The sequence below is a fragment of the Hyposmocoma kahamanoa genome, unplaced genomic scaffold (genome assembly GCF_003589595.1).
Source record: "Hyposmocoma kahamanoa isolate Upper Pololo Valley unplaced genomic scaffold, ASM358959v1 94, whole genome shotgun sequence".
NCBI classification, from domain to species: Eukaryota; Metazoa; Arthropoda; class Insecta; order Lepidoptera; family Cosmopterigidae; genus Hyposmocoma; species Hyposmocoma kahamanoa.
In genome coordinates this window covers 1,830,808-1,957,987 of record NW_020654878.1, presented here as the reverse complement: position 1 = coordinate 1,957,987, position 127,180 = coordinate 1,830,808, and the positions used below count along the sequence as shown (strand labels likewise).

Genomic DNA, 127,180 nt, shown 5'->3' with positions numbered 1-127,180 from the left:
TAAAACGGGAATCATTGAAGCAACTTTGACACCATGCAAATTTCAAACTCCCAAGACTTCTATATGCATTTTGCGATCGTTGTTTAAACAGTGAACCTGGCGTGAAGGGTTGCAATAGATTTATTTGCCACCATTCGCTACTCCACAACTATGTTTTAAAACCTATTCAGCACACGTCTCTTGCTTTTAATAAACCATCTACCTCTCAGCAGGTCAAAGCACATTACGATCATTCAGTCTCCATTATAAAGATAATAGAAACTATCGTTCCTGCAATGTTTCATCTGTATCTGAAAAATTCACATCACGCGCTGTTAAAAGATGTACCTGTGATAGCGTGGGGCACCATTGCAGAGTTTGACATCTACCCTCTACTCGACGATGGCAGTACAGCGACTCTCATCGACCCGCACATCGCATGCGGAATTGGAGCGGAGGGCCTCCTCTGTGTACGCTTAGATGGTATTAGTGGCATGTCCAAGGTAATGACACTCGCAGTCACGGTATAAACAACGAATATTCAATAGAAAATGCTCTGTAAATCGACTCTCCTTGTGCACACCCCGGACACTCCATACAACTGTCGAAAGTTATTTACCTACTACTACTACTACGTACAGCAAGGCGCTATCTGCACACGCGTAAATATGTGCGTGAATTGGCAGGGCTATCCATTACTTTCTCGTACAGTCAAGAGCACGTCAAGCTTGACATTTTGTACTTTGGACCGTTCTTATCGTAAGCGGCATAGTGTTGGATTTAAATCTTGTCAAGCATGACGTGCTCCTGACCCTGTACGTGGTCAGAGGGCAACATAGAAGTCTGTTATCTATTTACCCATTTATTCTATTAATAAAATTCAAATAATTACACATGTTCATTAGGTATTCACTAACTCGAATAATCTTGAAGGTTTATTTAAAAAAAAAAATTTAAAGCACTTTAAATGTTGTATTTTGGACTGGTACTTTTAAATAAGGTAAGCAAGGTATTTGAAGTTGCATATCCAACATTATCATTACTTAGTTAAAAATTATAGTCACTACATATTTATCGGCAATATCTTTATCCAATTTAGATGATGATAAAGAGCCGCACACAGCACAACTCACGACTATTAACAGTAACGTACAATGATGTTAAATATTAACGTACAAGTTTCGTAACGAATACATGAAAACTATATTCAAATGTAACGGCTCGTCGACAACCTTCTTGGCGTTACCGTCAATGTGCGGGAGGTGGTGCGGTATCTAAAGCTAGGGAGGGACGGAGAGTCTCCATTCTCGTTACTTTTTGTTCTCTGTCTTGTGATCGATATACATGTATTTCCAAGAGGTATTTAGGTAAATTTAATTACTTGGCAAACCTTGTTAACGTCCTGCATTTGGAAGAGGCCACCCCTGCTATTCTTAAAGATGCGAACCTGTTCAGGAAAGCCGTTGGAGCTTGTTGCTACACGTAATCTTCTCGACTTTACATTACACGAATATACTTCCAACCGAACAAAAGCGCTAGAGATTGTTAATCATCTTACTGAACTATCACAGTCCTCATTTGACTTATTAAGAATTAAGTCTGTCATTTTCACGATCTTATCAACATTGGGCGGTTTTGTACGTAATTTTTCAAATGTTATGTATTTTGAGCTTCTTTTATGGTGTGTAATGGAATGGACAAGTCATGTGGCTGTCGGTAAGCGGCATCCTCTCCATAGCAGTTGCAGTATGGCTACGAGCTTTAAATCGCAAAGATCTGAGGGGCACTGCCACTGCGCCCGTCACCCTGAGACAAAATTTGCTTTGTTTTAGTTTTAAGTAAATTATTATTGATGTAACGCTATGGTGTGAACTGTCATGTTGCATTAATGTCAAATAAATAAATAAATAAATAAATAAGTCCCATGTGCCTGTAATTTGACCAGCACCCTTACCCTTCAAACTCGAAACACAGTAATGCATTACTTCCCTGGACGAACTACTCGCGAATGTACTACTTTACTTCTAATATAAAGGATAATCATCTATTTAAACGTAAGCTCATGAGAGACAAAAATTTCTGCTCCATTACCAGACTTATTTTCATATGAAGCTCTTTAAATTTGACTACGTAGTTCATTTGACCTACAATGACGTGAATTGATTAGGGGAAAGTATGAAATATTGGACTAACAACTAAATTGGACCACACCATTGACTTACAAATAAATGGACGACGGGTCTAATACAAAAACCACGAAAAAAGATGTCTCAAGTCAACCTATTTAAACGTAGTGACATGTAAAGGAATATGAAAAGGCTAAAACGTTGAATTTAAATTGTAATGTCATCGCAGTACTGTCTAATTTTGCTTGCTTCTCTGTCAGAAGAAACAAACGAAGACTAAAGCGTGAATGGCGCTCTGTATACGATTTTAACGCCCTATAAGTTCGGACACTTTTTAGCGCGGACCCGATGTCCATATAATTGTAAGTCAATGGACCACACTCATATCTTAAAAAATATTTCTGAAATTGTTTTATTGGCGTAACCCAGCGATATGCATCTAACTTCATTGAATATTGGCCATGTTGTTTTTGTTGTGATTTTGAATGATTGTACTTTTTTTTGAAAAAATCTTTTTTTGTTATTTTTAATATAAATTCCATAGAACCGTGGTAAGAATGTAGTTAACTTAAAGGTAAGCATATAGTGTTTGTAATTTACAGCATAGAAGTGTAGTTTATCTATAATCAACTTACATGTTTTTTACTTACGATTATGTATTTACAGGCTATATTTGATTACATTTGTTCTTATAATCTATGTTGGTTAAAATGGACCAAGAGAGTGTGTCTGTGTGTTTGTGTGTTAAATGGTCTTGGACGATTGAGATAGCAGCCTTAGATCAGTGGACAAGGATAACGAATGTGCTAAATGCAAAAGAAATTATCATTATTAAGAGTTCCCAAGTTGATTGGACACAGTTTGCACGATTCCATAATCGAAATCAAGAACCGTGTGCTAAAAATCTTGACATTTGCGATAATTGTCTTACGTGAAGAGTTTATTCTTTTTTATTAGTGGGTTTGTTACTTGGACTAATTATTATGTATGCCATATTATGTTTCATTGTAATGTTTTATTTGTTTTACCTCAGAACCTATTGAAGTTCAACTTAGCGACCCCGTGGTCCAAATTACAGAAACAGTCTGCTAAATTGGAACAAAGTTCGGATCTCACTTTGTGATGATTTTTTAGATCTGTATAATAATTTATTATTTATTTATTTATTTATTTATTTTTTTATTAGATTTGCCAACAGAAATACACCATTACACACAATTATAAAAATAACACTATATACATTTTAGAGTGTAAACCCAATTACAGGCAAATACAACATGCGCATATGGCATCACATCGAAAACGTTAATGCTATCATTTTACATATAACAAATAATTGGGCCAGGTTGCAAACATTGTGAGAAAAAAAAAAAAATTTAAAATGTAATCAGTAAAATAACAGACATAAAAAGACGTATTACTAATATTGAACCTTAAACACAGACAGAGAGTTTAAGTAATGCAGCTTTAAATTTATACAGTGAGAAAGAAAACAAATCTAAATCATGAGGTATGTCAACACATCTACATGTCTTATGCAATTTGTTGTACTCACGGCAAATTCGGATAATAATAGCATTAGAGCCGACATTCGTTCTGGACCAATCAACTACAAATGGACAATAAGTACGTGGCCTGGCGTTACGACGTGGAATAGAAAACCGAAGTTGAAATAAAAGTTTAGGGCAATCTATTTGCCCAGAAACCAAACGGTAAAGGAAAACTTGGTCCGCAACCCAGCGTCGACGTTCTAGACTGACAATTCGAAACTCTTTTAGGCGGTCCTCGTAACTTCTCAATAAATGCAGCTTTCGTTGATGAACAGTGAGGAAAAAGAGGAATCGCTTTTGAACTTTTTCTATGCGGTCTACTTGATTTTGGTACATAGGATTCCAAATTGGAGAAGCATATTCTAAATTTATACGAACCAAGGCAAAATAAATGGTTTTCAATGTAGTAATACTTTTGAAGGACTTACAATTCCTCCACACGAAACCCAACAATCTGAAAGACCTATTAATGACGCTGTCAAAGTGGTATTTAAAAGAAAGTGAGCTGTCAAAAACGACTCCTAAATCTCTAACACGGTTAACCTCCTCCAGAACCGTTCCTTCAATGAAGTATGACGTAGGGAAAGGTATTTTTTTTTTGGTAATTTTAATATGCAAGCACTTCTTGGTGTTCAATGGTAGATTGTTATCCCTAGCCCACACTGAAATTCTATTAAGATCCTCCTGTAGCAAAAAGGAATCATTCAAACAATCAACTATTTTATAGATTTTTAAGTCATCAGCGAAAAAGTTAAATTTAGAGTGTTCTATCACACAACCGAGGTCGTTTATGAAGGCAAGGAAAAGTAGTGGACCCAGGTGAGAGCCCTGGGGAACTCCTGAGGAAGCAATAAAAGGGTCTGATTCACAACCACCAACCACCACCCTTAGGGATCTCTTGTGCAGATAAGATGCAACCCAGTTCAAAATTTTCCCATGCAAACCATAGAAATCCAATTTCTGGAGGAGTATTACATGATCTACTCGATCAAATGCCTTGCTAACATCCGTGTAAATAACATCGACTTGTCGACCCTCATCTACGCTTTTTGAAAGATCTGTAACATAACAAGCCAAATTAGAGGTAGTGGACATATTAGTACGAAAACCATGTTGCGCGGGGGTCAAAATGGACTTAAAGTGATAATTAAAGATGGGTACAACAATCGACTCAAATAATTTTCCAAAGGCTGGCAACAAGGAAATTGGTCTATAATTTTGAATGTTATTACGGCAACCAGATTTAGGTATAGGTATCACATTAGCTAATTTCCAACGAGCAGGAAAAATGCCGCAATCTAAAGACATATTAAAGATGATTGAAAGCGGTCGCAGTAAGGTTTTTCTACAACTAGCAATAAAAACGGCTGGAATACCATCCGGTCCAGGTCCTTGCTTAGTATTTAACCTTTTTATAGATTTTTCCAGTGTCATAGTATCAATGTGAAAACTAGATAAAACATTTGTAGGAAGTGTATTAGAGGAGATCAAATTGCTTGACGAACTTGTAGACAGGTCACGTATGTAAACAGATGAAAAATGATTGGCGAATGCATCGCATATTGATTTCGGACAAGAAAACGAGTTATCATTAAGGGACATAACCGACGGTATACAGCAAGCGTTCTTCCTTTTGGAACTGATGTAAGACCAGAAGGGCTTCAAGTTAGAAAGTTTAATAGAGGATTCAATTCCCCTCAAATAGTCCTTGTAGCAAATAGTTATTAACTTATGGCAGCGTTCGCGTGCATTAATGAATTCAAATTCGTCTAATCTGTTACCGTATTTCTTAAACTTGGCCCTAAATTTATCCTTTTCTTTAATAACTTTTATTAAATTTTTAGAGTACCACATGGGGAATTTTTTAGATTAGCTATAGTTTTAGGAACATGTTTGTCAATAATATCAAGTACTAGTTTATAAAATTTATCAACAATGTCATCAACGAAATCGAGGCCCGCGAAAGCTTCCTCCCAGCAAATGGAACCTAATGCAGTATTTATAATTTTATAATCAGCTTTATAAAAATTGTACTTTTTAATAGAGAGCTTGGATAAATTGTGACAAGTAGGAACCTTTAAATTAAAAAGAAGAACTGGATGTTGACTATGTTGTTTAGATAACGGCATTACAGACATATCACAAGTCAAGCTAACGCCACGCGAAAAAACTAAGTCGAGCAGCCGACTATTGTTATTAAGATTAGTATTATGTTGTGACAGATTATGCAGCGCCATAAAGTCAGAAACGAGTGCAGACCAAGAATTCGTTGATTTAGGTGATACTAACATTAATTCAGGACATGAAGGATCGTTAATCCACGTCACTTTAGGAAGATTAAAATCTCCGAAAAGGAGAATGTTATCATTATCAATAGATGACAAGGTATTACTTAAGGAATCGAAATACGTTTCCAGAAAAGATGCTGTAACAGGAGGGGGAATATATACTGCGTATAATAGTACTTCATAAGAAGCTCCTAAAGATACAGACACCCAAATGTCTTCAATGTCACTCTCAAGATGGGTAAGACGAGTTGAGTTCAGCTTGTTAGAAACTCCTATCATTACACCACCGCCATCAAGTTTAACGCTCGTCAGCTCATCGCGATCTCTACGATATATGGTATAGTTATTATTTAAAATTTCAGTATCCAAGACACTATCGTTCAGCCAGGACTCAGTAAAGATAACTATATCGTAATCATTAGAAAGACTATTTAGATAAACGTTAGTAAGCTTACCTCTAATGCTCTCAACATTTTGGTAGTAAATACTAATAGTAGTCATTATACATAACAATATTATTGAAAACCTGAAAATTTACATTACCAACACAAAATATTAAACTAGACTGTCCAGGACCTCCAAATTCTTAACCCAAATAGCCGGCGATTTTTCGTCTTTTCTAAGAAGAACTCTTCCATTACGAACCCAAAGGAAACCGTACTTCTTGTCTCTCTTAACTTGACGAGCTTTAGCCTGAAGTTCACGATTCTTCGGTGATAAGTGTTCGGCAACGTAGATTCGTTGTTTGGCTCCACTGATACCCAGTGCAGCGGAGTTTAGTTTAAGGTCCTCCGAAGTCTTAGACTTGTTGTATTTAAGGCAGGCAGCCAGCAGCTCGTCGCGTTTTCTGGGAGAATACAGCTTAACAACCACGGATCGCGGTCTAGAAGAGGACGGATTCGCTTTAGCCACTCTAGAGCATGTCATAATTTCTTTATCTTCAAGAGGGCAGGATACCACTGAAGCCAGCTGTTTGATTGACGTCACCAGATTCTCATTAGCGAATTCAGGCATACATTGGATTTCAATGTTGTTGTCGCGAGCATGCTGATCCAATTGATCGATCCGGAGATGCAGGTCAGATACATCCTTCTTCAGTTTAATGTTATCAGATCGTAGGTCTTGAGCTTCCTTACGTAATTTTTTAAGTTCCCTAAGAGTCTCGTCGTGAATCTCGCTCATGAGCTCCACAGATGCTTTAAGCTCGAGAAGGGGCTCGACATCCTTTCGCAGCTTTTCCAAGTCCGTGCGTATTGTACGTAAGACGGTAGTCTCGAATAATTTTGTAATCTTGGTTAACATAGAAGTTTCCATGCGACTCAATCTATCATCAATAGCAGCAATTTGAGAGCTGGAAAGATTACTGGAATCGCTATCAATCACTTTTGTGGGTTCAGGACTCATAGTACCCTCCTGGGCAGAAATACAGTCCCCACACCTCCAACCCTTCCTAGCTCTTACTGATAGCTTTTTGTACTCCTCTTTCACCATGCCGGTACAGATGCAGTGGAAAGATTTAGTGCAGTCATGGCAAGTGAGTTTATCAGTCACACTTATCAACAAGGAACATTCAGTGCATTTGCTCATTGTGGACAGTATACATAAATTCCAAGAGTATATAATAATTTAATACTTTCCAGCGGTGTGTAGGTAGATCGGCAATTTTATAAAAACAATCTCGGCCGTCCAGAAGAGAAAGAAGTGCAAATACGCTTATAACTATTACATGTCTAATAAAAAAATCTGAAAAATATATATTTAAAATGTGTTTGAAAAGAAATGGTCCAAGTTAACATACTGTCCCCTGTATTTTACTTCTGCATGACATGACAATAATTGACTATTGATTATAACATGTATAATTAATAACTCTAGTTACATTATTAGAATTAGCTTCAGACTTATAAAATTTTAAATTTGCATGTCAGTTTTGGTAAAATACGAAAACTGTTACAATATACCCTTTGCAGAACATATTTTATTCAAATAAATATCAAACAATCAAATATCGATCAATCAACTCTTTCGCAAGAAGCGCTACTGCCAAGAAAAAGCTACTTTGTGTTATTTTTCGGCTAAATTACGTATTTTTGGTGACTATTATCTATAGAACAGAAGAATAGAATAGAATCATTTATTTCATATTATCAATTTCATAATATCATAATTCGAAATACAATGTCAAAGGATAATCGTCATTAAGGTAAATAATAATGTTAATGTTAATATAATATAAAATAATTAAAAGAAAAATACGAACTACAAAAATACAAATAAAATGTTAAATATATCCAAAATATAAACGTCCAAAATTCTCTCTACACTGTAGAATTCATTATCCATTAAAAGGTCTTTCAGTCGGGAACAAAACACTTCGTCATTTGTAACACTTTTTAGACTTGTGGGTGTTCGTAAAATCGGGGCCCAATTACTCGCGGATTTTTCGTTGCTAGTTCGGTTCGATGAGCAACGGGTTTCAGTATTCCTATGTTACGTAACAGTCGGCCATGTACTGTGAATACGTTGTCATGACGTGGTGCTTTCGAAAAAGGCCAGGTCTGATTATCTTTTATGCCCACTATGATTCGTAGTGCGCGTTTCTGGAGAACGAATACTCTATTGGACTCAGTTGAATTGCCCCACATTGTAATACCATAGGACATCAATGTGTGGAAGTATGCAAAGTACGTTTGCCTCAACACCGCAGTGGACACAAGGGGACGCAGTTTCCGCAGTGCGTACGTAGCACCTCCAAGTTTCTCGCACAACGACTGAATATGGGCTTTCCAGCTTAAGTTTGAGTCTGTAATGAAACCCAAAAACTTGCATGTGTTGCAAAGTGGAACCGCAGAAGTGACTATTTGGCATGATACGGGATTTCTTCGTGAGAACAAAAACTAGGTTCGACTTTGACGTGTTCATTTGACACAAAGTTGATTGTACGTGTATGTTACTTTTTCGTCCAATTCTGTGAAGCCTTTAGCACACACTTTAACAGTAGTGTCATCTGCAAACAGAACCACCAAGCCCTCCGATATATAGTGCGCAAGATCGTTGGTGAACGTCAGGAACAACGTATTACCCAAGGCCGATCCTTGAGGGATTCCGATGGTGATATCACCAGCTGTGGAGTTGGTTTTTTTGCCGTCCGTACAGACTTGAATTGTTTGCCTTCTGTTTGTTAAGAAAGATTTTAATAAATCGTAGGCAACTCCGGTGATAATTTTTAGGGTAATTTTTGTGTTAGTAATTCATTTCCAATTACATCGAACACCTTTATGAGGTCACAAAAAATCCCTGCTGTTTTATACCCATCATCAATGCTGGTAATGATAGAATCTATACTACACTTTGCGAGGCAGCTGTGGTGGACTTACCTTATACGCAAATTGTCTGTCGAAAAATAAGTCGTTTGTTTCTAAATGTTCCATAATGCTTGTAGATATAATGGATTCTATCATTTTTGATATGTTTGGGACTATTGTGATAGGCCTGTGGCTCTCAACCTGGGTCTTATCCCCTTTCCCTTCGAATACCGGACATACACAGGTATTTTTTTAAATGTTAGGATATATACCTTCGGTAAACATTTGGTTTATAAGGGTTACGATTATGTCCCCTATTATTGACCAGACAGACATTAATATACTTATGGAAATATCGTATATGTACAGTGTTTTTGATGAATGCAACATTCCCTTCACCACCCTCTCCAATAGGTCACAAGTAACAGTTGGAAAGTTGAACATCCCACCCACCTACACACTTTCTAAGGAATGACAGAGATTTCACATAATTACTATGTAAATCTAATTTTGAAGTAATTGTAAGGAAGTAATAATTGAAACAATTTGGAATTTTATCAGTCGGTATAAGGTTTCCATTATGCGTTATTTGCACATTTTGTGATTTAGTCGTTGCCGAAATTTCATTGTTTACGATTTGCCATATTACTTTACTTGAGTTTTTAACCGACTTCAAAAAAGGAGGAGGTTCTCAATTCGACTGTAAGTTTTTTTTTTGTATGTATATTACGCGATAACTCCGGTATTTATGAACCGATTTTCATGATTCTTTTTTGCTGGAAAGGGGGTACTTCCCCACTATGGAATCCCAAATCCCAATTCAAATCCCATTACATTTTGAAGGAAATCATCCAACTCTAAGGGTGACTGTTCACGCATGAAGACTCATTTTTGTAAATAGCGCCTAAATTTTCTTAAGGAGCAATTATTTTGATGGTTGATTTTGCTATTTTTCCAATTCAAAGCGTTTTTCTCTCAATATTCTTTGAGTAGTGAGAACCGATTTTTATTATCTCCAGTGTCAAGTCCTGTATAGTGGCGAATTTAAGGATATTTCAATAAAACTTAGCAAATAGATGTAATTCCACGTACTTTTGAGGTCGGTTTTTTTAGTACTCTGTACTGAGATTATTAGTGGACGTTACGCTCGCGTCGCGCAGACTCACAGATTTTATTAAATCTGAATAGTGTTGCACGCAATTACCTAATATAGTGTTGTGTGGAAACTGATGTTTCATTGTGCAGAAATTGTTGTAAGTTGCAATGCAATTATTGAGTTCTTTGCTCACACACGGAGTATGGTTTTTTTTAATCGTAATTCTTTTGTAGGAAAATGTATATCAGTATAGTTTGTCAATATTCTTATCAATGAATTAAATTTTTCATTATTGTTATGTCAATGTTGTAAATAAAATCCCAATTATAATTATAAATATCCATATAACATAAATTAATTAATTCTTCTTCAAAAATACGTCGATGTATAAATTTGTTTGCATTTTTGTGTCGCGTAACAACAAACACCTGCTTGACGTAGTCGGCGTGTCTAACGGAAAAACGGTTGTTATCTCTGGAAACTATATAGACGCTCGATTATATCTATATTATAGAAATTAAATAAAAAAGTAATAAAGAATGGCGCTACGCCTGTTATTCGAGATATCCATTATACCATGAGTTTGAACTTAGTTTTAAAGTTAATATGATGGATATTATGTGTTATTTTTACGGGCATACAAAATATTTGATTAAATGTACAGTGATGCCACAGCCATGTGACCAGTCTCCTTAAACTTTTCTCTGAGAGAAACCCGAGAAGCTAAACAGTACTCAGAAGGAATTGTTCGTTTTGCAGCACAAATATGATTTGTTTCTGCCGCTTTACCCTACATGAGAATTCCGTAGGACATTATACTATGAAAATAACTAAATTAAACTATTCTAGCAGTATCAACATTGGTAAGCTCAAGTATTCTGCGGGCTGCGTATGCAGCGGAACTTAAACTGCTAACCTGGGAAGATACAGATATATGCGGAAACCATTGACGTTTACTATATAAGGTCACTACCAAGAAGTCTGCTTTATTAACAATGTCTAACTTTTCTCCATTTATTTCCATATTTGGACTAGTCAATTTTATTTTAGGTAATTCAAATTTAACACGCTTTGTCTTCTTAGCCTTAAACCAATGAACTACCTTATTAATTACAAAATTGAAGACTACATGTTAGATACAGATCTGTGGAAAGACAACATGGGTCTAAATTCCACACAAATTTGATTCCATAACATTTAGGTTTATTTGAAAAGAGCAATCCCTAGAGTTTCTTGCTCGTTCATCTCAGGAAGTCAGCACAGTAAACGAGCAATTACGTAAGTTAAACATAATAACGTTTTCAAGTGTAAATTTATTTTAACTATGTACTTAAATTATTGTTTGACTTTGACTTTGAGTCAGATTATTTTTATTATCGTATTAATATTATGTCTGTCAATACTTTTCTCTCTCGAATTGTGATTCATATCATGGGGTTTGACGCGTGGATCTTATCACGCTAGACTGTGCAGAGGTAAGCTGAGGAAGTAGGAATCAAAGCGGTGTTTAAAATAGCGTGCACGCAGCCACAGTACTGCAGTATCCTCCGTGAAACTGACGCGGTGCTCTAATTGCCGAGCAAATTTCAGTGCAGTATGTTGGGGCGCGGAGTGATCACGTTTTTTGTGCTCGCCGCCGTGAGCGCGTCGCTGAATGCACAGGTTAGTTTAACAATTTAATTAACTAGTGCATTTACAAATAAGACCTAATTTTGCGGCATTCGTGATTTTGCTATTGATTTTATCGCAAAGTGAGTCAAAATTCGGTTAGCAAATTTCTAAAAAACTTTTCGAGGCTCTAACAAAATTGATAACAACAGGGTTGATTCAGGGTTATATTTTTGTATTGTGAAAGAAGTGATGTTCTATAGGCATTGTTCTTGAATTTAGGGTTATTAATTTGGAAATGAAACTATTTTTCCGGATTTAAATCGCGTATATTTGTTTTTTCAAACAAACCGACGTTTCGGGCCCTTTACAGGTCCCATGGTCACGGTTGACTGAGGTGGTACAGTCTTCAACCAGTTATGTCTAATATTAATGCAAACCACCCTATTTTTGCACTATAGTTACAAATTTTTATTAAGTTTAAATTCATTCAATAAAATAATTTGTAAAACTTAATGTAGCGTAAATTGGAATGTTTTCTTTGTAAAATTAAAAATAAGGTATTTAATTTATAACTATTGTAACAATAGTGAAATAATAGGGTGGTTTGCATTAATATTAGACATAACTGATTGAAGACTGTACCGCCTCAGTCAACCGTGACCATGGGACCTGTACAGGTCCCGAAACGTCGGTTTGTTTGAAAAAACAAATATACGCGATTTAAATCCGGAAAAATAGTTTCATTTCCTATGTGTAACAATCGCGAAAACCTAAGAACTCGTTATTAATTTGGCTTTTAAATTCTCCGTTACCCACTTATCGTGTCCAACTAAAACAGTGTTAAGGCTCTGTACAGTGTTTTGTATTTACATTGCAATCTTTCGGCTCTTATCAAGGTATTACATATATATTTTTTTTTTCAATAAAAAGCAGTTTATTTTCCAACGTAAAATTGTAATGGCTGGATATAATTCTTCAATACCTAATGAACAGTAAGAGTTTATGGCAATAAAAGTTTATAATAGAGATTTTATCTATAGTTTTTCGTACTCTTTTACCTCGACTGTCCTCGTGTGAACATTTTTTTTTATAACATCAAGTAAAGGGACGAACAAGTCGTGCGCCTGATATTAAGCTACATGCTTGTGCTTAACAATTACAGTGCCACTCAGAGCTTTAAACCGCAAAGAAGATCTGAGTGGCACTACCACTGCGCCGTCACCCTGAGACATAAGTTGACAAGTCCCATGTGCCTATAATTTCACCTTATTTTGAACATTGTGAATTTACAGTGCAAAATTCAAGTAAATATAAGTTTATGTTCTGTGAAGGCTTGTTTGAATATCGACCAAATCCATCTAGAGTCTGCTATATACAAGAATCCAACAGTAAGTAAGGGTGATGTTACCAATGATCGACATTTTAAGAGAAGTGTGTCTTTGAATTTGAAATAACTTTTTTGTTTCTATATATATAATAGCGATTAGTTTCTTTGAGAGATATAATCCTCAAGAAAGATTGTGCTGTAGTATGTTTCATAAAAAAGCCATTATAAATCTCGAGTTCTTAGATTTTCGCGATTGTTACACATAGGAAATGAAACTATTTTTAACCGACTTCAAAATAGGAGGAAGTTCTCAATTCGACTGTATGTTCTTTTTTTTGTTTTTTTTTTGTTTTTGTATCTATGTTACGCGATAACTGCGGTGTTTGTGAACCGATTTTCATGATTCTTTTTTTATTGGAAAGGGGGTACTTCCATAGTGGCCCCATTTCATTTTGAAGAAAATCATCCACCTCGAAGGGTGGCTGTTCACGCATGAAGATTCATTTTTATAAATAGATTATTTTGGATTTAAATCGCGTATATTTGTTTCTTCAAACCAACTGACGTTTCGGGCCCTTTACAGGTTCCATGATCACGGTTGAAAATAGTTTCATTTCCTAAGCCATTATAATTTTTCCAAAAAAGACCCTTAACTGGAATTCATCTAAATCTCCAGTAATGAACACCAGAAATCCACTATAACAAACGTGTTACTATAATAGAAAACTTTGTCTTAAATCTTATTAGAAATTCATTTAAACAAGGTGTCGAACTGTAGTGCTTGTCGGTTACAGCCTTTTCTCTAAATTCTATTTTTGATATTACAGTGTTTTGGTTTGTATAACTATTAAAAATATTCTTGTAACGTGTTTGTTATCGTTAATGATTTAAGTTTACTATTTTCCATAATTACGTATTTACGTACTTAAATGGATTCTAAGTTAAATTTGAACCCACAGATAAAACTATTAAAGATGTGTCAGTGCGACCTTCAACCCTTTCATCTGTCATCTCACAAAGTCAAAGTCAAAGATTATTTATTCCATAGGTAAAATAAATTTACACTTGAAAACGTCACATTTAAGCTACTGCTCGTTCACTACGCTGACCTCCCTGAGAAGAACGAGCAAGAAACTCTAGGGATTGCTCTTTTTCAGATAAACTTAAATGCTATGTCTTCAATTTCGTAATATGATTTTTCGATCAAAATATTTTTAATGTAGTTTTTAAACGTAGGAAATGATAAACTTAATATATGCTCCGGAATCTTATTGTAAAAACGTATACAGTTCCCCATAAAAGAGTTGTTTACCTTGATTAAATAAAATCGTGGTACCATGAGTTTGGACTTAGCTCTAAGATTAATATTATGGATATCTTCACCCTTTATTACCCTCTTTTCTGGCTCTTGGCCACTTACTTTTGAAATCGTTCTATAAACAGTACAATATAGTATATTACAAACCAGCTTATCAGTCAATCAATATATTTATTCGTCATCATAGATCATAAAACGATAGTGTGTACAGTTTTATATAGCACAGCTATGATGCACCCCTTACAGAGGCATATGAAAATTTATGTCCAATCTAATCTTAATTTATAAAATATTAATTAATTATTATGTGTTCAATTATAAGCACATTCTGTCGGATACATTTCGAGGAGTGCGTACGAACTTTTCAATTTGATTCCACTCTCACTGTTCCTTCTTCGGTCGACTAGAAGGTCCGGAACACTCCATCCTTATGTCGTTGATATACCACCCATTCGCACTAAATGCATTGCTTCCTTCTTTGTGATGCGTGCGGCAAAGGAATGGACCACTCCACGGCATCTGTGTTTCCCGAAAAATACAATTTAGGGTTATCCAAGGCATATTTTATGCCTTTTGGCAGGCATATTTTATGAGTGAATAGGCATTTTTTAGGCAAACGCGTCCCACCGTCGGTCACGTCGTCGCTTAACATCAGGTGAGATTGTGGCCAAGCGTGTGTCTATTATTTATAAAAAAAATACATTATAATTCACACTATATTATCATTCAAATATTCATCAACTGTTTAATAGCATTTTTTAAACAATAGCCTTGACGATTCTCTCCTGAACATCCAAAGACAAGATTTTTAATCTTTGTGGTTGTTTATTGTAGAGTTTAGGAACCATTTTAATGGCGCTTTTTTTCTTAAGAGCTCTTTCTAATTCCTTTTCTTCGTTATTCATACTTTGGTTTGTTACGTCAACACTCCCATCAAAATTCTCTAAGCGAGAGGTCGTGTCATCTTCTGATGTTGCATGTCCATGGGCGACGATGACCACTTCTCATCAAGTGGCTCGTCTGCTCGTTTGCCTCCTTGTTTACATAAAAAAAAAAATTATACGTCAAAAAGTTAGAGAATGATAAACCTCTACAAGGACATAATCAGAACTCTCAAGGTCACAAAGAAACGTCAAATTTTGTCCTTAGTGTCCTTTTGTGACCTAATCAGTAACCACGGAAATAGAACCACGGTTTCAAAATGGTGTTTAAGCTTTTACGGATGTTTTCCTTGTGTCAATAAATTTGAAACTGTAATTTATAGATTCAGATGTTGGCTAAGCAACATTGCTACTCCTCGAACCTGGCTCTGTCGTCTCATTCTCCATTCGACATTCGTCCGTAACAATGACTGCCAAATAAGTAATATTCGACCAAATTAAGAGACGCAAGATGCGAATGAAGCTTTATACTTGACATTTTCTTATAAATTTGGTCGTGTATTACTAACGAGAATGTGATTAGGCCCCCAGGTTTCGTGCGAATACCAGTTTAAAACTCAGTGTTTAGTTGCTAGTAGAAAGCTTTAATTCCTGTAATATGTAAAGTATATTGCAAATATAAGGCCCGCCTCGCCCAATTATGACGTACGCCAGTGTCGCATTCGAATCCACCGCCTGCAGGTTCTCCAAAATAGGTTCAACGCTGACCTTCACATAGATTTACAGCTCCCCACAATAGCCCAGTTCACAAAACAGACATAGAGGAAGTACTCGACTCTGCTCCTCACCACCCCAACGCCCTCGTGGTGGCTGCATCCTACTACGACCCCTTCAAGGAACACCCTCATCGCGTACATAGGATCCGTCGGCCAAGGGAAGTCCTTAACGACTCTGACGACCATACTACTCTCGCCACTTTGCCTAGAGGACATACAACCCGAGTATTTTTAAGGTGCGACTGAATTGGCATCTTCTGGACAAGCTCGTTCCATTGTAGATCCTATCTTTGCTCCAGGGTTAGGTAGTGGTCAAGAGCAAGTTACTTTAAAAAAAACTTTCTTTTTATTGTAGCAAGTACAATTAGGTGGTCTAGGTCTTTGCAAAAATCCAAGACGGTCTTCGTCTTGATTTCGGGCAGCACTTTTTTCAGACTGTATCAGATTTTCTTTTTTTCATTTAAACTTTGATACCTCAAGGACTTTTTATCGACCTAATAATTATGTATATAGGGCCCAGAATAGTTTCTATTCACGTAGTCCGTATTTTATAACAGTATATAATAAAGCTTGAAGCGTTGATAAGCTTCTACGATTTTATTACGTAAAAGTACGGACACATGCATAGACAACCACAAATTACACCCAAACTCACGACAGAAATAAAAGTAGGTCATACAAATATTTCTGCACGGGAATCGAAAGCCGGGACCTCTGCGTGGCAGTCCGGCATGGTAACCGAATTTACGTAAAAGAAATTAAGAAATTCGAAATTTTCTTTAGACATTTAAATGAATTGCTCATAAATAAAAGGTATTGTAATGAAGAATTTTTCAATGACAAAATGTGCATAATTTATTATGTAATTAATTTTTTATCACACTTGCACGTGAATAGTATGATTGTATGCAGGCTAACTTGACTATAATGCCCCAAGTAAAACCCTTAGGCCTTTTTGTTCTCATTACCGACCATGGCTGTAATGAGAAGAAAAAAGGGCCGAGGTTTTGAAAAAAGGCTTAGAAAAAAATTTAACTTAATCTGTATCATGCATCACATATTTGCGATAGCGGTATCACATAGCGTAGTTAGTATGATATATATTTATGAACATCAGTTTTTGAAATATAGAAGAAATTATGTGGCGATATAATGAGATAGAGTTTACATTAATTTATCGCTATAAAATCAAATTCCTAGACATTCGTCACCATGGTAGGTACGGGTGACATCACTCTCTTATTTACTTATATTACGTAAAGCGGACATGCATTTGCAGTATTTACAATTTGTTGGAAATTTCCATAAGTCTACACATTTTTATTACTTTGTATCTATTATACATGTAAGGTCTAACTCAAATTCAAATAATAAATAAAAATATTTTCTTCTCTCTTGAGGTAAATAAATTACTCTTGAAATTTTCATATTAATTAAATTCTACAGCTCGTTCGTAAGGATTCTTTGTAAATAAATACTTTTTAACCAACTGGAAAAAAGGAAAAGGTTCTTAATTAGACTGTATGTTTTTTTTTGTATGTATGTTACGCAATAACCCTTTTGTGAACCGATTTCGATAATTCCTCTTTTGTTGGAAAGAGGATACCTCAGTAGTGATCCCATTTAAATTTAAAGATAATATTTGACCTGCAAGAGATAGACCGTTTACTATTACGGAATTTGGTCAGCGCCTGATGGTAAGCAACACGTCTGTCCATACCAGCAGTTGCACTGCCGGTCAGAGGTTTAAGTCGCAAAGATCTGAAGGACACTGCCACTCTGCCGTCCGCTATATATTTTTTTTAAATGTCACAGAAAACCATAACCCAGTTTTAGAACATTGAAATTGTTGAATGAAATTTCAGCTATGCGTCGTTAGAGTAAGTTCAGTTAAGTCGAACACGTTAACTAATTTTAACTGTTTTTATAAATATCATTTTGTGTAATTATTAATACAAAGATCGAACACTCAGAAAAAATTCCTACGATCCGGTCGGATACGAACCGACGTCTTCCTGCATACCGTGCCAGACGCTATACCAACTAAGCCACGGAACGAACCAACGGACCTCACGAATTCTTCTATGTGCTTGCGTCGTGTCTTTGTACTTGGTCTTTCAACGACTTTTTAGTCGTAGCGCCATCTATGAGAAATCTGTTACAGATTTATCACCCAGTTAGTACCTTTACAGCTACCAGTCCTGGCGAGAGATGTCGCTATTCACTGTATTAATTAAATTGTTTATATATTACTTATAACAAACTAGTGGAGTAATTTCACAAAAAATAATTGAATATCAATGCAATAACTATTTAATTAATCATTTTGTGTTTTATCCTTTTCTATTTAAAACGGATATTTGACCATTTGTCGCTTGGCCACGTTTTAGAACGGCAGCACTGCGCCCGTCACCTTGAGACACAAAGGTGACAAGATCCATGAGCCTATATTTTCATCAGCACCCTTTAAAATCGAAACGCTATAATAACAATCTTTATTTATAAAGTAAACAAATAATGGTCACATTATTGCTTAACGACTTCTTTCACTGCCACTGAAGTGTTATATTGTGTATGGTAATTTTAAAAATAATACTTTAGCAGACTCCCAAATATTGTGACTCACCTTAGGCTAGATAAAAAAAATTAAACGCCACAACAACAAAAAATAATAGAAAACACATATTTTATATACAATCACAATGAAAACAATTTTATATTTGTTCTGTTTAGTACATTGACTTACAAATAAATGGACGACGGGTCTAATACAAAAACCACGAAAAAAATGTCCCAAGTCAACCTATTTAAACGTAGTGACATGTCAAGGAATATGAAAAAGCTAAATAAAATGTTGAATTTAAATTGTAATGTCATCGCAGTACTGTATAATTTTGCTTGCTTCGCTGTCAGTCGAACAAACGAAGACTAAAGCGTGAATGACGCTCTGTATACGATTTTAACGCCCTATAATTTCGGACACTTTTTAGCGCGGACCCGACGTCCATATAATTGTAAGTCAATGGTTTAGTAGATAGATTTTTTTCAAAAGCGGCAGCACTCCCTGAACACCATCAACACTTGAATTACTTCTGAGGCACCTATCGCAGCGAATTTGGCTTGCCAAAGTTTGCACGTCTACCTTGCAAGGGAATGAGACGAATTATGTCTTAAAGTTTGTTAACATAAGTCGTGTTAAGGCATTCATAAATAAGGACGCAACTCGAAAAAAATCAAAAAACATGTTAAAAATATGACTATATTTTAACCAATACCCATAAAAAGAAAGCTTAAATGTATACCTAAAGCTAGAAATCGTAAAAAGTACTAATAACAAATGCGAACAACCAATAAATCAATAAAAGTATGGTTTTTCGCCTCTCCTTTGAGTTTTTGTACTCAATTTTGGTGACAATTTTTATTATTTAATTACTCGAATATATCATCGTGAAATATTAAAGATTATTTCAGGTTACCACACTCGAATATTAAATAATACTACATGATGATATTCTATAAATATTTTAATAAAAAGAAATTGTCACCAAAATTGAGTACAAAAAACTTATCTGAAAATGACCCCACTGACATATCAAAGTACAAACTGCTAAACTATCAATAAACAATAAATATTAGCTCTAGTTTGATGACTTTCTAATCTTATCTTAAATATCTTCTCTTGTAACGGAAGAGGTAGTTTGACTGTGTCGCGACTTAGTGTCATGAATTATTAACATAAATATAAAGGGGAAAGGGGTAAGATGATCCTTTTCAATTGTAGCAAAACTATAAACGTCATCTAGATATTTTCTTCGGTAATTATTAAAAATTAATTATTAAAAAATATTTTCTTCTTTCCTTCTCATCAGTCAATTCGTAATGGCGATGTGAGTGACGAGTTCATTTTTGTGGAAAAAAATAAAAATTGTGTGAGTTTAATCTAAGGTAAAGTTGATCAAAAGCTCAGGCAACTTCCATTCTAAGCAATCAATTGCTAAGATTTTAGTGTTGGTGGCTTTGTATAATGCTCTATTTACTTCTTTAATGACGTGGTAACAGTAGACAGCATACAGGTTACTTTGCCGAACAAAAAATAAAAATAAGTAAATTGGGGCAAGATGATTATGGTTTCGGTGTAGGTACGAGATGATTCGTGGGGATCATCTTGTACTGTATATATTGTTAACTGACTATTTTTATAATTATTAATACAAAGATCGAACACTCAGAAAAAACACTCAGAAAAAATTCCTTCGATCCGGTCGGATTCGAACCGACGTCTTCTTGCATACCGTGCCAGACGCTATACCAACTAAGCCACGGAACGAACCAACGGACCTCACGAATTCTTCTATGTACTTGCGTCGTGTCTTTGTACTTGGTCTTTCAACGACTTTTTAGTCGTAGGGCCATCTATGAGAAATCTATGACAGATTTATCACCCAGTTAGTACCTTTACAGCTACCAGTCCTGGCGAGAGATGTCGCTATTCACTGTATTAATTAAATTTTTATTGAATTGATATTCAATAATTTTTTTGTGAAATTTCTCCACTAGTTTGTTATAATTATTATTACAAAGATTATTATATTAGATATTTTTAATTTGTATGTTTTTCTGAGTACTGAAAACTCTTCATTAAATAGCTTGCAATACGAATAAAATAGCAGAAGACTGGATTTCGTTTACATGATCGATCTCTATTAATAACAAATATAAATGCTTTTTCTTGTTTTAGACCAGGCCGCGTAATTGTAAAAGAAAAACCATTCGTGGTTGGTGGTCGAAAGACTATAGTCTAAAGAACTAGAGGCGTTAAAAGTAGGACGCCACATAGATCGGCAAGTAAATAGTTCGCAGTAGGTACGCGTTACGTCATTAAAAAGACGGGCTAAAAATAAAGGGGTGTCAGTTCAATGAAATATTTAGGTGAAAACAAAAACTGTTTTCATCAGATGTGTTAAACAGGAAATTGAGTTCGTAAAGTACATTAAAGATATGGAGATGAGGATGGATATCAACTTGCCATAAAAAACAATGTAGCCCACCCTTAGGTACCTGGAAGGTATAAATTAATTAGGATTATTTGTTCTCGAGGTTTCATAACTGTTGTTTCGTATACCTAGATTACATAAGTGAGGACTTTGTTAAGTCTAAAAGTTGTTGTTTTCATTTGTTTCTACCAAAACCTAGAAATTTTCCTAATAGAGGCAAGGTGATCCCCTGGATCATCTTGCTCATACCCCTAGGATCATCTTGGACACCCCGGTGTTTAAGTAGGGTTTTAAGAATATTCAAATATAATAATGAAAGATCAGAAAATAAAACGTTTTTACTAAGACAACATACAAATAGATAAATTTTCTATCATTTAACGCTTTTACATCTGCTTTAAGCTAAATATGTTTTAAACTACCACCATTCTCCCTTAAGGGGATCATCTGGTACCACACGCTCATAATTTTTGTGGGATCATGGACCGAACACATACCCTAATTGTTATTGGGATGTAATTTGATCTTCAAAGATATAATTGACCTATTCTAAATGGGCACTTTTTTAAATAAATATTTTTTTTTAATGTTTGATATTATATCTTAACTGTTCCGTCTATAGTTGATAAATTATAAATAAACTGTATTCAAGGTGACACTATCATTATGTTTAAGCGTACTAAATTACTATTTGATAGTCAATAATCTCAGTACAGAGCACTAAAATAAACCGACCTCAAAAGTATTTGCCAAGTTCTTTTGAAATCGGTTACCGGAAAGTGCGCAAACCCGGATTCATCCCCTAATTCGCCACTATACGGAACTTGATACAGGAGATAATAAAAATCGGTTCTCACTACTCAAAATATATTGAGAGAAAAATGCCTTGAATTAGAGAATAGCAAATCAACCATACCAACCAAATCATTGCTCCTTATTATAAAATTTAGGCGCTATTTATAAAAATGAATCTTTATGCGTGAACAGCTACTCTTAGAGGTGGGTGATTTTCTTCAAAATTAAATGGGACCATTATGGGGGTACTCTCTTTCCAACAAAAAAGAATCATGAAATCGGTGCACAGATACCGGAGTTATCGCGTAACATACATACTTTAAAAAAAATACAGGCGATTGAGAACCTCCTCCTTTTTTTCGAAGTCGGTTAAAAATATTATTTGATCCTCATTTTTCATAAAGATTAAATCTTGGTTGCGCCCTTCATTCAGTTAGGTTAGGTGAGTGTATGAAAAAGCCCTAAGAGAGAAAGGAAATACTCCAGGAGGTCCGAGCGTGATCGGGAGGGGGGCGATCCTGCTCGGCGGCGACGTACCTTTACGGCTGGTGGCAATTTACGGTGGCCCATATGGAAACTCTTTAAATAGTCTTCGCACTCAGGTAGGATGCTACAAAGTCACGATGTATAAATGGAGTTTGAGGATACTAGTCAAAGCAAATGTGACTGCGGTGTCCCAACACAGTCCATGCAGCACTTACTGTGTTGTGCCCCTTGTGTCCTAAAGCCTGAACGAGGGAAGATCTCTACGCGGCCACAGACAGGGCAGTCAAGGCAGCAACGTACTATTCAGGGTCAATATAGTCCCAAATAAAAGAAGCATCGGCATGATAAGAAGAAGAAGACAAGAAGAAGAGTATGGAACGTTACATGCAACGGGTTGACGACTTTGAAAAGCTTGTAAATTACTAATGTGAGATACGTCGGTCCAAAAAGAAAGGAAAGGCTTTAACAAGAAAAGATATATAAAAAGTTAAAAACACAGGTACAAAACTATAAAACACTCCGTAACTTAATTACCTACACACGGATATGGCTTGTAGATGAATATAAAGTAGACAATTACCCATAAAGGGCCGAGTTATACAGAATTACAGATTGGTATTAATATCAAAAATTAGCACATGATTTAGGTTGAGAAAAGACTTACAGTTGAAATGCTCGCTACCGCGACTGAGCAGGGAGTGACGACTGAACGAAACAAAACTTGAATAACGAGGCAAAGGAATTAAAAAACGATTCAAATTTGAAAACAAGTGGCCAGGAACCAGTGAAAAGGTGATAAAAACGTGGGATGACGATGTGCGGTGGTCACGTCGTCACAACTTAGTTCACGATTTCCAACGTCTATAATAGCAATATATAGTAAATAGCATTGACTTACAAATAAATGGACGACGGGTCTAATACAAAAACCACGAAAAAAATGTCCCAAGTCAACCTATTTAAACGTAGTGACATGTAAAGGAATATCAAAAAGCTAAAACGTTGAATTTAAATTGTAATGTCATCGCAGTACTGTCTAATTTTGCTTGCTTTGCTGTCAGTCGAACAAACGAAGACTAAAGCGTGAATGACGCTCTGTATACGATTTTAACGCCCTATAAGTTCGGACACTTTTTAGCGCGGACCCGACGTCCATATAATTGTAAGTCAATGGTAAATAGATTAGAATGTCATCACACGTAATACAAACATTTCTACTCATCACTAGTAACCTTGTCGTCAAGTCAATATCGTTGAGCGCATTGCATTGTGACGTCATTGATGTATTTTCAATGTCCTCCCATTATTACCAATGCATTTATTGTGTGCTCCATTTGTATTTAAGTCATTTAAGATCCATTAGTATTCAGGACCTTGTCTGTTTATAGTTTTGTAGTCAAGTGCATTTTCATGACTACAGTGATACCGAAGAATAAATTGAAGTTGTCTGTTAATATAATAATACCAATATTGCTTTTGCACACTTACAAATAAAAAACAGAAAATAACAATGGAATTAAGCCTAGATAAGAACCGTTGCGCCAAAACTCACACTTACACAAAGTTAAACATTTGAAATCTTGATTATGATTGGTCATAGTTTCTTATTTAAAGATGGAACAAAATTGAAATTTTACGAATTTGGTATATCGTTGATTATCTATGATTGTAAGTTAGAATGTTTTAATTTTATAATTGAAATTTGATTCAGTGTGCTGCTATCTAGCGGTAATAGCTAAAAGTTCCCCAAAAAAAGTCGACCATATTACTGCGCCCTGAGGTTTTCGTTTCTTATAACAAAAAATATATTACGATGATCAGAAAATGGAAAATTTATATTAAAGTAAAATAAAATATGGCTTGACATAAGAAATAGCACCATGAATAATTACAGTTGCGACAATCATTTTTTCATTTCAAAGTAGCAAAATGTTTTTCCACGTTGTTCGAGGTTATACGCTAGGTAATTGACACGACTATGGTGTTTTATTTTTATGATGGGACGAACAAGGCGTGCGCCAGTCGTGTGGCACTCAGAGCTTTCAATTGCAAATATCTGAGGTGCACTGACTCTGCGCCCATCACCCTGAGACGTAAGTTGAAAAGTTCCATGTGCCTAAGCACCCTTCAAAACCGGAACGTAGTAATGCTGACATTACTGCTTGGCGGCAGAAAGAGGTAAGGTGGCAGTACTTCCCTGGACGAACTCTTTCACAAGGAGCTCTACTGGTATCAAAGTTTACAAAGCGAAAGCGGTTCGCGATTAGCTTCGGGCAGGTTAGGTTAAGTTTCCTGGGTGGAGGTAGGAGGAAGGAGGGTCGGGGTGAGCCCTCATATAAAGTATCTTGGGCTCATCCTGGACAGCCGGTAGAACTTCAAAGAGCACTTCCACCGGCGTCATACAGAGCATGGCACTCTACGGGGCGCCCATCTGGGCGGAGGCCCTCACCACCAGACTGCGACCGCTTCTGCGCAGACCGCAGATGCTAATGGCGGTGAGGGCGATACGGGCGTACCGGACGGTTTCCGGAGCGGTGGCATGCGCCCTGGCTGGATCCGCACCCTGGGAGCTCGAGGCGTCTGTCCTCGAGCAGACCTACAGGTGCCGTGCGGAAGCCAGGGCACGTGGAGAGCGCCCCCACTTTAGGAGCTAGTGGGGGTTCGGCGTGCCGCCAAGACCGCCGTCCAGGTCCAGGTCCAGGGGTGGGAGGAGGCACTTCGATCGGCCAGATACGGGGAGCGCACCGTCCAGGCACTGCTCCCTGTACTGGCCGATTGGAGGAAGAGGAGACACGGTTCCCTCACCTACCGTCTTGTTCAGGTACTCACCGGACACAGCTGTTTCGGTGACTACCTGCACAAGATCGCACGGAGGGAGGCGACCCCGGAGTGTCACTAGTGCAGCGCTGCTACAGACTCGGCGAGGCACACCTTGGAGTGTACCCGACCTGGAGCCAGCAGCGCCGGGATCTTGTAGAGGTGGTGGGGCGAGACCTCTCACTGCCCGGCATAGTTAGAGCCATGCTGGGAAGCGAGAGGTCATGACAGGCGTTGGTCTCCTTCTGCGAGGACGTGATGTCGCAGAAGGAGACGGCCGAACGGGTCCGAGAAGACAGCGCCCTCTCGGACCCCATTCGGCGTCGGCGGAGAGGACGCACGCGACGGCTCTTCGCCGACCGCCTGCGTCCCATCAGCGGAGGCCAGCAGGGTGCGGGGTTGGGAGACCCTGCCCCTGCATTGCACAGGCCTCCGCCGCCGGTAGATGCCCCAAATGTTCCGGGGCATCTCCGTGCAAGTCGCCCCCAATGATTAAGGGGGGGATGGTGTAGGGGTCCGCCCAAAGGCGGACCGGCACCACCAGAGTCGCGGTAGCATCTGAAATGGACCCCGAGGCTCCGGCGCCAGGTGCGCGCAGGTACATCGTGAGGTTTTTAGTGGGTATGCTCTTGACGACTGACGTAGTCCCCAGTCCCATATATCCCCGCCGTCTCCCAGCGGCGGAGAATGCGTAACGCATTTTCCTCACGGTAATAAAAGCTTACCTTAATAAAAGCTTAGGTTAAGTTAGGTTTAAAAGAAAAAATATTTTCCTCTCAAAATTACTTTCGAGGTTATGAAAGTTCGAGCGAAAGTTATTTCTGGAAAATGTAATTTCGGACTTCTGATAGATAACCAGCGAAAATGGCTCAAGTATGGGGAACTCCATGTACTGTTGGGACACATGACACGCCCACTAAACACTTCTACTGCATTTGTTGTTCTGCGCCTCCTCAACTCCCGTTTTGCCTTCTTACATGCCCTATTTTACTCTTGGTACGTTTAGCCGTGCCTTTATAAGGACGTTCCCAGATCTATGTTTCTAAGGGTCGTATTCTAGAACTCTACTCAATGCTCAAGTCAGGATTGCACTGGAAACACAAGTACTGGAAATACATCCCTAATGGCAGGGACCTGAGTATGATTTCGAGTGCTTTAAACCATACTCAAATCCTGACTTGAGCATTGAGTAGAGTTCTAGAATACGGCCCTAAGTATTGTTTGCTGATGATACTTCCTTTCTATTTAAAGTTAAAAGGCACCAAAGTTCCTACGACGACGTGAACAATACTATATCTAAAGTAGTAAATTAGTTTGCAATTAATAATGCTCTTTAATGAGAAAAAAACAAATTGTGTAAAATTTACATTATCCAATGTAGACAGACTGATACAAAATAAAAAATACGAAAACTTTCAGACATCGAAACAGCTAGATTTATTTACTTCCGCTGCTTTCACAGGTTAATGACATACAACATTTTGCTTTGGTGTACTGCCGTCAATGTTAATAGAATATTTGTCCTGCAGAAACGAACGGCTAGGGCAATTTACAATCTGGGCCCCAGATAGTCTTTGAGACATAATTTTAAAGAGATTAACATTCTTACACTAATGTCACAGTACATTTATGAAAAAGTTATTTATGATAAGAAAAATATTAATTTTTTAATTAAAAATAGTGACAGACATAACATTAATACGAGGAATAAAAATAAACTAGCTGTTCTTGATAGTCGTCTTCACAAAGTCAAAAAATCATTTAAGGGGCAATATATACGCTTCTATGATAAGATTCCGGTTGATATACAAAATTATTAATTAAATATATTTACAAAGAGCAAGCCCTAGAGTTTCTTGCTCATTCTTCTCTGGAGAATCCAGATATGAACGCCGATGTCTACCTCTCCCCACGCTTCCATCCACTGAATGTGGATTAATTATTCTTTATAAATTTGTGCCGTCAATCTACCAACATTCATTATTTCTACATGACCAAACCATCGAAGCATCCCCCTCTCTAACGTCGGCCTATCTTAATCTCGATAAAATTTATCTCGCTTAAACAAATAAAATGTATTTTCTTCATGATAAATAGTTAGTAGCCTCGCTCTTAAAAAGCTGTATATGTACCAAAAAATTGCAATGGCGGTTGAATAGCTAGCTAGTACTCACTTAGTAACTAACACGCGGTTACACACAAGATTTTAAGCAGGGATGCAATCGCGCGCTTGCATCGCTACACTTGGGATTTACAGGTAATTGCATCGATGTAATCGCGCATTTGTATCGATGCAATCGCGCGTTTGTATTGACGCAGTCGCGCGTTTGCATCGATACAACCACCTATAAATAGCAAGTGTAGCGATGCGATAAGATGATTTAAAATTAGTAGACTTAAAGTCCAGAATGAAATTAACTACAATTTTGTACTTAAAGACTTACGTAATAGTTGACACAGGTACAAAATTTCCTGATCCATTTGACAATGACTTCAGATTTTACTATTATGTTCCTAGTATTGAAACAGCGAAGTTTATAGTCTTATTTATCGCCCATTGCCGATGCAATTCGGTTTAGCCTAGACCGAGAAGCGATTGAGTGCTTTATTGTATTTGAATGTCTTGTACGAACAGTGTGTCTTTTCGCTTTGTGATAATTATTGTCTTGCGACGCCTGAGCTGGTCATAAAATTGATCTAGGTCTTACAGGTGCTTTTAAGTGCTAATTCTACAGTACTTCTTCAGATTATATAGAATGAAACAGCAAATTTTAGCTGGCATAAAGTTTTACTGTTCCTTTTGCGTTTTCAAAATCTAAGAACATTAACTATTAAGCACCGTAGCCTATTACCTCAATGTATCTACTCGTAATTTTGGTTCCATCTAGACTGGGACTTAACACGCTGTGACTTGGGCCTTTTCAAGGTGAGAGTGAATAGACGTTATAGGTGTACGTATACTCCATCGTCGACTTGATTGTCACTTTGCATCAAGTAAGATCGAGGTTCAATGCGTACTTGTGTACCGATTTAGTCATTTTTACTTCACTAATTAAGAATCGGTACTACCACTGTTCGAATTTCGCTTTCATTCGAAGTAAAAGCCTTTTGTAAAATGTATATCGTATACGTGTTCTGTTTAGTTCAGTTGATATAAAAAAAATCATTGGTATATGTAAAATACCTGCTGAATACAACGGTTCTCTTGTAAAATTTCGAAGTAAGCTTTGTGTGCTTTTTTTTTGGACGACCGGAGAAAATTCTTTGATTTTGTATTTCTCTTTAAAATTTTGCGTAACCACATAAATTGCCCTCAATTGCTTTCTCTTTTCAATTACCGTATCCCACCGAGATTACCTCGTCACCCCATTACACCTCTTCGTCCTCCGTTGCGGCGCACCGTCTTAGGTACAAACTCACCTGTACCCAGACTGTCCAATCTACTCAATGAAATCAGTCATCATTGTGATATACACCAAATCTCACTAAGCAAGTGGTCATGTGTTTTTTGTTTCTGTTTTCGTTTGTTTCGTTTTTACTGTTAAATGGTTAGACATTATTTATTTATTATTCTTTAATCTTGATATAGGTACTTAATTACGAGTTTTCAGTTATGGCATGAGGTGTTTACCAGTAATTAACTGTTGCACTCAGCCTTTAAACAATGTTATGTATTTCTCTAGCTGTAGTTTTAGTGTTGTTGGTGAACCAATAAATTAAAATAAAAAAAAATTAAAAAAATTCTTTTATAAAAATTTTTATGAATCATGTTTTCACACCATATTGTAATCGGTGTATGTCCTTCATTTTACCGTATATTTTTTTCTAAATGGTTGATTCAACATTTTCACTGTTATGGAGAATCGATCAAAGTCATTTGAGGCTGTATTGACTCTTTAAGTTCCAAGTTCCTCTTCTCCCGGTGTTCCTCTTCTGACCCTATAAATGATCCGGATGTTTCGGGTGACATCCATTGCCCTGCTTCTGAATTCTTTAGTTTGAGACCAGGTCGTAATTTGTAAATCGTGACGCCTACCTGCTTTATTTTCTTTATGTGCTGCACTAAAATAACATACAACAATGTCTTAACCGCTCACGCGATACATGCAGCCGTAGACGCATACCACACCTAGAGGTGCCGGTGATGATTTTATACCGATTTATCGGATATCGAAGTTATAACAGGTAAAAGAGCTAATATTAATTGCTATTTCGGTAACTACTCTAGCAAACCATAAAGTTTTTAATGCCTGGGTCTGTTATTTAAAAAAAATTAACAACTTCAAAAATACGTCACGACAATCGTGTGTGTTTTTGTTTGGGCTGCTGATTTCGGTGTTTATTTACTGAAAACATACCGTAAGTAGCGTTTTTTAAGTTTATCCTGAATATAAATGTTTGTAAACTATACTTTAAGGAGTAATTTCATGGTAAACGTTAGAACCACTCAAACGGAATATTATCATATTTATCCAAGTAGGTACACCAAAAATTTCATTAGTGCTTTTTAAGTGCAGGATTTGCGGTGTATTACTGCATTTTATTTGAGATGTTTTTGTTGGTAGTACGGAGGGTATTTATTTAGCAATGCAGAATAATAATTATTATTTATAAAAACTTGTATTTAAACTGAATGCTTTTCTAATTTGCGAAACCAGATAGCCGCCATTTTGCGGTAGGTTTATCTTATCCTTTAAGCGCCGTGTAGGTGGGGGTAGCGCATCGCATGAGCGATTAAATAAACACTTAGTTTACTTGAGATAAATTCATGTTCTATTATTATACCTGGAAAATGATATGTGCACTGAATAAAGTAGGTTATGTAAAGGAGATAAAGACGTTTGTCGAACGATGATTATGTAAAATTTTGAACCGTTCTTATGAAATACATATGAATATTATACGTTATTGCTACGAAAATTGTATGGTAATGATAATATCAAAATGTCATTATCAGAAATCAGAACAGGCAGAATGTGCTTACTTAAGTCTCAAGGAGGATTACCTCCTAAGTCAAGTAAGCTAGTAAGTAAGCAAGTAAGTTACACATAGAGTGAATGATACCTCCGTCTGCGACCTCAAAATTAGTGTAGTTATGTATTGTAGTTCGTTCTATATTTTTATAATAATAATAAGTTTATTTATCTCCACAAATTTTTGTTACAAATATTGATTACAAAAATTCCTTATTTATTAAAATAACAATGAATGTAGGAGATTGGAATTTACATTTTGATCAAGAGATCTTCAAGAGGCTTCCAGGCTCCCAACTCAAGCGCATAGCTATTGAATTTACATCAAATATGAAATTTTCAATATTTTATTATAATCTGTCCAATATTTCTATTATAATATTATAATCATCGATACAGAATGTCGATAATGTCCCCGTCTCTGGCAAATCAATTGGAGTCTATTTTTTTATATGCGCACTTTGTTACATGATATGAACGCAGTGTAAAGAACATAATGTGTGTTTTATCTGTGTATTGTAAAATGAAAGGTAGTGTTGTCGAATTTTGTTTAGGTGGTAGGGAGACCATAGTGACACAACTCTATATCGTCCTCTTAGCGTGAATCTGAACCTCGTATTCTCGTATTCTTCTATTGTCTCAATGTCCTTCGGCAATCGTCGGATTTCCGAATACACACGAATTTATATTAATTTCCAAGCCCATTAATTATTAGATTAAAAATCTACAATAAATTGAATTTTGAGCAACGTGCTTTATTGTTGTTTTGTTTAGATTTCCGAGTGAACTATATAGAGCTGTAAAACTATTTCCCTATTTTTAATAACATTTTCTCCATGTCAATAAGCAAGTTAAGAAAAATACAAAGTAAACAAAATGTGCCTCTTTTGCATAACTAAAAATCATTGACTTACAAATAAATGGACGACGGGTCTAATACAAAAACCACGAAAAAAATGTCCCAAGTCAACCTATTCGAAATTTAAATTGTTATGTCATCGCAGTATCGCGCTGTCCGTAGAACAAATGAAGACTAAAGCGGAGTGTCGCGCTCTGTATACGATTTTAGCGCCTTACAAGTGCGGACACTTTTTAGCGCGGACCCGACGTCCATATAATTGTAAGTCAATGCTAAAAATGAATATTTTTTCCGTTATTAATCATTTCAATTCAGTCCGTATGTTTGTATGTTAGTATGTTTGCCATAAATGGAATAATCACTTTCGGCGCTGCTCGAACAGGCTTCTTGTAAGAAATACAAGTACACGCTGTAAATTATATAAAAGTAAAAATTTAATAGCAACTCTACATACTTCCAAGACGACTGAAAGCGTCCAGTCTGTACCAAAGCCAAAGAAGGGCAACTGACATCAACCGAAACACGAAGTTTGGTGAGGGACAATGAGAAAACAGAAGCACTGCATGTGATTTCTATGCAATTTTTCAGGACCAAGATAATGTGGTGCAAAATGTAGTAAACGCAATAATGTTCGTAGTTAGCATGTTAATTAGTTAAATTATACCTCTTTCAGATACTATATTACTTTAAACCCTATGACCGCCATGGACGTTTTAAAACGTTACATTTACTTACATTAACTTGGATGATATGCCAATGACGCCTTAAATCGCATTTTGTTTTCTTCTTCCTTCAGTTATGTTCTTCTTTAAGTTAGGAGCATTGAAGTAATATAGGCATTGACTTACAATTATATGGACGTCGAGTCCGCGCTAAAAAGTGTCCGCACTTGTAAGGCGCTAAAATCGTATACAGAGCGCCAAACTCCGCTTTAGTCTTCATTTGTTCGACTACGGCGCGATACTGCGATGACATTACAATTTAAATTTCGAATAGGTTGACTTGGGACATATTTTTCGTGGTTTTTGTATTAGACCCGTCGTCCATTTATTTGTAAGTCAATGAATATAGGTGAAAATTCCAGGGAACGAAACTAGTTTTTGTCAGTGGCGGTTAAAAGGCTAATAATGTGCTTGAGCAAGTTTATAAGTTTTTGTTCAAAAAAAATCAGTAAAAACGAACTATGTGAACACTCGTATGCGAGGTTTTCAGTCTGAAGCGATGATATTGAATTTGAGAGCAAGCTGTTGGTTTGTAATATATATACCGTCTCGCTCCTCAAACAAAGGCAGAAAGTTTTGTTTAAGAAACAATATATGAACAGCGTCACTCGTGTTGTGTACTCTAAGATTATAACGGAGCAACAAGTGTGCGTGTAAGACTTAATTCATTTATTTGCTCAACTATGTCTTTACTTCAATTAAATTATGCTTCTGTATACTGGGCTGTTTCTAAAATATTAACAACCTCGAAGGACTATATCACCACATAAACATCGAGTATATGACCAGAAATCGAGACGAAATGTCATTTAATTTGTTTGAAAATTATTCTGCCAAATTCATTACGGTGACAACTGCGCTCCGATTGGCCAACCCGAAATTCGAAATCGACCAGTTTAATTTGAGCTTTGCATAATGCATAATGGACGAAAATTGAAAAATTACATAATTTAATATTTAATTACCGATGAAATGTGATTCCGTTTGTTTTGTTATTAGATGTTTTGCTGTTTTTCCCACAACACCGAATGGAACAGCCTCCCATTGTTAGGGATATTATCTTTATTATATCAAATACAGAATATTTTTGGAACATACGGAGACGTCACACAGGTCATTGCTGGCTGGCAGGCTGGCGCTGTACTATTTCAGTTTTCTAATTTGTGATTTCAGCGCAAACGATTGTTATATTTAAAAGTGATGTAAGGCCCATTTACTTCATGAGTTGCCAGGGATGGATGGCCCTTATTTCGTCTCTATTTCTGGTTATATACTCGATGCTCATAAACAACACCTTTCTGTTCCATGACTTGGAATAATTCGTCGTCCTCTCCGAGGACTTAGGACGACTCCCGCGTTTTGCGCACAGTTATCACTGTTTAGAGCGATTTATTTAAATCTGGAATTGCCTCCGTGACCGAACGGTTACCATGCCACTGCTATGTAGAGGTCCCTGGTTCGATTTCCGGGTTGGAAGAAATATTTGTATGGCCTATATTTATTTCTCTCGTGAGTTTGGGTGTAATTTGTGGTTGTCTGTGTGTGTCCATGGCACCTGTGATATAGGGTTTCCCTAATACTGGGGCGTTGCTTCTCAAGAGTAGTTCCTTTTATAACTTATGACTTATGAGATTTGTTCAGAAAAAAAAGTATTGAGAAAGAGACACAGAGCTTTTTTCATTGGTTACTTAGGGTTAAAATACAATCACATGATAACATAGGGATGGTCTAAAACACGTAATTTTTCAAAAATGGAATCCTGAGCGAGAGTTTCAAGACACGAGACGCAACTTAACTTCCGAGCGGAACACACAATTTTTTACCTCACTATAGCGAGGAGAATGGTAGATGAAAGAAAAACAGTAGAACTATAACAAATCAGTTTTATTTATCGTTGTCAATTTAATGTTAACAATAATAAGAATAAAATATATCAACGAAATTATATTACATAAATAGTGTACGAAAATGTGTCATTGTTTTTATTTTTCATCACACCTTTCCCACTCTAGCGTGCAAAAAACGCTTTTACGCGCAGATTTAAGAGAAAGAAACCTTTCCGAGCTAGTGAAGTGGAAAGATACTTTGTATCATGCCAGCAACAAAGGGGTCACTAACTCAGTATTTGATGTAACGCGCAATGCATTCCTAGCATTGTTTTTCAGTTATTAATTCGCTTATATTTGCGTTTTCAAACAACCAATGTTTCATAACGGTTCTATATCAGCTGTGAGAAAGCTATAATGTCGACTTTTGTATATAATCTTAAGTCAATGACTGCAATCGTCCAAATATAAAGCGAACCTTGAAATTCCAAGCTTATATACCTTGCAAAAAAAATACATTTACACCGGTGGAAAATCGTTCAAGCGTCATACACGATGGTGTTTTACTACATTTTTAGTGTAAAAACATAAAGGAAGAGTTATATATACAGTTTATCGCTTCCTTTGTGACGTGAGACGTAATAATTTTAGTTTATGGACGACCTTAGTATTACAAGGCCCAGTTCATGCTTCAATTAGTATTCTTTCATAGTCTAGATTTTAAATTAAGGTTACCTGCGGTTAGTTTTAAGATCTGTTACTTTAAATTACTAAATATGTTGCGTTTTTGTAACATATTCGGCGGTAGAAACTTGACACGTTACGACAATATGTCATTTACGTCAAAATGTCACTTACGACATTTTAAAAGTCGATACTTTACAAAATTATGATAATTATAATAATAGCGCACATACTCAACATAGCCCCGCACTAAGGAAACTCCGTATCGAGGGTGCCATGGACACACACATTGACGATTATACAAATATTTCTCCTGGCACGGACCTGAATCGATCCAACCAGGGAGCTCTGCGTGGCAGTCCGGCATGGTAACCGTACGGCCACAGAGGCAGTTATTACCTTTATACCGACGGTGGAAATTTGTAATGTCATAAGACATTTTGTGAAAAGGGACATTTTGTCGTAAGGGAAAATATCCCATAGGACATTGCAAATTGCCATCATCGCTTATGGCAATGGATATAACCTCACCTATTTCTGCCACTGTGAGCATTACTGCGTTCCGGTTTTGAAGGGTGAGGATGCTGGTGACTTGTCAACTTATGTCTCAGGGTGACGGGCGCAGTGGGAGTGCCGTTCAGATCTTTGCGATTTAAAGCTCTAAATGGCACTGCAACTGTTATGTACAGGCGTGTATCAACAGGAGCGAGACTTGTACGTCCTGTTACTTGGTATCTAATAAAAAAAATTTACTCTTGACGTCTATAAGTCAGAATGAATTATGTGTTTAAAATTAAAATAGTTCGGAAACCGGTTACATTACTAGACCGATTTCAGGGTTAATTTATCATCATCAACCCATTTATATGTCCCACTACTGGTGACGGATCTGCTCTCAAGCGAGAGTTTGGGTCGTAGTCCGCCAAGCTGGCCCAATGCGGGTTGGGGACTTTACATGTTTTCCGAGTGTTGTGAACCTTCTTTGACATGCAGAGCGTTTTCAAATTAAATAAATCCCGAGAAATACAGAGGAGCGAGCCCGAACTCAAAACCACGATTCGAGAGGTGGCAGGTTAAACCAGTTACTACGACAATATAGTTGTAATTTTAAGCGGTTTTTATAATTACCGGTTTTCGTTAGTTTCGCTCGCTTCTAACCTTGCAAATCGGTTATTTTGAGTTCTTCTCGTCTAGTTCGTAATAAATATTACAGGTAACCTATATTTAGTTATTAATATGTGTTGTGGTGTTACAATTATACCAAACTTACGGATTTAGGCCTGAACATGAATGGGTTAGCAACTGCCTCCGTGGCCGAACGGTTAACATACCGGACTGCCACGCAGAGGTCCCCGGGTTCGATTCCCGGGCCGGGAGAAATATTTGTATGGCCTACATTTATTTCTCTCGTGAGTTTGGGTGTAATTTGTGGTTGTCTATGTATGTGTCCATGGCACCCGCGACACACAGGGTTTCCCTAGTGCGGGGCTATGTTGAGTGTGTGCGTTATTAAAAAAATAAATAAATAAATAAAAATAAAGAGACGAAATTGAAAGCATGTCTCAATTAAACCGGTTACTTTTTTAGATTATGTAAATTAGAAATTGCTCGCACAAAGGGTAACCCCAAAGTTTCTTAATAACTCTCTCAATTTGACGATTTCGAAATGTAATTTAGTTACCTATGGAATAAAGATTATTTTGAACATTGAAATAGATGTCTAGCACATAGGATGGTAATTATTCTTTTAACCGACTTGAAAAAAAGGAGGAGGTTCTCAATTCGAATTCGTATTATAGATAGTGGTAATTCTTTTCTTTTTTATTGGAAAGAGGGTACCTTAGAAGTGGTCCATATAAATTTGAAGAACATATTCTACTTGTAAGGGTTGCGAACTAGGGGATGAATGACTTTGAAAGCCGGTTTTTTTAGTACTCTGTACTGAGATTATTATTATATTTTAAATTGAAAATTCAACTGTATCGCACCTTTGGAATGAATAAATCACAATAATGGACCTACTACGACATCAATACGCATAAAATTTCTTTTCCTACTGTGTTTTAACTTTAGTAGTTCAAGAGTAACAAATTCAGTAATGTGAAAATGTCACCAGGTTGGCGCTAGCCTATGGAACGCACAGGTGCAATCATTTTTTTTTTGTATGACCATGTAATAAGAGCGAAAAAGACGTTTCGCGTTTCGCTTACCCTGCGGAAAGCCCAACGACGTTTCCGCTCCTAGTAAATTTTTATTTGTTAAAAAGCAAAACGAAACCTTATAACTAATTACAATCTAGCCATTTTACAAGACTAATAAGCAATTTTAATTTAACATAATTTCCTAAAACAAAAGTAACTTATAATAAAGAAATAATTTTTTCTGAGTGTTTTTTCTGAGTGTTCGATCTTTGTATTAATAATTATAACAAACTAGTGGAGTAATTTCACAAAAAATAATTGAATATCAATTCAATAAAAATTTAATTAATACAGTGAATATCGACATCTCTCGCCAGGACTGGTAGCTGTAAAGGTACTAACTGGGTGATAAATCTCTCATAGATTTCTCATAGATGGCGCTACGACTAAAAAGTCGTTGAAAGACCAAGTACAAACACACGACGCAAGCACATAGTAAAATTCGTGAGGTCCGTTGGTTCGTTCCGTTGCTTAGTTGGTATAGCGTCTGGTATGCAAGAAGACGTCGTCGCGAATCCGACCGGATCGAAGGAATTTTTTCTGAGTGTTCGATCTTTGTATTAATAATTATAACAAACTAGTGGAGTAATTTCACAAAAAATAATTGAATATTAATTCAATAAAAATTTATTTACAATAAAGAAATTGTCCATCGATAAAATATCTTTTGATACTAGTTAAGGGGAAGACACTTGGTTTGTGTGTTCATAGTCTAGTTAGCACTGGCACTAATGTTTATTTTATTCAATATAATTAACTACACTAACTTAAAAGGTTTAGTTCTTTGTAGTCTACGCAATGTATATGTATTGTCTAATAGCTGTATAGCCTCTATGTTCACGTGATGATGAAGTCTATGTTCGTGAGCTTCGGCGTACTTTATTATCGCTTTATTTATATGCAATAAGGTGCAGTCATGGAAGAAGAATAGAACAATGAAGTGTCTTAAGCCCCGGTTATTAATTAGAACCACTGTCGCCAAAACTCTCATATTGATAATTTGAAACTCTATGATAAACAAATTCTGGTCTGTTAACTACACAATTATAAATGATGTAGGTATTATAAATGATGATTTAGATTAGCAGTAGAGCTCCTTGTAAAAGAGTTCGTCCAGGGAAGTATAAGCCGAAGCCGAAGCCGAAGTAGGTAAGCATCTTACCTACTTCGGCCGCCAAGCAGTAAATATGCGCGTAACTAAAAATAAATAAAATAAAAAAAAAATATTTTACATCACAAAAATACAATCCATATTTCATATTTCAAATTGTATTATTATCATATTACTTACATTTTATATTACAAATTTAGATAATTAATACTGAATAAAAAAATAAAATAAAAAAAATTGAAAATTAAAAATTTTATTGACTAAAATAAAAAAAAATTGAAAATTATAAATTCAATTGACTACGTTTACAAATTTACAGTTAAAGCTCAGAATGGCATTGCAAAGGTTATGGATAGGCCTGTCGCTTACCACCTGGCGCACGACTAGTTCGTCCCTCACTTGGTATTATAAAAAAAAAAAGATGTTGGAAAGCAGAAGCCCGATTAAGCCCCCTAAAGCCCTGTGCCCGTGTCCGCTGAACTACAGGGAAATCTGGCACTGAATATCACAACGTACTCTTAAAAGTTGAGATTTTGTTGTTTTCGTATTGTAGGGTCTCACGAGAAGTGAAAATGTGTACCATTTTTTTTTATTTCAGCGAATTGAAACATGGGTGGACGTGGATACAGAAACAGAAGGACCTGAAGTAGAAAAACGCTATACACCAGAACTTCTTGAAGAATTACAAAATGCGAAAAACACTATCATGCTGATGTATACAGAGTTCACGGCACGGGCTGCAGTCGATCTCAAGATATTCAAGCGGAATATTTCTGCGTTGACTCCAGATACGATGAAGAGTTTGGGCTGGGGATTGCTGCAAAGCGCTGTAAGTTCTTGAATATCTTATATTTCTATATATGTAATAAACCTACTTTATGTAATAGATGGTCTTAAGCCAGATTGTTCACTTTTAGTTCTCTAACAATCCGCTAGATGGCATTGACCCATTTGGCGTTATTTCTAAATCGCGGTGTTACTCAAACACAATTTTGTTAATGTGAAAAGAAATCTGAGAATACAGAGAGCTCAGTAAGGCACCAGGAGTAGAGTCCCTTCTTGGGAACTGCTACCCGGATCTTCTGATATTTCGTACGCTCATATAGGGTGAATAAACCTCATCTCGCGGAACGGTTTCCAGGAGTGAGTCCCTTCTTGGGAACAACTGCCCGGACCTTCCGCATATAGGGTGAAATTGTATTGGCGACATACAAGGTGGAAATAAAAATCTTCTGAACCGTTTGGAGTTTTACTTGGCTTGTTTTGGTAACCTCATCCAACGGAAGAAAGAAACTCCGTCATTTACATATATAATTATTTTTTATAATTATTAATAAAATTATAATTTAAAAATAAGTTAAAAAAACGTTTTTTTTATTTTAGTAAAAATTTTATTTATCTTAAAACAAAATCAAAATAAGAAAAATATAAAACTTATGCATTTGTTTTTTATAAAAATTAATATTCAAAAAATTATAATCATTATTTTTGTATTATACTAGCTGTTGCCCGCGACTTCAACCTCGTAAAATTTTTACATGCATGTGTAATAATATATGGTTTGCAAATAGGGAATATGATCTTTTAGAAATACTTCGATACCCTAAATTACCCCTTTTCTTTTTTGTACCTAAATATAATAATAATATGCATATCAAAAATATTAAATTAAAATTATGATTAAATTAAAAATATTAAAATATTTCGATTGTGGTATTCCAATTTATGACGGACCATAACAGAATAACAGCGGTGCGTCGGTGTTTTGTTGGAATGAAAAAATAGCGCTTTCGCCCTTTCTAATAAACACCGACGACGTTATATTAATTTTTTGTGAAATTACTCTACTTTTTCTTTCATTCATTCTTTCATTCACACATAAAAAAATCATACAAAACATGTTTTACCGCAATGTAACACAAACTATGTCGTTTTCCCGTACATTTGCTAAATTCATCGGCGATAGTCTGGCTGCGCTTGTATATGTTTGTGGGTCTAACGGCGTGTTAATAGTGTGTGTGGTGTGATGAGCATGGTGCGAGGCGAATGAGACAACAATAAAATTGTTTGTTTATATGTGCATGTGACTGTGATTGAAACTAGTTAATAAATTAAATAGGGTGTTTTTTCTATTAGGTTAGTGTGAATATTTTATTTATATATTTTATATTTAAACAAGGTCCTAAAATAATTTATAATATACATATAGTTTATAATAGACATAACTGGTTGAAGACTGTACCACCTCAGTCAACCGTGACCATGGGACCTGTAAAGGGCCCGAAACGTCGGTTTGTTTGAAAAAACAAATATACGCGATTTAAATATATCTAAATCAGGACTGCTAACATCTTTCGTCGTATTCTTATAATAGGCGAGTGACATCGTATTTTAGTACGACACTAACAGGAAAATATTTATAGGAAACTGACAAACCAATTTGCCCTAGAATGCTACTACGGTCTATCTTATGACGCCTTCAAAATCAGCCGCTGTTAGAAGCGCTGCAGCCGCGCGACGCCCGCGCGACTGTCGCGCTTCTGAAGTGCGACCAAAGTTTTAATGATCTTTCGACTCAGTTACGCGATGGATTCTAACGAAGAAACATTACTTTAACCTAGTTCTTCGGGCACACACTTCACATATAGGTATTAAAAATGACTCACCTGCTATGTTGCAACTGAAAAAGTTGTACTTTCAGATTCAAAATTTTCAACAAGTTTTAGACATAAATTTTCCCATGCCTTTTTTTATCCAGTCGATTGGAATAACTGGCGGAACAGCTATCTCATATTGCAGGATGTTGTTTTACATTCTCTATAATTCTTTCATTCGATCGTGGTTAAATTGGAAAATTAATATCACACCTCACTAACCGTGGCTGCAACCGAGCGTGACTGTTGCAGTGCCTATAATTTCACCAGCACCCTTACCCTTTAAAACCGGAACACAGTAATGCTGACATTACTGCTTGGGGGCAGAAATAGGTAAGGTGGCAGTACTTCTCTGGAGAACTCATTCACAAGGACCTCTACTGCTACTTGGCAAATCATTTCGTGTAACTTCGAATTGTTACACCATTGACTTACAAATAAATGGACGACGGGTCTAATACAAAAACCACGAAAAAAATGTCCCAAGTCAACCTATTTAAACCTAGTGACATGTAAAGGAATATGAAAAAGCTAAAACGTTGAATTTAAATAGTAATGTCATCGCAGTACTGTCTAATTTTGCTTGCTTCGCTGTCAGTCGAACAAACGAAGACTAAAGCGTGAATGACGCTCTGTATACGATTTTAACGTCCTATAAGTTCGGACACTTTTTAGCGCGGACCCGACGTCCATATAATTGTAAGTCAATGTGTTACACCAAAAAATCACACTAAACAAATTTGATTTCATTTCTATTTGCCAATTTTTTTTGAAATCGGTGACCGGAAAGTGGGTGAAATTCAAGGAATCTGGATTCATCCCCTAATTGGCCACCTTGAGAGGTGGAATACTTTCTTCAAAGAAGGATGGCGAAAGCTGACCCAATAATTATAAAATCAACGAAGAGCCGTTCATGGACTTTGCTAGTATAATTCTACTTTTTAGTTTATGTCTAATTATCAATATATTTTTGTATATTTTTAGAAGTCGGGAATAAAAAAATTGTAAAACAATGTATTTTAGAATAGATGCAAAAACACAACGCAATTGTTTCAGATCGACCATAGATTAAGTAACGTTCTTGAACGTACGTTCCATTTTAAGCGTGATCGAAAGTTTATCTACCTAAAGTATTGGTTATTTTATAGTACACACATATAACATTAAAGCTAAAAAATACATAATCAAATAATCAATTAAACAGTAAGACATAAAGTCAAAAATAATACACAATGTGACAAAAATGTTTAGACAACATTTAAATGAGAGATAAGAAAGTTAGCATAGGAACGTTTTGACAAGAGGCCTCTTGCTAATGTCAATGTCACATTGTGGTTGAGAACAGTGTGACCACTTGTCGCAGATTTCTGCCATTTGGACATACAATTTTTGTTCATTGCGGCAGAACATGTTAACGTTGTATTAAATGTGGCAGAGTTCGCAGATTTGGGAATATTCAGCGAGTTTTTTATTATTTTTGGAAACAAACTGAAAACTTGTTGTTTTCTGTAACAATGTTGTTCACATTTGAAGCGAAATACAGGAAAATGTTATAAACATAACCTATGTCAACTTTATAACCCCAGCTTCTATAGACTGTACACAATTAGCTTTTTTGACGCTTTGATAATGAATCACAAGCAATGGTAGGTCTCTTTAATGCACGACCTCAAAAACACTGCGTCGCTAAAAACTCGGGATGTCACAATCCTTCTTGGAATAGGACTATTATCGAGTTACTACCTTTTCAACAAAAAAGGAATCACCGAAATCGGTTCACAAATATCGAATTGAGAACCTAGTCCTTTTTTGAAGTCGATTAAAAAGATAAAGTGCATTTAAACTAAATTTAAATGCTACGTGGCGAATTCTCAGAGAAAAAGCCACACGGCTGTTTACTTTCCAAACCGTTAACACTAAACAGCACTTCTAGTCAATACGCGGTCGTTTATAAAGCATTCTCACTCCCTTTTCTAACATAGCAGCCTTCCAGCTACCATCGGAGCATGTCGAATGGCTTTGATTATTTTGAACGCATCCAAACGAATGACAGCGCCGTTCTTTGTGCAACCTCGACCAGTTTGAGCTGTCAAATTGACGTGATGTTTGTAAACAAAGAAAATCATTGATAATCTCCATAAACGCTACTTACCCTTGATGCGAAATATAAATGCGTAATGTATGAAACGAATTTCTCTATACTTTTGTTACGGATCTTTGTTTTTTGGTTGCATGTAATGGCTTTTTTGCCTTAACGCCACTTACGAGAAATCTATGAAAGTTTTTTTCACTCCACTAAGCCGTTAAAATAAAAAAAATTGAATATCATTTCAATAAAAATTTAAGTACTAACTATTTATAGCGACATCCTAGCCGCTGCTGCTGCTGTAGCTGTTAAGTTACCTAACTGGGTGACGAAATACTTTCGTAGATTTCTCATAGATGGCGCTACGGGTGAAAAGTCGTTGAAAACCAAAATACAAAGATCAACAAGCAAGTAGAAGAATTCGTGAGGTCCGCTAGTTCGTTCCGTGGGTTGGTTGGCATAGCGTCTGGCACGGTTTGCAGGGAGACGTCGGTTCGAATCCGGTCGTATCGAAGGATTTTTTCTAAGTGTTCCATCTTTGTATTAATGATTATAATAAATAAATAGTTACACAAAAAATCCGGGAAAACGTACTTCATTTGTTTATATACTCAACTCCCGGTTTTTTAAATACAATAATTTGCACAGTCTATGGCTTATAATTTGGTTTTGAAAAGCCTTATCGTATGTAGCATTTAACATATGCTGCATGACCAATTACAACACAAGGAACAGTTGGTGAATATACCGTTAAACATGGTCGTGAAGACGTTTCTTTCTTTGAATTTTGACTCTTACTGAAACAAACTTATTTTTCCCAACAACGCGTCAAACAACAACTTCCCAGCCTTGCATAACAAGATATGAAAATCAAATATTAATATTAAATGCTGTAACGCTCTTTTTAATATAATTTTTACTTGGTGTAAATACACTTCTATAACTTAGTTCCATATAATTCTCGTTTTTAATATAATAATAATAATAATAATATTAGACAACATCACGTACGTTGGTCCGATCCCAAAGTAAGTAACTAAAACCTTGTGTTGTGGAAATCGAAAACTACGACAACGGTACCACAAACACCCAGACCTGCGACAGTATAAAAATGTTTTTCTACATTGACCCCGCCGAGGATCAAACCCAAGTCCTCAGAGATGGCAACACTCGACCACGGAGGTCGTAATAACAATATTTTACATAAGTTCTTTTTATATACCTAACAATCATTTTATATAATATCGAATGCCCATGTCCCCAAATGTATCCCTACAACAGTGGGAACCACTACACTCGAAGTTGTTGACGAGTATGTCTATTCGGATAAACCGTCCAATTAGGCAGAACCAATTTCGAGAAAGAGGTCAATCCTCGAATCCGACGTCTCGTCCGCAATACCGCAGTCCTTGAAGACAAAAGTCTTCGAGACCTACGTCTCTGAGACGTGGCCGCTTACTATGGGCCTCATAAAGCATTGCTTTCGTATTTCTCAACGTGTCCGAATCAGAAATGAGGAGATCCGTAGAAGAACAAAAGTCACTGACATACCTCAAAGAATTAGCAAGTTAAACTGGCAGTGGGTAGGGCACAAAGCTCGTAGAACTGACAACCGTTCGGGCAGTAAGGTTCTCGAATGGCGAACCGTAAAGCGTTCAGTGAGATGGTTCCCTACACACGATGCATTTCGCGCCTGATCGGCAAGTCTGGAAATCTTTGAAGGAATCCTATGTTCCGACTGACATAATGATTTTACATAATGTCAATTCAGATAACTTCTATCGAGGTAGCTACCTGGACCTGCATGCAGGATGCACATTAGTGCATCCCTTATTAGTAGGTTAGGTTAAGTTAGTACTTGAAAAAGCAGTACGAGCCGAGCGACCGAAACGAAATTGCGTTTCCGAACTTGTTTTAGGTAAAATTTGTTTCAGTTTAATAATCTATTTAGTTATGTAAAGTGGGGTTTATAACTTATGATTGTCATTTATAATTATAACTTTTTATATAAAAAAGACCTCAAAAGTTCGTGGAATTACTAAGTCGTAAACTAAGTCGTATGAGGAGATTGAGCAATTACTACTAGTTTGAAATAAATAAATAAATATATAAATAAATAAGTTAACATAACTTGATATAATATTGAAATTAAATGAAATCAAAATTGAACAGAAATATGTGCGCTCACACACACACACACACACACACACACACACACACACACACACACACATTTACACACACTTCATGCATATATACACGGACATGTACTCACACAAAGTAACACATAGGTTAATTAAGTCTTAGTTTATTAAGGTTGATGTATTAGTAAATTATAGATAGTTATAACACCAGCTTAAGAGCAATGTTTAATCATTCATTCATTCATTCATTCATTCAATTATGCCATGTACAGTGAAGTAATAAAATATTTTTATTTTTTTTATTTATTTTTATTATATACATCTATTTGCCAAGTTTCATTGAAATCGGTTATCGGAAAGTGCGCGATTATTCCCCTAAATTGGCATTCTTAGAGGTGGAATCATTGACTTACAATTATATGGACGTCGGGTCCGCGGTAAAAAGTGTCCGAACTTATAGGGCGTTAAAATCGTATACAGAGCGTCATTCACGCTTTAGTCTTCGTTTGTTCGACTGACAGCGAAGCAAGCAAAATTAGACAGTACTGCGATGACATTACAATTTAAATTTAACGTCTTAGCTTTTTCATATTCCTTTACATGTCGCTACGTTTAAATAGGTTGACTTGGGACATTTTTTTCGTGGTTTTTGTATTAGACCCGTCGTCCATTTATTTGTAAGTCAATGGGTGGAATGTTCAAATTTAAATGGAACCAATACTGAGGTATCCGCTTTCCAACAAAACAAGAATCATCAAAATCGGGTCACAATTGCCAGAGTAATAACGTAACATACATACAAAAAAAAATACAATCGAATTAATAACCTCCTCATTTTTGACGTCGGTTAAAAATGAGTGTTAGGGTTTATGATTGTTATCAAAAATAAAATTATAGAATGTAAGTTTATATTACACTTTATAAATGAGGGATAGGTTAAAAATATTTATGTGATACATACAACCTTCCACCTGTATTAAAACATGAATACAGTTCTGCACCACAAGCCACTTACAGGTGTGTACATCAGTCAACGACACCACATTACTAACTAAGTAAACTTATGAGTTATGATTAGATGTTACTAAATAAACTGCGCATAAGCAAGATATTATTTAACGGGAGCAGGGTCACAGTTTTTATTTATTATATTTAAGTGTGCATGCACCTGATGTTTCGTGATTTCACTATGGGCACAGGTAATATAATACTATAGTAGTGCAGTAGAAACCACCGAGAAGAAAAGGCGCAAGAAACTCGGGGTCAGTCGCGTCTAGCTAAAATGGCACGTTTTAAATCTCAAGGGGGGCAGATAGGGATTCGCGAAAATACAGGCGGATTCTCCGTGAGAGAGCCTCCGGTTTCGTTGGGACCTTTAGGTATCCACTGGAAAGCGAACCGGGATGCGAAACGCTCTATGAAACCTGCACACAATTTAAGAAACTTAAGGACGGCGTTCTGAAAAGAACACACGACTAGGTAACCTAGAAGGGAACCTTCAGTTTGCCCTTTTTTCCGGTGGCGCAGTCAAGGCCATCGGCCTACTGCAAAATATCCTAAAAAAAAGCACTAGAGACCCAACCTTATACAAGAAAAGCTCGCACTAGTAACTCCGCTTATTCGGACGTTAATTTTGATTCTAGCATAATCGCCATAGATACACAATCTAATAATGATAACCGTGAGGCGATTGTAACAATATTCGAAAAGGCCAACATATGGCAGATATTAGGTACACTATTGTCAACATTATTGTTCTTATTCAGGTGGTGATTATATATACATATTTTTTTATAACCCCGTACTCCTCTGACCTCCTGTGTCGCGGTTGCCATCGGCACACACATGGATAACCGCAAGTAAATCGAACCCGGGACCTCTGCGTGCCAGTCCAGCATGGTAACCGTTCCGGCCACTGAGGCAGTTATATTATAACAATAACATACAATAAAATCGCAAAGGAGTACAGTCAGTTACTTTTAATCTTTTAAAAAGTCAGTGAGAAGAAGAAGAGCTTAAAATTAATTTAGAAATCTGGATGACATCACAGCCTATGTATTTACTTAATACCGAACTAAGGGCGCCTTCAAATTAGATGCTTATGGAAGCGCTACAGTGGCCACTACTAATTTTCACACAAAATTTAGAAAAGCAGTTACAGCGACACTGTGGTAGCGCGCCACTTCTGCAGTCACAATTACCTTCTTCTTTTTCGTTGCACTTTTGACATTGCTGTCAATGTCGTGGTCATCACGGAGTATATTGTCTAGCAGCAGTAGAGCTCCTTTTGAAAGAGTTTGCCCAGGAAAATACTGCCACCTTACTTATTTCTGCCGCCAAGCAGTAATGTTAGCATTATTGCGTTCCGCTTTAGAAATAAGGTAAGCGTCGTATTCCAGAACTCTACTCAAGGCTCAAGTCCGGACTTGAGCAGACTTGAGTATGATTTCAAGCACTGGAAATACGACCCTAATGGCAAGGACTTGAGTATGATTTTCAGTGCTCACTGCAATACTCAAGTCCTGACTTGACTATTGAGTAGAGTTCTGGAATACGACTCTTAGGGTGCTAGGGAAAATGTAGGCTTTTTAAATCTTTTTATAATATAAAGTGACGGGCCGATCAAGTCGTACGCTTGATAGTGAGCTACATGTCTCAAGGTGACGGGCGCAGTGGTAGTGCCCCTCACATCTTTGCAATTTAAAGCTCTGAGTGGCACTGCAACTGTTATGAACAGGCGTGTAGCTTACCATCAGGCGCACGACTTGTTCGGCCCGTCACTTTATATTACAAAAAAATTAAAAAAAAATTGTTAGGGGCCGTTGTTGTTCGCCTCACGATATCTCGTCTCCTCTCCCTAGTGCGCTAAACTTGCAAAGGACTGCCCACTGCAGACTTTATTTGGTCGGTCGATCGCTTTGATGACCTTCTGCGTGGTCTAGTGCCCTTTTCTCTGCGCTGCACGACAAGATAGATGCTCTATGGAGTCAAAGCTTCGTCTTGAGACATGTCCGGATTGAGGGTGTCTTGAGTACTTACAGACACACAATTACTAAACTAAAAATTACTGAAGCGCTGCAGACGCTCGGTTGCACTGGTTCTATAAGCATCTTATTTGAAAGCGCCTTTACGAGCTCTTTAACATCGGTCCAAGATATAGATTGCTTACCGTCAGCAATCACAGTCATTGAAAATTTTATTAACATAAGACTTTATGGCCACGAAAAATTCGAACGTAAATCCGTCCTTGACAGCGGTCACGGGCATAGTGACACACGAGTGAGGCGCGGCAATGTCGAACGGAAATGGATTTCTTAGCGACAGTCAATAACTTAAATTTAGTTATACGTATACATTGACTTACAATTATATGGACGTCGGGTCCGCGCTAAAAAGTGTCCGAACTTATAGGGCGTTAAAATCGTATACAGAGCGTCATTCACGCTTTAGTCTTCGTTTGTTCGACTGACCGCGAAGCAAGCAAAATTAGATAGTACTGCGATGACATTACAATTTAAATTCAACGTTTTAGCTTTTTCATATTCCTTTACATGTCACTACGTTTAAATAGGTTGACTTGGGACATTTTTTTCGTGGTTTTTGTATTAGACCCGTCGTCCATTTATTTGTAAGTCAATGTACGTATAACTGTATTTCGCAGCTGTCTTAATATTCGTTATTGTTTTTACGTAATTATTATAAGTTTCAAATAAGTATTTACATTATAGTGAATGTAGTAAATATAATATGCTTAACCACCTAAGCCCCTTGCACATCAAAATGAAATGTCAACCTCACATTAAGCTATAATACACTTTTGTTCGAATATCGCCTCCAGTACAACGAAACAAGATCCGTTAATGTGTAGCTTGATATGCTGCCGTGAGTACACAATAAGTGAAATGATTAGCGCCCTTTACACAGTCCCCGCGTGATCAGGGGGTCTACCACAACCTCTTAAAACAATATTACTTTAACCTTAAAGTAAGCTTATTATAATGTTAAAACTATGATGTTTTATTGGCAGCTTTTGACTATTCCTTCACTCGGCTCGTACTATGACGCGACTTTAACATTAAAGTAATATTGTTCTTATGTCAAATTTAGCAACCTTAAAATAGTTAGACGGATGCAATGAAAACAATACTATTTTCGAATTTATTTATATAAATCTAAGTTTTGATTTGTAATGATTAAAAGTGAAGTTGAACTTATTTATTTACATAATATCTCCTCAATATTTTGTTTATTTTTTATTTATTAAATAGTACATAGGGAATATATTCTCGTTAAATAAAAATACGCGATGTATATTTCGTAAAATTATGACAACGCCATCTATATGTTCCTTGGCGAAATTAACAGTTGACACTAGACTATAATTCCAAATTCACAACGTGACAATCAAGACTCAGCTTGTTTTATTTATTTTTCTTCATGAAAATGCGGAAAAATAACTGAAAACAACGTAATTTTAATAGATTTCATTATTACATACTTTTCTTTCTTTGGCAGTTAAAATTCTCCGAATGTAAATAACATCAAGCACTTAAACATTATACTACGATTAGACGATTTGGGACATCAAAAAAGAAAGAGATGGCATTGTATAGTTTACATAGCGTTATCTCTTTCCTATTTTTAATAAAAATTGACAATAATACATTACTTGGTTGGCAGGTTCGTCATATACGAATATGGGTAACATTGTAGGTAATAAGCTTACTTTAAATTTACATTGAAATAAGGTTGTTTTTTGAAAGATTTTGGTAGGCCTCGGTGCGTGTTGGAGTGCGCAATTTTTTTCCTTCCAAAGTGTTTACACGCGCACTCAATTTTCGCACGATTGCTGTATCACGCAATAGAGTAGATAGTCTATGTAAAGCCCGCTATTTAGACCCAATATTATTCTCCTTAGGATGCAACGTCCAGCGTATGTTTTAATAAAAATATCGCATTCAAATGTATCGCCATATAGGGTGTAATCGTTAAGTGTGTCCAGGCGATTGTTCCATAAATATATGAGATATTAAAAACCTTTAAACTGATATCGAAATTACGTTACCTAACAAGTGAAACGACATCAATAACTTTTTAACTATAATAATAAGCTAATCATGTGTAATAATTTATAAGTCTACACCCTTCATGTATCTATTTCTTTTACATTCAGTTTCAGTTTTTCAGTTTTTTTACATTTACCTTTATATTGTTACAGCCTTTCTTTAAACTTTACTTCTTTAATAAATTTTGTGGACCGGAAGTTTCCCATTTCATTGCCGTGAACCTGTTCACAACTAGTTAGAGTTACAACCCTTTCACTGGCGCCCGAACTAATTCTCAACAACCTTTTCATTGGCCGAACTTTAAGAAGAAAACCCAAGCTAAAGTAAGAAGAAAACACAGTGAAATATTTTACTCATGAACTGTCAAAGTGCAAAAAGTGTCATCATATAATTCGTATACACTGCAAATATCGATCGCATTAGGTTTAGTAGAGGTGCTGGTAAAATTACAGGCACATGAGTCTTGTGAACTTATGTTTCAGGGTGCCAGGGGCAGTGGCAGTGACCATAAGATCTTTACGATTTAAAGCTCTAAATGGCACTGCAACTGTTATGGATACGTGTCGCTTACTGCCAGGTACACAACTTGGCACGGGTCTCCTCTCAGGCGAAGGTTTAGGCGATATGCCCAGATTCGAATCCTCGGCCTCTGTTTGAGAGGCGGTAGGTTCTTCTTCTTGTCGTATCGATGGTATACAGTCATTGAATACCCGCTCACGCGATACATGCAGCCGTAGACGCATACCACATCTAGAGGTGCCGGTGATGATTTTATACCGATTTATCGGATATCGAAGTTATAACAGGTAAAAGAACTGATACTAATTGCTATTTCGGTAACTACTCTAGCAAACCATAAATTTTTTAATGCCTGGGTCTGTCAAAAAAATAAACAACTTCAAAAATACGTCACGACAATTTTGTCTGTTATTGTTTGGGCTGGTGATTTCGGTGTTTATTTATTGAAAACATACCGCAAGTAGCGTTTTTTAAGTTTACCCTGAACATAAATGTTTATAAACTATACTTTAAGGAGTAATTTCATGGTAAACGTTAGAACCACTCAAACGGAATATTATCATATTTACCCAATTACACCAAAAATTTCATTAGTGCTTTTTAAGTGCAGGATTTGCGGTGTATTACTGCATTTTATTTCAGATGTTTTTGTTGTAGTACGGAGGGTAAAAATTTAGCAATGCAGAATAATAATTTTTATTTATAAAAACTTGTATTTAAACTGAATCCTTTTCTAATTTGCGAAACCAGATAGCCGCCATTTTGCGGTAGGTTTATCTTATCCTTTAAGCGCCGTGTAGGTGGGGGTAGCGCATCGCATGAGCGATTAAATAAACATTTATCGCGTGAGCGGTTGTAGTATATTATTTTTTTATTTAATCATTTATTCAGCATAAACTGTTGCACTTTGGCATCACCGGTACACAATTTTGGTTTTCTAGTATGCCTATATTTACGTGGTGAAGTGCTTGGAAATGAACATATCGGATCGCAAACTCCAGCTCTTTCAAAGGAATCTTTTAATATTAAGTTATTGTACCAAAACTTGTGAATTTTACCTTTGTAGAGAATAGAAGAAGAATTGAATACGTTTATTTGCCAGATTACAGTATTTATACAGATCTTGAGTGAGTACATTGTATTCAACCTGCACGCAACAAATGTTCGTTCTTAAATTTCACATTTGTCTCTACAATTACAAATCAATTTACATTTCAAATTAATATCAATTGGTATTTGTAACTTCTAAATACTCTTTATTATTATAAAAGCAATGTGTCAAAAGCCATTTTGTCAATTGTGATTTAAAAGTAAGTCCTTGTAGTGATTTAATTACATTAGATAAATTATTAAAAAAATTGAAGCAGTTATTCTTGTAAACGAGTTTGTGTCATTTTTTTTTCATTTTAAATAATCTTTGATATCATATATACACAGATCACACAACAAGTTCTTTTTAAATATGTTTAAGGGTAAGACTGCGATTGCTGCAGGCAAAGCATTATATATCTTCATGGACATATTATAATAATAACTCTTTATTGCACAAAGAAAAGATACATGAAACACAAGTTATAAAGGACATATACAAAGGTGAGCTTGTCTCTAGAAGAGATCTCTTCCAGCCAACCCTAGCCTAGGTGAAAAATGACGCCTGCGGGACTAATTATTGTACAATAAAATTAAAATTTAAATGTGAGCAAAAAACATAATTTTTAATAAATAATATATATACATATAAAGGATAATAATATATACATATGACAGACATACATACCTACATGAACTTTATATACATAAATACAAACATAAGCAGAATATATATTATAATCTAAACAAATTACTACTTTATAATATATGTTACCTATTAGCTATCTAACGCGTTCGACAGGTAGTGCTCTTTTAATTTATGTTTGAAAGATGCCACCGATGGACTGCCACGAATGCTAGCAGGCAGTCTATTCCACATACGAGTTGCACTTACCGTGAAAGACTTGTGGAAGAATTTCGAGTTGGATTGGGGATTTATTAGTGATCTAGTGTCACAGGTACGTTTTGGGCGGGAACTGGGGGATAAGGGAGAAAAACGGGAACACAGATAATGAGGAAGCTGGGGGTAATGTAGAATTTTGTAAAGGAGACAAAGAACGTGCATATCTCGGCGAAGTCGGATTGGTAGCCATTTCAACTTAGTCCGAAATTCAGAGACACGGTCATATTTCCGTAAACCAAATATGAAACGGATTGCCAGATTTTGTAAGCGCTCCAGTTTGTTAAGCAGCTCCTCAGTAGCATCCAAATAACAAACATCGGCATAGTCGAGAAGAGGAAGTAGTAAAGACTGAGCAAGCATAACTTTCGTATTGAATGGCAAGAAGAATTGAAGCCGCTTGAGAGAATGGTAGGAAAAATGCATGCGTCGACTAACCTCATTTACCTGCGGTCTCCAAGACAGTGTATGATCGATTATCAGACCCAGGTTCTTTGTATTATCAGCATATGCAAGACTCACTCCATTATATGAAACCAATTATAGCAATTCCTAGAAAAGCTAGTAGTGATATGGGAGTCTAGTCTAGGGATGTCTAGTAAAAAAGTACATACTTCAAGAGTGATAAATATATTTTGTATTTTGTATTTGTATTTGTTTAATGATTGTAAATGTTTGTTTCTGCTTGTATTTGTGCTGAAAACTCGGGCGCTTGTTCATCTCTGTGCATTAGAGAAATGGTGCACATGTGCACCTGCCCATCTGATGCATTTGTTTGTGCTTGACGGTTAATAGTGCGTGCGATTCCGAGCATATGTTTTCACATCACTCGCTTATCTAACCTACATAGCTTTTACATTAAATTTATTTAAGAGTTACTAAGTTCTGAAGGTTAGTAAGAAAGTACTTTATCACACTTGCACGTAAATAGTTGGATTGTATGCAGGCTGCGACAATGTGACCTCCTTACATCGTCATTCCACCTTTTTATCGCCTTTTCTCCGGTTCCTGGCCACTCATTTTTAAATTTGATTTTGAATCGTTCTTTAATTCCTTTGCGTCGCCATTCTGATTCTGTTTCGTTCTATCGTCACTCCCTGCTCGAACGAGGCAGCGAACACGTCTTCTCGTTAGTTTTTTGAACCGTTTACCAGTTTAACATTTTAAAGATCACACATTGACTTACAAATAAATGGACGACGGGTCTAATACAAAAACCACGAAAAAAATGTCCCAAGTCAACCTATTTAAACGTAGTGACATGTCAAGGAATATGACAAATCTAAAACGTTGAATTTAAATTGTAATGTCATCGCAGTACTGTCTAATTTTGCTTGCTTCGCTGTCAGTCGAACAAACGAAGACTAGAGCGTGAATGACGCTCTGTATACGATTTTAACGCCCTATAAGTTCGGACACTTTTTAGCGCGGACCTGACGTCCATATAATTGTAAGTCAATGAGATCACAAGTATTAATAAAACGGGAATAATATTTATAAAACTGGATTTATAACCACTATTTCTTTACCCTTTTGAATTTTGAACTTTAAACTTACTAAGCGAGATGTGTGGAGGTTGCGCAAGCTACTACACTCTCCTGGCTACATTACAATCCTACAGACAATTTCAAGCGGTACCAGCAGCGGTACACGCTTTTCAAGACTGACTTAACTATAATGCCCCAAAAAACCGCTCGGGCGTTTTTTCTTCTCGTTATCCGACCATGGCTGTAATGAGAAGCAAAAAGCCCGATTTGTGTAAGCATACGATTTCAAGTGTTATTTGCTCACCTATGAAATGAAGAATTTTTTGAGTTTTAATCATAATCGCACTGTTAATACAATAGTGTATTAACTCAAAAAGTGTATTTTCTCAGAATCGACTGAAAACGAATCACTCGCTTCGCGAAAGATCTGTGTAAATTTTATGTATAGGTTATTTCTTACTTGCCAAATATACATACACATTTGAAAATAAAAGAGAAAAATGATTTAATATTTTTGAATTAGGGACTATTTTGGCCAGAACTAGCTCACATGAAGCGTGTCTCGTTTTGAGTTAAGTAGTTAAGTAGATATCTTTTAGTTGTTTTTTCGCAATATTCTAACGATGGTTTTATTGGCGTGTAGAGAATCAAATTTTACGGTCAACAATGGTATTATCTTGAATTTCACATATTTTGAGTTATAACACTATTGTAATAGCCGTACGATATACATGAAAAATAAGGTTTGAACTATGTAAAAATGCTTAATTAAGTTTATCAGTTATTAAGGTGAAGACATGCAGATCTAGCCAAAAGAACTTTGCCTCGATGCCTTCTGACACCTGACAGTTATTTTCGCAGTGATTCTGAATGTTATCTTCTATTTTTATCGGAATGAAGTCGTGCCCTGCGCCCGTCACCCTGAGACATAAGTTGACAAGTCCTACTTACCTGCAATTTCACCAGCACCCTTACCCTTCAAAACCGTAACACTGTAATACTTACATTACTGCTTGGCGGCAGAAACAGATATGACGGCCGTACTTCCCTGGAAGAATATAAGAAATTTAAATTGGAACCGTCACATAGATGTTCTAAATAATTTATATCTAAGCTTTTTAATTATTGCTACGCTCTATCTGTATTAGTTGATGTACCGTCTGTTGTAGTTGCTATAAACGCGTATTATAGTAACATAAATCGCATTGTAACTCAAAATGTGAAATTGAAGATTATATTATAGCCGAAAGCAAAAAATTATTCTCTACCCGTCAATAAAATCGCCGTTAGAATATTGTAAGAACCAAAAAAAGGGTATCAACTAAACTCAAACTGAGACATATTTTTTGTGAGCTGGTTCTGGATAAAACAGTCCTTACTCAGAAATATAAAATTGTTTATGGCCTTTGATTTTTATATATGTTTGGCCTTTATTACCTAAAAATACATAATTTTAATTACCCTTCACTGGGAGTGAGTACTTAGTTCGTTTTTCATCGATTCTGAAAAAATTACGCTTTTTGAGTTAGTACACTATTGTATTAACAGTGCAATGTATCCGCCTACCCGTTAGGCTTGTATAGTTTATGAACTACGAACTATTAGGAATGTAATCCCTACACTGACCGACATGAACTAGTTCGTCTTGCACGGTTTTAATAATTCATCGTTCTTTTTAGTTCAGTACGAACTAGGTACTGTCTGCGTTGATAGTTCACCTGTCTTTTATACAGTAGGAACGGTGCGAGCGGGACAAATAGCGATCTTTCACTACTTTTAGTATAAGTTCGAGTGGGATGCACGATTGAACGTCGCCAGCTCGTTCTAAGTCTCTAATACGTATCTACATTATGTATATATACAAGCTTGCAAAAAAGTAATATTTTTTGGTAGGTATCTGTATGTACAATATCAACCTACGTGTACGAGTATATGAAATAATTGTACCTAAATATTGATTTTTAAACACACCGTTCTGATTAAAATTCTTATTTTGTAAAAAAAAAAGGATATTTACTTAGAATGACAGTCTTTAAACCTGTAAAATATGAAGGAAAATCAAATAATACCGATTCCACACAAAATGTATTTTTAAATATTTAGTACAGTGTAGTGTTGACCTCATAATATTAGACGTCCGTAGTAGTTCATTTGCATAAAATTACTAGTTTGGAGCGTTCGTTCAATGTCCGAGCTAGGACACGACGAACTAACTAACTAAGGAACTAGATAAACTAAATAAACTAGAAGACCGACCTAGTTCAATTGACCGATTGAAAGAACTAGGATCGCTCCCTCTAAGAACCGATCAGCCACAAGTCTACTATCGGTTACAATATATGGTGTAATTTTCTGGGGAAACTCAATTGATGCTGTTAAAACATTCACAATACGAAAACAGTGTTTACGGATATTCTATAGTAAACCTAGTGATTATTTATTCAAAACTCTGTACCTTAGTATAGAGACACGGGCAAGAAACGGGCTTCCTGACATTAGCAGGAATATAAATTTTGGAAGTATGCCCCTTTGTACGTAATCACAGTAACTTTTTTTACCAAAATATCCAATGTATACTCCGTTAACTAAGGAACGAAGACTGTCTTGTCTTCACTGTGATAAACAACACGATCTTTGATCATAGTACCTATGTAACGGCATCCAGAATGAAATGGCTAATTGAGAATTTTTTCTATAATGTATCTAAATGAATTTTATAAAGTGACCTCAAATATTTGACAACTGTACATCATGTTAAATATTTTATTTTATGGACATTTAATTTGTAGTATAACTTAATTCAATTTTATTCAAAAATTCAAAATTGAAAATAATCTTTATTTCATAGGTAAGCATTATTACACTTGAAATCGTCACAATGGTTAAACTCTACTCCGCTCATTCGTAAGGCAGATTCCCCTGAGAAGAATGAGTAAGAAATTCTAGGGGTTGCTCTTTGTAAATAGTATTTGTACACATTCAACATTTACAATATATATTATATTTTTATTTGAAACATCAGAGATCGAGACTACCTCCATGAGCTAAACGGGTTACTACCACGGATTTTTGTCATCCAAGTACGCCGAAGTTGTATAATAACCTTTAGTATAAAGTTTTTGTTTCACTACAGTTTTAAGCCTCGTGAATGGCAAATTTTGTATATCAACCGGAATCTTGATATAGAAGCGTATGCATTGCCCCTTAAATGATTTTTTCAGTTTGTGAAGACGACTATCAAGAAAAGCTAGTTTATTTTTATTCGTCGTATTAATGTTGTCTGTCAATATTTTTCATAAAGAAATTACTATTTCTTTTAACATAAATTACATTTTCGTAAATGTACTGTGAGGCTAGTGTAAGAATGTTAATAAACTTATCTCTCAAAGATACTTTGGGGCCCAGATTGTAAATTGCCCTAACTGCACGTTTCTGCAGGACAAAGATTCTATTGATATCGGCGGCATTACCCCAAAGCAAAATGCCGTTAAATGACTTTGACTTTGACCAGTTCACACAATAAGTGTTTCTGATTTCAGAACTCTTTGTCAAGTAAACCATTCATCTACGGGAAAAATCCGTTTCATTCCATTGTTATAAGAGATATTTTTAATGAAATACCTTGCGTATTATATAAAGATATCAGGGGACTGCGAGCTTATTTTACAGTCAGAGAGACTATTTTATTTCTACAAGGTAAACGTTTAAATATTGTGCAATGAATTACTCAGCGTCTACCACGCTTCAAAACTTACGTAATTACGGTACCATTTCACCCAAAGAGACGATATGTTTTGGAACTTCTCAAAAGTAATGTCGAATTTGTATTTTGTTTTATGATACCAAGAGACAGGTCTGGCCTGCTGGTAAGCGACAGGCCTTTCCCTGACAGTTGCAGTGCCGCCCAGAGCTTTAAATCGCAAAGGTCTGAGGGGTGCTTCCACTGCGCCCGTCACCCTGTGACATACGTTGACAATTCATACCTTTCAAAACCAAAATGCTGGCGAAATAGATAAGGTGACAGTAGCGTTAAAGTTTTAAGTCCCTCTTCCCCCGGTGATGATCCGCTTATCCCACCTGATCCTAATAAAATATTTTTACCAATGTAATACATAAACTCTAATTACACAAATAAATATTTAAAATGCATGTGCAAAAGGTTACAATTTGCATATTTAGTGATTATACCTTCGTGCGCTTCATATTAGAATCGATATTACTTTAAAATTAGATTTCTTGGTTATTTTTAATTGTAACACCCAATGTTTATTAGAGATTTTTTCCTTATTATTGATCCTATCGAATAGTACAATAAAATAGTGATAGTTTTTTTTTGCTTGGTTCTATTCCCGGTTCAGGCAACCTTGTATAAAATTATGTGAATACATTTATTCGTGTTAAGAAAAATAAAACAATTTTGCCTATAAGTATGATTGAGTATTTATGGCGCTTAGCCTTCACATCCTATTGATTTTTCCCACATTGTATTATAATTATAAAGTACACAAAGCCTCTGTTCTGATACTGTTCCATAAAATAAATAAAAATCTCAGTTATCTAATTGATAAGATCTCACTTTATTGTGTACGGGAATAACGTAGTGTTCAGTGGCTAAATATAACGCGGAGATTGTTGTTGTAAATCCGAGATAAATCGGAATAAATATATCAGATATACTAAACCGAATCTACACACTTCCTGAGATGGATTAGTAACACTCTCATTTGGTTGAAAATAAACAGTTAATGTGGAAACAGGATATTTGTTCAGTGGCATCATAGTTACTTTATAATACGTTCAGTAATGTTTAATATGTAATGATTGTGAACCGACTCTTTTGTTGGAAAGTGGTTACGTCACTAGTGACCCCAATCAAATTTGAAGAATTTCACCTCTAAGGGTGGCATATTAGGCGATGAATTCTGTTTATTGGATTTCACCGATTCAATAAAACTTGGCAAATAGATGTTTTTCCACAAACTATTGTTTGATTAACAGAACAAACAGCACACACAAATGCAAACTATGCAGAGTGAAACAAAAACTTTGTACTAAAGGCATTGACTTACAATTATATGGACGTCGGGTCCGCGCTAAAAAGTGTCCGAACTTATAGGGCGTTAAAATCGTATACAGAGCGTCATTCACGCTTTAGTCTCCGTTTGTTCGACTGACAGCGAAGCAAGAAAATTAGACAGTACTGCGATGACATTACAATTTAAATTCAACGTTTTAGCTGTTTCATATTCCTTTACATGTCACTACGTTTAAATAGGTTGACTTGAGACATTTTTTTTGTGGTTTTTGTATTAGACCCGTCGTCCATTTATTTGTAAGTCAATGACTAAAGGTTATTATTATACAGCTTCTGCGCACTTGGATTACAAAAATCCGTGGTAGTGAACCATTTAGTTATTGCAGTTTGTCTGAATCTATGATTGAATTGAAATTGAGATTGAATGATTGAGTAGCAGTAGAGCTAATACGTATGGGCGTAGCAATGAAACAAGAGAATGCGACGGAAGCTAGTTTATTACTCACTGACTTAGGTGACGTCATACACATCATCTCCTCCCATCATAACTAAGGGAACCTGAGACCAAATAAATACAAATGAGTCTTACCATGCAACAATTCAAAACTTATAATTAAATTAGTCCTAGGTCGCAATTGATAACGACTTCGGGGATTGGGCGACGAGTTATCCATCGCGGCGACAACATAACTTTCGTGCCCGGTTGTCGGTGACTCATTAATTGGCATCGGTCGCTCAGGCCCCATGTCCTCATCCCTTGATTCGGCATTCTCCCACCTCTCTTCACTGGATTCCTCATTTACTGAATCAGCGTGGATAGCTATTGGATTATTTCCGTTATTGCAATTGACATCCAATGTCTGTTCTGGTGAAGTTGAGGTTGGGGAGGGGGGAGAACCCGTTGACTCGTCCACCATAATAGGTGACGTTAAAACTACGTCATTATTTGCTTATTTTCCAAGTGAAAGTTCGTCCAGGGAATACTGCGACCTCCCCTATTTCTGCCGCCAACCAGTAATATCAGCATTACTGTGTTCCGGTTTTGAAGAGTAAGCATGCTGGTGAAATTACAGCTGACATGGGAATTGTCAGTTTATGTCTCAGGCTTAGAATAATAACGCATAGAAACCTAGTCCGCACACGGTAAGTGAGGCAAATTGAAGCGCGCCAAAAGGGCATACACGAGCGGGCGGGCCTTCAGTGCTCAAGGTCAACTTGCACCGCGAACAGCTCCAGAATTTTAGCTAAAAATGACGAAATGTGCGGTAAATGAGTGTAAAAATATGTCAGACAAACATAAAATAGATACTAACATCACATTCCACAAGGAAGTAACGCGTTTCAACTTGTATTTTTATATAAATATTCACTAAAACCGAAAATTAACCTACTACTAAAACTAGCCTACATGAATTTGATTTTTGCCTCACTTGTGACAGTTCGTTTGATATGAAACTATCATTCTATGCGTTATTATTCTAAGGTCTCAGGGTGATGGACGCAGTGGCTGTGCGTCAGACCTTTGCGGTTTAAATCTCTGAATGGCGCTGCAATTGCTATGGACAGGCGTGTCGCTTATCATCAGCAATGTTGGGTAGGACATGAAATTAAAATGAGTTTGAGGGAGTACCTCATTTGAAAAAATGAGGCGGTACAAGGTAGTAGTAAGAATGTTTACACCTACGGCAATGAATTAACAGACGGGAGACGGCTTATTATTTAAGCACATTTTCATAACTTGATGGTATCAATCATTTGGATAACTTAAGTGTTATGATATAGTATTAATAAATACTACTTTTATTTAGTACTGATGATCATATGATGTAAAATCTGCTACAAAGCGGGCAGTGAAAGACCAATTATTGTTGCATTTGTTGAATTCGAAGCAATGCGACATGCGTGAGGCTATGACATGAGGTGTTGTGAAAAACTAACCAAGCGACTGGTACAAGCGAGTTGCCTCGTGTATCAGTAACTCAACACAAATCATCAGGTACACGCCTTGTCTTTCCCGATGCTTTGTATCATAAAAAAAGATGTTGGAAATAAATATTGTAAATGGTAAATGTGTACAAGTGTTTATACACAAACAACAACCCTAGAGTTTCTTGCTCATTCTTTTCAGGGGAATCTAATGGGTACTATGCTGGTCTACCACGCAGAGATCCCGGGTTCAATTCCCGGGCCGGCCGGGAGGAATATTTGTATGGCCACATTTGTTCGCTCGTGAGTTATGGTGTAATTTGTGCTTATTTATGTATATGACCGTGGCAGCCCCGAAACAGGGTTTACCTAGTGCGGGGCTTTGAACGTGTGCGTTTTAAATATACATATATAAATAAAACAATATCGTAGATGGAAACAACAAGAGCCAAACGAAAAAACAACAAGAACCGAAGATTTTTGTTGTACAAGTTCGCAGAAGCTGCATTAACCTTCATATAAAGTTGTACCCGAAACGTCGTAAATAACACATTTTGAATATGAACAGAGATCTTGTTATGCGCGTGCATTGCTTCTTAAATTAATAAATGACTATGTGAAGATCACTCTGTCAATAACAGAAAGTTTATTTTCGTTATACTCGTCAAATGCACCGCCTGTCCGTCATCTAAATCTAAAACACATACAGGGTGTCACACAGTATACTTTGAATATTGTTTTTAATGACCTCGGTAGCCCAACGGTTTATTCTGTGGGCGCTGGATAAGGAAATCCCGGGTTCGAGTACCGGTAGGACCAAAATGGGAAATTAAGTTTTCTAAATTGGTTCCGGTCTGGGTGTTGGCATTGAGACCAGGCAATTGGTGTTGTAGTCTAATACAAAAACCACGAAAAAAATGTCCCAAGTCAACCTATTTAAACGTAGTGACATGTAAAGGAATATGAAAAAGCTAAAACGTTGAATTTAAATTGTAATGTCATCGCAGTGCTGTCTAATTTTGCTTGCTTCGCTGTCAGTCGAACAAACGAAGACTAAAGCGTGAATGACGCTCTGTATACGATTTTAACGCCCTATAAGTTCGGACACTTTTTAGCGCGGACCCGACGTCCATATAATTGTAAGTCAATGTTATTAATTATTATTGTAAGTATGATATTTTTTAATTTTAAACAAATATCATCAGCTTACACGCATCCACTGCTGGACATAAGCCTCCCATTGAGCACGCCAACTCCCCCGGTCTTGTGTCGCCCGCATCCAGCCGCTTCCGGCCTACACTACGTTTTTATTAAATCAAACTCAAATTATTTCATAAGTAAGTAACTTTTGAAATGACCTTATTATTGATTAAACTCTACTGCTCATTAATAAGGCAGATTTCCATGAGAAGAATGATCAAAACTGCAGAGATTGCTCTTTGTAAATATACATTTGAATGCATTTATCGTTTCTATTTATTTTTATCTATTTTAAACATCTTAGATTGAGAACACACGCAAGAGCTAAACGAGTGACTAACACGTATTTTTGCCACTTAAAATAAAATAAAAAATAAAATGAGTTTATTTCAGATAACACAAAGATCCATAAAATATTAGTAATACAAAAACTTGGTTACCTACCAGTAGGCCGAAATGACGTTTTCCAGAAAAACGTTTGGTCGAATTTTCATAACCTCGAAAGTAATTTTGAGAGGAAAAAGTTTATTCTTTGTCTTTGCGATAAACATCCAACGTATCCTAAAAGAACAACGATTTCGTTATAATTCGATTTTCGGTATAATGAAAATTCGAACAAACGTTGTTTCGGAAAAAAATTCGAGTTTGTGATAGGTTACCCAAAAACTATGTTAGTATTATAAAACTTGAATAATTATGTTGGTACGTAAACTTAAATGTAGAGACGACCAGTGCCTTAAGAAACCACTGTCCCATCTATCAGCCACAACTTGAGTACACAAAATAGCCTATTTAGTAAAGTTTTTAATTCACTATAATTTTAAGTCTCTTTAAGCCTAAATTTTGTATATTATGCCAAGTCTTATTATAGAAGCGTATATATTGCCACTCTAGAACAAGTCTGATCCATCAGCCATCAGCCCTCCTGCAGACATACCCTGCCCACTGTCACTAAAGTTTAGTGATTTTGCGAGCTATGTCCGTCACTTTAGGTGTCTAACGTAGACGTCATTATAATAATAATAATAATAATAATAATAATAACGCACACACTCATCATAGCCCCGCACTAGGGAAACCCTGTGTCGCGGGTGCCATGGACACATACATAGACACAAACACAAATTACACCCAAACTCACGAGAGAAATAAATGTAGGCCATACAAATATTTCTCCCGGTTCGGGAATCGAACCTAGGACCTCTGCGTGGCAGTCCGGCATGGTAACCGTTCGGCCACGGAAGCAGTTATAAGTTATAAGTTATAAGCATTCGGTCTATCAGAGAATCCCCAAGTCAAGCCATTTATTTTTAAAAGTAAGTAGGTACCTAATACTGCATTGAGATTTTTTTTACTATGATATGATATGGATACTATGTTAGTTATAAGGAATTGATTCTAAAATTTGTAAAATATTTGAATTTCTCACTAACTTAACTTTATTCCCGAACCGGGAGAAATATTCCGGTTGATATACAAAATTTGCCTTTCACGAGGTTTAAAACTATAGTGAAACAAAAACTTTATACTAAAGGTTATTATACAACTTCTGCGTACTTGGATGACAAAAATCCGTGGTAGTAACACGTTTAGCTCATGGAGGTAGTCTCGATCTCTGATGTCTCTGATGTACAATATTAAATGTTATTTACAAAGAGCAACCCCTAGAGTTTCTTGCTCATTCTTCTCAGGGGAATCTGCCTTACGAATGAGCGGTAGAGTTTAACCATTGTGACGATTTCAAGTGTAATAATGCTTACCTATGAAATAAAGATTATTTTGAATTGAATTTATATGGCGTACATTTTTTTATCTCGTGAGTTTGGGTGTAATTTGTGGTTGTCTACGTGTGTGTCCATGGCACCCGCGACACAGAGTCTCCTAGTGCGGGGCTATCAGTGTGTACGTTATTTACTTATTTAATAGAGTATATTATTTACTTTTCAAAATAAAATAACGTTTCCTTGAAGCAAAATATCTATCTACAATATTTAAAGTGCTGTCGGACACCTCGTATAAATCGTATTAAATAATTCCAAGAACCCAATCAAAGATCGTCCAAACATTCTAACTAATACACTATTAGAGAACATAGTGCAAGCGGGCTAAATTGCACTAAATTGGACCAGTGGAACTCGTCGATCCGAGCGCATTAGCGCATTGGCATGTGCGCACGCGCCAGTGCCAGTACCTGCGTCATGTGTGCAGTGACTATCGTTCAAGTGATTCACTTTTCAGTTACAATCTAGATTAGCTCTTAAATGACCTATTTTATAACACGGATGTTTTCGTGTATGATGATTTTTCAGTATGAATTCCGTCAACTTACTGGCTGAAACATTGGGATTATTCCTAATTTAAAAAATGACAAATCTGTTATAAACATTATACAATTTTGTTTACAACAAAGAAATATTATAAAATTGTAATGTAAAATACTTTTAATTAAAATGGGCGGTTGCTTACTTGTCCGAGGATGCGACTGGGTTCATTCAAGTACACGTACACACATCGATATCTATACACAACCTTACATTTCTCTATCGTACAAAACTGGCTCATAATTTACTAGCAGTAGAGTTCATCCAGGGAAGTGCTTTATTTCTGCCGCCAAGCAGTAATGTAAGCATAACTGCGTTCTAGCTTTGAAGGGTACGGGTGCTGGTGAAATTATAGGGACATGAGCTTGTCTCTCATGTGTGTCTAAACAATCTCAAATGGCTTTGTTTGATTCCGTATTACAGTGAAGTGTTGAGTGACTTTGGAAAAAAATATATAATAGAATTGACGAACTCTTATTACCATGTATATGGTGTGAAAACTTTCTTCTTTTCTAATAATTTTATTAATCATTATTCATTATTTAAGTTACCTCGAAATTTTACAAGAAAGCCGCGGTATTGAATAGGTACTTTATCCATACCAATCATTGACTTACAATTATATGGACGTCGGGTCCGCACTAAAAAGTGTCCGAATTTATAGGGCGTTAAAATCGTATACAGAGCGTCATTCATGCTTTAGTCTTCGTTTGTTCGACTGACAGCGAAGCAAGCAAAATTAGACAGTACTGCGATGACATTACAATTTAAATTCAACGTTTTAGCTTTTTCATATTCCTTGACATGTCACTACGTTTAAATAGGTTGACTTGGGACATTTTTTTCGTGGTTTTTGTATTAGACCCGTCGTCCATTTATTTGTAAGTCAGTGATACCAATTTTTTTTTATATCAACTGAACTAAATAGAACACGTATACTATATGATATACATACTTTTTCTACGGGAAAAAATTGAATTCGAGCTGAATATCGACTCTTATCACCAGGCGCACTACTTTATCGTCCTGCCGTTAAAAACTATTACGATCGCCACCGCGCCCCGCCGCCCGCTGTTGTCTTGTCTAATTTGTAGTCTTACACGACGAACAGCAATAAAAAGAGAAGATCTACTGCGGCTAACCGACTTCATATGCGGCTCCAACGTGGAATTTACTTTTTTAGGGGTCACATTACTAAAAAGAAAGTGTGAGAGAAATTGGACCATTAGAAGGCCAAAACTTAGCTATAGCTATTTACAGATCAATCAGTTATTAAATCGTGTACTTTTTCAATTAATATGAGTTTATTAATAAGTTGATACAAATAAATAGTCAAAATGCATAATGAGAATAGAACTGAACAGAAAGTATCCACGCTAAAATTATGAAAATATTTCTCATATTAAGGGTATTTATTGTTATGATTTGGTCAAACCCAATTAAACACAGTGAATAGCGGACTTTACAGAGACAATCTGTAACGATGCGACCTCCTCAATCGTCATCCCACCTTTTCTCTGGTTCTTGGCCACTTATTTTCAAATTTTGAATGTCTTTCTCACTTTGTTTCGTTCCGTCGACCCTATGGTCGCCACTCTCTACAAATTCTCGAAGCCAGCAGACGTACTATCTCTCATTATACTAAACTACAAACACAGTAGTTTCTTATATACTTAACGATGTAACGTGATTATACACACATTTTCTGGAAAAGTTAAATAATATGGAAGCTCTTCTTCTTATCGTATCTATGGCATACATTACACTGTTGTGGCCCAGAACTCAGCCACGCCGACCGCATCACTGGTAGCCGCCATTGAATCCTCAAGCGTGCAGGTGTTAGGGCACGCAGGGCACGATATGAGGTGGGCCATCGTTTGAGTCGCACCGCACAAGCAGTCCAGGTTAGAACCATCTGAAAATCTCAACCTGAACACATTGTCCTTGCACCGACCAACCTGATTTCGAAGCCTATTCAAAGACGTCCAGATCGGCCATGGCAATTCGTGTCCAGGAGGAAGACTCTCAAAAGGCGGGACAAACAGGACAGTGCTTAGAGGATCGACTCATTTGTAATCACGCGCAAAAGAACGTTAGCTTAAAAAATTTCAAAGTACAGAGTGACTGTGTAAAGGGAGCTATTGAAGAAAAAATGTATATTTAAAGTTCTTCAGTTTTATATCTGCAGTTTTAGTGGAAACTGTTTTAAGGAGAACCATTCGCAAAAAGCAAAATAATCTGTCCCATACAATTTGGCGTTTAAGTGGGAATATAAGTATAGTGTAATAAAAAGACTTATGGATCATATTTTCTATTGCTATTACTTACGTTTAATGACAGCAGCAAAATGTAAAGTATTATAAAAAATATGAAATTTTTTATTCATTTTCTATTAATATATGGTCACCGCTTGTGACTAACCCATATGGCACAAGACAAACCTTGACAGCTTTGAATCGGTTCAAGGGTAAATACCTGTATGGTTCAGATAATGTTCTACCAATTCTGTTACACAGATTAAGGTAATGTATAAAAAATTATTTATATACAGGACGTTAAAAAGTGAGGCTAACTGTAATACTAATAAATCTGCGTTAAAATGAGTCACTGAAAAATTAACACTAATCATAATAACAAACTATCAAGAAATTGGTTAAATTATAATTCTACGAAAAAAAGTACTTTCTTCCGAATACAATATTAAAATTCTTAAAGAAATACTAACTTACCAGTGTTGCCTTTTGTAGTCACACATATTTTCATTCTGTATGATGAAATAGTTTAACAACCGTTTAAGCGTACCGAGAGGCTTATAGGTGACTCGAAATTAGTAGAGGTGACGCTGCAGAGCCTACTTAAATTAAGAAAATGGATTTTTCACTTTACCCGCTCACGCGATGCGCTCCTCCTACCGCAAAATGGCGGCTATTTGGTTTCGCAAATTAGAAAAGCATTCAGTTTAAATACAAGTTTTTATAAATAAAAATTATTATTCTACATTGCTCAATAAATACCCTCCGTACTACCAAGAAAAACATCTCAAATAAAATGCAGTAATACACCGCAAATTCTGCACTTAAAAAGCACTTAAAAAGCACTAATGAAATTTTTGGTGTACTTGGATAAATATGATAATATTCCGTTTGAGTGGTTCTAACGTTTACCATGAAATTACTCCTTAAAGTATAGTTTATAAACATTTGTATTCAGGGTAAACTTAAAAAACGCTACTTACGGTGTGTTTTCAATAAATAAACACCAAAATCACCAGCCCAAACAATAACACACACGATTGTCGTGACGTATTTTTGAAGTTTTTTTTTTAAATGACAGACCCAGGCATTAAAAACTTTATGGTTTGCCAGAGTAGTTACCGAAATAGCAATTAATATTAGTTCTTTTACCTGTTATAACTTCGATATCCGATAAATCGGTATAAAATCATCACCGGCACCTCTAGGTGTGGTATGCGTCTACGACTGCATGTATCGCGTGAGCGGCTAAACAGTAGTGATATTATTCAACATAAGGAAATGTAATGTAAAAGAACTACCTAATTGAAAATAAGTTTACTAGTGCCACTGTGGCGCTAGATTGAAACTTCAACAAATGGCCTTGTAGGTAAAAGAAAACGTGAAGTCAACAATGCGACAATTAAATTAAAATAAAACAGATAGTCTTCAAGGAAATTACGCTTAATTACCTAAAATATGAAAATGGGTTTTACGCTTCACACAATTTATTTTTATTATTCAAAAGAAGAAATTGCAATGTATAAGAGTTATTTAATTAAGTTGAAAGTAAAACAATAACGAAATCGGAACGACTTTTTACGCAACTTAACAATAAAAAAAAATAATTTATTGAATATTACTCTTAAAAATAAATATAAGCTATGGTCTATGTCGACGCTGCGACTTATATAATTTTCTGACGATACAAGTGACATATGTCGTAGGATGGATGGACATTAACGACCTACATACATAGGGCGCACTATAAGTTTCCGGAACTGGCCACTTACATAAACAATATTTAAAAAGTAATTACAACATTTGAAAATGGAACTCTTTGGCCGTAGAATACAGTTTGTTTCATCTGACTGTTACTTATTTTTACATTGTGGCGTCATTTTAGAAATTGGTTGTCTACATCACCATGTATTTAACTTGTGAAAATTTTCGTGGTATGATTTTCTACGATTTTAAGTGTAATTTAACAGCTCAGTAGAGCTTCGCTTGGCTTCAAACTGCTTTTGGCGATGAAGTACCATGCAAGACGACTATTTATAGCTGGTTTGCAGAATTCAAACGCGGTCGTGTGAATCTCAGTGACGAATTTCGTGATGGTCGCCCATCCACTGCTGTGAACAACAAAAACGTCGATGCTGTGCGCCGTATGATCAAAACAGACAGGCATGTGACATATCATGAGATTCGGGCATCTTTAGGCATAGACATGAGTCAAATACAATCAATACTTCACAAACATTTGGGTGTGAACAAGCTGTGCTCTCGGTGGATCCCACACAATTTGACTGAGGCTCAAAAAACGCATCGCGTCACTTGGTGCAATGCCATGCTTACCAGATTAACGAAGGGGCGTCAAATTTGATGTGAGACATAGAAACACGGATTTATAGTTACGTTCCTAAAACAAAGCAGGAATCGAGCGCATGGGTCTTTCAAGATGAGCCAAAACCAACCAAAGTGGCGCGCGTGCAAAGTGCCCCTAAGCGGATAATTGCTTCTTTTTTTAATAAAACCGGACACGTGGCTACTGTTGCTTTAGAGAATCGTTGTACCGTGAATAGTGAATGGTACACGACCATTTGTTTTTCGGAAGTTATTGACAAACTCCGTAAAAATAACGGTAAACGCCGTATCATCTTGCACCACGATAATGCCAGTTCTCACACGGCCTTCCGTTCGTCACGTTGACCTTATGAGCCATACCGCGTACAATCCCGACCTGGCACCTTGTGTTTATTTATTTCCGAAAATTAAGTACCAGTTACGCGGTCAACGATTTTCATCACCTGAAGAGGCTGTCGAAGAGTATGAAAAATATGTTTCAGAGATTGTCACGGGGGAGTAACATAAATTTTTTCAAAATTGGTTAATTCGTACGAAAAAGTGCATTAACGCTAACGGAGAATATTTTGAGAAACAATAAATTCATTTCTGACCATTCATAGTATTTTTTTCTTATTCATTCTGGAAACTTATAGTGCGCCACACGTATTAATATAATCGCTCTATTTCTGTACTATGCATTTATTCACTCAAAGCCATACGGGATAGTTTTACGGGGAAATTGCGTTGAGATTGACAACTTATTCTTACTTCAAAAGAAATGTATAAGAGTACTTGCTAATTTAGACTCACAAACCTCTTGTAATTCGTTCTTTATTAAACACAAGATTTTGACACTAACCTCGGTTTACATTCTTAAGTGTAGTAAATGTGTAAAGAAATACAATCATCTTTTCTCACCTGTAAATACTCTGAAATGTAATAATAGAGGTCTGCACATATCGAACCGTCCTTTCAGTACTCTAGGTATATACCATTCAGGGTCCCACAGTATGGTAATTAAAATATATAATGCGACCCCAATAAATATAAAGACACAAGGCCTTTGAAACTCATCTAAACAGCTATCTTCAAAGTGAAGCTTTTTATTCACTAAAAGAATAATTTTTAGAAAATATTGCTTAAAAACTAATTACCAAGTATATAAGTTGCAAAAGTATGTCAAACAGCCAGACGTACGTGTATTAGGAATGAGACCTGAATGTACAAGGAATTACCAATATTTACTGTATTCTGTTTAGTTTTTTATTATTAATCATTCCCAATTTTATTTAAATAATGTATATGTTTCAATAAAGTAAGGACATACTGCCCTCAGAATGTTGCAGTGCCCCCAGGGGGTGTTACTTGTCAAGTACCATTAGCATAAGAACACCTGTTATATAACCATGTAACTTGCAAATAAAGAATACGAATATGAAAAATCATAAATTTAAGATTGTTTACATAATTCCTCGTATGGTTATGGTCTTCCTAAAGCACTAAAAGACGAGCTTAACCCCAAAAACATAAAGGATAAACTAAAACAATACCTCCTTAATCAAATAGAGTCGTAATCAAGTAAATTTCAAATATAATTGTAATTTTATTATTATATACTACTTTTATTACATATCACATTACGATAAAGACTAACGTTTGAGAATATGTATCATAATTCTAACTTTTTTTACACTAGCCAACTATCTTATAAACAGACTAATACATAACGACAGAAAGAATGGTTCCATCACACACACTTCTACAAAAAGTGAATCATGCTAGCGACGAATGCGACCGGGCACGGGCAGTCCGGTCGGTGGGAGCGAAATATCTTCTTACCTACCCCATTTTTGTGTTTATTATTGGCAACATGATATGCAGCGGTGTAAAGAAAAATCTTTAATAGGTTTATGCGACACCGTTATTATAAATAAAAAAAAATAATAAAAAAAAAACATTTAGATCCTACAATTCAAATCCCATACCAATTAAAATTCACTAAAATACCGACCCTATAGATGAAGTTAACACATTTAACTTTTTGAGTTGACAATCGATAAACACCTTAACTTTCGCCAGAAGATTTGCAAGTGTAGTGAAGACGTGAAGATAACGCTTTTCCAGGCTTATTGCCAGTGCTTTATACCCGCCAATTGTGGCATAATTACTGTAGTCTGGCAAATATACATTTTCTATTCTATTCTATTTTAAGAAAATCGTGCGCGAAGGCTCTTTATGTGCACTCCATTTATTATAACAATAATGCCTAAGCATACAGTTCACTGCTGTACATAAGTGAAGAAGTATGATAAGACAATCAGGTAAAATAGATTATGGAGTGGAGATAGAAACGCAAGTGCGACATTGTCATACTTTATGCAATGTATAAGTAGGGCATACTAACATCACTAGCCTATTTAAAGATTATTATAAGATAATAAAAAGTCAACAGATACTCCATAAAATTAGTGTTGCAACGAATAATATATTCGGCCTCTGGCCGAACACTGAATTATCATCAGTCAGAGTATTCCGAATATTCGGCCAAACTTTTCGGCCCGATTAACACACGTCCGAAAATTGGCACAAAAAAATACCACTTATTAAGATTATTTGAACATTATTTTAATAATCACTTTGAACATAATAATATTTTTTAACAACGAAAACAAAATCGTTCTTTAATAAATTGACTGCCTTAGCGGCCTAATGATTTGCACTGTGGGCGCTGGATGTGGAGGCCCTGGGTTCGACTCCCGGTATTACCAATTTGGAAATGAATTTATTTAGGGAATTCTTTGTGTGACACCCACAATTGTTATGGATGCCTGAAAAAGAAAGATAACAAATTCAGTTAATTTTTTTTTATAATATCAAGTGAAGAGAAGAACAAACCATGCGCCTGATGGTAAGCTGCATGTCTTCAATTTATAATTTAATGAAGAAAGTAATTGTGAAACAATTACGTTTATTAATTATCAAAAATGTTGTCGGTACCTCTTTTATGATGTCTTAGAAAAATAACTTAGCTACATTACATTTTTTTAGATGTTTTAGGTACCAAAAGTAGTGAAAACTTAAGTCTTAGTAATTTTTTAAATATTCGGTTTTTTTTAAGTATTCGAATAAGCCGAATACTGAATAGTAACCGAATATTCTTTACAACTCTAATAATATTTATCACATTATATAAACAAATTAACAATTATCAACATTTGGTGACTCACAAATTTTTTGATTTCACAAATTTGGTGATTTCACAAATGAACGAGATAATAAATTGTTTGGGAACACACACCTTGTGTTGATTAGATCTATACTCACAATTTAAAAAATTGACGCATTTTGCTTGTAATTAGTAATTGCTATAGTAAAACAAGTTTTTTTGTATTAAAAAACCGACTTCAAAACTTTTTTAATGCGCTTTCGCTGTGTTCGTTACCGTCTCCTCAACGATAACTGAAACCCAGTTGGAAGTCCTCGTCAAAACGAATCACATGAGGACTTCTTCTCATCTGTCTACCCCAGAACAGCTCTAGATCACCGATCGCGATATTATTTATTTTTATTGGATTTTTTATATTACCAAGTGACGGGACGAACAAGAAGTGCACCTGGTGGTAAGCGACACGCCTATCAATAACAGTTGCAGTGCTACTTAGAGCTTTAAATCGCAAAGATCTTATGGGCACTGCCACTGTGCCCGTCACCCTGAGACATAAGTTGACCACTCCCATGTGGCTGTAATTTCACCAGCACCCTTACCTTTGCAAACTGGAACGCAGTAATGTTCACATTACCGCTTGGCGGCAGAAATAGATTAAGTTTTCATCTTTTATATCTATTTGCCAAGTTTTATTGAAATCGGTGAATAGACAGTGTTTAAAATCCAATAAAACGGATTCACCCCTGATTTGCTACCCTTAGAAGTGACATATTTTCTTCAAATTTAAGTTATGTACTACTGAAGTATCCCTTTTCCAACAAAAAAGAAATCATCGAAATCAGTTCTCAGATGACAGAATAATCGCATAACATAGACGCAAAGAAATACAGTCTAATTGAGAACCTTTTCAAGTCGATTAAAATCAGATATCAGTTTACAGTATGTTCGTCTCAACTCAATCAAATATAAAGTTATTAGTTTTTTGCATATTTTTTTATGATACAAAATCAAGGAATTGAGGAAAGGGGGGAATCGACACGTATGTCCATAATTGTTGCAACGCCGCTCTGTATCTTTCTAAATTCTATATTTATCTTATATTCTAAAGATCTGTGGGGCACTGCCACTGCGCCCGTCACCTTGAGACGTAAGTTGACAAGTCCCATGTGCCTGTAACTTCACCAGCACCCTACAAAACTGGAACTGCTCACATTACAGAATGGGGCACTACTTTCTTGGACGAACTCTTTCACATGGACTATTTACCAATGCTTTAACTAGCCTTTATTTTTGCAATATTTTACCTCACACCCTGTTACTAGTTCTGCCATGAATTACTTAAAATAGTAGTATCATGTAGTAAACCTTATTAATAATTCATAATACAATTAGAACAAATTCCGGACAGATGTGACAACATGTTATAATCATAATTACAGAGCACTCGAGTACTTGTACGATCAATATTAATTTGCACTTGCTTAGAGTATGTTGCATAGCTGTCAATAAGATAGAATTTAGTAAACAAGCATTGCGAAGAGGGCAATATGGTGTTAATGGAACGACCTATTCAGTTGGACAGCCCCATATCTTTCTACATTAGTTTTGATTATAGTGACCCTCCCAACTGACCTTTAGGGTATACGAGAAGGGCACTATGACCTGTGCGAGAAAATCCGCACAAGGACTATTTAAGTCAGGTCCTGACACCGGATCAGCACGTTTACACGGACTTCATCCGGTTCTCTGTATGGCTAGTGCCTTAGGAGAGCCACCCCGGTTGCACGTACAACACCCTCCTTATTTTCCAAATAGATATCGGAGCTGTAGGCACGCTCACTTCCCGTCGCGCTCCGCACGACTACCGGTTGCTACCGACGAGCTGCCGACTCTAAGCCGACTACCAAATCTCCTCATTGGTGGCGGAACTGTAAGGCACGCTCACTTCCCGACAGTTCCTAAATTCCAACGCGGCTGGAGGGATCGGAAGATGTTTAGCTCATCTTCTACTAGCTCTCCGGGCTAGTGCCGGAGATGTCAAGTAGTAGTGTCCTGCGATATTTTGTCCAGACTTAGCCACCGACTTAAAGGGCAACTCACGTGCTCCGCGCGTCTCCTTGCCTCAGGCCCTCAACTCTCCCTCCGTCTAGTTCCTACAGCTAACCACAAACACCGGCGAGTCCATACCCCAGTCCAAGTCCGCCAGAGACGACGTATGCCTAGCGGTGGCCTTGACCTTGGTCTTGTCGTCGAGCCCGTAGCCTCTCCGGAACACTCTATCTCTCGGGTCATTAGATAGGGACATTCAGTTGGGCAGCAGAGCTCCTTGTGAATGAGTTCGTCCAGGGAAGTACTGCCACCTTATCTATTTCTAAGGCCAAGCAGTAATGCTCACATTACTGCGTTTCTGTTTTGAAGGGTGCTGGTGAAAAGACTGGAACAGACTTGTCAACTTTAGTCACAGTGTCTTTGCGATTTAACAAGTTCTAGTTGTTAACTGTTGTAAGCGTGGGTAAGCATGCCGCTTACTACAAGGAAATTTTGGGTCGTTTATCAGACGCCATTCCATTCTGTGGTTTTGTAACAAAACAATTTAGTAAATACCGTGAACCGAAATTCTCAAATATATTACTAAATGTATATGTTTACTTTTCTTTTACTTCTAGCATTCAATAAAGATTAAATGAAAACTTTTTATCATTACATACTCAATCTATTTAAAAACTTGCCGTTTAAAAAACTTACAAAAACAGAGGTTACAAATATTATGGAAACTTTGTAAAAAATAATCTCAGTACATAGTACTAAAAAAAGCGACCTCAAAAGTAAGTGGAATTACGTCTATTTGCTAAATTTTATTGAAATATCCCTTAGCTCCCCACTATACAGGACTTGACACTGGAGATAATAAAAATCGGTTCTCACTACTCAAAGTATATTGAGAGAAAAACGCCTTGAATTGGAGAAATAGCAAAATCAACCATTAAAGTAATTGCTCCTAATTAAAGTTAGGCGCTATTTATAGAAATGAATCTTCATGCGTGAACAGCCACCCTTCTAGGTGGATGACTTTCTTCAAAATGAAATGGAACCACTATGGAGGTACCCTCATTCCAACAAAAAAAGAATCATGAAAATCGGTTCACAAATACCGGTGTTATCGCGTAACATAAATACAAAACAAAGAACATACAGACGAATTGAGAACCTCCTCCTTTTTGGAAGTTAGTTAATAATAAACATATTAAGTATTGCGTCATTTATAAATGTCAAATGGCATCAATTGTCATGATGCTATCCAGTGAGCATAAAATATAATATCATTGATGCTTAGGTCAATGACGCCATCATTTACTTTAATTTGTTGTTTCTAGAAAAAAATTATGTCATTATTAAATAAAATGAAAAAAGAGCCCAAAGTGTGTTTGTTGTGTTGTGTTATATAGTGTTTGTGAGTGTACACTCACAAACACTATATAATAAGTAAGCGTAGTCAAATATTGAAAGAGCTCACTGCTTTGTGCATTCTCATCTTTTTTGAGATTAAAACCAAAGATTCTGTATATAGACAAAAACATTCACAGAAACTACATGTTCCAAACAAAATACTGTCAATATTGATAATCTTTTGTATTTGTGTTGAATTTTGTCAAAAATATCAGCACCGTAGTACCGTGGACAGACGCGACAGTGTATAAACACCAGTTAAGAATGAGCTATGAGCCGGCAGATAATTTTGATATTGTATTATCGTCAACCATTATATATTATTACAGAACAAAGCCAAAACAAATTAATCGTGGAAAGCTATTTCCATGTACTGATATTATTTAATGAAGTATTTTTGCAGTACTGAAGCACAACCTTTGCTTGTTTCAAAGATGAGGACATACGAATTATTAAAAAGAAAAATAAAATTAGGTGAAACAAAAAAATAGGCGCCTTGTCGTCGAGTTGCGGACACCAGCCCGTTACACCAAGTACCACCAAGTAGGTGAAACAAAAAAATTACAGTCGGGTTGTTGGAATTGTTGACCACGCAGAGGACTCAGGTTGGATCCCCGGACCGGGAGAAATATTTGTATGGCCTACATTTATTTCTCTCGTGAGTTTGGATGTAATTTGTGGTTGTCTATATAGGTATTCATGGCACCCGCGCCACAGGGTCTCACTAGTGGCTCTCGCTATGTTGAGTGTGTGCATTATTATTATTATTATTATGTTATGTACTTTTCCTTACGGACAGGCAAACATCGTTAGGCCGTGCAGCTTATTCTATTTTATATTTTTTAAATTTATATGGTAATCATACTAACGGTTTTACTTATATTATACACACTCTGTTATTGATTTTTTTTATTTTTTATTTATTAAGGCTTTGGCAAAGTCATCAGCCTAAACATGAAATTTAATTATGTTTCTGTAAATATGGCCGCCACAAAGAGTATAGGCAATTTGAGGCGGCGTGCTTGGATTTACTCGGGATTCCTTAGAACGAACCGATACGGGTATTTTAGTTCGAGATTCGTATAATTTCGCGGTTTAATCTTCGATTAAGGCACAATAGCACTATCCTATTCCACTTTAAACTAGATTTCACAAAATAATTGAAAGTCAAAATAAAAACGACACTTTTCCCTCCAAAAGGTCCAGAGCGAATCTCTCCGTTATTGAGTAGTCACAACATCTGTTGCTTATTATTTTTTGTTTAGTATTTTGCGATTATCAAATATTATAATACACAAATTAACTAAAAACCAAAACATTACTTACCAAATCAATGTGAATAAAGTAAAACTTTAAATTTATGTCGACACAATTAATCACATGCCGAAATGTGACCAACATACCGATGTACATTTCTTTTCAAAGAGGACCGCAAGTGCGTTTGCAATCTTGAATGTTGGACAACCAACTAAATGAAGTGTTGTGCCGGAACCGCACAGCAATGAAACACAGTGCGTGTATGGAACGCCGCATCTAGTACGCTAAGTACATAGATATCGTTGACCAAAAAAAATACTGTGGTTGTGAAGTAATAATTTTTGCACGTGTGTGTGCGTGAGCACGTGCGCGTGCATGTGCGTGTTCGTGTGTTGAGTTCTTAAGTTTTCGCGATTCCTATACATTGGAACTGAAACTATTTTATCTTAACTTTTGGGTTCTTTACAGGTCCCATGATCACAGCTGGCTTATAGTTATTTTTAACTTTATCAATACACCCTTAATATTGGAAAGTGTATCTTGGATTTTTGCTCATCGATCTCTTTGTTTAACTAAGTTCAAATTATAAGTATCTACTACACAGTAGCTTCTTCTAAGAATCAACTTGCTATAAATCTCTTTTGAACTGCTTGACAAACTAAATAAAAACTCGACTTTATTTACCTGACTCATATTTACAAAAAGCTTTCTATCTTAAATTGTTAATTATAATAACGTTCATGATTACACTGTACCGCTCGAAAATAGGTCACCATGACTCATGTTGTTATGTGACGTGATCCTCGCTGACGACGTGGGTAATGGCATGACAACTGCATGCCACGTTATTGATGGGTGGGCCGAGCTCGTCGATGCTGTAGTCGATGGCTGAGCCATATTCTGCCTCTGTGGTACGGGATTACCTAAACAACGTTCGTACGCTTCCCTTTTCATTCTGACTGTCTTTGGTAATACTAAGTAAGTAGCAGTAGAGTTCCTTGTGAAAGAGTACGTCCAGGGAAGTGCTGTGTTCTTACTTATTTCGGTCGCCAAGCAGTAATGTCAGCATTACTGCGTTCCGACGGGTAAGAGTGCTGGTGAAATTGCTGGCATTCATTTCAATAAAATAAAGGTATTCATTTGAATATTGTAATGACTCTTTGATCCAAAACTTTTTCTTTTATTTTTTTATACGTGTTAGGCAAATAACTCTATTTCATCTGATGTTAAATGGAAAGTGGAATACAAACATGATGTTGACACAATCACTGCCCAAGCCATCTCCACCCTGCATGTCTACAAGATGCCTCTTCACGCCTCATTTGAAGGACCCCGTATCGTAAGAAGGTGGTAATACGTGCGCCGGAAGGGAGTTCCATTTGTCGACGGTGCGAGAGAGAAAAGTGCCACGTTTTAGTTCGCGGTGGAATACGGCAAGTTGTAAAACGGTGACTGTGGAGGCCAGCACGCGTGTTCCGGAGCAGGAACTGGAGGGAGGGATAAGGTTGAATATTTCTTCAGAGCACGCGCCATGGTACATTCGATAAAATGTGCTAAACGATGCAACATTTCTACGTAGTTGCTGCGGTTCAAGGTGGGATGAGACCCCGATAACTCGCGGAACGCGACGCTACAATCTGTCCAAGGCATCGAGTAGATACTTTGCGGAGCTGTCCCAGATACATATGTATGTAAAATAATAAAAATGTCACAAAGTCAGGCTTATTTGCAAGAATTTCGACTTAAATTCCCCAGAAGATAAACACACGTTTGTCTTCTGGGGGCTTAAACTTAAACTATCGCGTTTGCGTTACGATTTTAATTTAAACCTTATAAATATATAATGAAGTTCAAAATAAAAATCTTAACGTAAACGTGGTAGTTAAGTTTGAATGATTACAAATTTACATTTAGGCCTGTGTACATTGTACAATTAACAGCACATCAAGCACTTTTGTTCGAATATCGCTTCCAGTGCAACGGAATAAGATAAATCAATGTATAGCTTGATGTGCTGCCGTCTGTACTCACGGAAGTAAAAACTAATAGAATATTTTATTATCTAAACGCGTTTTCGCACAATACTAGTTACTGCAATTATGCACGGTGACAATGTCACAGTTATAAATATTATCTTATCATAATACAGTTGTTAAAAGATTACCTTCCTATAAAACAAACATCTCTTCTTCTTCTTTTTGCGCAATGGAAAAGTTATTGCGTATTATGCATTGACTTACAATTATATGGACGTCGGGTCCGCGCTAAAAAGTGTCCGAACTTATAGGGCGTTAAAATCGTATACAGAGCGTCATTCACGCTTTAGTCTTCGTTTGTTCGACTGACAGCGAAGCAAGCAAAATTAGACAGCACTGCGATGACATTACAATTTAAATTCAACGTTTTAGCTTTTTCATATTCCTTTACATGTCACTACGTTTAAATAGGTTGACTTGGGACATTTTTTTCGTGGTGTGTGTATTAGACCCGTCGTCCATTTATTTGTAAGTCAATGGCTGTACCTCTATATGCTGTATGATCACAGGGTAATTAATAATAAATATCACGGTGGTCAAACATCGTGACATTAATTAAACTTAAAAATTCAATTATTAAGGAAGTTTCGTTTTACAATAAGGATATCGAAGGAAGAATAAAGAAGGGAAGTTCAAGTTTGCTGAATTTCTAACACTTGCATTAAAATAAATTAATAAAATTGAACAAAATCCAGACTTTATTTAAAATAATAAGAGATTTCCGTATTACATTCTTGCTTTGTGAACAATAGGAGGTTCGGTCACTTTCATTCGATAAATTATGTTCTTAATAACGTTTGTAGCCTTTGCCGGTCGAGAAGCTCGAGTAATCGTACGGGTGTGACGTCATTTCGGTTCGGTTTCGAATGCGACAGTTTGACTTTGATTCGGGTGTTATAAATAAAAATGAAAAGATATCGTGCGATATCAAATCGAATCGGTCGACAATTGAGTTATCGTAAGGTTCTGAATCGACCCCCAGGTACAACAGCGTCGTCGGTATGACCCACAGTCCACATAAATGGTATGACCGGACGCAGCAGGAAGTTCGGTCCTGTCGGTGCTGTGCTACACTGGTTTTAATAAAATGCCTTGCTTACAAAATGACTGAACGAAATGGTGCATGATAAAATACCCAAAATTGCCTATAATGCTAAAAAAAGGAAGTTGAGACACGTAAGTGATACACGTTGTCGTGTATGAAAAAATAAAATTGCGATCCAGTCATGACTTGGCAGCCATAAAGAACTATTAAGAATTGACAAATGCTTCCTCTGAACTTTACCTAGACTGCCATTACCGGGGCACGGGCTGTTGCCGATCCATCCTTGTATCTTAAACTCCGTAATTGCTAAACACATTGACCCTTGAATTTCGTAAAATGTCCACGATTTCTCACACTTTTCTTGCAAACAACTCGCAATAACACTATATTTTGTACATATCGTTCAAATAGTTGCTTATTACCAGGGGGTAATAAGTTGAATGTACTAAAATATACTTTTCATCACACGTGCACGTAAATAGTATGATTGCATGCGGGATAACTCGACTTACTGCCTCAAATAAAACCTTTGGGCCTTTTTTATTCTCATTATACGACCATGGCTGTAATGAGAAGAAAAATATATACACTTATTTATTAAATATGGTACAATTACAGATACACAGTCATATTTACTTAAAATAATATTATCTTATACAACTCTTTGCGACTGCTATCCAGTTACAAATGTACACACCATATGCAAAGAAAAGAAAATTGTATAATTACACACAGCTGATCTAAATAATATGAAACATAATATAAAATAACAGAATTAACGGATGAATTATGAATTAATAATATTATGAAATAATCAAAACAATTTAAATGAAAATGTATATATAATATAATATAATATAATAAATAAATATAATATATAATAAATTCAAACAAATTATAAGAAAGAAAGAAATTACAAGCGTTGAAGGCATCTCTTAAAATAGTTTAAACTTTGTGAAAAAATGTCAAAATCCATACTAGCACAGACATCATTGTGGTAGCGGCACATCCTGTGCAGTGGATTATTTTGTGATACATTGTTATTTGATGGTGGTACAGTGAATACTCGAGGTCGACGCATATATGGGGCAGGACCCCAAAAATGCGCCCAATCCAGCAGCCCCACATCTAGAGTCCCATTAGCTACAAAAAAAACAAAACACAGGTCTGTGATCCTTCGACGTTCCGCTAGGCTCTTTAAACCGAACTCCTGGAGGCGGTCACCATAGCCTGGAAGTTTATTACGCAGACCAAACTTGTTACAAAGGTGTCTGAGAAATTTATCTTTTTGCTGACTTTATTCTGTCTACATGAGTACAGTATACAGGGGACCAGATCGCAGAGCAATACTCAAGTTGACTACGCACCAACGCACAGTACAAAGTTGTAATTGATGATGGATTCTGAAATGGTTTCGTAGTTCTTAATATAAAACCAAGCATCCTGTTTGCTTTGTTGACGATATGATCGAAATGACATTAAACGACAACTGAGAGTCAAAATAAACCCCGAGATCACGCACAACATCCACACGTTGAAGTGCAACCCCATTGGCGCTATATTAGTGAGTGATGAGATTTTTATTTTTTGTAAAAGTAATAATCTGACATTTTCCGATATTTAACGTCATGAGATTCTCCGCGCACCATGTACTTATCATACTCAGGTCATTTGTAAGAGATGACAATCGCTACTATTTTTAATAACGCGAAATATTTATATATCGTCAGCATAAACCAAACATTCACTGTTGATAATCTCTTACAAGTTATGAACAAAGGCTAGAAATAGCAATGGTCCAAGGTTAGAACCCTGAGGGACCCCAGATGGAGCCTGAAATTATGTCGAAGTATAACCAGAAAGAGCTACTAGCTGCGATCGGTTCAGCAGGTATGAGCTGATCCACCTGTGGAGGTTCCCATGAATGCCTAAATGGCTCATTTTCTTTAGCAAAATCGAATGATTTATGCGGTCAAATGCTTTTGAAAAATCAGTGTAGATTGCATCTATTTGGTCTTTATTGTTAAAAGATTTAGTTAGAGTACCCAATATACTAGTAGGTTAGTAGCAGTTGAACGACAGGTGACAAATCCATGCTGCCCGAGACTTAGAATATGAGCAAAACACACCTTCACTAAGAAACTTATTATAAACGAGCCCTGTACCCCACCTACGGTGAGGTCGGGCTCGGCCTGCGCCGCGTGATCGGGATCAATTTATGGGGTGTGCTCAAGCTCCTCGATGCACAGCAGTTAGTACTACGGGCGCTTGATGAGAAGAGTTCGATTCCCGATTAGGGCTAATTTAAGAAACGATCATTAAATTTCTAAGTTGATTTTGGTCTGAGTATTCTGGGTAATCGTTGTTTCGGTATTCATAGTACAGGAAATTCGGCAGTAGTTTGGCATTCTTTCTTTAATTTTTGTCAAACAACCATAGAAATCTTTTCGTGCCAATTTTCAGTCCAAGCAAAGCAAGTTTTTTCAACAGCCATTTACACGGTTAATTACGGTTATATCGAAAAACGGCGGAAACAAATTTTTTACCCGAAATTATGATTGAAGCCATGCCATTTTCAGTTGAATTAGAAAAAAAATTATCTACTACCAAAAAGTTTGTATGGTAGCCATATTGAAAAATGGCGAAAAATAAATTTTGACAGCTAATTATTATTAAACACTCCTAGAGACCCCGACATGTCCATTTCCAATTAAATTAGAACAAATTTTTGTCTACCGTTTTAAAAGTTCAGATTTTCAGTTGAATTAGAGGTAATTTTTATAAAGGCTTGTTTGGCAGCCATATTAAAAAATGGCGAAAAACCAATTTTGATCACAAATTATTATCAAGCACTCCTAGAGGTCTTCACATGCCAATTTTCAGCCGATCCAGAACAAAAATGTTTCGGCAGCTATTTTTAACGAAAAAAAAACACTTATATTGCAGCCATATTAAAAAATGGCGAAAATAAACTATTGACCTCAAATTACGATTAAGGACTTCTAAAAACATGCCAATTTTCAGCCAGATCGAAGTAAGTTTTCCTTCGGCCGCCATTTTGAAATTGCCAATTGAATTGTGTTTAACCCAGTAAGTTGACCAGTGTTACCCTCTATGACATTACTTCGAGCACCTCCTATCTATCTCTAATAGTTTCCGTGATAGGGGGCTTATCTTATTTATTTTATTTGAATTTGAATTACAAAGATCGAACACTCAGAAAAAATCTTTGTATATACAAAAAATTTTGTATGTACAAAAAATAATTGAATATCAATTGAATAAAAATTTAAAATCTTTATAGTCACTTTTTATAAAACGAATATTATAACCATTGTTGTAAATGTAAAAGTCTGACTTCTGAACGTTCCACTAATAGGAAATGAAACTATTTTTCCAAATTTAAATCGCGTATATTTGTTTTTTCAAACAAACCGACGTTTCGGGCCCTTTACAGGTCCCATGATTACGGTTGATCATGTTGACCACGGTTCCACTGAAGTTAAATGAAAATTAAAAATGTGTGATTTGACACTTGGATTTGGGTTTTTTGCGCGTGTAAAATGTTGTGAGCAGTATTGAAGAGTTCTAAAAAGTGAAGTTTTATTAAGATTCTAATAATAATTAGTAATTTGCCTACTTATTTTAAGTTATGAGTTATAATTTTAGTCTTATTCCACATCAGTACTTTCGTGCCGATCTTCTTATCATATAAAAGTGGTTCCAGTTGAAAACTAGCGTTACACTGCAATCGAGTTATGACCTATGTTGAGTTGGTACCGTTTTAGCTTATAATTTTATTCACTAATTTCTTCCTTATAAATCTTAATAAGCTGAATAAAAGTTTCTTTCTTCTTTCAATTATAATAAGAAGCGCTTGTTCCATTAAAACAAGGAAACGATATGATAAAGAGAAACCATTTAGGTAACTTTTGACAGCTCGAATTCTAATCAATTAGTGATGTCCTAATGCGTTTCCAATTCGATTTGTTATAACAATGGTTTTTATTTATGAACAAGTTTAAATCGTGAATGTGAGCGAGTTCAACAACAAAAAGATATAGTCTCATTGGGATCGTGATGTTACTTTTGACAATTTGTGTACTCTAGAATTAATAATTAATGTTAATGAGGGTTCAAGTGATGAGTCCCGTTCATATGGAGTAGAATCTGCAATTATAATAAACAATAAAAATTTATTATAATTATTTATATTTTTTTTTTATTTCATTATAATTTAATGGGTATCAAAATTTATCAACTTGAATAATTTTTGTTACATAATCTGTTGGCTCGATAAATATCGAAGCTAAAGAGCACGTCGCTTCACTAAAATTAAAAAATAAAAGAGGAAGGAAGTATTGCAATATTTTTGTCTATGGCTGTATGTCAATAATTAGGGAACTTCGGAGGCACGCATGTGTCAAAAGTTATATAAACTAATTAATAATGTCTCGTTTAGGAGCCTATGCACATGGCATATTTTGTACACGCCGACGACGCGCGTTTCACGAACGTGCGTTCGCGGCGGCGACGTCGTAAACGCGCGTCATCTGCGCGTATACGCGTGTGCTTAGGCTCTTATATGCGAACTGTCGCCATATTGATTTTAATTACGTTATTTATCAATAATCTGTTTCAATGGTATTCTAATTAACAAGCGGCAAGATGTAAAGCAAAATTATAATGTCACGAACTTGACTATTTTTAGCCCTGACAGACGGACGGACGCAGATTTATGTTTGTGCTATCATTAGGCGCATTAAAACGACTGCATCATGAACTGATTAAGATTGTTCTCTCATTGACATTTCACGGTCATGCGAAATCATTACCTGTTATTCCTATTTTGTTTTGGATAATGCATTTCTTTGAAACATTATTTATGTTTTTCTACTACTGTACTGTAATCTGTCAGTTATTAATTTCATGAACCATACATTAATGGCGCTTTTTTTAGTTTTAAATCAAAATTCTATTGTCTATGTATTATATATATATGTATATATTCTATTGTACTCGCCACTGAGCTGAAAAATTTTAATAAAGCTCTATACACAGAACGATAATGACTTTCAAAAAAATACATCGTATTTTTGCTAATTAAAATATCAATTTAAAAATATCAAAACCTACTCAAACGCTATACCTACTGCCTCCTGATTGGTTAAATTGGCCTAAAAGTCTCGCAACCGGGCCACAAAACTTTATAAAAAAAATTTGGTTAAATTTTAAGCGGTACCTACTTGGCCAGTTTTATTCTATCTCTTTGGTTTTTTATTGTGTGAAGAGGCCGCATAGTGGAACTTTTGCCTATCGTAATAAATGAGTTAAAATGTCTTCATGGATTGTAAAATATGTAAAAAATATTGATTCTATTTCAGTATTTTTTATATCGTAGAAAAAGTTTTGTATGCAATCATTATTAAAATGTTGTATCTATTACTTAGGCAAACACGGTACTCGACATTAAGAATGATTGCATAAAATAATATTTTGATACCTATGTCATTTGAGTTCTTAGGTTTTTGCAGTTGTTACTTTGTTACACATAGGAAATGAAACTATTTATAACCGACTTCAAAAAGGAGGTTCTCAATTCGTCTGTGTTTTTTTTGTATGTATGTTACGCGATAGCTGCGCCATTTGTGAACCAATTTTGATGATGCTTTTTTGTTGGAAAGAAGGTACCTTAGATGTGGTCCCATTTAAATTTCAAGAAAATATTCCACGTCTAAGGGTGGCAAACTAGGGGATGAATGACTTTTGAGGTTGGTTTTTTAACCGGAGGTTAGGTTAGGTTATTCCGCGTATATTTATTTACAATAATAATAAATATACGCGATTTAAATCCGTAAAAATAGTTTCATTACTTATGTCATTTTTTCGCGGTTAATCGATAAATCTTTATTCAGAAGATAGAATCTCTACGGCGGCCATTTTGTAATGTTTTAAGTTACGGTGAGTCACCGTAGAAGAAGCGGGAAAAACGGTTTTGCTAGATCAAACTTACCTATTTCTGACGCCAAACAGTAATGTCAATATTACTGCGTTCCGGTTTGGATGGGTAAGGGTGCTGGTGAAATTACAGGCACAAGAGACTTGTCAATTTATGTCTCAGGGTGTCGGACGCAGTGACAGTGCCATTAAGATCTTGGCGATTTAAAGCTCTGAATGGCACTGCAACTGTTATGTATAGGCTTGTTGCTTACCACCAGCACGACTTGTTCGTCCCGTCATTTGGTATTATAAAAAAAAACTAATCCATAGTTGCAATAATTATATTCTATTGTATTCCCGAAAATACACTATGTGTATATTATATGAGACAAAATGTACCCTTAACTAAGAGAAACAATACTGTACATAGAGTACATAAACACGAAATATTTTTCTATCTTACAATAATCTAGACTATAGAAAATTGGTTACACGCACATTAATTTCTAACTCCAGCGTGGCCCTGGATTCGACAGATGCTTGCTGACGTCATCAGAATTCGCATGACCTTCCCCAATTCAACTTTTAGCATTGCTTTTAAACTGAAGCTAGAATGTAATAATTGAAAGAAAGAAAATACATTTATTTTTCTTTTCACCACGAAAGGAAAACAAAACGTTCAAACGTAAAACACAAATAAATAATTACAAATCAAAATCACAAACAATACGAAAAATTAAAATTCTAACACAAATTAAGGTTATTAACACAAAAGTGATGTAACCTACATTTTTTTCCACAATATGACTTTAAATGATACCGCAGATACTCAGACTTATTCCCTGAAGGTATAACTTGGGCCTTTTCGAAGCGAGAGTGAATAAGCATTATTTAGGTGTGCCTGCTCCATCGTCGACCTCATCGTCACTTTCCATCAGGTGAGATGGAGGTTAAATGCCTACAAGGTGACCCGGAAGTGATGGTCAAAACGAAATGAGGAGATAGAGTTACTGTGTCCAATCGATTTAACTACTACATTGGGATCCGGAAGTTGATGGTTTAAAAGTTACCTATACAACTTTTTGGGCTTTTTGGTAAATCACTAAGTGCACTACTAAAAAACTTCTTCGTCTACATGCAATTGGCATAATGTCAGCTCATGTTATGAAAAAAGCTCTGTGGAAAAGATACTTATTTTAGGAACATAATGCAAAAAAATAACTTCTATAGTTCTTGTGGATATATTTTATTTGTGATTTTGTTTTAGTGATACACTTAGTGATTTTTCCAAAAAACACAAACAATTTAATAACTTTTGAACCGTAAATTTCCTGACCACAATGGAACAGTCAAATCGATTGGAAATACTCAACCCTACCTCCTCATTTCGTTTTCACTTTATATTTTACTTAAAAAAAACCCGGCCACGAATATGACTTTCTGTATACAAAACGTTTCCTAAAGAGAAATGAGTTAAGTACGCTTCTCTAAGAGCTTAAACAACTGAAATCCCTCGATCGTAACGTGCATCCTCAGTAGTGAGAATCCACAGGATTGCAATGTGGATATTGTGTGGAGTTGCGTCATTTTCGTCTAAAAGATATTTTTACATTGAAATCTGTAATAAATATGGATTGATTCCATATTCGCCATTTCTGCCTACGATTTTGAGCAAAAACGTTAAATTTTTTTGGGTAAAAACATGGCTAAAATTCGGGCGGATTGATTAGGTTTTTACCCACTACCCATCTCCATCCCAGACTCGTCAGCAGTCCGAGCGAAAGCGAGACGCGCAGTTCGTTTTTAGTTCTTATTGCAATGATACAGAGCTTTTTCAACCAGCTTAATGCAATTCCATGTCATTAAGTGTGGTGACTTCCAAAAGTGGGACAACTGGTGGTACGCGACACGCCTGTCCATGACAGTTACAGTGCCAGAGCTTTAAATGACAAAGATCTGAGGGGTCCCATGACAAGTCCCTGTAATTTCACCAGCACGCTTAGCGTTGAAAACTGGAACACAAGGTGGCAGTAGCTCCCTGGACGAACGCTTTCACAAGAAGCTCTATTGCCAATAAAGGCGACTTTGAGTGAAGAGAGAAGATGTAACAAATTCGTACGTATTACACTTTTTACGCAAATGAAGCCCACGCGCATTGCACGAAAATCGTTCCGCGACACACCACCAACATATCGTTCGTATCTAAATTTCGCAAGTCTGTTATTATAAATCCAATAGCCAAACAAACCCTGAAATTGAATATCGGTCACCGGATGGCGGGCACGGCGAGTGTGTAAAAACATTATCGATGTAGTACAAAATATAAATATCGTTATACAATATTAAATCATACGGAACGTCGATCGACATCGTAAATTATCGACGGTATGATCTCATTGCTTCAGGTGTGCGGCTATTAAACTAGCGATTATATTTTGTTCCGTCTTCTGACAGAATGTACGTTAACAGCCTATTTTTTACAACGGACAAGGATGTCAAATGAAGTTGCGAGAATTAAAAAAAAAGTAAGTGCACATTTTGACCTCTATCTCATCTATATCTATATTGTATAGTCGGTTATATCGAAAGTGACAATAAGAACGATGATGGAATATGCACACCTTTTTTTTACAGGGGTAGCGTGCCGCCGAGATAAAGCTATTATATCCACATTTAGCTATCAAATTCGAGTGATAAAACCGATATTTTAAAATTTTATCACAGTAGCTAATATGACGAGCACCGTGACGTCATATTTTTGTTGGATAGCAAGAGTCGCGACCTATGGCTTCAAAAGAATATCGCAGTACCAAAGATTGCCGCAAGGTCACGGCTGATTTTAAAACATTTTGACAGTTCTGCACAGTAATTTTATCAACGTAAAAATTGAGCGCGATAAACGAGAAAAAAGAAATAATAAAAACCAAGAAATTGATATATAGGTATAAATTATTGGAAAAAGGTGAGGAGAACATTTCTAATACAGTTCAATACATGAGAGTAATTAGAAACACATAAATAATAATTAATATAATGTAAATTACGTAAAAACTGAAACTACGAAATTTTGTTTCGTCATTATCGCGGCGATGATTAAACGGCAAAGATTCAATGCAACTTCATATCGTTCCTTCTTCTTGAAATGTATAACAATAGTTCATTATCAAATAAACCAAAGAACGAACAACTCTAGTGCGAAATTTTACCGATTCAGTATTCGCAATTTAAAAAATAAATTATAATAATACTAAAAACTGAAATAAATATGTCACGGGGAGGTTTGTCAAACATTGCGTGTGATATACTGCCATGTGATATATGAGCACTAAGTAATAACTATTCACTCTCGTCTTGAAAAGGCCCAAGTTATAGCGTTGAGGGAATAAGTCTGCACGCAGGGAATGCCACCCCAAAGCCATTCACCACATAAATATGGGAGCATTACGCTTCGTGCCAATCCTTGGAATGTCCACAGCATAAGAAATATATATAAACTTCCAAAATCATTAGGGATATTGTTTTTACGCGGGTCTTGCGTAATAATAAGAGTATAACTCGGTCGGTCATAATTTCATTGTAAGAACAAACTAAGGAAAATGATAAGAAAAGTTGTTACAAAAAACAATTATATAAAACACAGATACAATTCTATAAAACACTCCCTAACTTAAATTACATACGAATATGCTTAAGGATAAAGCATACACTTTCTAAAAGGATGGTTCGGTTTGCATAACTGGAGAACACGTTTTTTCTTTCCAAGAATTTTAATGAGAGTAACGATAGAACGAAGCAAAGTAGGAATGACGAAGGAAAGTAATAAGATAATGATTCAAAATATTTAAAGAAAGTGACCAGGAACCAGAGAAAAGGGTGTTAAAAAGGTGAAATGACGGTGCAAGAGGTCGCGTCGTCACACCGTGTGCCTCTATCATGCTCATAGTTTATTAAAAAATCAACGCTTCGAATCCTTGTGGCAGCACATCGAGTATATAAAGACGACATAAGAGCTAAGAGATAAGAGATAAATTTCAAATCTCGTTCGCACTGAAATCACAAATTAGAAAACTGAAACAGTACAGCGCCAACAACTGACCTGATAAAAATATTCTGTATTTATTGTAATAAAGATAATATCTCTAACTATAGGGGTTTGTTCCATTCGGTGGTGTGGGAAAAAGAGCAAAACATCTAATTGCAAAACAAACGGAATCACATTTCATCAGTAATTAAATATGTAATTTTTCAATTTACGTCCATTGTAGCAAAGCTCATTTTAAACTGGTTGATTTTAAGTGAAACAATTGACGACATTCGAAAAAATTGACGACATTCGCCAATTGTTTCGAATTCGGGCTGGCCAATCGGAGCACAGTTGTCACCGTAATGATTTGGTGGAATAGTGTTCAAACAAATGAAATGACATTTCGTTTCTACTACTGGTTATATACTCGATGTGGCAGTATGTCGGTACCTATGATTTTAATTAGTAGGATACGTACATTTGAGGATGTATAGAAGCAATAACTCCAGCTAACAGTACAAGAAAACGTCGTGATGAACCTTTTACATCGAAGAAAGTCCCGGATTGAACCAGCCCGTGTGGCGAACTATTTTTTTACCATGTAATAAAATAGGGTAGCAGTAGGCCTTCTTATGAAAGAGTTCGTCCAGAGAAGTACTGCCACCTCACCTATTTCTGCGCCAAGCAGTTGTGTCAGCATTACTGCGTTCCGGTTTTGAAAGGTGCTAGTGAAATTACAGGCACAAAAGACTTGTCAACTTATGTCTCAGGATGACGGGCGCAGTGGCAGTGCCTCGCGCGGCATCTGCGCGCAAAAGCGTTTTTTTGCATGCTAGCATGGAAAAGGTTTTTGAAATTCGAACTGGACGGTGAACTGTGGTGTGGTGCACAAACTTTTCCTTTCGATAAAAAAAAAAGATATTGACACGTTCAACTACGCGATTTATCGTACTTTTCTTATTTAGGTAATGTAAATCCGATGGTATATTTTATTCTTATTATTGTTGATAATAAATTGACAATGTTAACTACTTGCGTTTATTAAATTATTTTAATAAACGCAAGAACTAAAGAAAACGTGAAAGAACTAAAATAATTTCAATAATCACTTATATAATCAAAATAAAATGTACAAGCAAGAATAAAAATTGATGAAGTGTAAATTCAGAACGCATCCGAAGATTAACTTTTTCTTTTAATTAAAAAAAAACTGATGTTTAAAATTCAACTGTTTTTCTTTCATCTACCATTTTCCTCGCTATAGTGAGGTGAAAAGTTGTGTGTTTTTGTGAAAATTGTTTTGCGTCTCGTGTCTTGCAACCCTCGCTACGCTCAGGAATCTACTTTCGAATCACTCGCTTCGCTTCAATCTTAGCTTAATTCGCTTGCTCCGGTTTCAATACAACAACTCGAGTCAAACAACAACTTGCAGCCTTGCGTTACAAATAAGATTTTTTCTTTTTTTTTATAATATCAAGTGACAGGACGAACAAGTCGTAAGCCTGGTGTTAAGCGACGCGCTTGACCAGCGCCACTTAGTGCTTCAAGTCGCAAAGATCTCCTTGTCCCTCTGAGTCAAAAGCTGACAGATCCCATTTATTTGCATGTAATTTTACCAGCACCATTTCCTTTCCAAACCAGAACCCAGTAATGCTTATATTAGTGTTTAAAGGCAGAAATAGATAAGGTGGTATTCATCTTCTCCACATCTGAACGAAATCTCACAAGGAGCTCTATTCCTATTCAAAAAGTTTTCATAGCCCCACCGTACACCAAGCGTCATTGTCACGGCCGTGACGTAATGTCGCAACACGTTGATTTAGATCCCATTGTATTGTTTAACTTCAGTTTTAAGCTAAGTAGTTTTCGACGTCACACAGTTAATTCTGAACTGTACATTTTTAAAACTATTTATTTAATATACATAATAATAATAATAATAATAACTTTTTTATAAAAGTTCGTTGAATTACTTAGAGGTGGGATATTTTTTCAAATTTAAATGGAACCAGTACCGTGGTACCATCTTTCCAATAAAAAAAAGAATCATCAAAATCAGTTCACAATTATTTGCTGAAAATTCAAGGAAACGAATAAGGTGTTACATAAATCGCGGCGGACATTATTATTATTTCTTATTCTACTTTGGACGTGGCATGCATTTGTTATTACAATGTTTCTTGTCATTTTAGAATGTGAGGTTACAAAGGCCAAACTACTGCTTTCCACTATGAATACCGTAATAAAAAATGTAACAAATCGGAAAAGAATCATAAGCCATGTGTAACTCCTGGGTAGAACTGGATTACTATAGTATAAGACATCGACAATGACCACCATCTGATCGGGTGGGGAGTATACGGATATAGCTTTCAAAAGACAATATACAAGAGCTATTAGTCGTATGAGGCTTAACGTGTGGGGTCCTGGTGGTGCTACTGACAAGCTGGAAAAGGCTTAGCGTTAACGCAAGATTTCGCGTCCCTCGCCCAGCATAATTAGGTCATTTGGTATGGGCACAACCTTTCTTTCATTCACCCGTATTCTTTCATCTGTCGGCATAACTAGCTAGATTAGTTTTTTTTATTATAATTCGAGACATAATTGATCTCATTAGCTGTGAATTCCATAAAAAATAATTTTATACAACACTAACTTGATGTTTTTTTCAGTATTCTGACATTTTAGAGGATTATTTGGGTGACAGTAGAAAAATATCCGAAAAAACAGAGTAACCGATTAACCGAAACTTAAAAGCCGAAAAAACCGGTTTTCATAATCACTCGGTTTTTGCATGCCTTAATCGTGATAAACTACTGGCTAAAGCAAGAAAATATCCTGAATTAATATACACCTTGTAAAAGTTTTTGAAACGATCTAAAAGAAATCAAACGCGATTATAATAAAGGTTAAAAAAAAAAACTTCTCTTCTCTTTCTTGCTAAAAGCAAGAAGTAATACTAGACATGAGATGAGCAGTAATACTAGAGATGAGACTGTCTGACTCTATAATTAATTATTGTATTTCGAGCTATGGTCGTACGTACAAAACATTCCTACAGAATATTTATAGCCTTCAAATAAGATTGCTTAAGACCATTGTACCTCCTAGAATTAGATATAAATTTAAAGATAATTATGACCAACTATTTCAGTACTGTAACGTAATGAATGTCTTTGATAAAGTTAAATTAGCAATCATAACCGAAAATTGTGGAAAAATAAAGTCGTTAAAGGTTAAAATTAGACCGAATTCATTACGTACACTATCACATCTACCTATGTATGATATACCTAAATATACATTGACTTACAATTATATGGACGTCGGGTCCGCGCTAAAAAGTGTCCAAACTTATAGGGAGTTAAAATCGTATACAGAGCGTCATTCACGCTTTAGTCTTCGTTTGTTCGACTGACAGCGAAGCAAGCAAAATTAGACAGTACTGCGATGACATTACCAAAAAATCTTATAAATGAAATAACAGATAAAAATCCTATACAAGTCAAAAACAAATTAAAAAGATTTTATATGAAAGATCAATATCTGAGGAGGCTTACACAAACTGGTCATTGATTTAATTGTTGTACCTTACATATTAACGCAACACACTAGAAAAGGATAAATAATCTTTAATTTTAAGATTCTACCTCGAATGTACTGTAACTTGTTATTAATATTTGTAATAAACAGTTTTTAATTTTTTAATTATTTTTTTTTAGATGTTATTCGTACAGTTTATTATATATTATATTATAGTCTATTCTCATATTACCACTCAACTAAGACGCCCCATATTAAAATTATTAGAGATTTTTATACCAAGTGACGGGACGACCAAGTCATGCGCCTGGTGGTAGGCGACACGCCTGTCCATAACAGTTGCAATGCCACTCAGAGCTTTAAATCACAAAGATCTTAGGGCCACAGCGCCCGTTACCCTGAGACATTGACAAGTCCCATGTGCCTGTAATTTCACCAGAACCTTTACCCTCTCAAATCATTACTGATCAGATCTTCCAAAAAATTACTTATCTGAAGAGAGCACGCGCGAGCACGATGTCGCGACGGAATGCTTCGGCAGGCCTAAACCTACCTATACAATGCCATTTTTATCTTTCAGCCTGAGTCATGCCGCACGCAGTTTGACACACGCTTAAAGAAGATCAAAGACGATTCTCACCTCTCTGCCATGTTCAGTTCCGTAAATCACAATAAATTCTTCAAAGGGCACATGATCGTTTTTCACATGCATCTTAACAAGGTAAATTGTGTAAGGGTAAATAATAAAATCTACATTATTGCTTACGATAGGTACGAAGTCGTAACAAAAAATAAGAATAGGTAGTAAAAAATCTCGACCATCGCAGAAAAGTAGCCTGCTTGTCGGTTTTCTATCCGATACATTTCGGGGAGGATCTTTTCGATTTGGTTCCACTCTCACCGTTCCTCCTTCGGTCGACTAGAAAGTCCGGAACACTCCGTCCTTATGTCTAAGATATACCACATCATTCGCACTAAACGCTTTGCTTCTTCCTTTCTGATGCGTATGGCAAAAGAATGGAATACTCTACCGGTACCCTATCTGTGTTTCCCGAAAAGCTAGAGTGAATAGGCATTTTTTAGGCAAACGCGTACCATCGCTTAACATTAGGTGAAATTGTGGTCAAGCGTGTGTCTCTTATTTATTAAAAAAAAAGCAATTGCTCCAGCAATGTATTGGCATTAAAAGACCAAACCGCTAACCACGTCTTCTGTAATCCAGCTAAATAGTTCCTTTCATGTAAGGATGTAGTCAAACTGCAAATTGCGTACCAAAATCTTCTCTCAGACGAGGGTTTGGGCCGTAGTCCGCCACGCTGACCCAATGTTGGGAATTTCACTCGTTTTCCGAAGGTTCCGTACCTTCTTCGACGTGCAAGTTTTGTCACCCACGGCCTCTGCGTGAAAGGCGGTATGTTAAACCATTGGGCTACCTCGGTTCTTTGCAGTATCATGGACCGATGGTTCAAAATGACTGCTAATCGCGATACATGATAGCGTATTTAGTATTTATTGGTACACCAGACGTCGCGGCGAATGCCAAATAGGTATTTTTGTAAGTAATTTGTTTTACATTGACAAACTGCAATTTATTAAAGCTACTCCAATTTCTAGTAATAACAAACAAATCAACTAGATGGCGCTTATTACACAGATTTCTATGGATAGTGCCGGCTATATTGTTTTGCTTAGGATTAGCGCCATCTATCCACATTTGGAAACGTTAATTTATAACTTATTTGACATATCGCACTGCTATTACAATATTGTAAGAAGCAATTGAAAGATATACTTAACTCAAAAAGAGACAAATTTTTTGTAAGTCTTTACGCAAATATCAGTATGTATGGGGAGTAGAAAATTGTTTACATGTCTGTAATAAACTTTAACCGTGTAGATTTGAATATAAATTATATAAATTTAAATTTAAATATAAATTTTAATAATCTTTCACGGAAAGTGAGTAACTCGTTTTTCATCGATTCTGAAAAAATACTCATTTTCAGTTAGTACACTTTTCTATTAACAGTGCGATATCGCACTGCTATTACAATAGTGTTGTAACTCAACATATGTGAAATTGAATTAATCAAAATGTCAGTCACTGAATGTAAAATTTGATTCTCTACACAATTCTCAATATTGTAAGAAATAATATTAAAAGATATCTACTTAACTCATAAAGAGTCACACTGTATGTGATCTAGTTCTGGCCAAAAATGTCCTTATTCAAAAATGTGACATATTTTTTCCCACTTTATTTTTAAATATATTTGGCAAGCAGATTTGATTAAGTGTCTGCAATAAACTATGCCCTATACGTAAATTTTAATGATTTTTCACGGGAAGTGAGTAATTAGTTTTTCATCGATTCTGCAAAGTACACTTTTAGAGTTAATACACTATTATATTAACAGTGCGGTATAGTCAAAGTTCAGAAAATATTTTCAGCCCACGATCAATATTTGAATAATATTACAAGGAAAGAAACTGACTTCTTCTATTTCATATTAAAGAAAAGTTAGTTGATATCCACGGCTACTGATACTTTTAGGATATTCCCTAGCGCCATCTAGATTATAAGACGAATTTTTACCTTTTTTTAGACCTATATACGACCTGTAGTATGGAGATTAGGAATTCCTCTTAATTTGGTCCTTAGTATCATTAAATATATTAAAATATTTATGCAGTAATGCTTATCTATAGTTTTTCTGCTAAAAACTCTTCCTGTATTTTTTTTTCTCTTTCAGAGCGAAAACTATATCAGAAAGTGTGAGACAGTTATAAAAAGGTGTGGCATAGCTTGCGAGGTAAGTAATTTCGAGCCATTAACACAGCGAGTTTTAGCAGCGATGTTGCGTTTGCGATTCAAACGCGATGCAGTCGCTAATCGTCTACCTTTATCCACGAGTCTTTTGCTAGCGTTGTTCGCTTACTTGCGTGACTCGCTTCGCGCATACGCAAAGATCTGTCGCGTATGCGCAGATAGGACTGTTCACGAGCCGGTCGCTTGCGTTGTGTTGGATTTCTTTGTGTTGTGTGAGTTTACTGATATTTCCACGCAAGCAACAAGGAACGTTTGCGGAGGACAGCACCACTATCCTATCACAGAGCAGCAACTGGTTCGAGAATGTCGACTACCGAAACAAAGGCAAGACGATGCGCGCGTATGCGCGCAAGTCTTTCCACAACGCAAAGCGGAAGACTCGTGAACGCCTTTGAGCGGAAGGCATGTTTCTACGACGTGTAGCATAGCAGCAAGCAGCAACGATGCAAGCGCGCGATTGCATCGATGCAATCGCCTATAAATCGCAAGTGTAGCGATGCAATCGCGCGTACCACGTACAGAATATCCTCAAGTTTGCTATATACTTTTCACAAAGTGTTTGATTCAACTTTTTCACTGTTATGCGGACTCAATCATAGCCATTTGAGGTTGTATCGACTGTTAAGTTAAACGCAGACATCCATGGAAGGGATTAACTAGCACGACAGAATGAAAGTCACCCAGTGCATTTTCTATTTCAGACGACCCCGAAAGTGGCACGCTGGCGTAACCTCGCAAAGGTAGAACTCAACCGCGTACTTTCAGACATTCCTATATCCAGACGCTCCTACAAAGACCTACTCGTTCACGCCCATCGGAAACTCACAAAGCTGAGGAACGACGCCCATCGTAAAGCAAGTGAAGTTGTCAAGCAGCTAGAAGAATGTGCTGGGTTAGCTAATACCACGTAACCTTCTAATAGTTATAAATATTAGAAATATAAACTCAGTTTCCCCAAGGAGCACATCTACGAGGGGCGGCTGAAAAGTAATATCTTTTGTATAGACAAATTTTTGTACGGACATAGTCCAATTCAAAAAATACTGACCACTGTCACGCATTCGTTCTTTCTTCTTTTTTCAAAATGAGTAATAGATACTGTTTTGTTGATTATCGCTATGCATGGACAAAATCCTTTTCTAACAAATATAATAAGTGACTTTACCGCCACTCGTCTAAGTTAAGAAGAATGTTAATAGATACCTACCCTATTCCTCTAGTAAAAGTGGGCACACCTTTATCATTAAACTCTCGTCTTTTTCTCAAATATCCATTCTAGAATGCTATAAAACCATTTGTAGGACAGGATTAGATTTAAAATTTAGATTTGAAGACAGTTTTTAGACAATATATAGGCCATGAAACTAATATTGGTAATGCAGTTTTAAATCTTTACTACCAGTAAAGATCCAAAGAGGTAGTTCAGTAAAGTATTGCCACCTTACTTATTTCGTTCCGGTTTTGAAGTGTAAGACACATGGGACTTATCAACTTATGTCTGAGGGTGACGAACGCAGTGGCAGTGCCCCTCAATCTTTGCAATTTAAAGCTCTGAGTAGCTCTGTAACCGTTATGGATAAGCGTGTCATTTACCACAGGTGCGCTACTTGTTCACCCATCACTTGTTATATAAAAAACAACGATAATCTGAAAAAGCTCTGAGTGGCACTGCACAATGATCATACGTACCACCAGAATAGTTTCAAATATATAAGATGTGCTCCTTGGGTTGCAGTGTATCCATAAAATTAGGTATTAATTCAAGTTCAATATTTATCGACGTTCCATGTTAAATAAGACAGGTTTTCTTTTTTCTTAAAAAAAATATCTGCGATCTTTGCACGCTCCATGGAACAGCTTAACGAGACGAAATTTTGACGCAAAATCTCTGAAAGTGTGATAAAGTACATAAATGTCGTGCGCATGAACAAATAAATGTAGTACACGATACAAAAGCTGGTAATTTTTGTTTTTGTGTCACACCACAACTATATTTCGACGCTGGAAATGTGAAACGTCTAACGTGCATTTGGAAAATATTACGAAATATTACAGGTGAGCGATTTAAAGTGCTTTATAAGAAAAAAATACTGTTCGAAAAATTTTATTCGATAAATGGAAAAGTAAATATAACATATAACAAACAAAATTAGATTTATGGTTATTTAAAAAGAATAATTTTTAAATAACTCGACTGTACGTTTTTTTTTTCACCTCACAAGTTCGGAAAGGCTACCCTTCTCATTAGAAATCGACGCGCAAAAGCGTTATTTCCACGCTAGAGTGGAAAAGGTTTTTGAAATTCGAACTTAACGATGGACTGTAGTGCACATAACTTTTTCTTTCGATAATAAAAAATCGTGGTGACAACGCGATTTGGCGTACATTATTTATTTAAAACCATTGACTTACAATTATATGGACGTCGGGTCCGCGCTAAAAAGTGTCCGCACTTGTAAGGCGCTAAAATCGTATACAGAGCGCCAAACTCCGCTTTAGTCTTCATTTGTTCTACTAACAGCGCTATACTGCGATGACATTACAATTTAAATTTCGAATAGGTTGACTTGGGACATTTTTTTCGTGGTTTTTGTATTAGACCCGTCGTCCATTTATTTGGAAGTCAATGTTTAAAACAAATCAGTTGGTACACTTTATACCGACTTTAAAAAAATGAGGAGGTCAATTCTACTGTGTTTTTTCTACGTTACGCGATAACTGTAACTAATTTGTGAACAGATGTTTATGATTCTTTTTTTGTTGGGCAGAGGGTATCTCAGTAGTTGTTCCATTTAAATTTGAAGAAAATATTCCACCTCTAGGGTTGGCAAACTAGGGGTTGAACCCGGTTTCGCGCACTTTCCGGTAACCGATTTCAATAAAACTTGACTAAAAGAAGTAATTCCACGAACTTTTGAGGTCAGTTTTTTTAATACTCTGTTCTGTCTGTTATTATTGTTGGCATCAAATTGACAACGACAACTAATTTTGTTTATTAAAACTGATTTGTTATAGTTCAACCATTGACTTACAATTATATGGACGTCGGGTCCGCGCTAAAAAGTGTCCGAACTTATAGGGCGTTAAAATCGTATACAGAGCGTCATTCACGCTATAGTCTTCGTTTGTTCGACTGACAGCGAAGCAAGCAAAATTAGACAGTACTGCGATGACATTACAATTTAAATTCAACGTTTAAGCTTTTTCATATTCCTTTACATGTCACTACGTTTAAATAGGTTGACTTGGGACATTTTTTTCGTGGTTTTTGTATTTCCATTCCGTCCATTTATTTGTAAGTCAATGAGTTCAACTGTTTTTCTTTCATCTACCATTTTCCTCGGTGTAATGAAGAGAAAAGTTGTGTGTTTCGCTCGGCAACGAAATTGTTTTGCGTCTCGTGCCCTGAAACCCTCGCTATGCTCAGGATTCTATTTTTTATTCAATCTTAGCTTCCTTCGCATGCTCAAGTTTCAATACAACCATTCGGATCAAACAACAACTTTGCATTCTTGAATAACAAATAACTATATATTACTTTGTTGTAATATTTTCCAAATGCAAATCAGACATGTTACCTTTCCAGCATCGATTTCAACTACCACAGTGTGTACTCAGGTTTATTACGCTAACTTATATTACTTATTATTATAAATAATGACTGCAATTAAATTAGTTTAAATTATTTTGGCAAAAAAGCATGTGTGTAGTTTCTTGCAGGGTTCGAAGTGATAATTATTATTGATAATTGTCTCGATAATAATTTGATATTGATATTTATAAAATTAATTGAAACAACAAAGTGCTACCGCTAGCAATGTCGTGACATGTGTTTGTATCACAGACGTATCCCAAAGTGTGAATTAAAATACCCAAACACTACTCGTGTTTATATAGATTTCACAGTTTTGTAATTTTTAGTTAAAAATTAGACATAAAACTGTGAATCAGCGTGGATAATTATCAAATTATTATGAGATAATTATCAAACAAAAAATTATCAAAGAAAATAAATAATTTGATAAATTCAAACCCTGATTTGTTAAAATGGCTATTCGTTGATGATTTTATTTGTTATGATTTTAATGGTGAGCCAGTATATAACATGGAGTCTCAAAAGGAGGAGTTATAAAAATAATTAGGTACACTTAGTGACATTTAGTTATTAATTAGGAAAACGTACTTGGAACAAAAAAGGGTTTTGTAAAATTATGTAAAACATAGAATATAATAATAAAATTGTTGTAAGCTATCTTACAGTGAAATATTTTCCGAATTGATTGTTTTTAAATAAAAATCTCGAATATATTTTTACACAATACAACTAACAAAAGTCATATAATTTTATTCAAGTTTAGGTTATATATAGTGGTATTTAACTAACTTATATTATATTTGTCTTATATTATATTATTATTAACTAAAGCGCGGCTGTGTGACAAAATATTTTTTTGAGATATCATAAACAACCATAACCCAGTTTTAGAATATTGTTTAATTTTTTTAAGTTGTTTAATTTTTTTAAATGTTTTAAGTTTTAAATTGTTATAATTTTAAAAGAGAATTTTGTTTTCTATCTTATTTCTATTCTCACTTAGCCACGCTTGAGTTAGAAGACGGCAGATATGTTGAATGAACATCGTCACGACTAGTTAAAGATGAGACCATACGAGCGCAATCTTGTGAGTTGTGAGTCGCGTTTTATTATACTTAACATACTATATTTATATTATATATAACATATATAAAAGTTGATATTTGTACTTGGTTCATGATAGAATGTGTGTATTATTAGTGTGAAGGCCTCCGTGGTCAAGTGGCTTGCACACCGGTTGTCATGGCGTCACCATCTCTGAAGTCCCGTGAAAACTTTTCTATATTGTCTCGGGTCTGCGTGTTGTAACGACGTTGTTTCCGATTTCCATAACACAATTACTTTGGAATCCGAGGAACGTATATGATGTCGAAAAAAATAAATATAGGTATATAAATGGGAAATGTAGAATCTTAGCGAATGTAATGGCCGCCCCGACAACGTGGTCATAAGAACACGTATATGCGACCTCTTTGTTTTGTAAATGTAGTAAAGAAGTCACCATATGACTTCAATATGAAATTATGACAAAATTATTTTGAATTATTTTTAATTGTGAAGAAGTAAGGGAAGGCGGTAAAACCTTCACATTAACATAATATATATTTCACCATAAAAATAAACTTACCTGAAAAATAAACTCTATTTCAGTACTATTGTGACACACATTGATAAATTGAAGCTAATAAATATTTTATTATTTTGTTGAATGTGCCTAAAGTTTTGTGTTAACGTATTGTTATTGAGCCATCTTGCAACGGTTTTAGGCGTTTGCTAACGCCAATACAATTGACATGTGACTTCAGTGGTCACAAACGGGTCTCAATGTAACCAGTATTAGACCGAAAATCCGGATCTTAAAATTTTTATTTAATGTTGAAGCGGTTATGAACTTACTTTTATGTAAATACTAAATGAGAATAATGTCGTATAATTTGAACCTAAATCGCGTTTTATAAGCCTTTACAAGTACGTCTAGGTATACGTCCAGTTGTACTAAATGTAAAACGTTTTCTTGACAATTATCCAATGTTAAATTGTTAATTGCGTTGCCTTTGAATCACTGTGATAGTTTAAATTTATAAAGTCAAAAATGTTAATAAAAAAATTGTTGGTTTAATATTTTTAACATAAAACGTATGTTGTTAATTTCATTATCATTAATGTTTACATTTATTAAATGTATAACTAATATTTCGAGGTCTTTTTTTATACTGTTTAAGTGTAAGCAAAAAAAAATATATAAGAATGGCACTCTCCATACTAATCTGTGATCTCAGAAACACCTAATGTATCTGTACCTTCCGTATAATTCTGGATGGTCCGTGGAAATATAATCAAAATAAGGTTTTTTTATTTATTGTACTATATGATGATATGCATCGTCATTATCAACCCTTTATACATCGCTCAGCTAGGTACCGTTCTTCTCTAAAGAGAGGTTCAGGTCGGAGTTCACCATGACGGCCAAATGCGGGTTGCGAGCTTCAGTGTTATGGTACCGGGTATGCGGCACACATGGTCGTAGGATCTTAAAGTGCTTTTCCACCGGCGAGGCGAGACGAGGATTGAAATTTGTATGACAAAATTTCAATTCTCTCCTAGCGCACCTTCGGTCTGGATTGACGAGGATGGGCGAGGCGAGAAATGAAAAAGAAAATATCAAAGGTACCTGGTTCCTACACTTATGTACGGTAGTGAATGTTAAGTATAGCAGAAGAAGCACAAAAGTAGAATTAAGGCTGTAGAAATGAGAGCTTTGAGAAGTATGGCTGGAGTGACTCTGATGGATAAATTACGGAACAGTGTGATAAGAAAGCGTTGCGGCGTGGAAGAAGATATAGGGACAAAGATAGAGAAAGGTGTGCTTAGATGGTTCGGACATGTAGAGAGAATGAATGAAAGAACATCGACGAAACAGATTTATACATACGTAGGGCACTCAATAAGTTTTGAGATACTCGAAATTTAAAAATGGAACGCACCCATATTATATGTTTTTAAAAAGCAAATTTATTTAAAAATAGATCACCAAAAGCAATTTAGCTAAATTAAAAAAAAATTACATTGTTAGTCATTTTACTACAACGCTTCCCGCGCTTTTTCTTTGCAATAATGGATCTTAACTGTAAACATTTGCGTGCTATGATCTTCTATGATTTTAAATGTGGTTTAACTGAACAATTGAGTTTGGAACGTTTGCAGTAAGCATTAGATGACTCTGCTCCTTTTCGTGCAACAGTTTTTAGGTGGTTTAAGGAATTTAAAAGAGACAAAACTAATCTTGAAGATGACCTAAGAGGCGGACGCCCGGAAACAGCAGTTACTGCAGAAAATGTGTGGCCATCTGAAATGTTGGTGCGAGAAGATCCACGAATCACGTACACGAACATTGAGAAGATCCTAGGCATTAGTTCGGGGAGCGTCAATACCACCTATCCTGCATCAACATCTTGGAGTGAGGAAGCTTTGTTGTCGATGGATCCCACGATTGCTCTCCGGTAGTGAAAAACAGGCTCGAGTGGATTGGTGCCGAGAAATGCTTATACGTTTCGAAAACGGGACATCGAGACGTATTTCAGAAATCGTTACTGGTGATGAAACATGGATCTATCAATATGATCCAGAAAGCAAGAAGTAGTCATCGGTGTGGGTCTTGGCAGAGGGACAATTACCGACAAAGTTGCAAAGACCTCGAAACGTCGGCAAAAAAATGGTAGCTAGTTTTTTTTTCTCGGAGCGGACATTTGTCGACGTCAATGTTAGAAAATAGTAGGTCTGTTAATTCAGAATGGTACACAACAGTAGCATTGCCAAAAGTTTTCCAAGCTGTGCGGGAGAGGAGACCAAAGACCGGGCTTTGGGGAATCATGCAGCATCACGATAACGCCTCTTCACATACGTCCCTCAGAACAAAGGCGTTTATTAAGGAATCTGGTATAGAAACCTTAAATCACCCGCCGTACAGCCCTGACTTGGCTCCCTGCGATTTCTTTTTGTTCCCAACAGTGAAGGAAAAAATCAAAGGAATTTTTTTTTTAAATGTCGAAGAAGCAGTGGCTGCCTACGAAATGGCAATTTCAATGCTGACAGATCAAGACTGGCAAGTGTTTTCAGAGTTGGTTTAGACGAATGAAACTTTGTGTAGATAATGATGGAGAGTATTTTGAAAAAATGTGAAATAAATTATATTAATATGTTTGATATTTTTTCTTTATCTCAAAACTTATTGAGTGACCTACGTATATACATATATATACAGTATATTGACCAAGGCGAACTTACCATGACCAAATTGAGGCCATTCTAAAGAAGAGCAGGTCTAGAGTACCCTTAACCGACGAGCGTTGATGCGTGTTGATGAGACGGAAGGCGTGTGTCAGGACCGTACCAAGAGGAAGACTGTTGTCTCTGCCTACCCCGATAGGAAAAAGGCGTAAAGTATATGTACATATGTATGTAATATTGAACCATATTGCTGCCTACATAGAGTAACTCTGCAACGGAAATACCATTTCTCGCGCGAGCTCGCAAATGCCCGCACGATTTAGCGTAACTCGCGATGGCTGTTGATATCAACTACAATTTCAGATTTAAAAAAAGGCTTCACCTGATTCTTTTTCTGTTAATATATTTGATAATAATAATGTACTGCCCCCGTAGCATGGCTACGCATGATAGTCGCGTCGCGACCATCATCCGTAGCCATGCTACAGGGGCTGGACATGTTACTTCAGCCGCGTGTTTATTGCTAAACAACCTAAATAGCACTAAATCGTCACTTTCCAATACCACAGCGCGAGATCGCCATGACTCTTAATGGCAAGGTTTAGTGGAAATAGGACGGCGAGATTTCAATTCTCGCCTCGCCTCGCTTGTGAAAAAGCACCTTTAGAGGGTCGGGAGTCGCATGCAACGCCTCCGAAGAGTCGCTCGCGGCGCAAGAGAAGGAAACTGGCTGAACAGGTTGTAATTTATTTAATAAGTAAAGTCGAAAGAAAAAACAAAGGCTGTAACAAGAAAAGGGTATAAAGTCCAACGCTACAAAACACTCCCTACTTTAACTGCCTCCGTGGCCGAACGGTTACCATGCCGGACTGCCACGCAGAGGTCCCATGTTCGATTCCCGGGCCGGGAGAAATGTTTGTATGGCTTACATTTATTTCTCTCGTGAGTTTGGGTGTAATTTGTGGTTGTCTATGTGTGTGTCCATGGCACCCGCGACACAGGGTTTCCCTAGTGCGGGGCTATGTTGAGTGTGTGCGTTATTATTGAGTGTGTGTGTGTACTTAAGTACTAAAAACGTCAGACAGACTTACTCCAAACGAACCGCGTTATGCAATATTACAAGGTTAGGTTGGTATTAAAATTGGCACATGGCACATTGGCAATTAGGTTGGGGACTGGTAAAAGGATCAAAACTAAAGGAGCAGCACTGCTCGCTTCAGCGATTGAGCAAAGAGTGACGACGGAAGGAAACAAAATGAGAATGACGAGACAAAGACAATAAAGAACGATTCAAAATTTAAAAACAAATGACCAGGAACCAGAGAAAAGGTGACAGAAAAGTGGGTTGACGATGGAAGGAGATAGCATCATCACATGGCTAATGCTTCCCAACATCATTTATTATTGCACCATTTACACCTGAATTTCCTATCACTGGGGAAAATAAAACCGTAAGTAAGTATTCCACTTTGATCGTGTCTTTGACTACTTTTTATAATATCAAGTGACAGGACAAACATGTCGTGCGCCTGATGATAAGCTACACGCCTGTCTAGATGGTAAGCTACATGACTGTCCAACAGTTGCAGTGCCACTCAAAGCTTTAAATCGCAAATATCTGAAGGGTAAGTTGACAAGTCCCATGTGCCTGTAATTTCACCAGCTTTCTTACCCTTTAAAACCGAAACGCAGCAATGCTAATATTACTGCTCGGCGGCAGTAGTACTTCCCTGTTTGCATCCAGGCGGTACACGGGCTAGGGCTGGCGCGCTTCACTCGTATTTCTAGGGTTGTGAACTTACTTTGATGTTTTACAAAAAGTAACTTGTAAATTAAGTCATGGGCATGCAAATACCTCTATCACCGCAGGGATTCAAACGAGTTGCAACCGTTCATCCACTACGCTGTCAATGGCCTTTTTACAACGATTTCTGTTTACATGTTTGCTATGAAAATATTATTCTATTCCTACCTCATCATAATTAAACGAAGATCATTCGTATTGTTAAAAATTTGTTCAAAATTTTAACAGTTGATGTAATCATAGCAGTCAAGAATTAGCCGTATTCAAGAATAGACATTTTAAAGTGTAATATAAAATGCTAATTAAAAAAACAATAGTTATTATGCTAACCCTAGTATTCTTCAATTGTAAGGTAAGAAAGAACATGACAGTACTATTTGTTACCGTTTTCTGGTGAATTATTATTGAGAACTTACCACCAGCACCACTTTGTAGTAGAAACCCGTCTCTGTTGAATTGTTCCCTGAACGATACAATATAAGTGTTTTCTAAGCGAGAGTGAATAGGCGTTATATAGGTGTGCATGTTCCTACGTTGACCTAATTCATCCTCATTCATCAGGTGAGATAAAGGTGAAATGCTCACTGATTTTGATTAAAAAAAAAACTTATTGCCTTAACCATATTGAGGATGTCATTAACAAAGATTTTATAGTAACAATAATAAATAGGCGTATACGAGTGTATTGACGCGAGTAGATGAAAAAAAATACAGCTGTTTTTTGTAAAATTTTGAGGTAAGTTTGTTTTTTTCTGTCGTGTAACGTTATTTTTCGACTTAACTGCACCTTCAAATATTTAATTAGCTATGACACTTAACACTTAAATCAATACTTACACTAATGTAGACTACTTACGTACAGAAAGTAAAACACGTATCAGAACAATATAAACCTCTCAACCCAAGACACATACACAAACTCGTAAGACCTGCTGACTCCCTTGGTAGAGAGTTTAGATATAGATTTATTGTAGACATATGTCTGTGGTAAGAGCAGTAACCACGTTGAGGCAACAGACGCTGGTTCGAGTACAGTCGGACCGACGGAATTTTTCTTTGTATTTGTTCAATCTTTGTATCAATAATAATATCCTTCAAGAAGATTGTGTAACTTCAACTATGTCTAATTGGTCTGCTGTTAATGATTAATAGATTCAGGCTGTGGTAAGTGGTAACCGACTGTACTTTTTTATATAAATATAGACTTTATGTTACAGCAAGAAACAGTAGGACGTGGAGATTTAGAATCTTTTGAAAGATACCTAACGTCGTCACAAGAGCTGGAAAAGCTGGATGCGGAGTTGGTAAAGAAATGGACTGAAGATAAGGAGATGCAATTCGTCAACATTACTGTTGGGTATAGAGTGGAGATTAACAGGCACAAGGAACAATATTTTATGAATCGGCGTGATTCAAAGGTAAGATTTACAAACGGCAATTACCAAAAGCACCAGTCCGATCTTAGATGAAGTGTTGCAGTCACTTGTGGAATAGCTTAGCGAAATATCAACTTGACTCTCTTGATTCGGTTAATGGAGATTTATTGGCGACGATAAGCTCGAAAAAGTCAGCATTACTGTGTTCTGGTTTTGAAGGGTAAGGGTGCTGGTGAAATTACAAGCACATGGGGCTTCTCAGGGTGACGAGTGCAGTAGGTAGTGCCCTTCAGATCTTTGCAATTTAAAACTCTGAGTGGCACTCTAACTGTTATGGACGGGCTTACCACTACTTTTTTTAAATAACGCACACACTCAACATAGCCCCGCACTAGGGAAACCCTGTGTCGCGGGTGCCATGGACACACACATAGACAACCACAAATTACACCCAAACTCACGAGAGATATAATTGTAGGCCATACAATTATTTCTCTCGACCCGGGAATCGAACCTGGGACCTCTGCGTGGCAGTCCGGCATGGTAACCATTCGGCCACGGAGGCAGTTAAACCACTTACCACTACTTGTTCGCGGCGTCGCTTGATGAATTAAATTGGTATTTTAATTGTTATAAAATTAGAAATACTGTTTAATTAAAGAAGGATGGCGACGTTCTGTGTATTATGTGCCCCAGTGTTTTTGACGACGTCTTTTATAGAGACCTATTAATACTAAATGATTCATTATCAAAGCATCAAAAACGCTGATGAGTACAGCCTGTGGAAACTGGGGTTATAAAGTGGATAGAGGTTATGTTGTACTGCATTTCGTTTCAGATGTTTGTTCGTAGTACCTGGAAGAAAACAACGAGTTTTCAGTTTGTTCCCAAAAATAATAAAGAACTTGCTGAATATTCCCCAATCTGCCAAACTGCCACATTTAATACAACGTTAGCATGTTCTGCCGCAATAAAAGTAACTAAAAATTAAATTTTTTTTAGAAATCTGCGACAAATGGTCACACTATTCTCAATCTCAATGTGACATGAACATTGGCAAGAGGCCTCTTGTCAAAACGTTCCTTTGCCAACTTTCTTATCTCTCATTGAAATATTGTCTAAACATTTTGATATATTGGTTTATTTTTTACTTCATATAATTACTGTGTATTTGATTATATGATTACGTATTTTATAGCTTTATTGTTTTATGTGCGTACCTACTATAAAATAACCAATACTTTAAGTAGGTAAAAATTCAATCATGTTTAAAATTTGAACTGCCTCCGTGGCCGAACGGTCCCAGATTCGATTCCCTGGCCGGGAGAAATATTTGTATGCCCTACATTTATTTCTCTCGTAAGTTTGGGTGTAATTTGTGGTTGTTTAAGTGTGTGTCCATGGCACCCGCGACACAGGGTTTCCTTAGCATGGGGCTATGTTAAGTGTGTAAGTTATTATAAAAAAATAAACTAGAACGTTACCTAATCTATGATCGAACTGCATCAATTGCGTTGCGTTCTTGCATTTATCCTAAAATACATTGTTTTACAATTTCTTTATTCCCGACTTCTAAAAATATACAAAAATGTATTGATACCTAACTAGGCATAAACTAAAGCGAAGTCCATGAACAGCTCTTCGTTTATTTTATAATTATTGGGTCAGCTTTCGCCATCCTTCTTTAAAAAAAATTATTCATGAATTAGATTTTTTTTTATACAGTGTAGTGATCATGTTTTTTTGCTTGACAAGATCCTGTATGCATGCTTACTTTCAATAAACGTGATTAGGTATTATTACGTATATTGGTTTTAGAATTGTACATAACAGAGGCATATCTGATTAAATAGAATCTTTGATTTATATTTACAGTGGACAGGGTGCATGAATTTATACCTAAATGACATCACCGAATTTGAACAGCGGTACAATACGCAACAAGATGAATGCATTGCGATATCTTCGCAGTCAGAAAAGGAAAAGAAGCGGGCACTTGAACATATTACAAAGGAGGTAAATTAATTACATAGGATTTGTGCTGCTCGCATCCTATGCATTCTTGCAATCTTTACAACATCGTCGTGTGTTTTTCGGTACGCGGTCGCCTTTCAAGAAATTTTCAGCCCTATAAGCCATTCGAAACCTTAATGAACACTACACCAACAAAATTTTTGGGCCTGTTTTATTTTTATTTTGTTTTTGTTTCTTAATTTTTTTCTTACAAAATTCGTTTTGTTTTTTTTCAAATTTTGTTTTTGTACTTTATAATTTTTTTCCACAAAATTCTGGAAGCAAACTATTTGTAAATAAATATGGCTGTTTACAAAAATGACCCAAAAATATTACGATCAGTTACATATTAGAATTAATTAAGTCTTATAACAAACCGCGGAGCACGATCAACTTCCTTTTAAAAGTTTTGGAGTATCTCATGTGCCATGAGGAAGTTGAAAAATGTATAATAAAAGGTTGCATTGTAGTGTGAGACCACGGACACGGGTTTCACACTACTATAATAACGATTATTTCATTTTTCAGTCAACAATCAGTTCAATTTTGTTAGTATATAATATAATAATAATGCACCCGCCCCCTTTTTACCATCGGACATCCAGGCGTACTGCGGGATTATCATCCTTACTTAGTCGACATTCCCTTGAAGTACGCACTCAGCTCTTATCGTCTTCTCCTCCTGGCTGCGACTGTGTTTTCGAGCACATTCAACCCGAGTATTTTTAAGGTGCGACTGAAGAGCATCTTCTCTCGCTCGCCCAGTTCATTCCGTCGTAGATACTATCTTTGCTCCAAGGCTAGGTAGTGGTCATTTATTCAGGGCGCCATGTTATTAATCCGCGAAAGAGAAGTCCCAAAGAGAAAAAGGATCGAAAGATAAAGTGGCTGTGTTTTTACAGTCTTTTCTACAAAGTTGCCGCAATCTAACTGCTTCAGATGATAATGAATATATGCGAGTTACGAAAATTAAAACTATAGTGAAGTAAAAGCTTTGTAAAAACGACTTTTGCTTCCTTGGATGACCAAAATCCATGTAACTCTTTCGGATAGCTTCTTCATGATACCAGCAAATCTTACAAGACCACCACTACAGTTTTTACTTGGTCGTGTCAGGAAAATTTGCTTTCTAAATTAGAAATACTATGAGTTAGTTATAATTGTAATATAACTATGTTGAGTGTGTGCGTTATTTATTTATCTCAAAATTGCGTTGTATTAATAATTTATCTCCAAAATATTTGTATGTCATTCGTATACGATTTAATTTCAAAATGACAGTACAACACTGTCGCTTTGAAATTAAATAGGTAATATTAATATAACTTAGAGCAATTTTGAGATAATAATATGTTAGTTCTCATGTGCGACATGTAGTACCGGCACGCTATAATGCCCGTTTTGACGTTTGTCCCCTCATCAAGTTTCGTATTAATTCTACGTTGAAGAGCAGCAAAATTTATGAATGTATAATATTACGACACAACTCGGCATTTATTTTTCGAAATCCTATATTAAAAAAATGAAATCTAATACGATCGTCACTTATGTATGGGATCGCTGGCCACAATAACTTCTACCTCCAGCGAACGCGCATTAGACCTCAGTGCAAAACAAAGCAGTCTCGCATTGACTGAATATATTAAGTAAACATCTTTTTTCTTTTTATTAAAACTTTTTAATCAACCTCTTGCTATACTAGTTATAAATCTAAAAATTTATAGATGCGACTCGCATTTGATTATATTTTTTTCGATAATCAATTTAGATCTGACCTCGCTATTGTAATCTATCAAAACGGCCATCATAGCGTGCCGGTACTATAAGCAATTTCTTTATTTTTTAAACATGGAACCTTAGAATAATAACATGGCATAGAATGATAGTTTCATATCAAACGAACTGTCCCAAGTGAGGCAAAAATCAAATTCATGTAGGCTAGTTTTAGTAGTAGGTTAATTTTCGGTTTTAGTGAATATTTATATAAAAATACAAGTTGAAACGCGTTACTTCCTTGTGGAATTTGATGTTAGTATTTTATGTTTGTCTGACGTATTTTTACACTCACTTACAGCACATTTCGTCATTTTTATCTAAAATTCTTGATCTGTTCGCGGTGCAAGTTGACCTTGAGCACTGACGGCCCGCCCGCTCGTGTAGGCCCATTGTGCGCGCTTCAATTTGCCTCACTTAGCGTGTGCGGACTAGGTTTCTATGCGTTATTATTCTAAGCATGGAACCTATAATACATATAAAATAGTTATTTTTGATAATTGCGGAAAGTTAGTCATTATTCACGAGTCTCGAGGCTTCTTGGCCCGAGCCAGAGGCGAGGGTCAAGACGCGAGACAAGTGAAAATGACAAATCCGCACGTGCATCAAACGACGTTTTTTAATACATTTGCGAAAAAACTACATTGAAAGTAAAATAAAACAGTATTTAAACAAAACTCATTTTCTGCTAGTAAATTAAAATAATGAAATACAACCACTGCAACCATTAGTTAAAAGTCTATGGAAATCTAGTTCTAACGTGCTGTTTTTGTTTATTTTCTGTAATATCGGTTTGTAACCACTTTTCTTATTATGAAGTCCTGCTACTTTTGTTTAAACTTCTTTAGGAACCCGTGCACGGTAGTGAGATACAATTTATCTGTAATACATAGAACAAATAAATATATACATAAAAATCTCGCCTGTCACCCATTCAGGGGTAGGCAGAGACTGTGGACCTCCACTCGATACGTTCATTATATAGTATTTGTAAATAAATATAAGTTTTAATGACGAATGACTTATGTACGTCACAAAGCACATAAATATTAAATAAATATACAACTTCTTTAGTTCTATGTTTAAGACTTAAAACAACAGTAAATTTAAAAAAAACTGGAAAAGTAAAAAGCACTAGTGCGAGAAAATCCAACTTTCAGCACGATTTGTAGTGCGAAAAATACCACGTTTTGAGCAACTGTATTAAAAAAGAATATTTTTAATTTAAAAAGCAAATAATGGTATTTGTCGTGATGACTTACTACAACTTACTTGAGAGGTATCAAAATTTATTGAAAATCTAATTATTTTCTAGACTCAGAAATGGCGACGGTCTTACCAATACTTCAAGCATCTATGTGAAATCGAGTTCCCGGAAAGGAAAGAAGAGATCAAAATATGCCTGATTCGATCCATGAAAGAATTCATCACAGTAAGCTATTCATAAGTTTTTAAGGCCCGTATTAATAAGCTGCTCCTAAACACTAAGTGCTTATACAGGTTGATAAAAAAATAGGCCTAGCCGTCTAGGCAACTCTTAACATGAACATTAAAAAAATGGGGAATTTTTTTTGTGTTTTATTTCACTATTGTGTTGTATTACTCACTCTTATGCACAACAAAAAAAATGGCCAGTGATTGCTTTTTTTATGTGATGGTTGTGATGGCTTTTTTTATTACCCTGTATAAGTGGCAGTAGAGCTTCGTGTGAGAGAGTTCGTTAAGGTAGTATTTCATTCATATTTTCTGGCAGTGTCGTCAATCGTTACTAATCAATGAGTAAAGTAGGATAGATTGACTTATTATAATACAAGCGTAAATGGCAGGAGATTTTATAAAACTCGTAACGTTTTGGGATTACCTTTCTTGAACAATTAACTACGTGCAATTTCCAGTAATAGTAGAGTTTGGGAAAGGCTTCGTCTAGGGAAATACTGTCGCACTCATGGAAGAAAAAAACAATCAATATATCACAACCGATGTCATTAAAACTCGCACATTCTTAATTTAAAATGCTACAGAATCTTGATATTGATTGGTCGTAGTTTTTCTAATTTATTGTTAATATAATTTAAACTTCACCCTGTTAGCATATCGTTGAAAATACAATACCATCTCGGTTCAAATCCGGCCGGATCGAAGGAATTTTTTCTAAGTACTCGATCTGTGTATTAATAATTATAACAAACTAGTGCAGTAATTTCACAAAAAATAATTAAATATCATGGTTGTGAAAGATTCCGACATTCAATAAAAACACATGATAACTTTTCTTTGTTTTTTAATGCTAGCTTCTTTGTAAGTCACATTTTGCCATACTTCATAATGTAGGTACTTTTGTATTTGTATTTTCTTTTTGAGTTAACTTTACCATAATTTAGATATTTGAGAATGTGGACAACTGCAATTCGCGCTGACTAGTTTTACCTAAAAATATTCATTGTAAATCGATGTTTATAGCTGTTGTTGTTCCGAATAAAAAAAAAGCTGCGTACTACCCATTGACTCACAATTATATGGACGTCGGGTCCGCGCTAAAAAGTGTCCGAACTTATAGGGCATTAAAATCGTATACAGAGCGTCATTCACGCTCTAGTCTTCGTTTGTTCGACTGACAGCGAAGCAAGCAAAATTAGACAGTACTGCGATGACATTACAATTTAAATTCAACGTTTTAGCTTTTTCATATTCCTTTACATGTCACTACGTTTAAATAGGTTGACTTGGGACATTTTTTTCGTGGTTTTTGTATTAGACCCGTCGTCCATTTATTTGTAAGTCAATGGTACTACCGTTTTAGAAGGATCTGGGTGCTGGTATAATTATAGGCACAATCATTTGTCATTTTTATGTCTCAGGGTGACGGGTGGCAGTGCTCGTCAGGTCCTTGCGATTTAAAGCTCTGAGTGGTACTACAACTGTAATGGGGAGAGTGGCTCTTACCATCAGACGAACGACATGCTTGTCACTTCACATAATATCATTCTTCTTCTTCTTAGAGTGCCTCTTCAATGCTGAAGGTTGTACGTCAGCGTTCTGTGTCCGTCTCTATCAGCAGCCAACAGAAACAGCTGTTCACCGGAGGCAATGCCGGTCCACTCCCGGATGTTCCGCAGCCGCGATTTCTTTCTTCGCCCAGCACGTCTCTTTCCCTGTACTTTGCCCACCATTATTACCCGTAGCAGCGTGTATCTATTGTTCCTGATCACGTGACCACGATAATCTATTTTGCGCCTTTTGATAGATGGCATCATTTTCTGGGACATATGAACACGCTGAAGCATGGCTTCGTTCGTAACCTCTGTGTCCAACAAATACGCAACATGCGACTGTAGTACCACATCTCAAATGCCTGCAAGCGTCTTGTAGTGTCTTCTTTTGAGGTCACATATTATCATAAAAATCAAAATCTACCTGTGGTTTTTGTTCCCCGGCAAATTCAATGTTGGGAAATAACAGGCGTCGATGAATAGGTACATTCATTCATTTTCCGACGAGAGTGAAAAGGTACTGTCTAGGTCAGCATGTTCCGGTGAGGTTAAAAGGCGCATTCTAATCCAGCCTGTTTAAATAAGAGTGAATAGGTATTTGGTAGACCAGTATATGCTCTTGCAATCAGGTTTCTTCAGTATCTTTTTAATCTTTTACGTCTGATTCCAGGTCCTAGCAGATGACTACAATATGGCATTCCAACGCCTTCTCACAGTAAAACTGCGGGCGATAGGGGATCTCCATGCAGTCATGACGTCATCTGTAATGTTATTAGATGAATGCCTTAAAAGTAAAGTCATGCGATATTTAGAGAGCTTTCAAATAACTTTGCAGCGTCTGGATAAATGTTACGAGGGAGGTGTTGGAGAATACCTACTACGTCAGATGAAACCTCAATAATGTTTAGACAGGTTTTACTGTTGCCATGTTTGGTAAAGGTCGTAACAAAATAGTTTAGCTTACGAGACGGTACAATTCAAATGGTTTTGGTTATATATAATATGAGGATGTACACGGCGTGAAAATACAATTCCTAAAAAATTCACTATAGAGAAACAAGCAAAGAGAAATATGTAAAATCTGCTGGCTTGATCATCAATCAACGTTGTGGCAACAGTCGCTGGTGAAATTTTTGTATTTGTTCGATCTTTGTGACAATATATAGTAATAATAATATTAACAAACTAGTGGAAGATTTTCGCAATCAGTACAGGGTACTAAAAAAACCGATCTCAAAGTTTGCCACCCTTAGCGGTGGAATACTTTTTCTCTCACACACTTATCGCGTAACATACATACAAAAAAAAAAGAAAACATACAGTTGAATTGATAACCTCTTTCTTTCTTTGAAGTCGGTTAAGAAAACACAAGCTTACCTCGAAAATTTACAAGAAAACCGCTGTATTCAATAGGTACTTAACATATCATTATACCAATTTTTTTTTATTAACTGCACTAAACAGAACACGTATATACGTTCAGTTAATAGCAAAAAAGAAACTTTAGTATATCTAAAGTAGGCACCTACTGAATACTGCGGTTTTCTTCTAAAACTTCGAGGTAAGCTCGCTTTTTGTTTGTGAAAATTTCAATCAGTGTAAATCCTCAATTTTCTATATATTTTTCCCAAAGTAGTTGATTGAACACTTCCATTGTTATACGGACTCAATCAAAGCCATTTGAGGTTGTATAGAGTCTGAGGGTCATATTCCAGAACTCTGCTCAATGCTCAAGTCAGGATTTGAGCAGACTTGAGTATGATTTCAAGCACTGATTTATTGAATATTGACGAGCTAAACGAAACCAAATTTTTAGGTATAATCATTAATAAACAATTAAATTGGAAATCTCACATCGAAAACGTTTGTGAAAGAATTAACAAATTTGCCTTCGCCTTGAAATGTTTGCGTAATATAACAAATATGTCAACCACGTTAACAGTTTATCACGCATATGTAGTCTCGACCCTACGTTATGGACTTCTTATCTGGGGAAATGGTACGAATATAAACAGTGTTATTAGCACAAAAAAATGTATACGTGCAATTACTGGTAGGACTCAGCTTGAATCCTGTAAACCTATATTTAAAGATCTTTGTTTATTACCCCTGCCTGCCTTATATATTTATGAAGCCAGCATTTTTGTGAAAAATAATTTACATTTGTTTATTAAGAGTATTGACGTGAACCATCGAAATTATAGAAATCCCAATAGACTAATTTTTTTTGACGTACCTAAGGTAGAAAAATATAATCAAAATTGTTTGTGTATGTGTGTCAGAATTTACAATAGATTACCAAATGACACTAAACACTTGCCCATTACATTATTTAAGACTAAATTATATGAATTGTTAAAGAATAAAGTATATTACAGTATTAGGGAATTTCTACAATAATTTTTATGTAAAAGAATTTAAATTAATTATATATAACTTAATGTAAATGTAACCATGTGACGACCTATTTTTCATTTATTTTGCATGCCTAAATTATCTTCGGGCGAAACATGCTTGAACTTATATATTACTGTGTTATCATTATCATGACCACCATGCTTTATGGAAATAAACGATTTGATTTGATTTGACTGGAAATACGACCCTAGTGGCAAGGACTTGAGTATGTTTTCTAGTGCTTTGAATCATACTCAAATCCGGACTTGAGCATTGAGTAGAGTTCTAGAATACGAGCCTTAGATTATTTTGACCTTAACTGTAGATGTTGTGTGTAAGGAAAAAAGAAACACATCAGATTTGGAAACATGTTTTATTTTATTCTCGTTCTTAATTTATTTCAATGTTACAAAAATCATATAATAATGCTTACTTATTTACAAAGTGACTAATAAAACCTACTTAGTATTTACTATTATATAATCTAATGGATTTTTATTACGTTCACTAAAATAGTTACACGTAGAAATAATTTTGTACATTTCGTATTATAATTTATGGCATAGATTTTTTTTAAAATAAATTAGAAACCTTTTGTTACAAAAACAAACATGAATTAAAAAAAAAGAGATTCATTATAATATACCTACTGCTGGATACATAATTCGAGTCACTTATTTCGTATTTTCCGCATTAAATGCCTAAGCCTAAAGTTTGCTTGATCAAAAAACGTTTGATTGATTAGAAATTATTACGCTATTTTGAAACTGATACACTGTTGTTGTTTGACGTGAGTGTTTGTATTAAAACCTGGACAAGTGAAGGTATCTAAGATTAAATAGAATCCTGGGGCCTACCACAACGTCTTAAAACAATATTACTTTAACCTTACACTGACTAAAAGTAAGCTTAAAGTAAGCTTATTGTAATGTTAAAACTATGATGTTTTATTGGCAGCTTTGTGACTATTCATTCACTCAGTTCGTACTATACACGACTTTAACATTAAAGTAATATTGCTTTTATGTCAAATTTAGCAATCTTTAAATAGTTACACGGATGCAATGGAAACAATATTATTTTCCGTTTTATTGTCTTAATATTGATTTGTAATTAGAAGTCGAACTTATTTATTTACATATACCTCTACCATATTTTGTTTTTTTTTTTAATTTAATAGCACATAGGAAATAATTTCTCGTAAAACACAAAAACCCTATGTTTATTTCGTAAAATTATGACAATAGACTATAGTTTCGAATTCACAACGTGACTATCAAGACTCAGCTTGTTTTATTTATTTTTCTTCATGAATATGCGGAATAATAATCGAAAACAACGTAATTTTAATAGATTTCATTATTACATACTTTTCTTTTTTTGGCAGTTAAAATTCTCTGAATGCAAATAACATTAAGTACTTTAACATTGTACTACGATAACACGATTCGGAACATCAAAAAAGAAATAGATGACATTATACAGTTCATATAGCGTTATTTCTTTCCTATTTTTAGTAAGTAATAGCCAATATTAGGAAATCATTCGTTCTTTCCATTGACTTACAATTATATGGACGTCGGGTCCGCGCTAAAAAGTGTCCGAACTTATAGGGCGTTAAAATCGTATACAGAGCGTTATTCACGCTTTAGTCTTCGTTTGTTCGACTGACAGCGAAGCAAGCAAAATTAGACAGTACTGCGATGACATTACAATTTAAATCCAACGTTTTAGCTTTTTCATATTCCTTTACATGTCACTACGTTTAAATAGGTTGACTTGGGACATTTTTTTCGTGGTTTTTGTATTAGACCCGTCGTCGATTTACTTGTAAGTCAATGGTTCTTTCAGTCATTTTAGCAATAATACATTTCTTGGTAGACAAGTTTGTCATGGTACGAATATGAGTAATATTATAACAAGCTTACTGTAAGCTTACATTGAAATAACATTGTTTTTGGAAAGGTTATGGTAGGCCCCCAGAGCGTAGCGAGAGTTTCGAGACACGAGACGCAAAACAACTTTTCTGCCGAGCAAAACATACAACTTTTCACCTCATTACAGAGAGGAAAATGGTAGATGGAAGAAAAACAGTTGAACAACAATAATAAGAATAAAATATACTAACGGATTTAATAATATGCGACAAATTGCGTAGTTGAATGCGTCATTATGTTTTTTTTTTCAACGAAAGAAAATCGAATCAAGTTCGATTTACGATTCAAGTTCGAATTTCAAAAAACGCATTCGAGAAAGAAATTAATTTCGAGCCAGTGAGGTGATAACGTCATTTCCAGAACTCCTTGTCGAAAATTTAAATTTGTAAAACTTTTTCTTCGATGAGAAGAATATTTTTTTTACCACACTAACTACACTCAGGATTCTATTCTTGAATCTTAGGATCCTTCCCTCGCTCAGGTTTCTAATAACTTTGCAGTCTTGCTTAACAAATAACTATTATATTCTCTCCCTTTTAGAATAAAAATGTAAGGTGGCTCGAATTATTTGTCCGGGAGTGTAGTTACGCCATAGCGATCCATGGTATTATGAGTCTTCTAAGATGCTAGTACAGTGGTCACATAGCTTTTTATATATAATAATAAAGGCGAACAAGCTACTTTTATACCCCGAAATAGGTGTTTAACAAAGCAGCTTGTAGCATAGTTATAATAAATAATACGGCCGTCACATTGACGTGCGAGCAACTCTCCGACGGCTATGTATGATCCCATACCAACAAAACCACTATATGACCTCAGTCTTCTTACCATCATTAGTCGGAAGTTTGAAAAGAATTCCCGTCTTTTCACAACATTCAACCTTAAAAACTTAATTGTGAAAATAATGATTACCATCGTCCAATATCGAAGCTTAATCTAATAATCATTATTACACTATTAAACCTCATAAATAAATTAATTCAAGGAATGGCTCAAACGAGATTATTTTACACTTCCATGTCCTAGAAGTTAGTTTAAAAAATTAACGTATGACGTTGTCAATGTATTATTGAGTATTGATGTATGGTAACGTAGTTATAAAATATGCAGTCTTATGAAGCAGTACTGGTGAGTGATTGTTGAGAAATATTGCCATGATAAAAAGACAGATATATAAAAAAGACAATAGCAATGTGGCGGTAAGAAATCGTTGCTCGTATTATCGCCTAGGAGCTTAAACAAATTGCTTGCTCAATTTCATCACGCGTGACAAACTACAGGCCTAACAGAGTTGGTTCCTGAGGTAGCTTCGCGGTGCGAATGGGACAACTGCTGAAGTACACAGTTTTTAACAAAACAAGAATCATCGAAATCGGTTAACAAATGTCGAAGCAATCGCGTAACATGCGGACAAAAACCACTCAAATTGAGAACCTCCTCCTTTTTTCAAGTCGGTTAATAATGAAAACGAAAATAACAAGCACTAATATAAAAAAAAACAGTGCATTGATCCAGTTGCTATATCAGATTAGAGTAGAATTTTCGATTGATCATCTATGATGGAATTAAGGTGCTCTTCTTTTCTTTTCTAGCTTCATTCCAGTGTCACTGTAATTCCAGCCAATGGCAATAACGCGAATAAATCAAATTTAAAACAGTATAGTTAAACAATCACTACACCGAAATGCTTAAAGTCGAACTCATCCTATAACACATTGTCAACATAATTAGGAATGTAGTATATTTACATAATTTGATATATCTATCAATGGAAAACTATACCTGTTTGAACTATAGATGGAATACCTGAAAAATATAGAAAGAAATATATTACATACTGCTTCCGGGAGAGAGCAAGGCACAAGCAGCCAATTATATAGTCTGTCTTTTTGAAGAAAATGACATTTGTAGGGTTGCCAGTTTTCATAAAATTTTAAATAGTTATGTAGTTGTTGTCGATAGTTTTATCGATAGATTGTGAAAGAATAAAATTTTGCCAAAAATGAATACTAAATGCGTTGTCGCCTTCTTTATTCGTATTTTGACAGTTGATCTACCAGTATCGAAATAAATTTTTATTCATATACATTTTATATTAAATTATGTGTATGATTGTCTGTATTAAATTCAAATGAAAAACGAAAATTATGTCTCGCCTTTGTATTTTTCATAAACATAGTTCTAAATACAGTGTATGTATGTATGAACTTACAAAAATTGACAATTCAAATGAACTTGTGCTCAGTAATTGAATTGCCACAGAGGCAGTAAATTTTATAAAGTTTCGTTTTAGATTAAAATTCAAAATTTGTTTTTGGCGCCTTTTTCATTGTTATTGTCATTGTTGTTTGTTTTCCGTTTGGGTCGTAGCTGTACATTGTACAACCGGTAATTAACAGTTCATCTAAACAGTGTACACTGTACACTTGCATACTTACTGTTAAGTACACTTCAATTACAACGTCACTCATTAGCACTCGAATCTCATTGATGCAGTCCGCGACAGTGTTAATCATTTAATTAATGTTTTCATAATTTGACATGAAGCCAAGCTAGCATGTAAACGTTCGCCATAAACTCGATTTAAAGCATGATGTATAAGGACAAAAAAATACCATCAGTGCTGTCCTAACCCTGCTGTTGGTCGCGGCGGTGGCTCCGGCGTATCAGGCGATGGTGGCTTAAATGTGCTGCCCTGGAACAATAATCACGTTACAGCACAAATTTAAAAGATAAGGTGCCTTGCATCTTTGCAATTACAATAACAGGAGATTAAACTTTAAGTTCTATGAACCGTAGAACTAAGTCCAAACTCATGGTACCACGATTTCGTTTAAGGTAAGCGATTTTTTATGGGGAACTGTATACGTTTTTACAATAAGATTCCGGAGCATAATATTAAGAATATCATTTCCGAAATTTAAAACTTACATCAAAATTATGTATAGGTGTTGAAAGTCATATTACAAAATTGATGACTACTTGTTAGATAAAGATGTATGACAAGACGACATGAGTCTAGATTCCAGACAAATATCATTTAAAGTGTATTCCATAGCATTTAAGTTTATTTGAAAAGAGCATTCACTAGCTCGTTCTTCTCAGGAAAGTCGGCACAATGAACGAGCAGTAGCTTAAAAAATTACGCCGGTAAAACCTATGAAATAAATTATTATTTGACTTTGACTATGACCGGCAACGTATTTGCGATGGAAGGTACACTTACTTTGATTTAAATGTGTGTCATCTATGATTTTTTAACTGCCTCTGTGGCCGAACGGTTCCATGCCGGACTGACACGCAGAGGTCCCAGGTTCGATTCCCGGGCCGGGAGAAATATTTGTATGGCCTACATTTATTTCTCTCGTGAGTTTGGGTGTAATTTGTGGTTGTCTATGTGTGTGTCAATGGCACCCGTAACACAGGGTTTCCCTAGTGCGGGGCTATGTCGAGTGTGTGCGTTATTATTATTATTTTATTTTTTTTCGAACGGCTGAGTTGGTTGGCTAATAATTTTCAAAAATTATAATTTATGATTATTAAAAATTATTATAATGATGGACAACTCACACTTGACCAAACAAGTGACTATGCCATTATATTTTTATTCTTACTCAGTTACTTTTATTACTTTATTTATAGCATTTACTCATTACGTAACGTACTTTCGACATCAGTTTAAAGTTGAATATCTCTTATATTTATGAAATAATCGCCTGTGCACTCTTAACGATTACACCATAGAGTGTTGTGTCCTTAATTTGGCCTGCATACTACTTTACCTAAAAGACACAACATAGTGTTACAGGTGTTAGACGTCAATATATAGATTACCTGGAACCCCATGGCAGATTCTAAGGGTGTAGGAGAATCGCCCCCAAGAGTGGCGTAGTCCCCAAACCGCTCGACCGCGCGGTTGCCTTGTATAGTTGCGTACGTATTGTCAGTCTAGAAATAAGATATAATTAATTGCTGAATGAAATAATTGTAGTACTATGGGTGGTGCTTGGCTATTTCTATTCTATCTCTATGGTTTTTTGTTTTGTAGCGGTTGTTAACGTTGTGTTTGTTGTCGTGGATTGTTAACAAATAATCTTTATTTACACACACATCACAACCCTTCTATGATGTGTTCAAAAACCGCAAATTACGACCAGCATAAAGATAATCTGTTTTGTTAGAACAAATTTCTTATTAATGAAAATGTTATTATTGCTTAATAATAACATCAAATTCGATTTTATATTTTGAACATCTCTGAAAAACAAAACAATTTTGTTCGACCTCAATTCTAATATCAGTCGAGATGAAGTTTCATTCGAAATGTAATGTCAATAGCAAACAATATTGACGAATTTCACACGTTATTTGATATCGAACGATATGATAGTTGACGCCGGCGTTTGTCTATGAATTAAATAAAAACTACGGTTGTGTGACATGCGTGAGAAAAGTTTTTATTTGCCGCCATTTCGCCAGTCGTAACATGCAGTTTCTGAACACACCATAGAGAGCTTACAGTGTATAGTTAAAGCAGTATGTGTAACTGTACATAATTAGGAATATATAAACCCACACTCGTATTTTAATGCCTTTCATTATACATATAACTGTCACATAAACTACTATTAAATATTGGTTGTGTTTCGTTATTTTAATTTACTCGTAGAAAAAGTTATGTGTGCAATCATTATTATAATTAGGTCTTAAATCTCGTACCTTCACGACTTTAAGAACCCTCATTATGCAACGATTGCATAAAATGCTATTTTAATAAAACTTTAAAGTCTAAGGTCTTACCAATACCGGTTCACTGTTAGGTTCAGCCTGATCTCCAAACACGTTCATAGTGAGCTCCTGCTCCTCATAAGGCCGGAGTTTGGTTTCCAGCCACAGTGGGTTCTCAGTGGTGCTCAGCTCTTCGAGGATGCGCCTTCGAGCAAGACTGTCGCCTTTACTGGATTGCATTGAAGGCGCTGCGATGACCCTGAAGAATAACAAGGTTCTGACGTTTGGAAGATAGCTTATGTAAACGCCAGTCTTTAAAAAACACAAGGCTTACTTGACTAATCTCTGTATCATCTTTAGGGTCCTTGACAAAGTCGTTTATAATCAAGTTTAAACCTTTTTAAATGATTTATTTTGCCTACATACACACGGTGTTCTCAAGAGTTGGCAAATTACACATAATAATATATCGACCCCTCCTACGTAAAGTATCGTATGTCGAAAGTGCCAAGTTTACAGGGGAGCGTTTTAAACTTCTGAATTCACTGAAATAAGCATAATACGTGACTTTAGCACTTTTCAGTTTTATTCGGCAAAGCTCGTTAATCACATAGAATATTATAAAATTCTAGATATCGGTTAGATGATCTATAATGATCTATTAGATGATCACTCTATGTGAGTACCGAGTGAATTCAGAACTTTAAAATACTCCCCTGTAAACTTGGCAATTTCGACTTACGATCCTTTACGTAGGAGGGGTCGATATGTGAAATTTTAAAACTCTTCCATTTAAAAGTCCATAGAACCTGAAATGGCTTTGGTTGGTTCCGCATAACAGTGAAAGTGTTAAAAAGGAAAAATATACAGTAAAATTGAGGATTTAAAGTGATTTGGTGATATACGGTGTGAAAAAAACGAACACTTTCTCAAAGAGCTTTACTGCTCTCGAAACTGTTGCGTTTGCAAGATAACTAGATATTTACCAATGTTTGAGGCATGCACAGACGACGATAAAAGTTACAATTCCAGTGAATAAAACAATGAGCAAGGCAATCAGCGCTGCCAGGGCGGGGTCGAATGCATCAGGGGCTGGAACAAGAACAAATTCCATCTCATATTATAATGTAGAACGGCTGCTTTTAAATTAAGACGTCGATAGCGTTCAATTCCTTAAAGCAGCATGGAGCAATACTTCACCACTCTGGCCCAATATGTATTTTCAATAACTCGGGACGAAATTAAATTATTAAATGAATCATACATTAGTGACGCCATAACTAGTTAAAAATAAAACTTATGGCGCCAAAATAATGCAAAATTACATAATACAACGTGCAATATGTAATGCTGCTCGTTTAATTATTTTTCCATTGAATACAAATAAAAAATCATACAAAACATGCTTTAATGCAATGTAACGTGAACTATATCGTTTTCCCGTACATTGCTAATTCTTTAATTCAGTCTAGTAATCTATCTATAAGGTTTCTGTAGAATATACCTTTAGAAGTAGAACTGGCGGCAATGAGGGTTTCGACTCCAAACTCCTGGTAGACGTCCTTCAGCTCGTCGTACTTGGAGTCAATAGTTTCAAGAACTTTCTCCACGGGTAGCACCTGATACGTCGATGGGTCTACGGCGTGCAGGTGGATTTCACACCTACAAGTGGTTGAGAAAGTCAAATTACGTACAAAATTACGATTTACGACTAGAAAAACAAAAAGCTCGAAGGACCATGTTTAATACCATTCTTTATGTGGAGGCTGGTTGGTATTGAAGATTCAACAATAAAATGGCACCAAAGTAATTATGAAATATTTATTTTGCCATCTTGTAATGCGAGTAATGGCGTACACGCAGGAAAACTGATGTATGATTTATGTAGCCAACTTAACGGTTATTGTTGGAATTGCTAACAAGTAATATAAAATAAGAGTATACAAAAAATAATAGGCTACATTTAAATAAAGTTTTAAAGAACTCAAAACATCTGATCGACGCGTGCAGGAAATTCCACAGATTATTTTTTTTCTTATACATTACGTTTGAGTTATTGCAAGGGGAGGGATGAATTTTAAATTATTTATTTTTTACCACCGCCGTAAAATATCGTAAACCCTTATTTAATTTGCGGTATTTACAACCTATTTGTGAGGAGTGTTTAAGAAATATTGAAAGATATGGTTCTGATAAGAATATTTACAATAGTAATTTATAATTAACAGAATATGCCAAGGTTTTATTATTATTTTACGCAGGCAACACGGTTTTTTTTTCTCCTTTCTCTAGGAAACACTTGTACAAAGGTTCAATTTTATGATATTTTTGGAAATACAGTCCATTGATTTAAATGCAACTTGCATTTTATTTATACAACGAGAGAATACCAAAACTTTTAACCCTATCACTTTTGCACACGAAAATGATGAAATGCATATACGCATCTAATTGGTCAGCACAAAAAAAACCAATCAAAATCGAGCATCCGTGGCCCCATAACTAGTAAAAAAATACGCTAATGGCGCCAAGATAATGACAATTTCAATATCTCGGGACGTAATTAAGTGAATCATGCATTAGTGGCGCCATAACTAGTTAAAAGTAAAACTTAAAAATTACATAAATCGCAACGAAAATAAGTGAATAATGCAGTAAAGTGAATAATATATATATATATATATATATATATATATATATATATATAACCGGCGTTACCGACAAGTTCAATGCGGCTGTGGGCTTGCACCGAGTATCGGCGGATCGGCTTTAAGCCCCTATCTGTTTCTCCTGATTATGGATGCTCTAACATCGGACATACAGGAGGAGGCAACCTGGTGCATGCTGTACGCCGACGACATTATACTTGTCGGGAATGATGCACTTGAGATCCACAGCAGACTGCCAAAATAGCAGGTAAGACTGGAGAGCGTCAGGTTGAGGATTAGCCGGTCAAAAACCGAACAGCTTTTCCTCGACTTTTCCTCCAGTGTTACCAATACTGCGGTAGATGGTGTATCCCTACCAGTATGTTCCGATTTTCGGTACCTCGGTTCGTTAATACAGAGGGACGGCGAGATAGACCGGGACGTTAAGAATAGAATAAGTGCAGGATGCCCCTTAAGCTAAAGGGGAATATATACAAGACCGTGATTAGACCCGTCATGTTGTATGGATCAGAATGTTGGGCGATGAAAAGGGAGGATGAACGAACTGTGCATGTAGCGGCAATGCGAATGTTGAGATGGATACGTGGAGTGACGAGAAAGGATAAGATAAGGAATGAGTACATCAGGGGAAGTGGCGCCAGTGACGGAAAAGATGAGGAGTAATATGTTAGCGTGGTATGGACATGTCATGCGGAGGGAAGAATGTGATGTAACGAGAAGAGTGCTAGGTACGAATGTGGACGGAGAAAGGAAGGCCAAAGAAAAGATGGATTCTGTGAAAGATGACATGGATAAGAAACGTGTGAGTATAAAACGGCTGATAGGGGAGAATGGAACGAAAATACATGTTGTACCGACCCCACCTAGCGTGGGATAAGGACAGGAAGAAGAAGATATATATATAATGACAGGTTTATGTATATTCTTACCAATCATCGTATCTTCTGTCAGCCTGAACATGAGGCAACCTTCTGCCGAGCACCAACAACGCTTGTCCCGCATGGGCCAGTCTCTTAAGGACCGGGGTCGGGGCCTGGCAGTCGCGAGACACCACCATGCGAATCAAGGATGTGCGGTCGATTACCCATACCTGGAATTGAGACATGGCCGTACTCGTCAGCGAATAAATATGCTTATGCTAGCCAACGTTAATTAAAGTTGTCCTAATTCTCACACAAAGTCACAAAATTATCGTAAAAATTGATACGTTCCGAAAAAAAAAACAATACGAATGTGCAGCCTGCGACAAGAATGTATTATAATTATAACTTTTTTATAAAAAAAACCGAGCTCAAAAGTTCGTGGAATAGATGTACTATTTGCCAGGTTTTATTGAAATCGGTTACTGGAAAGTGCGCGAAACCGGATTCACCCCTAGTTTGCCACTCCTAGAGATGGAATATTTTCTTCTAATTTAAATGGGAAAAACTGAGGTACCCTCTTTTCAACAAAAAATAATCACCAAAATCTGTTCACAAATAAAAAACAAGTAATCGCATAAAATACACGAATTGAGAACCTCTTTTTTGAAGTCGGTTAAAAATTATAATAATAACGGTACTGCTCGATCGATAAGGCACGTATCGTTCACCGGTTCTTGAATCTGAGTTTCGCTATTTTGAACTTTCTTATTATAAACAACAACTTACA

At 36.0% G+C, this 127,180-nt stretch overlaps 2 protein-coding genes across 2 annotated transcripts in view; one reads left to right on the top strand and one right to left on the bottom strand.

Moving 5' to 3' along the window:
• Positions 1-11,887: 11,887 nt before the first annotated feature.
• On the top strand, positions 11,888-98,110 carry LOC113237866. The gene is made up of 5 exons (XM_026474565.1): positions 11,888-12,006; positions 38,324-38,554; positions 93,769-93,909; positions 95,942-96,001; positions 96,720-98,110. Exons 1-5 carry the CDS (start codon positions 11,941-11,943, stop codon positions 96,927-96,929), a joined length of 708 nt encoding a protein of 235 aa, XP_026330350.1. The 5' UTR covers positions 11,888-11,940; the 3' UTR covers positions 96,930-98,110.
• Positions 98,111-118,314: 20,204 nt separating this feature from the next.
• LOC113237831 (cadherin-87A-like) overlaps positions 118,315-127,180 on the bottom strand; it is a 66,089-nt gene continuing 57,223 nt past the window's right edge. The window contains exons 31-37 of the mRNA XM_026474514.1: positions 126,460-126,620; positions 124,366-124,523; positions 123,848-123,953; positions 122,934-123,120; positions 121,968-122,081; positions 120,749-120,828; positions 118,315-119,939 (exon numbers count right to left, since the gene is read on the bottom strand). Coding sequence (XP_026330299.1) covers positions 120,751-120,828; positions 121,968-122,081; positions 122,934-123,120; positions 123,848-123,953; positions 124,366-124,523; positions 126,460-126,620 — 804 coding nt within the window. The 3' untranslated portion in view covers positions 118,315-119,939; positions 120,749-120,750. The remainder of the gene's footprint in view (positions 119,940-120,748; positions 120,829-121,967; positions 122,082-122,933; positions 123,121-123,847; positions 123,954-124,365; positions 124,524-126,459; positions 126,621-127,180) is intronic.

Coding starts and splice junctions, on each gene's coding strand:
- LOC113237866 (XM_026474565.1), top strand. CDS start 11,941: ATGTTGGGGCGCGGAGTGATCACGTTTTTTGTGCTCGCCGCCGTGAGC. Junction 38,555..93,768: donor GGGGATTGCTGCAAAGCGCT/GTAAGTTCTTGA, acceptor TTTATCTTTCAG/CCTGAGTCATGCCGCACGCA. Junction 93,910..95,941: donor TTCACATGCATCTTAACAAG/GTAAATTGTGTA, acceptor TTTCTCTTTCAG/AGCGAAAACTATATCAGAAA.